General features: G+C 47.9%; 1 protein-coding gene and 1 pseudogene across 1 annotated transcript; both read right to left on the bottom strand.

Annotated features, from left to right (window-relative positions):
- Positions 1-35,084: 35,084 nt before the first annotated feature.
- Positions 35,085-113,783, bottom strand: LOC144113654 (kinesin-like protein KIF20A). The gene is made up of 11 exons (XM_077646867.1): positions 113,466-113,783; positions 112,911-113,216; positions 81,379-81,525; positions 80,149-80,269; positions 75,725-75,876; positions 64,395-64,601; positions 56,979-57,185; positions 51,056-51,583; positions 46,537-46,899; positions 44,181-44,241; positions 35,085-35,199 (listed from the first exon to the last, which is right to left on the bottom strand). Exons 1-10 carry the CDS (start codon positions 113,781-113,783, stop codon positions 44,203-44,205), a joined length of 2,388 nt encoding a protein of 795 aa, XP_077502993.1. The 3' UTR covers positions 35,085-35,199; positions 44,181-44,202.
- A 5,207-nt stretch (positions 113,784-118,990) lies between these two features.
- On the bottom strand, positions 118,991-122,374 carry LOC144116376 (uncharacterized; annotated as a pseudogene).
- Between the last annotated feature and the right edge of the window lie 6,590 nt (positions 122,375-128,964).

Genomic DNA, 128,964 nt, shown 5'->3' with positions numbered 1-128,964 from the left:
AAGACACATCTGAATGCTGATGCACTCAGCCGCACAGCTGCCGTGGCAGCTATAGAAGAGTTTGTCCCCGTAGTCGACCCCGCCGAATTACGCACAGAGCAGTGCAAAGATCCTGACCTGAAGCGAATAATCGAAAGCTTAGAGGGCGCACCGTCTCATCCCGAACAGCTAGGTTATTTCATTGACAAAGACGGCACCCTGTGTCGGCGCACGAGGCCAACCAGGAAAGGGAGACCAGAGAAAACCGCTTGGGAGAGAGTCGTCATACCTCGGTCGTGGACAGAAAGGGTTCTTCGCGCGTTTCACGATGCGCCATGCGCCGGTCATTTTGGCGTAGCGAAGACACGCAGGCGTGTGGAGCGTTTGTACTTTTGGAGTGGCATGCGACAGGATGTTAGAGACTACTGTGCGAAGTGTCATTCCTGTCTCGAAAGAAAAACACCCAAGGGACGAAGACCAGCTCCAATTCAGCCGTTCCCTGAGGTTTCGGCTCCCTTCGAGCGGACAGGTATGGACATAATGGGCCCATTGCCCACGACCACTTCCGGAAACAAGTACATTTTAGTATTTGTCGACCACCTTTCAAAATACGCGGAAGCGGTAGCACTCCCAGATCAGAAGGCAGACACGGTTGCAAGAGCATTTGTCGAACAGATCGTGCTCCGACATGGACCCCCGAGGCAACTCTTGACAGATCGGGGAACGAACTTCGTGTCGCAGCTAATGAGGAGAGTTTGCGAGCTGCTTAAGATCGCTAAGAAGCAGACAACACCGTACCATCCGGCTTGCAACGGCGCGGTGGAGCGACTGAACCAAACCGTCGCCGGGTTCCTGTCGCATTTTGTTTCGCGCGACCAGCGGGACTGGGACTTGTGGCTCCCGTATGCAATGTTTGCCTACAATTCCGCAGCACACGAGAGCACGGGCGAATCGCCATTCTTTCTTCTCTACGGCCGAGACCCGGACCAGCCTAGTGAAGTGCCAGAGGGCCCCCGTCGTGTCCCATACGCTTCACTGGACGACTATAAGGTTGAGCTAGAATCGCGCTTGCAAGTGGCGAGGGACATCGCAAAGGAGTCCTTAAAGAAAGCGGCGAAGCGCAGGAAGGAGGTGCACGATCGCAGTGCTAGAGACGCGCCGTTTGATGTGGGGGACAGCGTGTACATTGAAAACTGCCAAAGGCAGATTGGGCTAGCTCGTAAGTTCCAGACGAAGTGGAGAGGACCGTGCGAGGTTGTCGAGAAGCTTTCTCCGGTAAACTTCAGAGTCCGAGACGTGAACCGGCGTTTGATAAGGATACACGCAAATCGCCTCAAGTCGGCACCGGTTCAGTATTCACGAAATGAGGAAAGGGAAAGCGCGGATTTTGATGGGGACAGAAGTGAAGCGGAGCGCGCAGATAGTTCGCAAGAAACGCCCTCTCCTGCATTTGTTCGGCAGGCGCCCGAGGTGACGGCCGGAATGCCACCGGATTTACTTCATGCATTGCTAGAAGAAGAAGCGCGCGAGGTTGCCGCGCAGATAACGCCAGGAGAGGCTCCTGCCACGAGCCCTCGCGAGTCCCAAAGCAGACAAAGGGGCACAGACTTACTTAGTATGACTCATGAAGGCCGATATCCGCTGCGAAATCGGAAAGCTAAGTCGGACTAATGGCGTAAACAGAGCGGAGTTGTGAACTGGTTAGAATTGTGTAATGCCGCAGCTCATAACATTGCTATGTGCTTATGTGTTAAGTTATCGGAGTTGGTAGTTAAACCTTTCTGTCATTAAGTAACACCTGCACAGGAGAGCATGCGGAGCGCATGCAGAACCTGCCCTACTTCCTTTCGTTATCTATATTTTTGTCTGTGCCGTGATCGTGCTAGAAGTGGGAGCTCCTTTGTAACTGTGGTAAATTTATTTCGTCCAGTTTGGACTAGAAAGGAGAGGCTTGGGTGCTGAGTTTCATGTTTATCTGTAAAAGAAGATCAGTGCTGCCCCTGGAGACGCCAGTATTGACAGCGGAGGCATATGGTGTTGTGCAGTGGTGTTGAGTGCAGCGAAAAGTGTTTTGTCGGACGCACTGTGCGAGGCGATTCAGAAAGACAAGGGGAACTGCGTGGACTCAAATGTTCGGAGAACATTCTTCTGGAGGGTGAGCGAGTGTGACATTCCGTGTGTGCTGCGAGGGTCCACGTTCGACGGCGCGGCGTAGACGGAGACCCGTGACAGCGGCATCATCAATTGCCCAGCCATGCTCTTTGGGTGACGACCAGAAAAACCGGTCCCGCCGCCGCCCCGGGGAAACGGGCTTTGTCCTCCCCAATTTCCGGTTACATTCCAGGACAAGGGAGCTGTCAGCGGGCCAGAGCGCGCCGTACCACAGCCGACGCTATGCGAAACCGCGAAGACGACATTCTTTCCCTCCCCCCCCCCCCCCTTTGTCGTGGGCTATCGCCGGGAAGGCACCCACAGCTTCCCAGAAGGGCCGCGACGGACAGCTGTCATGGCGGACAGGCAGTACTCGCCAAGAATGTGGAAAGACAGGCGCTAGTGAATTAGCTCCGAAGAGAGAGCCTGTGTATACTCTCACTTGAGAGAGAGTGGTGGCGTTTTTGTTGTTTATTTAGTTTGTATTGTTAACAGACTCTGGGGTCGAGGCTAAGCCCAGCCCAAGGGGTGGTCCCCATCTCGCATGTTATTTTGGATTGGAGAATTGATGCTTTGGGCGGGCCACTGGAAATGACCGCCCTTAGTCCTTTGTTAATCAAGTGCCTAAAAGCGCATGTAAACGGATGCAGTTCAGTCTGAGCTGGGGGCTCCATGCTTAGCATGTAATGTGATGCTACTTAGGCACTAACCTGCCCGGTCGATGAGTAAAGTAGTGCAAAGTTTGTTCTGTTGTAAAATTATGCTCTGCTGTCATCATCTACAAGCTCGCCTCCTGTTCATCTTCCAAGCCGAACGACACTAGAGGAAGGGTTTGTGAACCATCCTCGAAGAAACGGACGACTATTGAAATTCTACTGCAAGCACGCTCAGGACGACATCGTTCGCCAAGAGGGCCTTCAGCGCCGAAGCCCGTCGGCGTGCAGCTTCTGCCAGCAACCGCTCGAGCCCAACTCCGGAGCCACTCCATCGCCCCCATGAAGTCATCGGCACGTAAGCTCGGACGCCCCAGCCTCTGATGTATAACCTTAATCATGTGTAATTATTGAATATACCTGTTTGTTTAAACTGAGCCATACGGTGTCTCTTTGCCTCTCCGTCCCGTGTGGACCTGCGCATTATGGGGGTCATCACACTGTTGTGATGCTAGCAGCTCAAGCTATGACGTATGCCACCGCTCTACATGAATGGTACCCCGCCAATTTCGACAAGTATACAAGGTGAGGCGTCCAGACGGATTCCATTGCGAAGCGAGGGATGTGAATGACATTGAAGTAGAAGAGACGCTGGCTTGAAGCATTTGAACACCTTTACAATTTTTCTGTTTTTGTTATGAGCAGCATCCCATGCTTCTGAGTTCCAATCAAGCAGGAAAAGAATCAGAGAGTGAGAAAATGTCTGTTTATTGGTCGAGGGGACCGTCACGTTGACAGCATTTTTCTTCGGCGGGACGGGGTGAGGGGCAAGGAAGAAGAAGGGGGGGGGTGATCAGCGAGAGCACTGCCAGAACTGCCAGGGTGGTGGGACTGGTCCCTTTCGGCCGCCATTGTCTACGTGCCTGCAAAGGGTACGACCCTGCGAAGATGTCGTCAGGTCTATACATGGTTTGCGTGTGACGTCACGTCCGGCGGCGCTCGCTGCAGCGGACATGTTGGTGCAGTCTGTGCAGAGTCGGCGGAGTGCGGGTCGCATGCGTTTCCTCGTGTACGTATACGCTAGTGGTAACACGTGCAATTTTGTTGCCTTTTGTGTGACATGCCGCCGCTTCTCAGTAAGCAGCCTTTAGACGCTACCTACCACTGAGATCTTACGGGGTCTGAGCGCGTTCGGTACGCGGAAAAGTGCGTCTCTGTGATAACATCGACCTGTTCATGCTGCGGCCGGGAACGGACACAACAAGCGAAGTCGACATATTTCCGGAGATTTGTTACGGCGACATCGTCAATTACCTTGTTTTCTCTGCAAACTTTCTGGCTTTTGAGGAAATGAAGGCGTTTAAGTCCACCGAGGCGCATATAATTATTTCACTAGGGGCTGGGTGAAGGGTCTGTCGGCAAAACAGCTGCAAGAGGACAAGGTGCTTCTACTTGGAGAGGTAAGCCGAGGGACTTTGATCTTTGTAAGGATTAGAGAATATAAATAACGTTTATTCAATCCACAGTGAAGTTTTAAAAAGAACTGTTTGCAAACTGTCAGGCTATGGATTCATTTCTTCGTATGTGCTGTACCTGGACGATTTCAGATTAAATCACGAGTCATTCTTTATTAATGGGCATATGAAAGGAACCGTTGCTGGCTTCTCTTAGCTTGGTAACCTAACAAGTTATTGCGCAAAAAAGAAACGGTCACGCGTGGAGAGATTGTTATCGCTCGCTACATATTTGCCGACCAACAATTTAGGTATCGCCTGGCGCGGCTCGCAATTTTTATGGCCTGCCTTAACTGATCAAACTCATCACTGTTGCCGTTTTCGGCGGTCCGGTAGCGCGATAAGATCGACAGTGACGTGCGCCTGTGAAGAGATGTGCCCAATGTTAATTTGGACTGACATTGTTTCCTTGCAGGTGAACCATTCACAAAGGTTGCGAGACCAGCCTCTACGTGTATGGATTCTCTGTAAAAAAAAGTGGGGCTGGGCTCACAGCCCACTGCACGCGTATGGCAGGAGCAGGAGAGGCCTGTTCTCATGTTGGTACCTGCCTTTATGCAGTTGAGGCCGGTGTGAGAATGAAAAACGCCACCATCTGCACCTCAAAGAGCAACATCTGGCTTCCTGCCTAAGTCGAGAAGGTACAATTCAAGAGGCTCAAAGATATCAACTTCACTTCGTCAAGGCTGAAAAAGCGAAAGCTGGATGATGTAATCAGCAGCAGCACTTCAAACGAGACCAAAGCAAAGAAACGAATGGATATCCCACCACCAACAGAAGAAGAAATTGGAGATATTTACAACGCTTTCCAAAATACAAACGTCGTGTCTGCACTATTTTCTGTGCTGCCAGAATATTACGAGCGTTTTCAGGAGCCCGTACGGACACAACCTGCTCACTTAAGAAAGTTGTACTCTCAGGAGAACTTGGCTGATGATCTTGACGTGCTTGTGGAGAAGGCCAACAACTTTCTGTCCGCAATTTCAGTCGGAGAGGACACAGTAAAATCAGTTGAGGCTGCAACAAGGCACCAGAGTAACTCACCGAACTGGTTCCTTTACAGAGCTGGCAGAGTGACAGCTTCAGTAATGAAAAGGGTGTGTCACACAAGTCTTGAGAGACCCAGCGTGTTATTGTTGAAGTCGTTATGTTATCCCGAACAAAATTCTGTCAATGTGCCTGCTGTTATGTGGGGTCTGAAACATGAGCAAGATGCTTTTGAGGCTTATAAACCTAAAGGTGCCACAAAGCACCACGGCTTCCAATGCCGAAGGTCAGGGCTGCACCTGAGCACTGCTTACCCATTTGTTGGCACATCACCAGATGCCATAGTCGCATGCAGCTGCTGTGGGAGAGGTGTTGTGGAGCTGAAGTGTCCATTTTTGTTGAAATATGGAGAGGAGATCACCACCAAGAATTTGTGTTTGAGTGATATTAATCAAACACTTAAGCTTGGCACAAGTCATGCTTACTACTATCGAATTCAGACTCATATGAAAGTGTGCCAGGTTGAATTCTGTGACTTGGTGGTGTGGGGACCGAATGTGCTACACATTGAGAGAGTAAGGTGTGATGAGCAGTTTTGCACTGACATATTTGCTCGTGTGAGGCAGTTTTTTTCATAGGATAATTTTGCCTGAACTGTTCAGCCGCCATTTTACAAGGCAACAAAACAGTCTAGAGGACAAGCCGTCCGATGGTGTAGAATACTGTTTCTGCCATGGACCGGATACTGGCAGAATGGTTGCTTGTGACAGTGCGTCATGCCAGTACAAGTGGTTCCACTTGTCCTGTGTTTTACTGAAGCGCAAGCCGAGAGCAAAAAAGTGGTTTAGTCCTGAGTGCAAAGAAAAGACTGATTAGTCTTTTTTTATCACTCTTTTTTCTCAAGTGCAGTTCAGGCTTCCAGTTTCTCTGTTGTCAATACAAAGAAAATGCAAAGGAACCCTGCCTTTTTCAATCGCTCTGTGTCATGGCACTATGCGTCTTTACACATTAGCATCAATGATAGCAATGAACAAAACATACAGCTGATAATTGCAGGAATACAAAAATTTGTTGAAGTTGCATTGTAAAACCACTTTATTGGCATCCATCTACAACCCTAATCAAATCAGAAAAATGTATACATCTCAAGATGTTACAATATGTGTAGTGGTAAAGGCAGTAACACAGATTCGTATGTGTAAGAGGTGTATATATTCAATGCAGGCCACGGATTATGGTATACCTAAGACAAATTAGGAAGAAGGGGACAATGTCAATTGTTCCCCTTTCCTTTATTGTTGCTGGGTAACAGAAATATTTCATCTTTGCCATGCTGAGACTGCAAATGTACGCATTCCAAAGAAGACAAATGGAGCAGAAACAACGCAACGTTGACAAAAAGCAGCCACACTGACGGTACAAGACACAGTGCCGTGGATAGCTTTGCACCTAAATAATCTGCGATTCGCTGATGACATTGCCTTGCTGAGTCACTGAGGAGGTGAACTGCAAATCACAATAAATGAGTTAGACAGGCAGAGCAGCACGGCGGGTCTAATAATTAGCATGCAGGAAACCGAAGTAATGTTCAACAGTCTAGCAAGAGAACAGCTGTTCTCATTTGGCAGCGAGGTGCTGGATGTGGTACAGGAATATGTCTACTTAGGGCAGGCAGTGACAGCTGATCTGGATCATGAGAGGGAAGTAACTAGAAGGGTAAGAATGGAGCACATATGGCAGGCTCTATTAGATCATGAATGGCAGTTTATCAATATCCCTCAAGAGAAAAGCATACAACAGCTTTATCTTACCGGTACTGCGGAGGCTAACGAAAAGGGCTCAGCTTAAGTTAAGTACAACGCAGCGAGCCATGGAAAGAAAAATGATAGGTGTAACGTTAAGAGACCGGAAGCGGGCACAGTGGGTTAGGGAACAATCACGAGTTAATGACATTCTAGTCGAAAGGAAGAGGAAGAAATGGGCTTGGGCAGGGCATGCGATGCGAAGGCAAGAGCAGCAGGCGGTGGCAGAAGGTTCGGACAAAATTAAGACGTTTGCAGGCATAGGGTTGGCGCAGCTGGCAAAGGACAGGGTTAATTGGAGAGACATGGGAGATGCCTTTGCCCTGCAGTGGGTGTAGTCAGGCTGATGATGATGAAAGGTTAATGCAGCACTCTTGCTTGAAACCACCGCCTAAGGTGAAATTACTTGTAAAAAAAATTTCTTGGTGGGATTGAAACCTAAAAGTTCTATTATCATTCCTCAGTAAAGAGAAGCACCTGGTCTTCATTGTGATGTTTTAGTGATGCTACTATTGAATGACATAGGTTGGAAAGGGCACAGCAGACAATCGCAATCTTGTCGAGAGGTGTTAAATCATCTCCAGATCTGCGAACAACATAGTCAATGGGCAGTGTGGCTTTCAGAATAACACACTTATTTCTGATAAGCCCGATAACTCTCTCAACGTGCATCCTTACATTTGCTAGTTTCCTCGTGGTCAGAACATCTACAAAACGGAGCAGCTGGCCAGAGAGCTCATATATCTTTGAGAAAACTAAGGGTTCCAACTTGCACCAGTATTCGAACCTAGTAGTTGCTGTATACAGTGGTGCTTTACCAATAAATATTTGTTTCTGTTGGCGAAAACACACCCGTTATTCAGTGACGCTGCGAAAGACAATATGAACATAATGGTAACTCACTGAACGAGTTAGAGATTAATAATTAGGTTATTACAGAGTTTAGCAGGAATGTTAAATTGCATGCAGGGCTATAATATGGCTGGCCTAATACTATAGCAAAATGGCGCAGTAGCGTCCCATGGCTGCGTTCTAGGACTATCACTTCCTTTTCTTTTTGTTGTAATTTCGTCGCAGAAGGTTGTGATGTTTGCTGCCAGCTGAGAGCTAAGCGCCGGTCTTTTTATCAATCGTCATTCGTGTATAGTTTTCTTAATTACCAAGAAAAAAAAAGACATTAAGAAAGATACTTCTTGTGTCCTGTTCAAATCGCCCATCTGTTGTCTCCCAATCTGCGCTTATGTTTTCAATTGAGCTATAGTTCACCGACCCCTCTCTCCAGCTCCGTACAAAGTAAAGTTTGCGTAACTACAGCAGACGACCGCAGCGGTGGCCGGGTCGTTTGAGCATACGCCTCGCATGCGGGAGGTGCGGGGTTCGATCCCCAGTGCCGCCGGGTACCAACCGGTGATACAATGGGTACAAGTTTTCTCCTGGCCTGGTGCTCAGCTTATCTAGAGTGAATGCTTGAGAAATGGGTATTCGACCCCACCTTGCGCAAACAAAAATGCCTTATGTCCTTTGCACTCCTTGGCCAAAGCTGTCATTGCCCCATTAAAATTCATCTTCATCATCAAATACAGCAGATGAAAACAGTCTGTTCTTACTGTCACAAGACGACAATAACGTGGCAAATGCCTATACGGTGCAGCACAAATTCGAATAGCAGCCATTGCCTTACGCCGCATGTCGGGCACCGTAGGTCGACACAAGATGAGAGCAGCCTCTGCAATCGCAGACAATCCGCCGGTCTAGGAGTGCCGGCGATTTACAGATAGGCGAGCAAAAAGAGTGGTGTCTGCCATCTGCATGACCGCGGCAGATCTTAGCTCGCCAGATCGGCGAAGCATCGGGCGATTGTTGCGTGCTGTGCATGCAACCAACGTCGGGTATTATGCGGAAGGGCGGACAGGAACGGCCGTTTGGTGGCGTGTCGCAGACAAGACAGCAAAGACGCGGCCCATTCTCCTTATCAGGCTCCCGTATCGCGTGTTAGCTGGGCAACCGCGATATCTGCCCTTTAAGAACCTAATGACAGCAGGAAGGGGGTAACGCTTGCAGAGCTCCAACTGAGCTTCGACTCTGGGGCAAAACTGAGTTGTTACACGCAACAGCGGCTTAATAAGACTGTCCCGTGGAGATCTCAAGTAGATGGGCTTCCGCCAGTTGTACCACTGGCGCGCACCTTTCTTACGTTCCACTGTTTGCTCGCCTCTACAGCTTCGATCTCACAGACTCTTTTCTATTCGTACAGCACCTCAAACAGGAGCGGTGTCCGGAAAAGCGAACAGTCCTCCACGCTTAACCATCGCCGATTCCATCTCAAATATTTGCCCCCGAAACAACATGAGCTTCGTGGACAGCAGAACACAATCCTATAGCGGACGAAGAATGGTTTCCTGATAACCACGGAAGTGGAGACCGAAGGCTTCACCAGACGGCGCTGCGCGCAGTTGACGCATTAATAAAGAAGCTAGGACCAAAATCCAAGCAAACATTAATACAGGTAGTGAATAAAATGATAGTGGATGGGAAAGTCCCCGATGAATGGCGATTAAGTAGAATGAACAAGATATATAAGGGAAACGGGGACAAAGCTGACGTAAGTAACTGCCGTCCCATAACAGTGACATCTATGTGGTTTACATGGTGGTGATAAAGATTATAATGGACAGATTGCAGGCTTGGGTGGAGAACGAGGGGGTGCTAGGGGAGCTACAAAATGGGCTCTGGAAAGAAAGGAAGTTGGATTGAAGAATCAAAAAGGCCGCAAGGAATCAAGGAGTGTCCCAGCTGCAAAAGAGCACGCGCATCTCACTTTTGCCCTCAAGGCGCCGCCTGGGGACACCTAGACATTATTCTTCCTCCCCATCCAAAAAAAGGAAGCAAACACGTGGGCGCACTTGGAGCGAACGAGGTGCCCGTTACTGCGTAAAGTACGGCTTCATACGCAGTACGTGCACAACCTCAGGCTGCGGTCGACGGCGCGAACTGGGCACATCGGGGAGGACTTCGCGTCGCAGCACTGTGTAGGGTCCAAAGTAGCGGCCCAGGAGCTTCTCCGACAGGCCGGGGCTACGTACTGAAGTCCATACCCACACTTTGTCGTCGGGGTGGTACTCGACGTGACGATGTCGTTGGTTGTAGCGTTCTGCATCCGTTGCCTGCTGCCGGTGGATGTGCATACGGGCCAGTTGGCGCGCTTCCTCTGCGTGCCGGGTAAATTTCTCGGCGTCTGGCGTGAGCGCCTGGTCGTCAGGGGGGCACGGAAGCATGGCGTCGAGCATCGTTTGGACATCACGCCCGTAGACGAGGCGAAACGGCGTAAAGCGAGTAGTTTCCTAAATCGCCGTTTTATAGGAAAACGTCACAAATGGGAGTGTCTCGTCCCAAGTCTTGTGCTGTACGTCGACGTACATTGCGAGCATGTCCGCTAAGGTTTTGTTGAGGCGCTCCGTGAGCCCGTTTGACTGCGGGTGGTATGCAGTAGTTTTGCGGTGGTTCGTGTGACTCAGCTGGAACACCTCGTGCATGAGCTGAGCTGTAAACGTGGTGGCCCTATCGGTGATGACGGAGGACGGGGCGCCATGTCGTAAAACAATGTGGTGTATGAAGAAGCGCGCGATTTCAGAGGATGTACGGCGCGGCACCGCCTGGGTTTCCACATAACGCGTCAAATAATCAGTCGCAACTATAATCCACTTATTGTCAGAAGACGACACAGGGAATGGACCCAGAAGATCAATGCCGACTTGGTGAAAAGGTGTGCGAGGTGGCGCAATTGATTGAAGCAAACCTACGGGCTTGAGCGGTGGTGACTTACGACGCTGGCACTCACGGCAACCTCTGACGTAGCGATGGATGGTGTTTGCAAGTTTAGGTCAATAATAGCCCTGACGCACTCGAGCGAGCGTGCGTGCAAATCCCAAGTGGCCAGAGGTGGGCTCATTATGAAAAGATGTCTTCGCGGAGGAGGTAGGGCAGTCACCGTTGCTGGAGTTTTTCTTGAACAGTACGCCATTGCGAATGCAACAAGAGGACAAGTGGCGGGAAAAGTGTCGAAGTACGTTGGAAGTACGTTGGAAAAGTACGTTGGAAGCATGGCCCTCCAGTTGATCCATGATAGAACGCAGGCCAGCGTCAGCACGCTGCTTTGTCACTAAGTCCGAACTGCTGATCACACCTAGGAAACCATTGTCATCTGCGCTGTCATCAGCTTGCTAGACGGGTGCGCGTGAGATCGTGTCGGCGTCTTCGTGTTTACGTCCGGACTTATAGGCAATTGTGTAATAAAATTCTTGAAGGCGAAGGCTCCAGCGTGCTAGGCGGCCTGATGGGTCCCGGAGATTGGTAAGCCAGCGCAAGGAATGGTGGTCGGTGACCACTTTAAAATGACGACCATAGATATAAGGCCGAAATTTCATCGTAGCCCAGACGACAGCGAGGCACTCCTTTTCCGAGGTGCACTAGTTGATTTCGGTGCGCGAGAGTGTGCGACTCGCATACGCGATCACACGTTCCACGCCTTCTTGATGTTGAACGAGGACGGCACCAAGCCCGATGTTGCTAGCGTCGGTGTGTATCTCGGTAGCAGCCCCCTCATCGAAGTGAGCCAGCACAGGGGTAGCGTGCAGCCGTTGGCGCAGCTCTGTGAAAGCAGCGTGTTGCTCGGCAGTCCAGACGAACGGTGTATCGTTACGTGTTAAACGGGTGAGGGGTTCAGCGATCTTGGAGAAGTCGGCGATAAAACGGCGGTAGTGCGCGCACAAACCCTAGAAGCGCTTGAGCGTTTTCTTTGTAGTAGGACGGGGAAACCTGGCTACGGCGGCAGATTTCTCGGGATCGGGTCGTATGCCATCGGCGCTGACAACATGGCCGAGATACTTGAGCTCTTTGTAGCCAAAGTGGCATTTCTCAGGTTTAAGTGTCAAGTAGGCCAACTGCAGGGCATCCAACACGGTCCGCAGGCGTTCAAGGTGTTGGTCGAAGGTTTCTGAGAACACCACCACGTCATCTAGGTAAACTAAACAGGTTTGCCATTTGAAGCCAGCCAGGACAGTATCCATCATGCGCTGAAACATCGCCGGCGCAGAGCAAAGGCCGAATGGTAACACCTTAAATTCATATAGGCCGTCGGGTGTGATGAAGGCCGTTTTTTCGCGGTCACGTTCATCAACCTCAATCTGCCAATATCCGGTCTTAGGTCGATCGTCAAAAACTACTTGGCGCGACGAAGTCTGTCGAGCGAGTCGTCGACGCGGGGCAGCGGGTAGACGTCCTTTTTCGTTATGGCGTTCAGCTTACGGTAATCCACGCAAAAGCGCAGTGTCCCATCCTTCTTAACAAGTACGACGGGCGACGACCACGGGCTCTTAGAGGGCTGAATAATGTCGTCTGTAAGCATCTCCTTCACCTGCGTTTGGATAGCGTCGCGTTCCTTCGGGGAAACGCGGTACGGCTGCTGTCGTATGGGGCGAGCGTCATCGGAAGTGATGATCCGATGCTTCGTGATCGTCTTTTGCCGCACTTTCGAGGAGGATGCGAAGCAGGTTTTGTACTGGAGCAGTAGGGCGCGGAGGTCGCGCTGTTGAGTCGCTGAGAGCCCGGAGCTAATATCGATGTGATCCAGGGATGTGTCCGGACGGTCCATGGCCTCGGACGCAAAACCCTCAGTAATATCGGCCAATTGGTCGGCCCACGCGACGGCAGTAGCTCGGAAAAGGTGACGAGGTTCGTTCGTAAAATTAATAATCAGGAGTTCCGACCGATCGTTACGGAGGTGGACAACACTTCGGGCCGCTCAAATGCCATGTGTCAGCAGCAAGGAAAGGTTGCCCTCGGCGACTGCAGGTCCATCACGTAGCCCATCATCGCTTTCGACGCTTGCAAAAACACTGGAGCGCGGCGGGATCAAGAAACTTTCAGTGGAAATACGAAGGGCATAGCTGCGTTGCCGAACGTCGGAGGTGTCGCTGGCTTTGGCTGTCGAAAACGTAACGGTTCTGTGCCGCAGGTCAATAACAGCACCATTCTCACGGAGAAAATCTACGCCCAAAATCAGGTCACGAGAACAGTCGCGGAGCACCAGGCAGCTAACTATGAACATCGAGTCGCTGATCTGGACCCTAGCCGTGCACTGTCCAAGCAGAGTGATGATGTGGCCCCCCGCCGTCCGGATCTGCACGCCAGAGCAAGGGGTTGTAACTTTCTTTAGAAGCGCTGCCAATTTGCCTGCCACTGATAATTGAAAACTCCGCTCCTGTGTCCACCAACGCGCTAATGCTGTGACCATCGAGAAGCACGCGTATGTCGAGGGAGAAGCGGTCCTTTAGTTCAGCTGCTGCCGTCGACATCGCCAAAGCTCTATAATAGGATGTCTGTGTCGCCTGCACCGTCAGGGGGTCTGTAATATCCAACGACCACGCCCCCTGAGGTCGCTGTCCTCAGTTTTCCCGGCGAGGGCTGGGCGAGCGGTCCGCCGTAGCTCGCGAGGAGTTCTGCGCATTCGGTGAAAAGGATGGACGGCGAGGTGACGGTGATCGGGACTGACGGCGCGCCATGGACCACTGAGGTTGCTGGGTCAGGTACTCTTCAATCTCACGGGGCCGTTGGCCAAACCGGGGCTTTGGCGCATCGGAGGAAAAACCCTGCAGACCAAGCTCTCGATATGGGCACCAGCGGTACAGGTGACCGGGCTCCCCACAGTGGAAGCACAAACGCCGGCGGTCAGGGCCACGCCAGACGTCCGCTCTGTGCAGGGACTCTCGATCACTCGGGATGTTGTGCTGCCCTGGCTGCACGGTAGGTAGCAGGACGTCATGATGGTTGGGAAAAACTGCCGCTGGATTTGGGGCAGGGCGTCGCAGCGCGTCAGCGTAGGTCGGACGGCAGTAGTCTGTCTGGTTGGGCGGTAGGAATGCCGGTAGATTTGGGGCAGGGCGTCGCAGAGCTTCAGCATATGTCGGGTGGCAGTAGTCTGTCTGGGTAGGCTGTGGTTCGGCGTTTAGTAACGGAGGCCTGATAGCTTGCTGCACCTCTTCGCGGATAACGCTCATAAGAGAGCTGGCCGCTGGCTGCGACGTACCACAAATCTTCTCTAGCTCCTCACGGACAACAGCGCGGATCATGTCGCGGAGAAAGTCGGTATTGCTGTTGAAAACCGGGAGAGACCGTAACAGAAGCAGCAAGGACTGGCCGGTCGTATGCGGTGGAACGCTGCCGGAGGACCTGCTCCATCGTGACTGCCTCCGCTAGAAATTAGGAAACAGTGCTGGGGGTGTGGGGGGGGGGGGCTGCGCACGAGGCCGGCAAAAAGCTGTTCTTCAACACCGCGCCTTGGGTGGCGCAGCTTTTTGGCTTCCGACATGGCTGGGTCAGCCCGTCGGAAGAGCCGCGTCATGTCTTCGACGTACATGGTAACGGTTTCGTTAGGAATTTGCATACGGGACTGCAAGGCTCGTTCAGCTCGCTGCCGACGATCAGCGCTGACATACGCGGCGAGCAGTTGACGTCGGAACTCAGGCCATGATGAAAGAGTGTCCTAACAGTTTTCGTACTGCGTACGAGCACAGTCCTCCAAGCTGAAGAAAATGTTCCTCAGCTTGACTGCATGATTCCATTGGTTAAATGCGGCGACAAGTTCAAACTGGAGGCGCCAATCTTCCACGTCCTCCAGGTGAGTCCCGTGAAAGGACTTTGGTAGCCGTGGGTTCTGGAGGGTGTAGTACGCGGCGCCTTGCATGACCGGTTGAGGGGTAGGCGCCGAGGGAGAGTCGAATGGCCTGAGCACAGGAGGCAGTCGGCCAGGCGGCGAGGTTGTATTTAATAGCCCATGCTCAGGGGGCAGTCCAAGATTTCGGCTGCTGACCCCGAGCACTGGCGTGTCGACAGGGAGAGGTCTGGGGTCCTCGGTGTTCGGAGGGGTGTGCGACATATTCCAGAGTGATTTACCCAGCGCACTCCACCACAAAATGTCACAAATGAATTGCAGAATCAAAAAGGCCTCAATGAATCAAGCAGTGCCCCAGCTGCAAAAGAGCACGCGCGTCTCACTTCTTTGTCCTCAATGCGCCGCCCAGGGACACCTGGCGGCAATATTGATGAGTCTGAAGCGTATAGGAATAAAGGTGGCAGAGACTACATGCGAGACCAAAGAGAGAAAGTTATAAAGAAAGCGAAAAGGAACTCGGCTGTCATGAAGAATCGCGTTCTGGGGATATAACAAATATAAAGTTATTCGGGGAATCTGGAAAGGCGCAATGGTACCGGTCTTGACGTTTGCAAACGCTTATTTGCGTTCTCCAGCGACATCGTGCACTGCGCAAACACCATTGGAAATTCGCACGGGCTTTATAAATTTCTTCTCGCTAGGCCTCTTTGATTCGCAAGGGCTTTATAAATTTCTTCTTGCTAGGCCTCTTTGCCGACAGAAGCATCAGGACTAACTGAAAGCGCCATCGTAGTGCGCGGCCCATTTGGGTAGATATCTCGGTTTTAGCGCAGCCGCTCTTTGCGGCTTAACTGACGGCGAAAGCAGAAACAAAACAGCGTTAAAAATAAAAATTGGGTCCTCACTGTCCTCAGTTATACAGTTATTCCCAAGGACACCTCACAACTCACACAGAGAACACTTGACGCGAGCGAATAATTTGGGTACGTGATGCAGGTACAGCTTTCTGGCACAACACAAAGGTCGGTTGCGGGGCAAATAGAACACTAATATTCTTGGAAAAATAATAAAGCGCACTCAAAAAACGGACAAGGAAGACCAAACAACACAAGCGCTTACTCGCAACTGGGCATTTATTCAAGAAACACCAATATTTATTTGCGGGCAGTTTTTCGACGTTTGATTTGACGGATTTCGATGTCATTATCAGTCATCTTACCGATGATGCACGAAAGTGCACTCCTTGTAGCACGTCGTAAGCGAAAACTGGCCCATTCACCCGCATTACAGAACCAACGTTGGCAATCGGCGCCTGTGAACTATTCTTGAGAGACTTGTGTTCCAGTATTGGCCCTGTCAGAAGCTGGCCTGCCAAGCGGGAGATGTTTGACTGGATATGTCGCCATAAAAACTGTAGCATAAAGTCATTTCCTGCAGGAAGTGCCGCGCTTTAAATAAGAAGAGAAATTCCACATGTGTCTCTAAGCGTTGCCGATCTTTGCACGGATGACATTGAGGTAGCGGCTGTGAGAATACAGCTCGGCTTTCGAACCATTTCTATTGCATCCGTGTACGTGTCCCAGAGGAAGAAGGTAGCATTGGATTTGTTTCTACAGCAGCTCTGCGACCGCTGCCCAGCGCTTCGAATAATCTGCGGTGATTTCAACGCCCATAATGCCGTCTGGGGTGAGAGGAACACGGATTCCCGTGGACGAAAACTCGTTGAGGTTATTGACAGATGTGACATGTGTGTTGCCAATGACGGAAGCCCCACTTTCTTCCGAGCTCCAGCCTCTGCGAAAGCTATAGACCTGACACTGCATTGAACTGACGTCCATGTGAGGTGGTCAATAGCGCTTTACCGCATGGGAAGTGATCACTATCCGAAATTTGTGTTTGGTGCCGGCCTTCGTATGCATGGTTCTAAAATTAGCAATGTGGTCAACTGGGACAAGTACAGAGAGCACCTAGAACGTGTTTCTGGTGATGTTATTGACAAAATTATTTCTAGTAAGCTGGCAGCAACTACGACGGTCAAGTTACCTGATCATTTTCTGGCCCCGGATTTAAACATCGGGAACCATTGCGCAGCGAGAAGAGCGGAGCGCCAACTCACGCGGAAGAAGGACGACAGGGAACTCAAGACGACCTTCAATAGGCTGAATTCTACCATTAGACGGCACATGAACAAGCTGTACAGGTCGCAATGGGCCTCATTCTGCGCTAGTTTGATTGTGTTCTCACCGATGACGAGAATATGGCGAGTTATATATATATATATATATATATATATATATATATATATATATATATATATATATATATATATATATATATATATATATATATATATATATATATATATATATATATATATATATATATATATATATATATAAGTTAAATGAAATGAGGGGCCCGTTTGACAAATTTATGAAGGAAGCTAACAGTCACCGAAACCAAGGTGCATAGGGGAACGTTAATTAATTTTTTTTTTATGTGTTATGCTTATCAGTGGGATAATAATACTTGGATTAATAAATAGCTTAAAGAAAATTACTTATAAAGCAGCAGAAAAAACAACCATGCCGCCGGTGGGATCCGAACCCACGACCTCCGAATATCGCGTCCGGTGCTCTTACCAACTGAGCTACGGCGACGGCTGTCCAATCTGCTGCTCTCGTGGGTATTTAAGTTTACTGGGTGTAAGCGAGCCTTGAGAGTGTTCACCAGCGCCACCCTCCAAGTATTATTAATTCAAGTATTATTATCCCACTGATAAGCATAACACATAAAAAAAAATTAATTAACGTTCCCCTATGCACCTTGGTTTCGGTGACTGTTAGCTTCCTTCATAATATATATATATATATATATATATATATATATATATATATATATATATATATATATATATATATATATATATATATATATATATATATATACACACACCACCTGCTTCCTCTAGGTCTATCATGAACGTCCCGTTTTCGCTTCGTGAGCTTCAGACTGCGTTCAGTGGCCTGCGGCGCCGGTGTGCACCAGGTCCCGACGGCATCAACAATCAAATGCTGAATAATCTGCCCTTGGAACTCAGGAAGGAGCTCCTCAACTTAATCAATCGAGTTTGGGAGACTGGCGATGTTCCTCCGTCATGGAAGGTGCCACATGTAGTTCCAGTACTGAAGCGTGGCAAAGACATGACATGGCAGACCTTGCCTCGTATCGCCCTGTGTCATTTACCTCCTGTGTAGCTAAGTTGATGGGGAAGCTGGTAAATGAACGCTTATCGTGGTGGCTTGAGGACAGCAAGTCACTGTCAACATCTATGACTGGATTCCGCCGAGGCCTTAGTACCCAAGATAGCGTCTTAGACTTGGTGAGTCACATTGAACACCAGAGAGCTTTCGGCTTTTCCACCTTAGCCATTTTTCCTGACGTTGCGAAAGCTTACGACAGCTTGCTTCAGAGCTCAATTCTAAACAGTTTGCAAGGCAAAGGCACACAGGGCCATATGTTAGGATTCATTTGCAAGTTTATAAGTGATCACGCGGTTCGTGTACGGTTAGGCAGTACCTTAAGCACCGAAAGAGTTATATCACGACATGTGCCTCAAGGAAGTGTTTTTCCCCCACGCCCTTTAACGTCGTAATGGCTGGCCTTCCTGATTCGTTGGATGAGAATTGCAGGCAAGTGCATATTTCAATATATGCTGACGACATCTGTATTTGGATTACTGGCTACCAACACAAGCGATTACCCCTGATAGCTCGACAGGCTCTACTTTCGGCACAAGCTTACCTTCAAGGTGTGGGATTGCCTCTGTCAGTGGAAAAACCCTGCATTGTTCTGTTTCCAGGTGTAGGAAGACGTCAAGCGCGGTTGAAGATAGACCTTGGTCACTCTTGCATCCGTCAATTCGACCATACGCGTTTCCTGGGCGTCATTATTGACTCCCGTCTACAGTGGCGAAAAGATGTAGACGCGATTGTTTCATCTATATCTTCGCGTCTCATTGTGGTCCGTAGAATTGCACCTGAGTAATGGGAAAACAATCCTTCAATGGTCAAACTTCATGAAGCGCTGGTGGTCAGTCGCATAATGTATCAATTACCTTTAATTTCCCCCTCGGCATCACAAATTGAACGTCTCGAAGTTGTCCACAGAGAGGGCCTAAGAAGAGCCATTGGAGTTCCTCTGGCGGCTTCGAATAAGGCAGTAGTTTATGAGTCTCTATCGAAACCTCTTAGCCTTGTCGCTTCATAGAGACTACTAATGCATCTTGGCCGCCTAGGAGAGACTGTAGCTGGGCGATCCCTTCTCCAGCGGCTCTGCAAGATATATCTGAGTCGAAGGCTTACTAGGCACTCAATACTCTTAGTTCTTTAGGCCTTACTGTCCGAAGGCAAAGGAAACCATTGAAATACCCCTGGTCTTTTCCGATCGTCGACTGTAAGGTCACAATTCTCAATGTGAGCGCAAAGCGCAGCTCTACTTTGGGAGCAACGCGTTCGCTTGTACTTGAATATTTTGAAACAAATATGCCCGCCATCTTCAAATTTTCACGGATGGTTCTGTGGACAAGGTCAAACAAGCTAGCGGAGCGCCTTTTTACATTCCGTCTTTCGACTGTAAGTGGTCCGTACGCTTTACTGCTGTCGTATCCTCCACAACGGCTGAAAGTGTTGCAATTGAGGCGGCTTTACGGAAGTTAGGGTCTTGTCCGGCTCAACCTGTTGTCACCCTAACTGATTCAAAATCTGCACTTGAGGTTAGAGCGCGGATTCCCTACTGATGCCTTGTCTATAAGCTATCTGCGCTTGGTGCAGAATATGGACAGCAGAGGCATTAGTTTATATTTCCAATGGGTGCCCTCTCACTTAGGAGTCAACGGTAATGAGGTGGCAGACAATCTCGCCCATAAAGGTCTCTCAAGAATTCCATCAAAAAATGTATCTCAGGATGGAAAAATTCTCTACAGGAAAACGGTGCTCGATCATTTCAGTACCCTGTGGAGTGCGCCCCACAAGCCATGTGTGACCAAGGGACTGAGAAGATCCCAGGCGACTCTACTACATCGAATTCGCATGGCCCCTGCTCGCACTCCTGCCTGGATGCATAAGACGGGCATAGCATCGTCTCCGCTCTGTTCTTTGTGGGGTATGTGCGGGGATAATTAACATTATATTATGTACTGCCCAGAGTACAACGCGGAAAGGTATGTGATGTTCGCTTCCTTCAAGAAGACAATAACCCGTCATAGCACAGTTCAGGACATTGCCTACCCGAGTGGAAACCAGACATGCAGAAGGGAGGCTGCACGCCTTCTTTTAACATTTCTGCAGGACACGGATCTTGTTTCTAAATTGTGACAGCAGGAACGGACTATGGCCTACTGTGATTGAATGTGTGCGTAGATGGTGTCTTCTGGAGTGGACTACGTTGTATTGTGAGTGAATGTGTGTATAGATTGTGGCACTACAATGGCCTATGCTGCACTGTGACTGAATATGTGCATTGATGGTGACTTCTGGAGTGCACTGTGATGTGGACTGTGTGGAGTGATTGTGTGCATAGATGGTGACTGCGGGAGAGAATGTGTGCTATTATAAGAGACTGTGCGCATAGCGGGGTAGATGCGACAGGCTTTAGGACATTATTAATATAGAAGGGACGCTACGGTGGAGCAATTTCCGGCAGAATAAGCAACCCTAACCCCCCACCCCCTGTAGGATTCAACACTTCAACTCAACTCAACTGTGCAAACAGACGAGAGCACCTGATTGTGGGCGCGTCCTGTCAAATGCCGACTAGTTGTGTTGGCTGCGGTAAAGATTTTGGCTGATCTTGTAAAGCCCAATTTTCGCATTCTCTTTATGCCTGTAAAGGGTGCTGTGCCTCAGTAGCGATCATAGTGCAGGTGAGCTAACTTCGTTCAAAGGGAGAAAAATGCGAAAATAAATGCAGCAGAAGCGAGAACGCTGTCAAAGCAAAGAGGAACGTTCCCATTCCATTCCCCACGCGAGAAAAGAAAACCAAGCGAGCAGAAAGGAAGGAAAGGTCATGTTTGCTCTTGAGTGTCTGAGCAAGACGGCAGTTCCTGAAGTGCTTGAGCGGCGCCTCGCATTAGTTCGCGCAGTTTCTGTTCGAGCTCCTCCCGCCGCCGCACTTCATCGTTCAGCCTTGCAGACATGGTGTTCTGATGAGCGAGCACCTCCCGCGCAGTCTCTTCGGCTTCTTTGCGAGCTTTCCTCTCGTCGGCGATCTTTTGCTCCGCTTCTTTGAGCAAGCGCCGAAGGTACTCAAGTTCACTCTCTCGCGCAAAGTCGGCGCCCGGTCGCTGGCTGTCGGCCCCCAAGTACTCCTGGGAACCTCCTGGCGGGGAGACTTTGTCACTTGTTTCCCTGTGAACAAATGAAGCGTACACATTAGAGCACACATCGTCAGGCGAAGGACATCGGAGAATATTTATTTATTTATTTATTTATTTATTAAATACTACGGACATTTGCGTGGCCAAGCAGGAGAGTAAAAAATACACGCAAAAGTACACTTAAGAGAGGGTATTAAAATATGCAGAATGTACTGTAGCTAAAATTCCTGCTCCTTGAGAACACTGCTACACCCATTGCAAGATGGACAATTTAGTGTCAGTCTGAATGTGAATTCACGCTATGGCAATTTTCAGAGAGTGAAAAAGAATACTAGCGTCTACTCACTTATGAGAGCGTTCTGCAAGCTTAGTTCAGACCAACGGCATCAGTCGTAAACAAAAATGCAATTTGAACACAGCCATTTTTAAGCATTAGTAAATACGCACTGCGAGGACGTCTCTGTAAAATTCAGAGTTGATTGAACTAAGGACTCTGATAGTTTTTCACATGACGAAATGGTAGAGTGCTACTGGTTTCTCGTGACATATATGAATTAGCTGAATTAATTCGACGTAAATTCGACGGCGAAGGACATTACAGCATTTTAGTTAATTAATTAAATTATCCGGACATTTTGCATGTCCAAGCCGCAGAGGAAAAATACATCAAAAATACAAGTGATTATCATCATGAAAAACATCATACAACACACAAGATGAAAAAAAACAGCAAGTGCAGTTGTATAATCTATACAGCCGTACGGAATAACATGGCAAACACACGCTACAACAATACAAAATACAATAATCAATAAATAGGAAAAAACGGGCATTCGCCAAGAATGTTGAAGAAAAACAAAAAAATAAAGATGCACTGACGTTTCGGCGCCGCTACGGCTGCCTTGTACAAAGTGAGACGAAAAAATATATCATGTATGCATGTGTCGGGCAGATTATCCCGCGTCCGATTTATCGCCTCGGCCGTTGGTTTTCTGCGGAGGGATTCTATGAGCAGGCGGGTTAGTAAAGGTTTTTCTTTTGCAAGAGTACGCGCGGAATACCTGTGTCTGTACTTTCTGCGTGCTCTGGTAGGCGTTGGAAGCCACTGACGTTTCGGCGCCGCTACGGATGCCTTGTACAAAGTGAGACGAAAAAATATATCATGTATGCATGTGTCGGGCAGATTATCCCGCGTCCGATTTATCGCCTCGGCCGTTGGTTTTCTGCGGAGGGATTCTATGAGCAGGCGGGTTAGTAAAGGTTTTTCTTTTGCAAGAGTACGCGCGGAATACCTGTGTCTGTACTTTCTGCGTGCTCTGGTAGGCGTTGGAAGCCACGTTACCATTCTTCAAGTCACGCTTGTGATCCTTGAAATGTTTTTGAAATGGAACTTGTCGCTAAAACAACAATAACGCCGGCTAGCAACAAAATACCCCAATGAATTTAGGTCGTCTGATTCAACAGGAGGGGTACAAGCGAATGTTCGCCCACGCTGGGCCACGGCAGAAGTTCTGATGCCGGACGAGACGAGCTCGCTGGAAATGTCCCAACGAGGCCTCGGCCCGCGGATAGAGAACGGAGCGCCACGCCGGAACGTCCGCGCGCCTATAGTTCCCGAGGCTGAAGAGGGGTAGAGCTGTCCCGCAACAGTCAGGCCGTCTCCTGCGTTAGTGTCACTCAGACGCACGCGTACTCCGTTGTTAAATTAACTAGGGAGGATTCCTCGCCGGTAAGCAAGCCCAGGGTGTCGGAGCAGGGCGAGTCCCCACATTCCCCTAACTTTAAACTAACCTGCGCGCCTGCGAGTACATACTATGGAGGAGTATCCAGGCTTTCATAAAATTGATCTTCCAGTAGAGGTCCTGCCGATGGCATCGACAACTTCCGCTGTGCGCCGAAGACAGCGTGAAGGTCTCCGTGTCCGCAAGCCGTACGAAGGGGGGCCCGGTCAAGAAGTGCACCAGAACTACGAACGGCCCCTTCTTCCCCTTCCCGCTGCAGAGGCGACGGCAGATCACTTCTTGATAACTTGCCCCGCACTTTGAGCAGCACGCAAACTGCACTTCACAGCCAGGAACACCACCCTATTCTAGCCGAAAACCAGACACATTTGAGAATACGAACACATGGGCCCCAACGCCGGCCCTTGTTGGCATTTATAGCCTTCAGTGGTCAGGATATGTACAGTCGTGGAGAAATATCGTGGGATGCAGATTCGCGGGAAAAAATATTTATGATTTGCGTCGCTAGCCAGCCAGCTGGTATTACTACAGTTATCGCAGTACGCATATCCCTTTATAAGTCAATGCTTTTTATTGACCTGTTTTGTCAGAGTGCACAGAAATAACCTTTTCTGACCGACCCCGCATCCCACAGACTTTTGTCCGTGACTGTACATGTAACTTTGTCATGCCAAAGGGCGTATTTGCGCAATTAAAAACCTCTGGAAAACTGTGCTCGTGCCGGCAACTCGGATGCAGGCCGCAATGAGAAGACCGGCTGAAAAATGCGGAACAAGATTGTGCAGTAGTAGTGCGCAAGTGGGTGCGCTTGCGCCTTATTGTCATGGTAACAGCAGCCGTAAGCGACGGCTGATCGCCCTCGTCAGAGCTGCATGCCCCTGTGGGTGGAGCGAACAGGAATACAGACAGCTCCGTCGCAGCAGCCGACAGCGAGACGATGTGCACAGGACAGTGGCTCAACTGCCTCTGGACGAGTGCCGAAACTCTCCCAGCGTGCCGTTAACGTGTAGGTCACGGGAGGAGCAACAGCGCAATGCTCAACTCACTAGCGAAACGTGTCGCGCGGCTGTGCAAATGCAAAGTTCGAGTGAATAAAACCCTTTCTTCAATCAAACGAGAGGTCTCAGTTCATGCAAGATTACAAAAGCGAGTGGGCAGCGGTTTGCGCCTCTTCTAACCTAGGTCCTGTTGGTCGTGTCTTCTGACATGGCTCAGACAGCTTGAAAAGCTTTAAGCTTGACTACCACTCTGGCGACGACCGCCAACGAAACTCAGAAAGACCCAGAAAGGACTACATGCAGTTCGAGGAGACGTCAGTTCTGTGGCATACTCAAACCCCGCTCACGTGAAGCAGCTTCTGACCGGTCGGTGCCCATCGTAAGAACGAGGTGGGAGTGCCCGGTGCCGAGCTGCAATACCAGCAAGGTCATAGCGGCACCCGTGGACACAGCACACCCTGATTCCTGAGCCGCGACTCCCAAGTCGAAACAGGCAGCGAAGAAAACTATTTGTGGTATACAGTAGAGCCAACTTATAACTGCCGCAGTTATAACGAACGCTCGCTTATTACGAACGAGGGTGGTACTACCGTCAAATTATGTATGAGGGCAATGACACTGCGTCTGAGTTACAGCGAACACCTGTGGCTGCGCAATTCGGTTACAGCGAACGAGAGGCACTGCAAACTCGGCCCCGCTGTCGAAAACAACGTTTAGGATGCATGCCGATTTGTGACAACGCGTCACCCATGCGCAGCTGACCCGACCTGATGCCGCCTGGGATGTCTTTGTCGATACGAATGATGACGCCGACATCGGAAATCGATACACTGACGAAAATGATAGTACGCCAGGTACGAGAAGTATCGAACTTCCAGGCATCTGTTGAGGAATGTGAGTGGGGGCCGACCTGCAACCTGTTACCACGAGTGATTCCGCCGTGATTAGTTAAATCGCGTACCTAAACCAGCTTGTTGATGGCAAGGCTATCGGCGAGGAGCATTAGACGGCGCGCTGAGAGCTTCTAAAGCACCGCAATAAGATCTAGTTGTGTAATCTAATTGTGTGCAGGAGTATCCTGGCAGAGTGCATGGCGTAGTGCAGCGATGCATCAGTATTTCACCTTTCTCACCAAGCACAGCCGTATTTAATCAACGCTGGGCAGCGGTTTCTTTAGAGTAATTTTTTTACTGCCATAACTGCTACAAAACTCTTACCAGCGTTACTAGAAACATCTCTTGCTAGGAGAAATAGGCTGTTTGGGAAAGATCGAAGGCTTTTTGGATGCCTTCAAATAAAAGTGCCCTACGTGGCAAGTGTGGAGAGAAGACCGTTTAAATGCCCACACGTACGGTAGCCCGAAACCCCAGTCACAAACGTGGCGTTGGAGAACAGAAGACGTACTAACGTAGAGATGCATACTCGAGTGCCGGGCAGCGGCTGCGCCCGCGCAGTCGCTCTACGATAGTACTTCTCCACTATGCTAAGCCGGTGCGCGGCCACGTGGGGCGCACTTACAATTGCAGGTTAAGTCTATGCTAGTTCGTATCCGCTCTCCTAGACCTATTTTCGTTGACAGCGTCCACAGTATAGCGTTGCGGTACCGGAACGCGCAGCTTCTTGCAGTGAACAGCAGCATCTGAACAATGTCGGGTTCAACCATCGCTCACGCTTTTACAACAAAAGCTGTGTGTAATATAGCTCTGTTATAAGCCATTTAGGGGGTATACAATGGAAGCCGTAATGCGTTGCGTGTAACCTTACGGGGGCTGCCTTTTTATTTTGCATGGCAGCGTTCAAGTGTCTACCTACAAAGTGAGCCAAGAATGCGCTTTTCCTTTCCTCAAAACCAAGAGATTGTTTAGAACGCGAATAAGGTCCCAGTCTAGCCTTATTCGCAGACGGTCCGCTGGATTTCAGGAAAGAAGAAACGTATAACTGGCTCACTTTTCCGGTGGACAACTCAAGCACGCCATGAAAGAGAACACGAAGGCTGACCAAAAGCGTGTTTCCAGCCAGCGCTCGCGTTTTTTTTTTGCTCACGGCGCGGTCGAGATGTCCACGGACAAAGCGAACCAGTTATGAGCCTTCCCCGGCCTCAAATCCAGCGGATGGTCGACACCATGCACTTCAAGCAACGTGGTTCAGGCACGTATCCAGGGGGGGGGGGGGGGGGGGGGGGGGCGTTCTCTTGGAAGTGTTCAGCCAGCTGCCAGCATACCCCTCCAACCACTAGAAGAAATCACCTTTGGGCCCTTTCGTAACAAATTCCTGGCTACATGCCTGACGTGGACAAAACTGGAATTAACACGGTACAAGGAACCAGACTGTCTAATTTGCTTCCTAACAAGCGGGCCCGATATGCCAGAATGGATTGAAAGAGAAATTCAGTGATATAGAACAACGCCCTAAATGGGGCGTGCGTCTGGTCGCCATAGCGCTTTCTAGTCCCGCCCTGCACTCTACCCGCAAGCAACCGCGTTTCAACCTTCGCGCTTTTTCTGTTTTTTTTGTCACTGCGCGGTTCAGGTGTGCACCAAGAAAATGAGCCAGTTATTCGACTTTCCATTACTAAAACCCTGGGGAGGGTTTTGACAGCGAATAAAATTAGACGGGGAACTAGGCGGTCTTATTTCCTTCGTGCAAGCGGACCCTCGGATCCGTGAAGTGTGCAGGGAACGCGGTCGAACCGAGACCGCAAGAGGAAGAAGGCCGAATATGCAGGCTACAGTCCTTGAAAAATTTTCCTGTGATACTAATGCACGTGAGCTAAAGACACCCAACCGGACAGTCACCTGCTAAACGTCAAAACGGGCCTGCATCTCAAGAACTCTGGGCCGCTAATGCGGCAGTCAGCTTTCGCTGATCAAAGCGCGAAGCCTATAAGCTTAGGTCCACTAACTTTTGATTTGTTCTTGGTTATAAGAGCGAAGCACTCCTCTGCACTGCAGATAACAGGAACGTCTTGGTTTGTTTGTGTCCTCGGGGAGGAGTGTAACTATGTAACCGCACTCCGCATTTCACTAATAAAAATTGCTTTCCAGCATGAACATTCCAACAGCATCAAAACACGTAAATCAGGAAACCTTCCAGCGATGCAGCCCTGCAAAGAAATTTCCCGAAGAAGGAAGAAGCAGCCTACGCAACAAAGACGACGCAGACTTTCTCAGGCTGGACAAATAGATACGGATTAACTTCCAAGGCGCCATCGTCCCTTTAGCACTTTTGTCTCTCTGCTGGACGCTCGAGGCATGAGGGAGCTTAATATATTTTATTTGTAAAGCTGTTGGTCCATTTTGTGAGCTTTTTTATTTTATGAATTCAACTGGGGCCGGGTACGACGTAGACTCTTAAGCTCCGCCTTAATGATATGAAACGATGGCGTCAACGTTGGGTCCCTTCAGCGGCCTGGTGTCCTCTCTCCAAATGACTTCGCATACACGGCCACTGTCATCTTCACCGTACACAATTTTTAAAATAGGGCTTTTGAGTTAGAAAACACTTTTTCGTCATAGCATTGTCAGCGGTGTAGTACATCACAGTAACGCTAAGACGTGCTAACTAGCAGGCTGGTTAACTAGTATTGAATTGTTATCTTTTTATTGTGTTGTGTTGGGTTTAATGGCACATCGGCAGCTAAGTCTATCATGCGCCAAGCACAAGTTATCGAAAAATTATCTGTAGAATTTTATAAAAATGGGAAAAGTGATCGGTTGTGTGGACGACCTAAAACGCTAGTTTTTATATTTATTGATGTCAAAGGAAAGACAGCTAAAAAATGAAAACGCGTTAAAGCTTTTAAGAAATTCGGGTAACCTCTGCAACGATCCTTGCGTGCGCAAGGATGTCGAGGCTCCCAACCAATCGAATAAAGACCTCAGCCTTCTTCTCAGGATTGAGAAATTGGCTGAGGTTTGGTTAAAAGGATGTGTTGTTATGAATTACTTTATATTATCAGATCTACAACTTGTTTAAAACACCTGCTTTCTTTAAAAATTTAAAAATGTGAAATAGGTCAACAAGTGCATCTTCACCTAAAACCAATGATGGATAGGATGGTATATGTTAACTGTAAAAAAACAGAAAATTCTTTTTCCTCAGTGTTTCGAACTTTCTGTATGAAAAAAAACAAGGTTTGAGGTTAGCTTACCTTCGCATAATTCACAGTGGGGCTTGTCTTATTTTGTTAGTAGAAAAGTTTTTGTGAAGTGTGTGTATCTTATACGCAGACGGTAGATAATCACTTCTATGAAACGCTCCTGGTGGGTGCAGCATTTCCATTCACCTAAAACTCGTTTTATGAAGTGTAGTTTGTTATCTGCTTCATTGTTCCAAGCGGGCTTCCATTGTTTTCTTAGTTTATCGTGTACTAAGTTCATCCAATCTTTAAAGGGAATATTTACATTTTTCTTTTCTTGCCACGAGCTTGAGCAGCGCGGAAGTCTGCTCTCTCGTTGCATTTAATTGCGATATCACTCAGGACCCAGCAGAGTTTTATGTTTTGTCCTCGAGCTGTGGCTTTTACTATGTTGTGTATGATATCAAGAAGTATAGGTGTGATTGCAATATTAGAGTGGAGAGCAGTAAATAAACTTAAGGATTCTGTAAATAATGCAATTTGCGAGGTTCTCGTTTACTTTTTGTTCAATGGCTGAAAATTGATGTGCACTGTGGAACCTATTTCCTTCCAATCCCCTTCTAATACTGCGCTTACAACGTAAACATTTGTCTTTGACCCATCTGTTTAAAAAGGTGTGAAAGTGCTGTATTTTTCCTGAGGTGCAAGAAATTCGTGTATTATATGTGGCTATGGAGTTTCTTTTTTACGAAAAAGTGTAAGAGTAAAATCACAGATTGCAAGAAAATGCAGGCTATGGCTATGGGTTTTTTTTACTGCTAGGAGGGGTTGGCGGTTTCCCGGGTTTAATAAATGACACAATATTAGCTTTTTTTTCCAGCCTTCCGGTGTTTTCCCTGATACCCATATTTTGTTAAATATTCTTAAAAGTGCCTCTACGGCAGGCTGGGAAAGGTTGACGACCGTTTCATAGTGTGTTTGATCGGGTCCTGGAGTGGTGTTTTTGCCAGCAGAGAGTACTATTATTTCCTGGAGGGTAGTTAATCAATTTTATTGTTAGCACCTCCACTTGTTGGGAGTCTTTGTTTTACGGCTATATTTTTGCATTTTAGAAATGGCCAGGTATAATGTGACGAACTAGAAACTGGAGCGAAGTGCTCCCATGATATGTCTACCTGTTCCCTTATACTTGTTTGTGTACACGCTGTCAAAACGGCTTTGTGAATGGTGAGAATTCTGCATTTATTTTTCTTGTCTGCTCCCGCATTTTTTTGTGATTTGACTATTTATTGAAGAGACACAACTCTGCCGTGATGCTTTCTGGGCACTACGACAGACTTTCGTCTTCTCCAAGTTTCCTGTGTTCGTCCGGTTAGCGCACGCTATTCAGTTGAAATGTACCAACTAGCCCGCCAGAAAGTTCTCCTACGACGGACGTGCCGAGCTTTAGCTCTTGCTTTTTTAAAATTTACGAGGTTCTCTTGTCTGGGGTGCCTATGAAAAATATCCCAACTTTATTTTGTCGCTTTTTTTCATCCTTACAGTCCTTTGTCCACCACACTTCGTGATTTCGCTCTACCATTCCCGAAGACTTGCGAATAGCCAAGTTTGCGGCAGCTAAGATACAATCTGTGAAGTTTTCGTTGATCTCACTGATGTCAAAATTTTATAAAAATATTGTTTTCTAAAGTGGCTTCTGCTTGATAAAGTTGCCAGTCTGCTAAAAGAAGCTTCCAACGTCGCCGTTTTCTTCGGATGACTTCCGGTAGAGATGTTAAACTTATTATTACGGGGAGGTGACCGCTGCCATATGGATTGCAAATTACATCTCATTCAAAATCGCTAAAAACAGAGGGGAACTACTTAGAAGATAAATCTAAACAGCTCATTTTCCCGGAGGTTGGAAAGCAGTACTTGGTTTTACCAGAGTTCAACCGACAAAATATTTTTGCTCAGCATAAAATCCTTTAAAATTTGACCTTGGTTGTCCGTTTTTTCCCTTCCTAAGAAGGAGCAATGTGCGTTAAAATCGCCAACCGCCAGATAACGCTCTGGTAGCTGCTCTCAAAGATCTTCTAATTCATGTATTTTTACTGTGAAGTGATTGTCAAGATATAAAACACACTGTTATTGTTTTGTGCATAAGCAGAGTAGCTGCAACAGTTTCAAATTTTACAAGTACAAGTCGTGAGCTTTAGTACAATCTCACGAGCTGGGACGTCATTTTTTGCTATGATGGCAACGCCACCTGAGAGTCGGCTTGCGTTTCTCGGTCGCGGCAAAATACTGTATGTTTGTTGAGTACATTTGTCTTTTGGGGATCTAAGTTTGTTTTTTAAAAACATAAGGCCACGGATGAGATTGTGGCTAAGATGTCTTTTATATGGCTTAAAATATTAAATAATCTCCCGCAATTCCAGTGTATTAGGAATGCCATTACGTATATTTGGGGATGTATGTCAATACCTTAGCTCCCTCTTTGTTTAGGGCCAGTCATTGGGACTTTTTCCTTTCTTCAGTCAAGAGCGCTCCGCCGCCGCTGCAGATGAGGTGAGCTCGGTGTTGTCCATCGCGTCACTAGAGGCTCTGGAGCACCGCGGAGAACCCACGCGTGTTACGGTTCATAGGCCTCTCCTGAGTGGGGGAAGCCTTGCGGGCGGCTGGCCCAGAGGCCGGCGGGCCCTTTTTCGAGGTTGGCAGAGCAGCCTTCGCTGCGTCTGCCCGGGTCGCGAATGCCCTGCCTCAGGCTAACTGTGGGTGGCCTGGGTAGATGCCGAAGCCTGGTGGACTGTCCCGCCCCGTCGCACCACATTGGTGAAATCAGTTTTTGCTGTGAAGAATGTTCCTTGGGTTTGTGCAAATCGTTTCCGTGGTTCCTGGAACGTTATGTTTTCTTTAGTTTTGATATTGATTTTTTCATTTTTCTTTCTTTCAAGATGGGCAAGACCAAGAATACGCGGGGTGGTGCTCTTCACAGTTAGCGCACTTTGGCGCTGCGTTGGCGACATCGAATTCGAGTTCATTAGATGCATATTTGGCAAAGTTTTGGCAGCCACGATTACTTTTGGATCCATGCCCGAACCTTAGGCGCTTGAAACCCCGGCGAGGATTGGAGATGTATGGTCGGGCTGCTATTTTCATATAACATGCTTCTATAGTATCAGGGAGTTGGCTGAAGGCGAAGCTCAGGATTAAGTGCTTTGTTGGTGTTTCCTTGCAAACTTTTATTATTTTTATGGGTTGTAATTCAGTGACATTCTGGTCCTTGAGACCGTCCAGCGTTTCTACTTCAGTTAGGGTGAAAAACTATTGTTATGAAATCACTCCTTTGACAGTGTTGAAGGGATCTAGGGGCTATAATGAAAACAGGTATTTCTCTAAAGATTACTATGTTTGAGAGCTTGGAATGCGGTGCTTTGTCTCTGATCTGGACGATTAGATCGCCATTAGCCAGCTTCGTCACCTTGTAGCCAAGGCACAATGATGATGTGAGAGATTTAGAAACTACAAAAGGAGAGATGATTCTTCCTAACGTTTCAGCTACCTCAATGTGTACGACATGGTATCTGAGGAAGATTTTTTTTTTTGCAGAAACTGCGCAGTGACATCGGTCCAGCTCTGTTTGTGAGGGCGATCTAAAGTGGAAATTTATAAAAAAATATTGTTATTTGGCTGCGGTGGCAGCCGCCCACCACAGAACCCAACACGGGGGACGGGGCAGGAAGTTGCAAGCAAGTGCTGCCCACGCAGGCTGTACACCGCAACTATAACCGAATATGGCGTAACTCGGGTTGGTTCGGCACACAAAGTTAATCCTAGCCGCCCATGAAAACGGGAAGCTGGGGCCAAAGTGGTGCGTTGCTTCCGCCGACGGGCCTTAAAGGTCGTAACGCTCGGCATCGGCGCAACCACCAGGACCCACTTTTCCCAGGACACGGCGATGCCACGCACGGCTAAGCGCGGGTGTTCGGGTCCGTGGTGACGCACTGCTCCCCATCATCCACCTGCGGGGATGTCCCTGCGGATGCTCAAGAACCCGTGGTTTCACCACTCACCAACATCTGCTTGAAGTAGATGCCCCTGCGGGGGAATTGTTAAATTTTAACTATTACTCTTCGGCTCTTTAATTATTGCGAGGTGTTTGGCCCACCCTAGGTAGTATCTATATCAGTTTTTAGAATTTTGAAAGCGAGGTTAGCCTCAGCGCTGTGGTCCAAAAAAATGTTTGCCATTTCAACGAGATACATGCACTGCAGAGGTTTCTTTGCCTGCAAGCTTCTCGAAAACGCATGTATCTTGGCGCGATGTAGCTAAAAAAATTTCAGGAGTCATACGCTAAAATTTACAGTGCATAGGCTTTGTGTCATGTCCAAGCCTTTCGCCAGTAATTTAAACTACACAAAAGGAGGCGACACTGGGATGCACCCAAAAATACCATCACAATCACAAGCTTCCTGCTGTTTAATAACGGGAAGTGAATACACATGTAACATATGCAGCGAAAGCAGAACATACTGAAAATTACAAAAAGATATATCACTCATGGACGCTCAGATAGTCACCTATACTTCCCTTCTAGGATAAAAAGTCACGCTGACCAAATGTTTAGGGGAATCCTCCAAGGTGGAGTAGATTTGTAATAAGGGAGCAATTACTCACTGACACCCATCCGAGCGCAGCCATGCGGCTAAAAAAGAAAGCTATACGGCTTTCTCAGAAACTTCGTAGTTAAAGAAAAATTCGCCGCCGCGGCGGCTGAGTGGTTATGGTACTCGGCTGCTGGCCTGAACGACGTGGGTTCGATCCTGGCCGCGGCGGTCGAATTTCTATGGAGGCGAAATTCTAGGGGCCCGTGTACTGTGCGATGTCAGAGCACGTTAAAGAACCCCAGGTGGTCGAAATTTCAGGAGTCATTCACTACGGCGTCTCTCATAGCCTAAGTCGGTTTGGGACGTTAAACCCCCATAAACCAAACCAATGAAAAATTCGTCCGGGTCCGGAGTTCGAACCCGGGACCACCACTTCACCAACCGGGACAGCAAGCTTATGGTAAGGGCGAGAGCGAATTGATCAATAACTCGAAGTGGGAGCAGTGCTGGCCAAATGTTTAAGTGAACCTGTGGGCAAAAAACAGTTAGCGGCATCAGAGACGAGAGCCATATCCTTACCAGGGGCTGCATCAAACCTTAGCCACTCTCGAAATCAGTTCACTGGGAAAGTAAATCCGCAAAGAAGAAATGAAAATGCGCAGATGATGGAATGGAAAAGAAGCAAACAAGGGCGGAGGTGAAGGTGAGCGAATAAGACGCGATGTAAGAATGAAAACAAATGAAAAAAATATATAGAACTAAAGGCAATAGAATGGAGGGAGGTATTTTATAAACTGCATTTTATTTTTTCACCTTTCCTTGGTTTTAATTCTATACATGTGCTTTTCTGTTATTTGACGCGACCCTCCCATTAGTCCGGCATTCGGATGTCTACTGTTTGACCCTGCATCTGATAACAACATTTCAGCCTTTTCTGATTGCTAACTGTTTTTTTTTTGTCGTCCACATTATGGTTTTTATCCCGAGAAGCCAGTGGGCTTGTGATTATCCGAGCACATACGAGTGATTAGGTGGCTGTAATGTGGAACATGTTTGGTTTTTCGTGCATATATTTTCTGGGATTTTGGTTCGCATTAACAGTTAGAAGCTGCACTTGTGGCTTTGTTTTCAAGTGTCTTCTTTTATCTCTGTATTTTATGCAGTTTACATTTTTAAACATGTGTAAGGAAGACAACGGGCATACGCACGAGCCGCATGGCCATCGCCTGGTGCACGCTCCTGGCTGGACTAGCTGACCTCGGTCGGCTGTTGGCCCTGCTCCTGTTAAGTAGGTTCCCCGAATAAACCCCACCTTACATTTGGTGGAGGTGCGGGGTATATATCCTCTCGTCCTGGAACTCCACAGCCGAACGCTACACGATACCACGATTCTTTCGAATGCCAGCCACCAAGCCGTGCAAGTGAGCCCGGCCGCCGTCGTCTTCCTTACTATATTGTTGAGCTCCTCACGTCGTCACCCGATCTCAGACGCCATGGCCGTGAGACTGTCCGTATCCAGCGCCTCCAGACATACTAGGACCCCACCATAGTTCACTATAACCCCGCTGTATTCTCCGCCCCTTAAGTCGCCAAGATGGCTCCTCTTCGGGGGCCATTGTAATGAAGACGACGGGCATACGCGCGAGCCGCATGGCCATCGCCTGGTGCACGCTCCTGGCTGGACTTGCTGACCTCGGACTGCTGTTGGCCCTGCACCCGTTAAGAAGCTTCTCCGAATAAGCTCAACCTTATACATGGAATAACTAGCCCATGGCCACGTCGTGCTGATCTTGGTGTTTGGGAAATTTATTTCATGTCTTCTTCTCTGTGCAGGTCGAATGGTGCATCTCTGCCACCAACTGTTTGGAGAAGAATGCCAGGCTCGTTTCTGTAATATGGCGTGGCTTGTGGTGAAAAAAATACGACGGTATGTTTCTTTCTCCGATTGTTTGATGAATCGGTTGTGTGCATTTTCCAGTAGAACCGGCGTTTGAACACAAGATGACGCACCCCATCTAACAGGAAAGTTTTGTTGCAACATCTTGACATTGCCTGCAATGCCGTCGTCGCTTTGCGTGCAACGCCGACGCGCAACGTTTGAAATGTGCGCGAAATGAGCAAAATTTGTTGAGCCACAAAGCTGACGGTAATCACGTATCAAAAATTCGAAAAACTTATTTGGCTGTTACTAATGGTCAGCTAAATTTCTCTCATTGCAGGCACGCGGCTACCCATAAATCTTAAGTTAACTATTAGAATTTACTTAACAGGGCTTATCGGTTAACATGATTCACCTCTTTTTTGACGTCCGCCAACAGATGTATTACAATCCAGATGAAATTTAGTGCCCCCCAATAAATTTTAAATTTAGTGGCAGGCATCCCTAAAACACCAGGTATGAAAACATCTCGGCCTCTCTCTCGGTTTGTTGCCCGGTCCTCGAAAATAAAAGCAGCAACTCAAGCAACTGCTTGTAAGAGCCACAAAAGAGGAAGAAAGAAGGAAGGGGAGAGGATATAATGCTCACCGATGGCAATCACCAACGGCCCCTTCGTCCATGTGTGCATCTGAACGCTGTTCGACAACAGGTGCATCATTTCCCGGGGAATGGCCACGCATGTCGGTCGCTGAAACCTCAGCGCAGTGGGGGCGACTGGAAAGCTGGAAAAGGAAGAAAAAAAAGAAAAATGATCCTTTCATTGTGAAACGCAGGAATGCCGAACTATAGCGATCACTGACTCTTACTGTCGAAGAAAGAAAAAGTACTAATTGCAGTAATTATCTGGTACTCTTGAAACGGGGAAAAAGTGAGTTTGTACATTCATACAGAAACGGTGGTTCTGATCTGCTCTGAAAAACCAGAGATGCAAACATGGAGGAATAGATGTAAGGGATCTTTCCAGTTCTGCCAGTGTCAGATGTTTCCTTCGGATAAACACGCTGAGTGGAATCATTACAAACATAATTATATGTTTGTATTGTAGCGGCGCAGGCGATACCAGCGCCGCTACAGTATAATATGTTTGTAAGGAGCATAACTATATATTTGTTGGATCTTTTTAATTGCATGTTAGTAACTACAATTTATTTCATCGTACTGAAGAAAGTTACCAATAACCAAGCAAAACAGGCGGAACCTTATACTAGTGTCTTGCGGAAATAGTGAACCGCTTGAACAAACCTCTTTATAACAAAACTGCTCGGCACTCGGCACGCGAGCCGAGAACACATGCGAGCGATGATTATGGCAGGTATAAATGGGTGAAAGAGGTTCAAGTTCACGCGCCGCGCTTAGAAAAGTCCTCTCCGCTACCCCCCCTTCCCCCAGCGAGAAAGCGGCCTTCCTGGCAGCGGTTTAGATACGAGAGGGGCGGCGCGAGTAGGGTGTCATGCGCGAGGCATGCCACGACCTCTTGTGAGCGTCGACGACAGCCGGCGATGCTGTGCGTGGGCACAACGATGTAGTTCACGGGAGATATTTGTTAGAGTTCCGTTTAAGGCCCATTGAAGTGGTGAAGGAACTTATCGCACAAGCCAGGGATGCAGACGGGTGTCCAGAGGAGAACTTCATCACTGGGATAAAAGAAGACAGTGCAGTGGCGCAGATCAAAGCGGTGTTTGCGGTATTACTTGGCGACGTCAGTGTACACGCGGGCAAGTTGGGACAATGGTCATGCGAGAAGCAGACTGGTCGCCCAGACAACTTGTCGGAGAGGCGGGAGCAGTGAGGACGATGGTACCGAAGACCGAGAAGGGTTTAGGCTAAAAATTAGTAAGAATGGGCTATAGCCGTTGGTGCGCAGAACTGTTGAATTCTAGGCAAATGTGACGAAAGGCAAAACATTGTCCCAGTTCTTATTTTCCGGACTGATGAACATGGACATCATGTCGTGCAACGTGCCGTAAAAACGTTCGATGAGGGGATTGGTGTGAGGATTATAGCTGGAGGATATCTTGTGGACGGTGTTAGTGGCGTGGAGGACCTCCTCAAGGACTTGGGAAAGCAACGCTTCCCCACGGTCGCTAACCAGAATAAGGGGAGCACCATGGCGCAAGACTATCGTACCCAGGAAAAAGTGCGACTTCAGAAGGGGCACCGCAGCAAAAAGGGCGGTTCCAGTGTACCGCGTCAGATGGCCAGGGGTCGTGACAACCCAACGACGGCCGGCTTGGGTGAAAACTAGGGTACGAAACAAGTCGATGAAGACTTTGTGAGAGTGCACAGATTATCAAAGAAGAGGTTACATGGGGCCAGCAGGAAAAGATGTTGACCGCTAAGGTTGCTGGCAAGACGATCAGGATGATATTTGGCGACGCTGGTACAAACTCCTGGACAGAAGTTGCGGCCTTCGATACGGTCGAACATTTTGTGGGGGCCTAAATGACCGACACTGGCCTCGTCGTGGTAAGCCTCCAATCTCGAATTCGAAGGGAGTGAGGTACAAGGGGAACCAACCGGTGACCCGTAGGGTGGTAAGTGTGGTGGTGAGCGTTCCGTGCTTAAATTAGAACATAGGAGGTGACATCGCAAGCGACAGTTGGGTGCGGCTGATCGACCACGGGGACGAGCGATGAAGGTGCAGCAGTAGAGATCAGCCAGTTGCAGGCGAGAGGAAATCGGTGCGAATGTCCAGCGGCGCCGCAGCGATGTGTGCAACATACAGATGATCCTCAGAAGGCTTTCATGAAGCGTACAGTGTAGGCGAGGCCGCAGGTGGAGTTACAGGGGCTGAAGACAACGGGAAGCGAGAGAAGGCGTTAGCGTCGAGGTGCTTTTGTAGCGTGAGCTACACTGGCCGAGGCTGAGCAGTTTCACGTGGCTCCTGGAGAGCCGTGCTGCGCATGAGCGAGGAGCCGTGACGTCCCATGCGGAGCCACGGCGCCGCCGCCGTCGCGCGCAACCCCCCTGGTCTGCGCATTCCACCGGAGTGACTTCATAGCCGCGGCAGACGCACTGGCGCCGGCGCGTGCCCAGCTGTGCGCCTGAGTTGCTCAGTAGTCAAGTCTGACGCTGCGCCGGGGCCGCTTGATAGCGCCTCTCATTTTGTGCACATGGGCAGAGGTATTAGTGGGGGCATACATATAGCACGGCGTTCGCCAGTGTGGTATAGCCATGGAGGAGGAGAGATAAATTGCTGCTCAGTGGCAATTTATGCTCAGCGGCTACGCGTAGCTAACGCTGCGTATATTCTGGCATGGCAGCGGACTAATCCACTGCTAATTTTTTGCCAGATTTGCAGGTGATAGCGATAGACGTAGCAACCTGCCATACCAGGCTACCAGATAAGTTGTTTAACGACGACAGCCAACAGAGCGCGTGATGATCTGTGACCCTGGCCGTACAAATAGGGCAATTTTTGGATTGACCGAATAACGGGAAAACATTCTTGCTCCGTAATTGTGCAATTGCGCTCAGCTGCAGTAAGCGAACGGATCGGGTACGCCACAACCTGTTCATGAGACGCAGTGTTGAGTTGCAAAAGAGCCACGCCGATGCCATGTCCACTGGCATCAATTTGAAGAATGGTGGGCTCAAAATTTCTCAAAATGGCGAAGCATAGGCGTTGAAGGCAGCGACTGGGTAGGGCTTGAAAGGCCTTCTCGCACTCAAGGGGTCACACGTAAAGCGCATCAGAAGCCAAGAGGTCGATTACCGAGACCGCAAGGAAGGCAAAATTCCGGATAAAACGAATGAAGTACGACGCCAAGCCAAGGAAGCTGCGGAGTTTCTTGTGGCGCTGGGGGCCAAGGAAAATAGATGAGATGCAATTCTGTCGTGCTCGGGCTAGATTTCCGCCTTGCTCATACCATAGCCGAGCACTATGATGGTTCTGCTGGAAAAGTGGCACTTCATGTTATTTAGCTGAAGGCCGGCTTGAGCAAGGCACGTGACAACTTCTGTGAGACGGTGTAAGTGCTGGGTGTTATGAACGTGATGAACTCCAGCCAAAGTACATTAGGGCACAGATTCCATCGACTGGGATGACCACAGTGGCGGCGACAGCAGTGGAAATTTCGACGACGTCAGGTGGCCGACGACCTCAAAAAAAAAAAAAAAGATGCCAGGCTGGGAAAGAGCCTGCGGTATTTTTCTCACGCTTTGCTCGGTGGGGATGACCTTCCCCTTGGACTGTTTCCCAGAGAAGGACGCTTGGGGCAGCAACCAACGACGGACAGACGACGGTGGAATAAAAGGACGGCGTCAAGTAATTAGCTGTGTTCGACAGCAGCCAGCCACACAATAGAGAGGTCGCCGCAGTGTAGGCCCACGGCGAAGTACGCATCACATGAGTTTTTCGGAAGCAGGCAGCCGCTTGAATCATGCTTGTACCTGTGTAGGACATAGCCGCGGACTTGCGATTTCTTATCGCCCGTTCTCACGGGTCGACTCTACAACGAGAAACTCGCTTGCCACTGTGCTGTGCAACTTTTCCCGTCTTGGATAAATTGCCTCGTGTCGGATTGGCCACCGCCTGATGAAGGGGCGGAACTTTAAGGGATTTAAGGAGGGCGTTGAGTGAGAATGAACGCTCTGGGTCCTGGCGACAAGGCTCATCCAGTCGCTCGACGCATCAGCTCTTAATTTTTGACTCTTTGCTTTTTCCTTCCTATGTAAATAAGTTTCGTCAAAGTGCCTTTAAACCCGCTTTTTTGCGTGTCCGAAACTTCAAGTTTCATCTTTACTCAGCCCGAAGGCTCGGGCAGGATACCAAATAGAGCCCGAGTTACAGTTAGCCTGCGCGCCACGACAACTGGTGCCAGAGGTGGGATCTCAAACCTAGGTCCCACGACATGGGCGAAGTCCGACGGAAAGATGGTGATTTCGTCGAGATAGCGAAGACACGTCTTCCATTTCATTCCCAAAGCACGGTGCCATCATGCACTCATATGTGACAGGAGCATTGCACAGGCCGAGAGGCATCACTCGAAACTCGAAGAGACCGCCGAGGGTAGCATTGGCGGCCTTGTCCTTGTCTGATTCGTGCATGGGAATTTGCCAATGGTCGAAGTGTTGGTCGAGACTTTAAAAATACTCATCTACATGTAGGTGAGAAGAGCGCAACCGACTTCATTTGCACTCCGTTTGTGGGGCACAGCGCTCAACCCCACCCGCATTCCAGGACCGCCGTGAGGAGTGCCGCGACACGCGAGGGCTGCGAAGCTGGTGCGAGGGAGAATCTTCCGCGCACGCAGAACCACGCTGGCGGGTGGGAGAGAGAGGAGGACGACGAGCCTCGACGAGGGGAAAACAGGAGCAAGAACGGGACACTGGAGAGGTCTTGCCCCGCTCACCCCGCTTCTAAGTGAAGGAAAGACTCGCCGTAGTGAAGACCCGAGAGCACTCGAACACCTTCCACCCCGAAGCCGAGTACGATCGAGACGCAGACGAAGCCTGGCCCACCTGCCCGTGCCGCCGACAAAGTGCCTCGCTATCCCATAACCGCCACTACTGCTGCAGACTCCCTCAGCCTTAACAGAGGGAAACGTCGCTTCGTGTGTACGCCGACTACGAAGGACTTGCCAGCAGAAGCTCCGCACTCTTGGGTGAGCCGCACAGGCACCAGTAGCCCGCCAATTATTTGATGATTCAACTTGTTTCCTTGTTTGCACATCCTGTGTCTGCTTTCCTGTCACTCTACCTGCATTCCCGCATATTAAAGCGTGATCGCAATTGCGGGCATCGCATAGGCATGCAGTCCAATGCGTTGTCGATGCGAGGCAGCGGGTAAACATCATTACGGGTTATTTTGTTAAGGGCCCAACAATCCACGCAGAAATAGACTGAGCCGCCTTTTTTTCAAAAGAAAACGACAGGGGGGGGGGGGGGGGGGGACCAGATCTCGCTGACAGCCGGTCGATGTTCCGCGCGAGCATATCAGACATTTTCTTTCCAACGATCTTGCGTTCTGATCATGAAACACGATACGGACGTCGACGAACGATAGTAGTGCCATCTGTCGCTACGCGATGGGACGTGATAGAAGGCTGGCCTAAACCTAAGGTGCGAACATTTAAAGATTCTTTGTGCTTGAGAAGGACTGTGAGAAAGGTCACCGACTGCTGATGTGTAAGGTCCGTGTTGATGGCGGCGGCGAGCGCAGAGGAAGAACATGGAGCGGACTTAGCAGCTGGTGGTGAAGCACAGCAAAGCGTGTTGAAGGCGACGGGTCCCCGTAAAACAAAAAGCCAGTAGTAGCACTTTTCTGCAGTAAAAACGGCTGCGCAGAGGTGTTCAGCGCCGCGACAGTCGTGCAACCGCGGTCAAAATACGTTAGGCAAGAGGCAAGAGATTTGCCGTCGGAGATCCAGCTCCACGCCCGGAACCCGAAACGCTGTACGACGAACGGTCGCATCACAATTTTGATATGAAAATTGGTTTTTGAGGAAAGTAAATGGCGCAGTAACTCTCTCACATCTCAATGAACACCTCAGCCGCGCCTTAAGAAAAGTGGTAGAGAGCCTGGGTAGGCCTGCAATTCAAAGTGCATATGACGTCGGTTCGAATACCTGTCGCAAACAAGCCTCCAACTTGACCAGCACATGCAAGCTATATGCAACGAAAAATAGTGGAACGCTATGCTTCAGACGGTCGCGTCACAATCTTTGAACGATCGGGAAAACTGGCGCCACATTGATGTGAGCTAGTGGGGAGTAGATACATACGAACTGCATGTATATGATTCTCCGAAATGGCCGTGATCGGCTTGCTTTGTGCGTGATACGGCCGCTTAATACGGTCACCCTATTTCGCCATCGCTGGGATATTGTGTGCAAATTTCACCACACACACACACACACACACACACACACACACACACACACACACACACACACACACACACACACACACACACACACACACACACACACACACACACACACACACACACACACACACACACACACACACACACACACACACACACACACACACACACACACACACACACACACACACACACACACACACACACACACACACACACACACACACACACACACACACACACACACACACACACACACACACACACACACACACACACACACACACACACACACACACACACACACACACACACACACACACACACACACACACACACACACACACACACACACACACACACACACACACACACACACACACACACACACACACACACACACACACACACACACACACACACACACACACACACACACACACACACACACACACACACACACACACACACACACACACACACACACACACACACACACACACACACACACACACACACACACACACACACACACACACACACACACACACACACACACACACACACACACACACACACACACACACACACACACACACACACACACACACACACACACACACACACACACACACACACACACACACACACACACACACACACACACACACACACACACACACACACACACACACACACACACACACACACACACACACACACACACACACACACACACACACACACACACACACACACACACACACACACACACACACACACACACACACACACACACACACACACACACACACACACACACACACACACACACACACACACACACACACACACACACACACACACACACACACACACACACACACACACACACACGCACGCACGCACGCACGCACGCACGCACGCACGCACGCACGCACGTACGCACGCACACGCACACACATCGCCGGCTTTTCTCGTAATGGGTCCAGTAGTGTTTTCGCACTAAAACCGATTGCGTGCGTTTTTGCGAATACTTCTGAGGGAACTGAGCAATGTTGGGCGGTACTGCTGTGACTATACTGATACCAATAGTCCAACCTTCCGATGCGTTGCACAATCGTGTTTTAAATGTTTGCCCTGTGCTCTGCGCCGAGTAGTTAAGACTGCAACTGAAAACTAATGGGGAGCGCGTTTTGAGAGTACATAGCGGATAACTAGAAGTTCCCCGAGCCGAGATGTGAATATATATTAACGGGATAACGTTAAAGAGACCGTGTCGGAGAATAGCCGGCGTCGTCGTTGGCGTCGTAGAAAATCTACGAAATTCCCCGGAGAAGCTTTTATACAGGTGGCACGGGGTCCACCTAGGCCACGTGGCCTTGTGGCGTCATAAGAACCTGCCTCCGTATTGTGATCATACCGCCCACCGTGGTAGGTGGCTGTTAAAATAGATTGGTCGCGAGGTGTTGCTCGGGAAGGGCTACCTTGGTCGCACAAGCCCCACCAGTGGCAAGACGTGCCATCGCGGGGCACTGGCGCATCGCTCAGTAACTGCTGCATCACAGGGGCAGGAGAGGTATGAGCACTCTTAGGAATATTTAATGTAAAGTTGAGAACGACCGACCGCGCATATACGGGCATCAGCCCATTAACGCTTTCGCGTCATACCCTTAAGGCGGAGTTTAAGTGTGTCCCCCCCCCCCCCCAGTTTTTATTGTGATGGTGCAACCTCATGAGATGCGATAAAATTGCGTTCAGAGACCACTTCCCCTAGAGGAAAAAAAATTGGCTGTGCTTTAGCTCTGGTTAACCCTAGTTGAATTTCGAAAGCTTCGTTTCCTCGGCACGTCATCTACGCAGCGTCTCATTCTGACGCTCTCAAGAACTCAAACTGGTCCCCTCCGCAATTGAAGAGTCACTCCGGGACGTGGCACGGCTTCTTCTTGCCGCATCTTCGTTCAGCGCTCTCCATAACGACTACAATACACTGAGGCGAAGCCGCATATATATATATATAATATATATATATATATATATATATATATATAATATATATATATATATATATATATATATATATATATATATATATATACCCCCGCTAGGCGACACCTCCTCTCCCTCTACCCCCAGCGGAGCACATCTGGTAGATCGAGCGGCAACGGCAGAGCCGTCGACGGCCGCGCCATCTGTTGGAGCACGGTTGCGGTGTTGCTAGGCAACAGCGGCTCAAGTTCGTTCGTCGGTCAGCGCATGCGGCATACGGCTGCCTACATACGGCATACGATGCGACGAGCCGAAATGGCTCGCTGGCTGGCGTAGTAAAGCTTTCGCTTTAAAAAGAATCACATGCCGCCGGTGGCATGCTAACCTACGGGTTTATCAAGTAACATACGGTGCCCTATAGGAACTCAGCTATTGCGGCGCCTGTCTCACCTTCCACTTTTGAGTGTGTTTAGGTTACGCATAACCTAAACGCGTGCGTTTACCACTGCCCTCTTCCGCCCCGCCCCCCCCCCCCCCCCCCACCATGTCGGGGTTCGCTATGCATCGCTTGCGAGGCCGCGCACATTGCACATGCAACGAGTGTCACCAAAACTACACTCCTGGCTGACTGCAAATTAAACTGTTGTGACCGGTACATGGGTGCGTAAATTCCCATTTTTCACAAACGATTGGCGCAAAATCTGCGGGCACACGCAGAAGGCACGCGCTAATTAAGAGCCGGGGTTTCACAGCTAGAGCTCAAGCTTACGTGAGGTCGAGGCCGAAATAATCCAGCATATCACTTCTACAGGTCGCCGACCTCACCTCTCACCACGAGATTGAGGCTCATTCGAGGGTGGAAGTTGGCCTCGCGCGGCTACCTACCTGCGCCTCTTCACTGTCACCGTCACGCGCTCCGTCCGCAGCACCCGGGAGCTCCACACCACTGCGAAGAAGAGAGAGCACACTTCGATCACAGGTGGACACGCAGACGCTGTCAGCGTGCCAAACACTGAGCAACATTGTAGGCAGTGCTAGAATAGCGTACGCACGGTTATCTACTCTAAGTGCAAGAGTTGTAAGTAGGGGCTGGACTTTTGGGTTTTTATTTTTTGAAAATTACGCGGACTTTCCTCGGTTTTTATTTCGGGACGTTACTTTTGGTCTTCTTCGGCGAATATTATTTTTGACGAATGCAATGCTGACTTTTTACTGCGACGTAATGTAGCAGTTCTGTGTGGTCGAGAGTCATTTAAAGTTTGTCTCCGTAGTTTGTCATCCTGAACAATTTATGTACCAAAAACAACGTGCAAAATTTAATGCTTGCTTGTAGAGAAAATTGGCACTCTCGTTAAAAGAGTAACTAAAGTTAAACGAGGTAGCCGGCAGACAAAAACGGAAGGGGAAGTTTACTTCCAAGAACTAGGTTGTCATGCTATCGTTGGGTTACGACGCTGAGTTGAGCGCGAGAGAGGGGCATCACGTGGTATGCGTCTTGATGGCAGCGATGGAACTGCCGCTCAACCGTCGCGGTAGCTAAAACCTACTTTTTCGCAACGCCCATTCGCGGTTTCGTGTCAATGTCTTATATGCATTTAATTAACAAAGTTAACCAACTAACTGGTCTAAACAGGTCATGATAGCGAAGAAATAGTGCTTAGCTAGAAGACGGCGAGGAGTTGATGTTTCCCGGGCTGCAGAGGCGTGTAAGGTATAGCGGAGCAATAGCACAAATCGCACAACTGCGCCGCTTATCCTGCAACACCGTCGTCGCATCATGCCCCTGGCTGCCCTAGTTAGTTAATTCTCAACCTGAAGTGAGTGTAACTAGCATTCAGCAGCCAGCTATAGCTATGCCTTGGAAGCCAAAAATACTGACTTTTTTCGGTTAATACCGAATTTTAAAAACTGATTTGGTGTGCTTTTGCCATTTTTTGTCGGTTTAAGCCGAAAAGTCCAACCTGTAGTTATAAGAGACATTCGCTGAGTAACGTGCTACGACAGACGCGACGAAAACGTCAGCATAGTGGCGCCATCTGGATTTAGTACGCAAACCTTTTTGCCAACGAATCAACGCTCCTCTTCGGCCTCGGAGCGGCAGAATCATCACACGACATAAAAAAAAGAAGGAAATTTTTCGCTCATGAGTTTTGCGGTGTGTGAGACGAGACACATTGAAAGCCGGATGGTTCAATGATGATCAGTGAACGCACTGCAAAACCAAGTAACAACAGCGAATTCACTCCTAAGCGAAGAGATCCTGTTTCGAAGCGCGCAGCCATGTTGGGAGAGACGCGTACTGAAGAGTCGCACACGCTACACTCAGGAAAAAGCGCACGTAACGCGAACGTACACCATGGCTCGGATTTGAAATAGCGTTTGGCGCATTTATAGCACGCTATACAATATGTCCATATGCCGATTTTATTCTGGCACTACACTCACTCCGCAGTGCAGAACGTCGCCTCTGCACTCATCGCAGCCTTTGTAGCGCTACAAGTAACTGCTGAGACGGAGTACACTGGAAGAGCTGCACTTGAGATAAAGAGCACACGCTTCCCAGTCATCACAGGCTACAGGAAATTAAAGTTAAGGCGCCAAGCAGGAACGTCAATGGCAATGGAAGTCCAATTTAAACGGTCGGTCAATTGCTGAGAGGGTGCTCCCAGTCATCACAGGCTACAGGAAATTAAAGTTAAGGCGCCAAGCAGGAACGTCAATGGCAATGGAAGTCCAATTTAAACGGTCGGTCAATTGCTGAGAGGGTGCCACATTGTTACGAATTTTTCAAGTCAGTAACTCAGTTTGAGTTCACGGAAGCGAGGTGAAAAAATAAAGCCAGGACAGGTTTCGCAGAAAAATTCTTTCTTCATTTCTTTTCCAGCACTGAAATGTTGCAATCAAATGAGCGAGCGAGTGACCAGGAAGAAGGCGCCTGAGCTTGGAAATCGGAACGATACAGTGGTGAGCGCGGTGTCTAGCTTGTTCGTATTGGTTCAGACGTTTTCCATGTGGTGTGGATGGCATAGCTTCATTTGCACATATTATACACAAGTCCGAGGAGTTAAGGTGCAGAACACAGGGCGATATTAGAAAATGATGCCATATAAAAAATCGGTAGCCTCTCAGAAGTTTGGTCTTGAGGGATGCGAAGGTATAAGGAGGGCTCCCCATTAGGAATGGAGTTCCATCAGTCCGCGCACTTGTGACTCAAGGGTGTGCGAATAAACGAAATCCTTACATGGGTCGCAGAAGGCGCTGAGTGTTGGCGAGCTCCCGCCTGCAGCGCTGCTATCGTCTCAAATAGCTCGTCTGTCTGCGCAGCGTTCAAAGGAGCCGCGCCTGCGTCAGGTTCCAGGGTGCTGCCCGGTTCGGAGGCGTCGCCTCCCCTAACGTGGGTGAGCCACACCTCCGTGAGGCGACGAGCAGCCCTGCGGCATCGTTCTTGGCGGGGCATGAGTGGCACAAGTGGCAGCGGCGCCTCGTTCACGGATGTCGCCGCAAACTTGAGGGCGTTCAGGGACTCCTCGAAGGTGGAAAGCGCAGGCGAGATGTTCGTTAAGAGAGCCACCTCAGCGCCCGTCGTAAAAAATGGCTGTATCACCTGCACACACCCGATGATTCATTGTACCATCCAGCTCGGCCAAATTAAGGTGAATAGAAAAGCTCAGCGCAAGAACTGTCTTATATAACGAGATATGTGGCGTTTCTAGATTCACAGCTGTCGCGGATAAAGGCACAAGATTTCGTCACATATCTAAGGTGCGAAAGATTGGCTAACGATAAATGCTGCTGCCTCCGTTTGCCTGATAAAGTGCTCGACTAACAGCTGCTTCTAGCGTATCGGAGAGTTGAAGCATATTACAGTTAGCAACGACAACACCGGGCTTTCTGACGCAGTAATTGTCTCACATATCTCAGTGGACACCCGAACCGCGCCCTAAGGGAAGGGAGGAAGGTGGGAGTGAAATAAGAAAGGGAGAAAGAGGTGCCGTAGTGGAGGGCTCCGGAATAATTTTGACCGCCTTGGGGTCTTTAACGTGCACTGACATCGCACAACACACGGCCGCCTTTGCGTGCCGCCTCTATCGAAATGCGGTCGCCGCGGCAGGAATCGAACCCGGCACAGGTAATTGACCCAGTATTGGATGGTTTCACACTGGCCCTTTGTAGGAGCAGCCTTTGCCAATACATTTCCAATATTGGGTCAATTACCTGTGCTGCTTGGGATAGTTGGTTCATTTCATTGAAGGGTAGGACTGCGCGAATAAGAGAAGGACAGCAGACATAGGAATGACTGCGCTCGTGGTGTGGTTTTCGTTTCTATGTCTACTGTCCTTATTGCCATATTCGGCTACATTTTATTGAGAGATGGCTTCTTTGGTTGCTCTTAATTTTCTCAGCTTACATCCGTCGTGGGCGTGAGACATCCTGGCCCAGCTGTCCTCCACACTGAGTCCACCGTTTCTTAAGGAAGAAAAAAATGTATTCATGGAACGGCAGACGTGTGCACTGTCGCGGAGACGTACGCAGGGATTACGAGAAATAAGTGTGCGAAAATAGAGCGATGTGGTTATACGTTGTTTATCTGATGATGATGCCTTCGCGGCGCCGTGGCCTCGCAATGTGTGCGCAAACGTTCTTTTGCTGCAGGGCTAAGGATGATGGAAGCGTTCCAGTTTTAAGGCTCTCGGTGAATCACGCGTTCTGCACTGGTTTCAAGTTAAACGAAACGGTATGGGCAAGCCTGGTGCCCTTCGCTGTATTCAAGCAAAGCAGCTTGTCCACGTGCGTGAGCAAACGGAAGGGAGGGACTGCGGAGGAGGCCGAGCGACACTGCGTGGACGTCAAGTGCCCACTGGCGAAGCGGGAGCATGGGACGGTCAGTGCCCGCCCCGTTCCCTCTCTATGTCCGTGTTCCTAACGTTTGCGCTCCCGTGTCTTTCCTAAATAACATGCCCAGCTACGAGCACTTCTCGTTCATTAAAACGTCGCGAAAATTATTTTGGCGATGTCTACCCCACCCGCCGCCGTGGATCAGTGGTTAGGGCGCTCGGCTACGGATCCGGAGTTCCCGGGTTCGATCCCGACCGCGGCGGCCGCATTTCGATGGAGGCGAAACGCTAAGGCGCACGTGTGCTGTGCGATGTCAGTGCGCTAAAGATCCCCAGGTGATCGAAATTATTCCGGAGCTCTCCACTACGGCACCTCTTCTTTCACTTCCTCCTGTATCCCTTCCCTTACGGCGTGGTTTAGGTGTCCAACGATATATGAGACAGATACTGCGCCATTTCCTTTCCCCCCAAAAAATCAATTGTTATTATTATTATGTCTACCTCGATCCGACGCAGTTTTAGATGAACGCGAAAGATCTGGATGGCTTTAAGTGTTCAAGCCCATCGCTGCGAGCATGGAGCGTCTCGCATGGCGATCACGTTTGCTCGGCAGCAGCGCCGCCAGTCCGGTTGCCTCTTTATCCTAAACGTCTCACCATTTTTTCATTCGAATGGGAGCTGTGCGTACATGTAACTGACTGCGAAGTAAACATAGAAAAAAATATTCTTTAAAAAAAATTAGCTTAATAATTTCGTACTTAAAACCGCGAAAATTTAATTATGTTATAAATTATAATACAAATTGCTTCTTACAAACGGAATGATATTACGTTACAATTACACGCGAAAAGTAATGCAGTTTCCTTGAAATTACTTTTTCATTTTTACGAAAGCGAGAATGCCCACTGACCACCGCTCTTCATTTATTGCATTATAGAAGCAGCCTGGATTCAAAGCCGGCGTCGAAATTTTTGCCCTGATTTGAAAAAATGGTGCGCTTCGCCAGGCTGTTCTGCAAATGATATAAAAGCTTTTCCAGCTTTTGCTAAATCTAAACATGCTCAAAATTGCGTGTCGATCGTGTGTACGTATTCGTATCAAGCGCCAGAAGCTAGGTAGCTTTCCCTTTTTCCAGAGAAAAAAATGGTAGTCTGGCAACACCACTTTCGCAGCGTCCGGTTGTCATCTTCGGCTGAGCTGGAGCGTTGTTTGCTAATCGTGCTTTCTTGAATTCGCCATGAATGTCGCGTGCACAATTTCAAGGACCGCGATTCAGCTCCGGCGCTGCTGGTAGTTCTCACCTTTTACAACCTGTAGGCCCGTTTTTGTCGTTTAGACAGCGCCAGCATGTTTCTGCCGCTTCATTAGCTTCGCTAAGCATTGGCTGAATCTCTCGAAGTTTGGCGCTCACTGAAGGGAAGAATCGGCTCTGGGAAGTGCGTCGGATAGTCGACCTTGGTGTCGTTATCGTTTTAGTGCTCTCATTTAGGCATCGGTTCGAGCGTTACGCGTTATCATGGCTGTTGTGTTTTCAAGTGGACAAAAATCGCCTCCCAGGATAGTGAGCGGTTATTTTGTGCTTTGGGCACACGCGCGTTGGAATTTAACAATTTCTCAGACACTGCAAACTTTCGCGGCGCCGGCGTGCACTCCGGCCTAATCACACAGCGCCCACGGCCCGCTGCGTAATGCCATCCTTTTAACTGTAATATGCTAAGCGCATCCGCGCCCTTCAGAGTTGCCGTTGCAGAGCTCGGCGCAGTTGCAAGTGTTGATTTTCGCTACCCTCTTGCGCCTATAATATAAAACGAGATAAAAGACGCGCGTGGAGCACATATTGCTCTGTGAGCATGTCAACAGGAGCAAAGCAGGGCATATCTAAAATGTTACAGGCAAAACTGCAATTTTATTTTATATTTTCTATCTTGCGGTATCGCAGAACCTTGCGGTATTGCAGAGACTTTCCCTGCTGCCACAAAAAGTGCGCTTGAGTAGAGGAAGAGCCCACAGTAGTTGCTTAATGTTCTTCATTGGCTGGCTCCAAAAGTTGTACAAAAACAGAATGGCTTTGCCGCTTTGTGCTTGTTATAACGATAATAAAATCTGACGTATTAAAAAGTTTTATAAAGACGGTCGTACTTAGTGAGGATGAGGATGGGGAAGTGTCGACGAATTGAGGGTGAGGGCAAGGGTGGAACAGAAAAATTTTGAAAAGCGAGGGTGAGGACGAGGGAGGTTGAAGCATTTAATTGGCGAGGATTAGGGGCAAAGGAAAAAAAGAGCATTTTCCTGCCTCTGAACACTAGTGCCACGACTGGAACGTAGATTCTCTTCCCAGCCGCAATGCCTGTGCGTCGCTCTTCAGTGGAAGCGTATACGCAAACCCCCCCTCTTGGCTGCGACAAACACTCGAACCGTCAGAGCTCTGCAAATAAGTACTTAGTCCTCGAAGGCGCTGCAGTAGAAGAATGTTCTCTCAAATGCGCAGTGACGCATCCTTAACTCATCCTCACTGCATCTCCGAGCATCTCCTCCTAGCATTTCCACCGTGCTCTGTCTCTTATTTTTCATTACGCTTGCGTTAACGACTTTACCGTCACTCCGAGTGAGGAATCTGATCAGCGATGACACTTTGTTTTCAGTGGTACGCGCGGCCCGTCCCAGAACAGGAGGAGCGCGATTTTGAGGACATTTTCAGTGTTGGTCAAGCCAGGAAAGTGGTTCGCATATACGCTTCCACTGAAGAGTGTTGCAAAGGGCAGCACTTTTCTGCAGAGTCCCCATTTAGCGCAGAGCAATATTTCGGTGGTGTACGCCGCAGTTATATTCCGCAGCTATTTCTCCGACTCGACACTCCAGCATCGTGTCGTTAAAGAAGCGCCAGAAGCTAAGCGCGCGATATTTCACTGGAGGCGGCCGAAATACCTGCGTCAGCCTGCTGTCTCGGAAGGGCACAGGCCCTTTCTTGGACGTCTCCTTGAGGCCCACGGCCTCCATGCAGCGGCCCAGCACCAGCAGAGAAGCATTTATATGCCCTGCCTCACGCAGCAGTGATCCATCACCGCCGGCTTTTGCCGGCTTCTCTGAAGACACGAGCTCGATGAAAGTGAGCACACTGACGCCCCACGAGCCCTGGTCATCGTCGCCGGGTGCTGCTGACGTCGCCATTCGCACGGTCAGCACCAGGTGGCTCCTCACGGCCCTTCCGCCCAGCTGCGTCTCGGCCGTGGTCTGGTTCGCTCTTGCTAGGCACAGCAGTCTGTGCGCCTCGTCGGCGGAATGCACGGGCACCTCGAGGAGACCCTTGACAAAGGCTCGCTTGGCGCCATCCTCCCCGATTTTCAGCGGCACGCGGCGCTTTCCCGGTTCCTTATTCCTTGCCTCGCTGCTTGGCAGCAGGAGGTCATAGATGCCGTCTCTGTAGACCTCGAAAGACGACACCCAGAGCCCGACCTGCGTGACGATTGCATCGGTCAAAACTCTGCGCTGCGCCACACCGTGCATTGCAGCGCAGCACCGCTCAGGTTCACACCGGCCGGTCGAGGACATCGCGCGACTCTTCTGCACTCGCGACGGGCGTTGGGTGACATGAGAGTGTTCACAGTGGTCGCCGTCCTCCCTTCCCGCAACCTCCCCCACCAAACATGTCTTGCGTGCGAGGAGCGGGGAACCATCGTAGCGCCTCTCCCCTAGGCGTCCGCTCTCCCGCGCTGCAGCTACGATCGCACCGCGCTCCCTTCATGACGATGCCAGCGAAGAGGTCTCGGCCGTGCACATGTCCAGTGCGCATTTTGAAGCGGCAGTGATGCAAACACGGAGGCCAGCAGTGGTGCTCTGTTTACTGCCGCGCACAGTAGACAGCTACATCGAGGTGTATTGTTGGGCAAGTTGGTGAGACATTCTGTACGAAAACAGCGCAAAGAACACAGGACTATGAAAGACAGACTCGAGACAGCTACGCAAGCCATTTCCTTGCCCAGCGGAGAGCGCACTGCGAACGGTGCTGCCGAAAGTCAGCTTGCTTCTTCTTGCTCACGTGTCACACGTCTCACTATGTAGCATGTTGCATTGTTGCTGCCGCGTGTATGAAGGGGCTAAGGGTACAGGCGCGCCCCGGAACCACGCGCAGTGAGCATGAGCGAATCGCGAAAAGGCTTATCGTTAATTGTCAACCACGGATAACTCCGCTGCAGTCTTCTCAATATTAAAAAAGCCAGCCTGTTTATGCACTCAAGGCATGTCGTATTTATCATATAATGAACAAAACTCCGATCTCTTTCTACGCTTCACGTTTTTTTTCCTTTTTTTTTGTCCAACGGTCCTAACATGGGCGGGGGGGGGGGGGGGGAGGTGCTGCTTAAACATCAGAATTTAATTTTCTTTGTGGCGCTGTTCAGAGCCTGTGCATAGAATTCCACGACAGAAGCGCAATGCTTCACGTAAAAAAAAAAAAACGACTAGGATTCACATGCGGTCATAGACGCCTGCATGCGTGAACACGGCCCCTGCGGTTTGAATTTCCCGGTGAGGCAAGAATCCGCCACATGTGTACTTCATGCTGCGTCTTTGATTGGCTGAGTAGTTCTGCGACATGATGTCGCGTCGCAAGAAATCGGTCAGCGAGCGACTTAACCAAACAGTCGTTGGCGTCTTGTTAGGGCCCTTTCTAGCTGCTTTCGCTCCCCTCCGTAATTAACCTCGCTATCCTCTCCCTGACCATTTTATTGCCGCAGGCCTCTGCTCTCGTGCCTAAGATATTGTTCTCCCGCTTCTTGCTTGTTTTGATAAACCACTGTTACTACTTGTCAGGGATTCCCCACCGTGACGAATCAGTTTAATTCCGCCGCGCGACCTCTGCGACTAGCCGGTATGAATGCTCTTTAAAGGGGCTGAAAAATTCCTTCTGAGGAAAGTACATAAACTTTGCTTAATCCCTACATTGCATTGCCATGAACACGAGCCAAATTATACACTTCTACAAATAGCAGAGAACTCACAATCGCGCGCGAAACCTGGCGAGCCCTTTCCCGCGACTCTCTCGTGTTCGCGCCCTCCTCCGTCTCACGCGTTAGCGTATGACTGTTGAAAAGGCTATTGGTTAGACTCTTTCAGACGTCCCACAACTACCATGGCCGCGTCGCTCCGGCGAGTCAGGAAGCTCCGCCACCCGGGGAATTCCCGCGCGCTTCGGCAGCAGGCGGTTGGACGGAATATGGGTGGGTCCGGCGGAGGGGCGCCGACCTTTTAGCGTGCAAAAAAGTGACGAGAGCAGAGGGAAACGTCGAAATTCAAATTTTTACTACAGATAACTCAGCCAAGGGGTAGGAAACTATACAACCAGTTTCAGTTTCAACTCTTTCAGCGCAACTGGTGACTGAAGGAGAGGTAATGTAAAAAAAAAGAATAAATCCTGGACAAGCGCGACAGGCTGCGGTGGTGGCCGAGTTCAGCAAAAACAAAAACAAAAAACGGCGGTTGCCTAGTTGTTTGAGGCACCTGGAAATCAAGCGGTTTTGTTATCGCCGGCGGTGGTTCGAATCCTGCTCGGAGATAAGTTCTTCTCTGCTGGATACCGATTTGGTAACGATAGGACACTCCAGTTGGCTTATACGACGGTCGCTATGTGATGAATGGGCACTGATATTTTTACTGACTGGGGCAGTGGTATATATCAATGTTTCCTACCCCTGACTCCGCTTCTACAAATCACATTAAAAATTTTTCTACTGGAAGATATTCGTGAAGCGGCGTCGTTTAACATCCAAGGCATACCGCAGCTTTATTGAGTGCCATTTTAAGAGCCCCCTTAAGGTGTCGCATGGTTTTAAGCGGTGGGATGCATATTTCAGCCTGTACGCCTGCATTCGGTAGAACGAGCTTTCGGGCTACATCCTTTATGCAGAAAACAGTTGAGCTGCGCCAGCAAGATTGGGATTGCCACCTTTTTTTTTTTTTTTTTGGGGGGGGGGGGGCTAGTTGGTGCGTACCTGAATTAATGAAAAAACAGCGCAAAAGCGCAAGAAAGAACGAAGACGAGACACAGGCGCCTGTGTCTCGTCTTCGTTCTTTCTTGCGCTTTTGCGCTGTTTTTTTCAGTAATTCCACACTGGAACAACATGATATAGAAGGACCAACGCGTACGGCGTACTTTCTTCGTGTCTATCTAGTCTGTGGTCAACGTTTTATTTCCACACTTTCACTCTTGCTTGCTGGTTGAATGAAGCATGCCATGAATGGTGAAGGCCCCAAAGTAGTCACTGCGTCCGACTTACTGTACGCCCGCGTATTGCGGCTTGAATTCGAGTGCACCGTTCGTCAATTGCAGGCAACCAATTTGGGAGTTTTCGAACAGGGGTGCTCTACCGATGAAGGGGTAGCTGGGAACAGCGGGTTGCCAGTGTGCATGCGCACAACAATAACATCCCTTTAGGGTTATCGTTATGCACATCCGCACTGGTGTCCTGCTATTCCCCTATGACATTAAGCGATACGGTCCCCCTAATTTGAAGCTCTCTATTTAATGATAAAGCGCGAACGTTTTCTCCTGAATGTGACAGTGGCGGCGACAGCCGCTCACTCTAACTTTTAACTACACACGCACACAGATCACCTGCTTGTTATATACTCTATTTGCACGATGCTAAGGCGCACCTTTTTTTAAATTCAATAGGTGTTCAAATTGGCATGTACGCTAGAATCGCGTCCAGAAATCAGGTACTGCTCCTATTTTTGAGCGCAAAATTTAGCTGCTGGGACACGTTAGAATCGTGCAGATACGACACATAGGGAGCAAAATACACTCCATGCTGGACATTTGCGTGATCTAGCTGCATGGAATTCCGTTGCGCGAAGCTGCAGAGAGCAGTCAGCCGCCTTCGGCATCGTCCGACCAATAGCGCGCAGCACCGGTGCGTCCTGCCCACATTGGGCGCATCAGCGAGATCAGGGTTAAAGGAGTACGGATGCCTAAATTTTAGGTGCGTGTTTTACTCCTTGCAATTATATGCAAGGCGTTAGTGTGCTACATGGATTGCACCGTGGTTTTCGCCTATGCGCGATAAATAATTTGTAATCGAATTTTTCGCTCGTGCTGCTTCGGTTCCAACAGCCGAATGATGGCTGTGACGTCAAAGTTGCGCACGGGTCACGCGAGGCATGCAAATCTGCGACATAATCGCTGCTGCGTCGCTTTCGTCAGCCTGCGTCAAGAGCCACAAGGAAGTGAATGAAGGAGCAGTGATTATACATTGCAATTCTTCCATGCCTCAAGCGACATATACGAAACATGGACCTCACAGAGCTGTTGAAGCCGAAACAGCACTAGAGAAAAAGTCCATTATAAATTACTTAGCGGTCGTAGGCGAATACCGGCCACGTGGTGACCCATGCATGCGTGGTGATCTTACCCTTCACTGCAAAGAAGGAAACATGCCACCAAAATTGCTGTCCATACTCGGTGATTGTTAGAACTCACTAAAATTCTGAATTTGCTGTCTAGTATAGCGACGATAACGCATGCTGTACGTGATCGCGCGCATCCATCACGGAAGCAATGAGTTCACAACTGGATGGTTTGCTATAGGTGTCATCGGCCCGAAAGCTTGCCGTCTTTTGTCGGAATTCTAGTTAGCGCCCTCCAGTATGATGGACTGGTCTGTCAGTGGAGGCTGCGGAATGTCGGTGTCGGCCGAATGCGGGGGCTCTTTCGGTGACAATATTGCACATGTTATCGTGCTCGTGTACACCGGCGATAAGGTCCCGCGACCGCTCTTGATCAGCGCCCCCCCCCCCCCCCCTCTCTCTAATCACGGAGTTGATAAACAATGCGCGGGGACACGCCGTCGGCCTCAGCTTCTTGCGTTTCATTCCTTCCCCGTATCGAAACGTCGCGAGCACAGAACAGCCGTGGAGCGCTGCAGCCAAGGGCTGCCTCTGTCACTGCCCTACCGCGAAATGTTGCGCATAGCCACACATTCCGATCGTTTACGTTGTACGAAAGTAGACGGTAACAAATTTCGGGCTTTACTGGAGCATTACATTTGCAATATGTAGGGCGCGCGACAGCCTTTGGGCACCCTAGAAGAAAAGCCAGCGGAAGAATATGGCAGAAACGTATAGCTTACGTGACTGCGGCGGAGATATACCGGACAACTTATACCAGGGACGTTATTTCGTTCTTGATGACAATTTACGACAGCACAAGTCCGCCTCTTCGCAAGCGTGGAGAGCAGCCGCTGCAGCACATTAGAACACCTCCACATACGCGATAAAATCCTTAAAGTAACTCTTTCCCGCTTACACGGGTCGTGCCAGAGCAAGCAGGGGCAGTGCCGAGCCGCTCCCTCGCGTCACAGTATACGTCAACCGACCATCGCGACTCGCCACAGCGGACAACACTCGAGAGGTCGTCGCATGCGACTGAACACCAGACCGGTATCCATTCATGATAACAAGAGTGCGTTAGAGGACAGGACTCAAGCACAGGGATGGGTGCCATGCTGTTAAATGGGAAAGAGGTAGCGCTGGTCCCCGTGCTCCTGTCCGTCCGCCGCCTTCTTTACTCCTTATACATTTCATCATGAGCGTTCGTCGACTTTCCCCAGATTTCGGTACTAATTACGATGTCCGTAAATTGTGCCGATTATCAATACTTCCGCTGCGCTATTTCTCTAGCGCACGGTATGATCTTCTATCATTTTTTTTCATTTACAAGTGAGGCGCTGTTGGCATGAATTCCTGCTGTAGGCCTAACATATATTAACCTGCATTTTTTTCCTTCCATGCGAGGGGTCGACGAGAACTAATTATACCGTACGCGCACTTGTGTGACGGCCACTAGCAGACGTACCTTCCTTTGACGCTCGCCAGTGCTGTTCGTCGACTCCAGCGCACATCGCTGGTCGTCCAGGGCGAAAGCAGCGAAGTCTGGAGGAGCCCGGGCTCCTTTTTCCTGGAGCAGCTTTCCCTTATAACCGAGGAGCTCCTCCGCCTCGGCTGCGCTGAGTGGCTTCACGTCGCTGAAGAGGTTCGGCCGGACTCCGGCCGCGCCGCTCACCTGCGCGACGAAATGAACATCATACAAGTGGAATCATCATTCGCCGCGCAGAGAGAAACGGAGGGGACGCAGGACTTTGACAAATCCGTAGGTTCAGCTTGCGACTATCACGAATCCCACGCGCTAAAGTGCTGCACGTAGTAACAAAGTTGTTTTTAATTGTGGTGCATATCGGATAAGAAAGCGCAGAAATGACGGCGATAGACATTCCCGACGTCTTGTTCTGTGCAGTAAATCTCAAACATCCATTTGCATGCCAGGGTATCTTATGCGACGGACACATTTTTGCTGGTTGTTTTATATTATCCATGTCGACACTGATTAAAAGATCGAGTCTGTCTCGAGGCACAACGTATTAATATTTCAAAAAGGCTTCTTATGACTTGTACCGATCGCTGTTGCACGAATGGTAGTCGCTACCTTTATGACGTAGATAAAAATGTGCAGTACAAATCTGGTACCTCCTCAAGGGCTAGTCGAGAAGAGGAAAACAGCAAGGTGGAAAAGCGGGCAACTGAATCAATAAGAAGGACACATTGCACTAATATTACCTGTGAATACTATATCAACAATGTGACATGAATAGATAAAATGTTTGCACAACCTTATTACTATTATTAAAGGAAAAGCTTTACTACTGCCCTCTGAAGCTTTGTGCGCCGTGTGTGCGAGTTTGACTTTGAACCGAGGGGAGACCACGTGACAGCTATGACATCACTCACCCGCCACCCCCGAAACCGAGCGCTCGCCTCTGTTTCTGCATTTCTTTCTGTAGGCTGTCGTCGATCATTGTGCTCATTGGCGTTAGCGTTGACAATGTTCAAGAATTTTGAGGAAAGGAAGGGCGCGTATCTCGCTCCCTGGGTCAGTGAACGCCTCAAGCGCGCTTCCAGACATTTGGAGGCAGTGAGAGAGAGATGTGGGCTGCGTGCGTTGGCGCTAACAATGTTGCGGCAGACACGAGGCACTGCAGCAATGGGCCACAGCGTTCACTGAGTGAGCACCATCTCGCGATCAACCATTACCTTAACAGCCTGGACGTCAGGGTGGGCGCACTGCCTATGCAGTGTCCAGAACGCCCTCACCGTTACAGATGCCAAACCGCGTCTAGTTGCCCGGTACATCACAGCTTAGCAAGACCGAGCTTAGCCAAGTATAACTACGCATTACCTTCTGCTTTCGCATTGTGTATTAAGGTTTAGCCATGGTAAACTTTTGCTTAATTTTTGATCGTGTGGTAATGTCTTTTATAAATATGTATACCTTCTTGTTTATAGTAATTCAATAAAGGGTTTAGCTTATGGTGTTTCGCCTAGGTTTATCCTAGGTTTTAAAGAAAATTGATGGTCAATTTGCGTAGTTAGGCCAAATGCGAATTAGCAGCGCTAGCATTTCGGTTTTCAGTTTGGTTTCGGTGTTCAGATTCAGTGTTTACGGTAGGCAGTTGTCCGGTTAATGGTAATGGCTTTATTCCATTATATGTGGAAATCGTCATTCTGTACTTTACATTCATAGATCCATTGGGAGTCTTCATACTACTCCTGGTGAAGCGGTTAAGCAATACGCCACAGACCTTGTTGCTTGGCCTGTGATGGTGATGATGGCTTGTGATGGTTGTTTTTTCTGCTGCTTTATATAAGTAATTTGCTTTAAGCGATTTATTAATCTAAGTAATATTATCCCACTGATAAGCATAACACATAAAAAAAAAGATAACGTTCCCCTATGCACCTTGGTTTCGGTGACTGTTGGCTCCCTTCATAAGTTTGTCTAACGGGCCCCTCATTTACTTTACCTTGTCTGCTAATAGCTTAACGAGGGTCTCGGTTCTGGCAGTCTTGATGCCACAGGTTGCTTAAGAGGGCTCTCGCACAGTTTCCGCCCTCGCCGTTAGATGACGTTCCACGTCATGCTCGCGGTAATACAGGACGTGCTACGTCCGCCGCTATGGTCGAGGGTGGCGCTGGTGAACACTCTCAAGGCTCGCTTACACCCAGTAAACATAATACCCAAGAAAGCAGCAGATTGGACAGCCGTCGCCGTAGCTCAGTTGGTAAGAGCACCGAACGCGATATTCGGAGGTCGTGGGTTCGGATCCCACCGGCGGCATGGTTGTTTTTTCTGCTGCTTTAAATAAGTAATTTTCTTTATGCGATTTATTAATCTAAGTAATATTATCCCACTGATAAGCATAACACATTAAAAAAAAGATAACGTTCCCCTATGCACCTTGGTTTCGGTGACTGTTGGCTCCCTTCATAAGTATATATATATATATATATGCAGTATAGAAAGATAAACGTATTTGGTTGCTAGAGGCAAAAATTCAAAGTTGAAAACGCTTCATTTAGCCACAGATTTATTTTGAGTCGACGTTTCGGACAGAGCCTGTCCTTTCTCAAGACTGAGGTTACAGGGGTCTTCTTCCTCTTCTTAAGGAGTTGGCACTGGCACACATGTACGACACATGAACAAAAGAAACAAACGGAGGCAAAGAATACTACAAAAGATACAGATATAAAGGGAAAAAAGGGGGACAAATAAAAGAAAAACGTGTTGTACCCCGCCGCCCACCCCGAAGCCGCGGGGAGCCGACCCCGGACGAGGGAAACAAAAAAAAGGAAAACACGGAGCGGGAGGGGATAATGGCTACCCATCAAGGCAACAGAGCGGCGGCGTGTAAGGTGGACAGAGCAGACGGTGGCGGGATCGCCCTACACACAAAAGTCGGACGCGTGCACTCGCGTGCCCCGACCATAAAGAGTAAACAAATAAACAATAAAATGCAGACAGGGCTGGAGCTTCCGTCATCTGGAACCACTTCGGCAGCCAGAGCCAAGGCCGAATCAGCGGCGCCGTGAGCTTAACCAAACACACGTGCACTGTGCATGAAAACACCCAGACACACAGCAGTAAAACATCCGAGCTCATGCCAGTGTCGTGTGGCGGCTAAATGACAATGGTGGGAGCATTTAAGCGAGTAAGGTGTACAGAAACAGACGGTGGCGGAATTGTCCAACATATATAAATTGGAGATGCTTGCACTCGCGTGACCTGGCCAGAAAAAGTAAACAAATAAACAAAATAAAATGCAGACAGGACAGGAGACTTCCGTCATCTGGAACCATTTCCGCAGCCCGAGTCAAGGTAGAATCAGCGGCGCCGTGAGCTTAACTACACACACGTGCACTGTGCCTGAAAACACCCACAAACGAAAAAAAAGTGGAAAAACATCCGAGTTCGGCCAAGTGTGGTGTGGGAGGTAAATGTGAATGGCGTGAGCACTTAGGCAAGGGTTCTTCAATTGCACCCCGTCGTCAAGGTAATCGAACTGGGAAGATAGGGGCAGGATGGTGTAGGGAATGAAGAAATTTGTGTGAGCTTGAAAAAGATGTCGCTGGCAAGAAACGACCGAGGTATGTCAAGCTGGCTTTCGTAATGTCAGCAACGGCCCTGCAAGGGGCGGATGGAGGACAATACACCTGGACTTTCATTAATGCCGTGAGGAATTGTTTCAAATTTGTAAATGAAGTACGACTCGCGTTGTTCTCTTTCCCGGGTGTTGTGGAACCCACCCTGTAGGACTGTTAACTTAATTGCATCAAATGGGTGGTTTCGCTCATTAATGTGTTTTGACAAGGGAAGGTTGGGTAGGGATAAGATATGCGCGCGGTGGTTATTAAAGCGAATTCGTAGAGGGTTGGCGGTCTGTCCAATGTACTGCGTACTGCACACACTGCATTCTAGGAGGTATATTACGTTGCAGGAATCACAATCAAAGTTGCCATTAATTTCCCATTTGAAGCCTGAAGCTGTGCTTACTGCACAGCTTGATGTTTGTATGTGTTTGCAGACCTGGCATCTACTTTTTCCACAGGGCCGGCACCCCAAAACCGGCTGGTTATTTGTTTTTGAGTGTACAAGAATATTTTTAATGTTTTTTGGTCGTCTGTAGATCACGTGAGGGGGAGCAGTGAACATTTTGGTGAGGCGCTCGCTTTGTTCGAGGATGTTGAAATGTTTTCTGAGGATTTTGTTTACGTTAGGCGGGTTACTGGTGAAGGTAAGTACGAGATTTGCCCGGTGGTCTGTTTCGTCGTTGTAGCGACATCCGTCCAGTATTTGCTCTCGGTTGAGTTTAGATGCCTTTTCAATGGCATCGTCGACAATGGCGGGGAGGGGGGGGTATCGTTGCTTAATGAGGACTTCTCGCATGAGTTTGGAATTTTTTTACAAAGTCCTCGTCTTGGGAACATATTCTTTTAAATCGATGTGCCTGAGAGTATGGGATGCTTGTTTTTGAGTGACGAGGATGGCAGCTTTGGAAGTGTAGGTATTGTTGGCGGTCCGTCGGTTTTCTATATACACCGGTGGTGAGTGAGCCTTTGTTTACCGAAATCTCAACATCTAGAAAGTTAATTTTGGTGTTGGAGTACGTGTAAGTGAAAGATATGTTGGGGTGGACGAGGTTGAAGTTTTCAATAAAACGTTTGAGTTCTTGATCTGTGTCAGTCCATATTAAAAAGATGTCATCCAAGTAGCGTTTGTATAGGGTGGGCTTAATGGGGCAATCTTTCAGAAATTTGGATTCAATACTATGCATGAAGATATTGGCGTAGGTTGGTGCCATCCTTGTACCCATGGCTGTGTCATTAATTTGCAAATAGTGTTCATTGTTAAATTCAAAGTTGTTATATTCGAGTACGATTTTTGCCAGTATTTCTAAAACACGTGGGGTAGGGGTTTCCTCCTTTCTGTTTTGTTCATACGCTTCGATCAGAGATTTAATGCCATCGGAATGAGGAATGTTTGTGTAGAGAGAGACTACATCTAGTGTTGCCAGGAAGGCTCCTTCCGGGAGTTTGAGACCTGCTATTGCGCGAAGGAAATGGTTTGTGTCGCGTATGTATGATGCGTGTGTTGTTGGAATATGTCTAATTAGTGTGTCAATGTAACTGGAAATTGGTTCTGTAATCGTGCCGATGCCAGATACTATAAGGCGGCCAGGATTATCATATATATATATATATATATATATATATATATATATATATATATATATATTCAAAGTTGAAAACGCTTCATTTAGCCATAGATTTATTTTGAGTCGACGTTTCGCAGAGTCTGTCCTTTCTCAAGACTCTTGAGAAAGGACAAGCTCTGTCCGAAACGTCGACTCAAAATAAATCTATGGCTAAATGAAGCGTTTCCTACTTTGCATTTTGCCTCTAGCAACCAAATACGTATATCTTTCTATATATATATATATCAGGTGTTTCAGGGAATGTGATCATTTATTTTTAGAAAGATGGTTTTTAGGTAAGGAGAAGCAATTTGTGGCATAGCAATGTGACTGCTGCCGGACGTCAAAAAACAGGCGAGTCATGTTAACTTGCTAAGTGGTTAACTAAATTCTAACAGTCATCTTTTAACTATTACCTACAGGCACCTGATTGTATTTAGGAATTTGTAGCCGGCTGTTAGTAACAGCCATAACAGCTTCTAGAATTTCGAAAACGCCATTACTCTCGCCGCTGTGGCACGACAAAGTTTGGCTATTTCGACTAGTTACGACCACTGGCGGGGTTGCTTTGCCTGCATGGTCTTCCATAGTGCATGTATTTTAGCACGATGTAGCCAAATTTTGTCATGCCACAGCAGCGAGAGTAATGGCGTTTTCGAAACTCTAAATACTTATATGGCTATTATTAACGGCCAGCTACACGTATCTAATTACAATCAGGTGCCTATTCGTAATAGTTAAAAGTTAACTATTATAATTTAGTTAACCACTTAGCTAGTTAAGATGATTCGCCTGTATTTTGACGTCCGCCAACGTTGGCAATACTATGCCGGAAAAAACTTCTGTTTATCTCATCGTAATTTTAAACTCGAGTGATCCCTGTCTTTGAAACACCAGGCGTATATATATAGCGCCATCCTCAGGAATAAGAACGCGAGCGCCGGCTTCTCCTATGAGTGACGGGCAAACCACTGAAAGCCAACTGAAGGTCAGCTTCTATTCAGCGATCACACAGCCAAAACAAACGTGGGCGGGAAGCAGTGAAGTTGGGTAGTTCAAGACAGTCTTCGTTGTGTTTTTTTTTTATTTTGCAACCATTGTTCATTCACGATCAGCGCGCATGCTTGTTTCGTTCAAACGTCGGTTCTGCCGTAATACGGTAGCGCAAGAGCGCAGTCACGTACGTTTCTTTTTTCCTTATTTCTAAGGCTTTCTTTAATTGGCGCAAAAAGAGACCACGAAGGAGATACGGTATATGGTTTATGGGGGTTTAATGTCCCAAACCGACTCAGGCTATGAGGGACGCCGTAGTGAAGGTCCCCGGAAATTTCGACCTCCTGTGGTTCTTTAGCGTGCACTGTAGGAGATACGTTGCTACAAAAAAAACTTGATTGGCCATTCCTGTGCCCCCTCTACACATAAAGAATCGCCCTAGGGCATAAATTAATATTTAAAAAATAATTCATAATTAATGTGAGCTAATGAACATAACTGAACCCGCCACGGTGGCTCTGGGGTTAGCGCGCTTGGCTACTGATCCGAAGTTCGCAAGTTCGAACCCGACCGCGGCGCCTGCGTTTTTATGGAGGCAAAACGCTAAGGCACTCGGGTGCTGTGCGATGTCAGTGCACGTTAAAGATCCCCAGGTGGTCGAAATTATTCCGGAGCCCTCCACTACGGCACCTCTTTCTTCCTTTCCTCTTTCACTCACTCCTTTACACCTTCCCTTATGACGCGGTTTAGGTGTCCAACGATATATGAGACAGATACTGCGCCATTTCCTTTCCCCAAAAAACCAATTGTATTATAGCATAACAAGCAGAATTAAGACTGCGCTCAACTGCGTCATGGATGGCTGTGTTGAATGACGCAATGTATTACGGTAGCCGTTCAGAGTTAGCTGAAGAGATCAAGTGGCGGAATTTATTACGAAGCATGCTATAGCGGTTGGCTTTGGCGGTAATGTTTTGAGCTGCAATTATTGATGCTGGCTTCCGCGCTTTCTGCAGGGAGTCAAGGATAAGTTTTTTTAAGTCCACATCTATGATTCTATGCAGTATCGTAAATGGAAATGAATGAAGTGGTGTTTACAAGTAGCAGTAGCAAGATTCATTGGTTTTTGAAGTGGTGGAGCTGCAGGTCTAACTAGCTTCCACGAAGACGGGTGTCATGTGCGAGCACCTTACCTCTGGTCCACGAGGGCGAAAAAGGATGCTCAAAGCTCGCGGTAATATTCCTGGGTCTCTATAATTCCCTTCCAACGTGTGCGTCTTCCCAGCGCCGGTGGGTCCACAACAGAGAACCAGCACGTGCCCGCCTTTAAGGTAAGACTGCAACGCTCCAGTCATGACAGCAGCGTGCACCTCCTCCTGGGTGCTCCTTTGAGGCATCACCTGGGCACGTGAATATAGTTTGGGTTATTAGGGTTCACGCTACGTAATCGCCTGCGTGATCACGTTAAAAAAAAGATGCACAGCTTTTGCTTCACAATACAGCCCATGCGCATTGCTTCTAAGCCCTTGTAGCACCACAGGCAGTACTAAGCTTCGGAGGGGTATACGACGAGAGTGCCTCGCGCTTGCGAGAGATTTGGAGCGTTGGCGATTCAAAATGAGGCACACTGCGCGGAGAAGCGATCCCGGTGGGCTGTATGTTTGGGCGAAAACTGTACGGCTCGTCCGTTGCATAACAGCTGGTAAGAAATCTGTGGAAAAGTTGGCTTTTAATGCTGAGGAATTGTATGTCTCATTAGCACGAAAGCCGACGTCCGACGTGCGCCGTCTATGGGACGAAATTGGGACGATATCAGAGTATCTTTTGACGCGGCGCCGAATTTCACTTTGTAGTCTCGTCATTGTGGTCAACGCATCTGCGCATGACCGCCGTGCTTTGCTTGGACATGTGGATCAAGATTTTCGACCACCAGCGTCCGACCCTTGGCAGTGTCTGCCTCGTCATTCTACGTCAACATGTACAGAGTACGGAACTTAGGGTGGAGCTTAAGTGTCCCCGAGTTTTCATCAAAGGATAAGATCTAAGCATAGCCACGTCCACTCGAGGACCCTAGAGGTATAGTGCACCGGGACTCCAGGTGGGGGCCTCGCACTGACTTCGCTGTCACTGGACACGGCAGGATCGGAAGCATCGGGAACACTGACCTGTTTCGGATGCATGGTGTCCTATAGTGATAGTGGTGAAAATTCAATAAGCAAGGTTTTGTAACAAGATAATGCGATTGTGCTTACAATCTATGGCAGGCACAATATAAAGGATTTATTACAAAGTATTGCTTTAGTCGGATACAACTTAACTCTGCAGTGAAGCGCCGCCCACATTCAGCACTGCCACATAGAAAACCTCCAAGACAAATATGTTGTCCGTTGTTAAGCTTTTCTTCCTACCTAAATAAGAAGCTAATTGCAAGACAAAATTTTAAGCTCAAAAACTTTGAGGTCTCTGGCTTTTTTGACAGAGTGAAACATAAAAGCTAATGTTATTAACTAATTGTGATTGGTCCGCGGAGTAATACAGGACGACGCTGGCTTTGGCTCACTGTTACCAACTGCTTTTATTTTAAGTTGTATCTAACTCTAGTTAAAAGTGAACTTTATTGTAAGAACAGTGGGAAGAAATCTTAGACGAAGTACTTCAAATATATATCTAGTGTTGTTTTATAGTTATGTAACAATAATGTTTTGAACGCAATACAAAAACAATGCCTGTTTTGCGCGTTAATATTTGCGCTGTACCATAATATATTTTTTTTACCTCATAACATTAAATAACATCTGACATAAGGCAGTGGCACACTGTTTACTTCACATGTGAAACTAATGTGTGCGATACAATCTAAAACGTAATTTGTTAATTTATAGCATTAAGTCTGTAACACGTAAGATTTGCGCAACTTAAATAACTTATAGTATTTAATGTTCGGAATATTACCTGGGTGCTGGTACTAGTCGCCTGCATTCACTGACCAAGCACGGTGCGAGGTGTGCTGGAAACACTTTCTGGATTGCCTTACATTTCCGCAGCCACGTTGGGGTAATCTGTAGCGTCACTAGACATCTCTGTTGCCGCAAAGCCTCGCTCTCCTATCACGAATTTCTTTCAAGCAGTAGGCGGGGTGCCAAAGTGGCGCTGATTGGATGCACAAAATATGGTGAAGAACAATGAAAATGTTAATTTGCTACGAAATGGCGCCGTGAAATGCCGTCTCAGTCACCAAAGAAGGGAAGATGAGACTAGGGAACTTTACATCAGAGTTCAGGCTCCAGGATCGAGGTCACCATTGAGGTGGCCCACGACACGTCGGAGCCCTGAGGGTACAAGAACAATCAGCGAAGGGTCCGAATTTATTCATTGAGTGGATTTTCGCACTGCCTGCATATTGTGTTCTTTATAGGTGTCTCCAAGTGAACAGGTCCAAGTTTATAAAGGAACATCCGGTCCATTTGGGGACGCTCTTATGAAAAACGGCGGAAAGGAAAGTCCGCTAACGAACTAAGATACAATGACAGGTGCGAAACGAAGCTAAACACGCGAGTGTCCGTGTGTTGACTACATTCAACAGCAGCAGCAAGCAAAGGGCACAATAGCGCGCTTTGATCGAAGTACCCCCCGGATATGCCCAATTCAGCTATCACAACTTCTGACCGAGCAGTTTTCAATCAATGCCAGCCAAGCAGCGGATGCGCAGCTGACAGCTGACCCATGCTAAAAGATCTAGTCTAGATTCCCTCAAAGGAGGCAGGAGAGGTCTCTGTTGTTCTCCACTTATTCGAGGTGCATGCTGATTTGGCGTGGGACGTGAAGCAGCTTCAGACCACGGACAATGATATACAAAACGATACACACAACAGAAACACAAGTTTTACTCAACCACTGACAAAACACCTAATGACCAGCTACCAGTGCTGACGCAGCAAATAACACCCGAGCCCCACGCTCGCTCTTCACAGCTTGCCGAAATCCGGGGTCTGTCTACTTCCTTCGACAAAGCCTTACCAAGAACTGACTACGCTGGGCACTACACTAGAAAAAAGTATCTTCGACACTGATGTCATATGACCTCGAAAATTGCGTTTCCGGTAAACCGATACAAGATACTGACCAAAATTTATTTCTGTTACAGACACCATACGCACTCAATAATTGTGGAAAAAAGCTATTTTGATCGGCAAAGAGTTTTTGAACAACCTGAACAACCTTTTTATTTCTTTGTTCCTTTCAAAGTCGTGGGGTGACAGTGCAGTACAAGTCAGGTGGTTATTTAGAAAAGTACAGTCGTCTTAACTGGCAGTGAACTATCCAATTATATCGGCTGTGTTAAATTTTGAAACCGTCTCTGTCCTTCGGCACATCATGGATTTTTAAACGCTCGTTCGACTTGGTTAGAGGGAGGCTTTGTAAGAAATAAAAGTAAAAGTTAAATAATCAAAGTAAAGAAAAAAACAGTGGCCCGTGTATGCGAAGTCATTTGGAGAGAGGACCCCAGCCAGCGGAAGGGACAAACGCTTACGCCATCGCGTCACAGCATTAAGGCGCAGCTTAAACGTCCGCAGAACTTTTATCCACGTATAAGAGCGAAGAATAGCCACGTCGACTCGAGGATCTTCGAGGTATAGATAAAGGGAAGCTGAAACGGTTTTCAAATCGCATGAAACGCTGTGGTTGGGAAGAAAGGACCTTGAGAAGCATGTGTGTAAATTTTTTCCCGATTCTATCCGCGAACAGAGCTGCAATCGCTTCTTAAAAACCCGCCGCCGGCACGCCCTCGTCGCTTCCGGAAGCGCCGGGTGGGGGGACGGCCGAGAGGGAGAACTAGCAGAAGTGACGCCATTCACGGAGAGTCGGTCGGCTGCGCTTGCTTCGCTGCGGCCCGCGCTTTGGCGAACCACAGATCAACGTAATCTTCTGCCAGTGCCGTTTACTTTCTCTCGTTCGGGCGTTCCGTGTAATGCTTGAAGCCTGTATATAAACCAGTTTTGGCATGGCACTTCTTTCGAACAGCGCTCAGCACACAGCTTAGTAGAATCCGTCGGTTGTTCTCCGTCAGCCTCTTCCACGTTAACCAGACAATCTGGTGGTACGCAGCATGCCGAAACTGTCTGCACAAAATATGTGCATTAAAATTTCTTTCGTTATATTACTTTCTTACCTCTTTGTAAATTCTTTGTAAATTCTTTGCCTTTTCCAGCTGGTTCACATCCATGCTGAGCTAAGACCACTTCGAGCACTGTATTTGAGGCACACATTCTTGACCTCTTTTGAGCTCGTTACGCACTGTGTGCCTTTTGGCTTTTTCCTTATTGCTTGCAGCTCATTGCAGCACAAGCAATTCTCTTAATCTTTCATCAGCGCGCAGCACATGCCGCTCCACCCAACTGAACAAACAAAAAGCCTATTATATCAACCTAGTATACTTGAGCAATGCAAACATTTGCGTTCATGATCGAGCACTTCGTCATGGCTGACGATCGACAATGGCGCCAGAATTCATGCAAATCTGTCCTTGAGTCAGAACGGCAAAGTTGTCAAGCCGCGGTACGCATATATCTGCCATAAGTAATTCTGCTGGTTACCTCGATACGCAACAACAGCAACTATATATATCTCGCAGCACACTAGTTTTGATGAGCAGCACAGAGAGCTCCGAAACACAGCCATAATTATTGTTCAAAAGCGTGTTCAGCATGCAAAAAAAACAACAACGCACCGGGGTAAGTGCAGAAGTTTCATGGTTGAACAGTAGCCCGGCCATGCGACAGAAGGAAAGCGCAGACGGGACCTTCCTCCCGGTCACCTCGACTCTTCGCGCTACAGTACAGCAGTGCACCCACTCCAACTCATCCAGTTTGGCATTCATTTTAGTTCGAAAAGACCTTTGGGAGTAATTAGGCAAGTAACTATAAATAAATGAACAAACAAATGCTTTAGCTCGTGCGACTCATATAAGCTTGCGAGTGATCTGAATTAGATCATGTTTACAGGCGTTACAAGAAGTTCGTGGCAAGGGTTTTATGCAGCAGCGGTACACGACAACGTTTCAGCGCAATTTACTTTTTTTATTGCCACTTGCACCTACACAAAAGATATGCACCCACATGCACCTATGCAAAACATACGTATCACTCGAGATTTGGTTTACCCTGGTAGGACGTGAAAGTACCATACTGGGTTAACGAAATTTCCGGCTTGCAGGCGCCGTCATGTCGCTTCTCTATTAGATTCTTATCAGGCGGTGGCACCAGTTTTCTCTTCTGTAGTCTGTAGTTTACAACGATTTCGGAATAGGTTATAGCGCGCGCTCGTCCAGGTTCCGAGAGTGCGGCGGTTCCACGGTTACTCGGAAGCAGAGAATATGGGAATGCGCCGACTACCCCGGAGTTGATGAAGATGTTGATAGCAGAGAAAGCTGGGAAGCCCTGCTGTGCAGCAAAGAACCCGCTCGGCAGAAACAAGCCAATCCGCCTGGCGGCTGATTCCGCGAAGAGATAAAATCTCTTTGTTAGCTTTTATTCACGGAGGCTCCGGCCCCCGCCCTCCAGGCCTGCGTGCCGGGGGCGGTGAGTAGTAAGGGGTCTTTATTTCCGGCGGAAATAAAAGCTGTCATCCACCAATCCATCAAGTCGAGATTTCCAACACGTGAACATGACGCGACTTGACATTCGCTGCCGGCGCACTCCGCGCCGTCGTTGGTTCCGCCGTTTTCTGAAGCTGCTGATGGCTCGAACATGCATGGTGAAAGTCCAAACTGTTCAGCACTTCTTGAATTATCCATAATATCCAAAACGTAGTCCGTAAAAGCCAGCTGAAGCAACGTGCTACGCAGCAACGCCATCGGTGCCGGCCGGAGATCCCCGTGGATGACGTCACGACGGTCCCGACGAATCGCGGACAAAAGCGGCGTTCGCTCGGCGCCCTAAGGCGATGGGGGGCGTTTTCTTCTAAAAAATAGCTTTTTGCGTTTATTTCCGCTCTTTTTGAAGGAGATGTTCTTTTTCAGCGGACTAAAAGCTATAAAATGACGTAGAGAAGTCATTTTTTTCGAAAAGTGCTTCAGCTTCCCTTTAAGAAACACAAGTTTCGCTGCGCATTTAGATAACTACGGTTTGTTGTAGCGTTGCTCCTTCAAATAAAGGAATGCGTCAGCTGACGAATTTGACGCTGCTGGTGTTGATGACCCCATTGACGCGCGTATGGAAACGTGTGCGACCTTTATTGTGCTTATAAAGTAAAGAGGAAATGTTCTGTAAGATCCTGAACTGGAAGGGGAAAGTCTTCCATTTCTGTTTTCAACCACCGCAACATGAAACTGCCGTGGAAGGGTGCTGTTTCTACCACAACGGTGAGCCTATCTCCTTGTCCCTTCTGTCAAAGTGCGCCGGAGCGCAGCATATATGTCACCCGTCCGCCAAACAGCGAATGCAGGAAAAAGACGGCTGACCGGGCCAATGGCACTGACATCGTGTCTTCTTAGTACTTTTCTTTTTTTGCGCGAAAGCACTACCTCACGAGGCCTAACTGGCTCGCCGAGTTTGTGTGAAGCTTGACCTTGAGGGTGACCTTGGCCGAACCTAGCATAGCAACTGCCCACGCAGGTATAAAATAAGTATTGCCGCGACTGGGTTTCGAACATGCGGCGGGTTTTCGTCCCAGCTTTTCGATCTGGTCGTCTCGTCAGGGAGCGCCCCATTGGTTTCCGCGTGTCCTGTAGCTTCGCATACCATGGCTGTCGCGAGGTGTGACGCCCCTTTTGCCAAGCTAGACTGTTCAGCCGCGTCGTGCTCGCAGTCTGGTCCGTTCAACGCGTCGGGAAGCTCCTCGGAGATCTCAGCGCATTTCGCGACAGAGCCTAAGCTTGACTGCCTGAACTCATCGGGGCGAAAATCCGCCGCGCTCTGCCTACCATTCGCCGACCCCAGCGGGGTATTTTGCAGCGCGATGCGCTCACCAGCCTCAATATGTCTTCTTCGGGTCGCTTGATCTGCTTGAAACCTTTCTCTGCTTCTATAGCTTTCGTGCCTCTGCCTTCGCCACCGCCTTTCAGGCTTCTGCTTCTGCCTTACAAGCGTCTCGCTCTGCTTTAAGCCTCTGAATCTGCATTTCTCGAATCTTCAGCTCGTACTCTAGCCGCCAGATTTCTTCAGACTGGCCAGTTTCCCCCGTCTCCTTGCTATCCATTCAGCTGTCGTGCTACTCGTCATCTCGCTCCCAATGCATGAGCTAACGGGTTCAGTTAATACCGCTCTCTAAAGCAACCGTCGTTCTTTTCTCGCGGCCGCCTAACGTTGGACGCTGGTGCCCCAGGCCGTCACCCCTCGCCATTATAAAGCAAGTTGCGATTATGTTTAAATTTTTAAGGGTAGGTCATTCCAACGTTTATTTGTAACGTTTCGGAACGTTATAAACACACACACACACACGCACACACACGCACACACGCACACGCGCACACGCACACACACACACACACACACACACACACACACACACACACACACACACACACACACACACACACACACACACACACACACACACACACGCACGCACGCACGCACGCACGCACGCACGTACACACACACACACACACACACACACACACACACACACACACACACACACACACACACACACACACACACACACACACACACACACACACACACACACACACACACACACACACACACACACACACACACACACGCACGCACGCACGCACGCACGCACGCGCACACACACACACACACACACACGCACACGCACGCACGCACGCACACAATATGTACAATGTGTTAACTTTTGACCAAAACAAAAAGCAAAATTGTTTTAATGTTTCAGTGCTAGCTCCGGTTCGGCAGCGGATACGCATTTGGCCAGCGATCTACGCAGACTCTTGACCGGACACGGCTCCATAAGCAACGTTTGGAAGTGACTGAGATTCGCATACAAAATGATTCTAAACGTTATTGCACTCTGCTTGTGAAACGGTTGGTTACAGCGATGCAGTCTGCATTTAATTGTTTTGGTCTTTTCTGGCAGAGTGAAAGTAGGCGCTGTCATTAGAATGCAGTAATCTATAACCCTCCGATGCGGACCGACTTCGATCAGTCCTCAGAGTGGCCCCTCAGCATCACTCTTATAGCTTGTGCTGTTCGCGGCGCACACAGCACAGACCTTATGAGCAAAACAGTCTTTCGTATTCGAGATTTCTGCTTAGAAGCCTCGGCGTTTCACACCGAACTGACATTCAACGAATGACTTCAAAACGTGCCATTTATTGGGCCCTTGCGCGGTTTTACATTTACTTGTGACAAACTGACAGCCTCGTAACTTTAACAAAAAAGTGTAAAGTAATTTAAATTGTGAAACTATTGCCTGCAGGAACGAGCTCCGTCTTCCTGGCAACGGCGGCTGTTTTTAACTTTTGTTTTTTTTTTTCTGAGCCTAAAAGGGTACATGCACCTAGAGGTTTTCTTTTATAGATTTCTGCGTGCATCGTCATGGCGAGTCGTAATGCATAATCCGCCAACGCGGACTAATTCACTTAGAACTAATTTTTTTACTTTGTGGTTCGAACTCCAGAAACAGTCGAGCCCTGTGCAACAGCACGATCTGAAAAGGAGGCTGATGAACAAATCCTATATAAGACGCGCAGTATCAGGTCAGGCTGGGATGATCACAGGGCGTGAAAAGACGCTCATTGGGACTGAAATGCGGTGTAAAATGCGTAGTCAGAATCCAGAAACGCGTATGGAACACCAGATGTACCACCAATGAATTGGGCCGCCATATGAACGAATGTCTGAGAGACCGAAAGCACCCAGCCATTATAGTGTAATTTTTAGTCCTATGGTGTGTTTTTATTAGTAATACCGTTTACCGGTTGCGTCCCTAGAAGCGGGACAGCAAACTAATATTTCGGTTAAAAGTGGGAAAAAAGCGGCAAAGATATGCCGAATTAGACTCTTTAATTTTTTTAAATTCGGATTTAACCGAGAAAGTTCAGCCTTATTCAGATGCATGCCATAACTTTCTCGCTATAGAGAACGAGTTACGGTCGTTCACAAGAGAGAAGTGAAGTACGAAGGCCACCAGCTCAGTGAGACAACAGGATCGTTGAATTTAGTGCAGTTTTGCGTTTTGATGCCTTGATTCGCTAATTTAGACAAACGCTGGGTACAAACCGAGAGACTCCACTACATGAACACATTTCATTGACCAGTGCAGTGCCTTCTGCTCACGGACTATCACCACCTTACCAGAGCCGCTACATGGTTACGGAGTTTACGCTCCGCATGTAAGTGGACTGACAATGTTTTTAACCGTAAAACGCCACACTCAACTCGACACATGCTCAAGCGTAGCGGAAAAGTGTCATGCTTCGGCTTCTTCGTCGGTTCAGCGCGTTTTTAGAGACTGAGTATAGGGTCACTGGGGGAACGAAGGAAGAAACAAAACTCAGAAGAGAGCGTCCGGCGACAACCTTGAAGCATAGTCATAAAAAGTAGAAAAAGTGAGAGGCAGTGCCCCGTGATCACACCACGTGATAGCGTGCGGTGAAATCTATCCCCGCTTCGCGCGCGCATGTACGAACTGGCGCGGCAGACTGACTGCAGATCAACCTCCTTACCGTAGACGCCTGCACTATGGGCCGAGCAGAAGGGCCCACTAAACCATACCGACACCAAGACAACAGGGATTGACGACTCGTAGAGCGAAAAACGGGAGAGGCAGCGGCTTCTTAGCACTTGGCTTGCGAAAGCTGGCCGCGTGGCGTCGCGCTCCCTCCTGAGCTTTTAGGTGCCAGCGGCCATGCGCAGGACAATAAGCGGAGGGGCGTTATTAGACACATTTAGAATAGGATGACTCTATCGGTTAGGGGAATAGGCGAATAGATGGGGACCAGTGCGCAGGCGTAGGACAATAACACCCCTCCCTACGGAGCGGTTGCTTTGCCTGCAAGCTTTCAGGAAGCCGTGATGAGGACAAAATTTGGGCAACTTCGTTTATGAAATTATAAAACCTTGTCTGGATATTACTTTAGATGTGCTACACGCCTCTCGGTAAATAAGGAGACTAACAGTAATAGTTAAAAAGTTAACTCCTCCATATTAGTTAATCAGCCAACTAGTTAGCACCTCTTAGCTGCACTCTCATGCGCTATAACGCTGACGATAATATGGCGAAAAAAGCGCTCTTTTAACGAAAAAAAAGAAAACCTATGTTTAAAAATTGCAAATATGAATTGAAACACCGGGTATGTGTTTTGCACAGAGTTGCTTTCACTTGTTTCTTTTTTACTTTTATTTCGAGCAACAGTTTTTAGAAATAAACCTCTAGTTACGTTTATTCTTCCAGCGTGATCACTTAACTTCCACATTGTTACTTCTTTTTTTACGGCAGTAGCATCTGACATTGACAACTCCTCGAAACACGGCCACATGTGCGGTAACTGCCTGTACACAAACTGCTGCAGCTAACAAATAAGCAATGGCAAACTGTATGCGATTTTCAGCGCATAGGAGAGTCACATATGTCACAGAAAAAAGGAGGTAATTCTTCCACAGGGCAAAATATTCGCTGAAACCTAAAATAACGCTGTGATGTGACCACCGAAAACATCACACTGATTAAAAAACAAAACCCCTTGCCCTAATATAAATGTCATCAGTCTGCGTACGTTTCACATTCTGCAAATAAAGCGCAAGAATGAATTAGGGAGAGAGTTAAAGTGGTTTCCATTTTAAAAGCTAATGCAGAAACAATATGTTAAATTTTTGTACTTTAAATCCCCCCTCCCTTTTTTACGGTTATTCGCGAACACAGTCTGAGCCTATGCCGATAGATTGACTTCGGAAATAACTGTGCGGCATCATCAGATCCTCACTGAGCTCGATGGCCATTGACTCGGTGGGCACTGAAATTGGCCTTGTGACGGGTATCAGCGCAATGCTGAGCAGATCATACATATTTTAATCAAGAAAGTAGTTACTCATTAGCGTCTAACCGAGCAGGGCGACAGGACCGGATTGATCCCTTGACTGAAAATTACTCCACCATTTCTCTCTGCGGACAGGACCAGGACGAATTTTCCTTCGCTGGCGAAAAGTTGGAGAAAGTAGCGTAGCTCTCCTTTAAAACCTTGGGTGCGAGCTAACACGGGGGACGCGGAGGAGGGTGGTGAGCTGGATTAATCCTTCCATTAGAACTTGGAGTGATAGCTGTGTAAGGGGCTTTCGTTCGGGCAAACTGCTTTATCACCGCGGTTGATGCAGTATACCCTTGCCCGAAAACTTGAGCGCTCGCCTGCTGGCCAAAACAGACTGCTGCTAAGGAGCCTTGAGGGACATGCGGGCGGGGAATCGGTCCTTTGTATTTGCGTCTGCGATCTTCAGTTTATACTCTCGACGCGCTAGGAGCCCATTGTTTGCAAGTTTCCAGGCTCTACTTCACACGGCTGTAGTAAGTACGCTTCCCGGGCAGCCCACGGTGCAGAACCCACCTTGTGGAAACGGAACCGCTTCTGTGTGTTGCACTCCGTGGTTGTGGTGGTGGTCACCACGGTCGTGTCACAAACTGCTTCGAAGGCGGGTTCCTTGAAGAGCGCTCCGCTGAATCGGGGACGTATTCTGACAAAACTCTTCACATCAGCGGCTGCAAACAAATTAAGTGTTTCTCATTCAGAGCATGGCATAAAATCAAGGCACAAAAAGGCAGCAACGCACGTATTCGAGATGCGAAAAATACTTTCAAGAGACAGACGACAACATTAAGAGTCGCCTACCTCATCTTGCAGATACTTTCTCTGAACCAAGTAGCATACGGGAGTTGCAGCCCCAAAAAACAGTGATATTTAAGGAGACTTTGGCACTAAAAAATTAAATGGGCGCTGTAAGTTTCGACAAATTAAAGGCTAATTTAGACTTGCCGAAAAAAAGTAAAGGTGGTGGCATGTAGGACGACGAAGTGGAAGGCTTCCGATTAGTTTATTCTGGGGTGCTTTAGCCTGCATTGATATCGCACAACGCTCATTCGTTTTTGCATTTCAAGTCCGTCGAAATGCGGCCGCCATGGCCGGAACTCCATCCGGTCGCCTTGCGCCGAGCAGCTCAAAGTCAACTCAATCGCGGAGGGTGCCAATGGAAAAGTAACCGTACCTGTGCATAATGCAAGCTGTTCTTATAAAGCTGTACAAAAGCGTGCATAGGAGACCAAATATAAAACCGACGCGAGACGCGCGGAGCAGTTTGCTTAATTAGGTTTGTAACATGGCGGACCCTCAAATCTGGAGCGGAAAAAAAATTATATCGTATTCGTATAAGGGTGGGCAGCAACAACTAAACCTACCACCAAATCTACAGCCCAGATGCATATGAGAAGCCTTGCAATTTTTTTCCCTTCTACATTGCGCTTTCAGGGCAGTAGGCGCGCTGTGTTCCCCCTTTGTGTATGTGTTTGTAGAGCTTGTGTTATTCACAATGCATGGTTACCAACTTGCTCAGTCACCTACCTTGATGCAGTAGGAAAATTCTACCTTGGTTTCCAACATCACCGTACTCCAAAGCTCACGCTTTACTAGCAGAGAGCAAGTAGCCTGTGCCACAAGCCAAGCCATGGCTAGGGACGCCCAACCAAGAAACAGCCCTAGAAAAGTGAAGCTGACAAATATTTAAAGCGAAGAAGGTGTTCTTACTAATGTGACCTGAAGCCACGACTGGTGAGGTTCCGCATTCGTGCTGCTGCATCGGTCGTAGACGTGCATGACAGTCCCAGCTGTGGCGAGGTCCCCATAGCACGTCACACTCGACCCCGTTTCTCAAGAAACAAACTGATCATCCTCGCTCCCCCTCACGCCCAACCAACAAAGCTAGAATAAATTATTTTCAATGTAGCCCACGCGCAGTTTCATGCGTTAAACCGAAAAAAAACATCCAAACTATGTGGAAGGTTTTGGCAATGCTATCATCACGTTTATCGGGTAACATAACAAAAATCAGTCGAAAACGCGGGTGCAGAGCTCCACCGTTTTGCCATTAGCTCACAAAATAACCTGGTGACTCAAAGGTTGTGTCGTCCCGCTGTTGATTCCGGAGGTTGCAGAATCGAATCCCGACCGCAGCGGCCGCATTTTGGGGGAGGCGAAATGCAAAAAGCGCCCGTGTGCTGTGCGATGTCAGCCCATGCTTAAGAACTCCATGTGCTCGAAATTGACCCAGAACCTTCCGTTGTGGTGTCTCTCATAGCCCATGTCCATTAACAGCACGCTAAACTCGACATATCACTGTTTCCCGGTAATGCCCAGCGGAGCATTCCGCAGCTTGAGATAAAGGATTATGAGCATCAGGTGCAGAATATAAATCGGCAGCCTACTGGAACCAAAATGGTTCTTAACTTGCGTTCTGTCACAGTAGGCCATCAGTCTTGGAGTTCAGTGCTTCCCAGGATACCTATATCACTGTTTACTACCAAGAATATGTTGCCAGAACAATATACGTTTTTAATATTCCGATTTGTTGTTGTTTTTTTTCTTGGGAGGGGGATGGGGGTGGGAGGGTGAAAGTAGTGCGATTGTTTGAAACACAGCTGAATCAGCAGGAATGTGGCGTCCAAGTGATGAGCAGCAGGAGACGAGTTGGAATCTTTCCGTCCGACACCCATCAGTTACAAGCCTGGGTGCGTTGTTCCTTCAGGCTGGCGCCCGCCTTTCGCTTGCATTAACAGAGACGTAGTGGTCTCCTTGCGTGCTGTGGGATACACGCGTACCAAGTTTCCTCTACCAGCCAGCGGCGAGCGTGTGAAGGTCACAAGGCGACGCGCGCGAGCCACCCGGCAGCGGAGAAGGCCACACCTGTTTGACCTCCAGTTTCTGGATGCCACCGCGACGCTGCGGAAGTAAGCGATTGACACCCGTGGCAGTAATCGGCGAGAGGATAAAGTGTGCTTATTGCGTGGGAAGAGGACCGTCGAAAGAGCTCCTGTCCCCCTAAGCACCACCCGTGAGTCGTGGGCTTCCTGGCTCTCTTCTTGCTCAGAGCTCGCCTTCCGTGTGGGCTGCGGACAATGTGACCCCCACAGCGTTCATGTAAGCATATCGTGCGCGGGACGCGCTATAGGTTCAAAACCCGGTGTCCCGCGAGGAGCAACTCGGCTGGTAGAAACGGTACTCGCAGGTAAAACGGTAAAAACGAAAAGTGTTCTGGTCAATTACTCGCACTTAAGGCAAGCCCACAGGCGCTGGTGTGGTATGCACATGCGCAGTTTCTGCAAGTTGTGGCTGTCTACGAATAATAAAACACTCTGTTCAATTTCACTGCAGCCATGGGAGCTGGCTCTGCGATTTGCACATTATAGCGAGGCGCCATTTTTGTTTAGAATCGTGATCAACAGGTTTCACGTCACATCCTTTTCGCGCAAGCGTTGAGTTCGGAAGTAGTACGTTGCTTGAAATTCGTGGTGAGTGCTTATTTATAATTCTGGGAAAAAATAACGCGAGAGCTGAAATGTTGGGTGTTCCTCTTAAGGGTCAGCGCGATCAAATGTTTTAAACCCAAACAGTCTTATCAGAGCTGAAATATTTTTTTTTTACATGCGAACGGAACACTCGGCTGCACGCTGTGGCGGAGTGCTCGACTGGACAACTCAATACTGGGGCGTTTATTGGGCACCAAAATGTTACCTCCATGACAAAGAATCGAACCGGTGATGTCATGATCAGTACCCCAAAACCGTAGCCACGAAGCCCGTTTGGCATGTTTTCAGGAAGTTAGCAGCAAAACAGTCAGGAACATCTTATTTGATGGGCGACCGGGACAAAAACATGCCAGCACGATAGAGACTTCAACATACCGAGATTCATAGATAACGTGTGTGAACCGGCAAGCACTGCGTGATGTTGTTAAAAGAAGCTAGAGGATGGGGAGTTTCGGAGGTTTTCACGCTTACGTGGTCGCCAGATTTGTAAGCCCGGGCACTCGGTGGCGCGAAGGCGTGTTCAGTGGAAAAGCTGTCGAACCGAAAATGGTCGCAGTAAATGACAATATTATTTCCGAGCAAGTTCCGCACAACACCAAACGTCCTGAGGACGTCCTAAAATGGTCAGAACGTCCTCGTCCGTAACAGGACATTCTGAGTACCTATTGAATGCATCGATGACTAAATGTCTGCGTGAGGATATTCTCAGTTTGTACTTCGCTGGACGACTCGAGGATGCGACTTCCTAAAATGCCCTACAATCGTCCTATCGCAGGACAATATTGTGGGGATTGAACTGAGATCAAACCAGCTTTATCCCTCGCACTCGTGTCTCAATAATTTAAAATTGCTGGTTCATTAAAAATGTATGTAGAATAGTGGTATAATGAAGTAAACCAATGTGACCCCAAAATTGTGCCCTAGGAAGATATTTTTGTTGTGTACATCTGGCTTTATGTACGGCGTGCCTCTGATGAGGTTGTACTGTTTAGGTTTTTGTGCCACTCATCGTTTTAATTTACGGTGCAATATTCAACTCCAGAAAGAGCTATAGCTCTCTGCCCTGGGCATGGTAAATCTCTACATTTTACTTATTGTGGTAAGCTTGTGTTACATTAGTTTTGAATGCGGAACTCCTATTAAAAAAGATCTTTTGATACAAATCCTGAAGTAGTACTAAAAACGTCCCCAAACATGATCCTCAAGGCATGCTGAGTATGCGCATCGGACGGACAAATGAATCCCAATTGGCTTGCTTGAGGACCAGTTAGACACAACCCAAGGGCGTCTGAACATACTGACGCGGCCGTCTTAAGGTTTCTACATTGTCTGGGATGTGCCATGCCATGACTGCTTTGTCAGGACTTATGAAAAAAAAATGTGGCGCAATAAAATGTGTATCCTTCTACTTCAACAGCTGCCCTTTTAGCGGCTGAAGAAAATACGAATACTCACTTGGCACTGTACGTGTGGTTTCCAACAGGGAGCTTGTGCCATCTCCTTGTTCCCTATGCACTCTGCTGGCTGACATCAATGAGGACTCCGTGCCCCAGCGCCTTAGCTGGTTTCCCGGACCCTGAGGCAGGACGACAGTTCAGTTTCCGCAGCAACAAAGAACACCTGGCTACAGCAAAAGCAACGCATTATTGTCATCATTGTGTTTGTGTGCCTCCCTATGCAATACCCTCTACCAGAGGGCCTTCAGGATATTTGAATAAATAAATATGTGCACATGCACGGTCACTGCAGCAACTACGAGGACACCAGAAGGCTCGAATAGAATAGCACCAGTGAAGGCGGGAAGAATTGTGCTGAAGAAAGAGCTTCTAAACTTCTCACCATTCACGGGGGCGCTGAGTAACACCGAAAGCTACCGAAAGCGCCCTGCTACCCGCCCCTATCACAGTACCTATCTTCACCATTTGGGCAGCATTCTCATCAGGCAGGCGGCGAATGCTGCAGTTTTCGCTAACGGCGCCGCTTCGTCCGGATAATGTCTATCATGCAGTCATCGCTGTAAATTTCGTTTCACGCTGGCTGTTTCATTTTTACAGGGTTAGTACAGTTACCTCTGCTGCAGGTGATTTCTATGCCTTCTCCCCCTTCAAAATAACATGAGAGGGTGCGAGCCCTTTGGGAGACTTCAGCTCGCCAGCTTACACTCCGACAGGACCACTTCACTTTTGCGATGAAAGCTTGGATAGACAACTTTGTCCTCCTCGCAGAGGGTTGTGACCATTGCACTGCGTGACCCTGAAATGGCACGTTAATAGTTAACGTGCACATAACTCAAAGGCAGGCCCTGTTAGCGCCTATTAGCCTTCGCATCGAGGGAGAATCGGCATACCATCTTCCTTGCAATACCGATTCTGTGCGAAGATTTTCTGATGCGAACGGAATAAGACAGTGAAAGCATGGAGAGCCATGGATTCCTTTGTTAGCGTGACTAACAGCAAGCAAACGAAAGCAAAATCATCTTGAAAGGTGGGGCTGCCACTTCGACAAGCACATTGGACTTCGAGTACCTTCCATGTCAATAGATACCTTTCTAAGTGGAGAGCGGCCTATTAAAGCACGAAGAACGCGGCTCTGCTGTGACCTTGGCTGCGTATGATTAAGGAGTGCACAGAGCGCGGAACACTCCGCAGCCATGAGGGCCGGGTGAACTGTAGGCACCAGGCTCACCTGATGGGCACGAGGTCGCGGAAAAACGCCAGCTGTTGGCTTCTTGGATTCCATATCCGAAAACTGGTAGTTGTTTCGGTCTTGGGAGGGCCACACTGGGGGATCGGCCCAGATCTGGTAGCTATCCTCCTGCCCGATGCATTTCACCTGCACTCAAAAAAGGCAAAAGAACGCGGGAAAGCAACACTGGTGGATACTACATCAAGAAGGGCATGCATTGGTTGGTTGGTCGGCGTCAAATAAAGATGGCACATACGCACTACGGGGGAGTAGTTAAAAAAGGCGGTTAATTGCTGCTCAACGGCTCGAGATATAAAGCAAATAACAGACGCGGCAAATGGAAGGCGCGTGCCGGAGCTCGATCGTCTTTGCTTCTAGCTGTGACGTGCCCGCGGCAGAAATACGACGATGATAGTGTCTCTCATGAGCCGAACCTGAAATTCTGTACTAAGACGACTCAATAAAACGCATGCTTTGCTTATTTGTGTGCTGAGGACGTCAGGAGAAATTACGGAAAATGTTTGCTACATTCGAATCAGTGCGAAAGCATGGAATTGTGCTGCGTAGAAAACTACGATGGGCGGGCAGTGCCGCCGGATAGAGCAGATGGAAGTTTATGAAGACGACGCTCTTCAGTGCACAGCGCCTTAACACGAAGCGTGTTCGGCTGCGGTGATAGTTTATTTGCTTTGCATCTCGCAACTTCAGGTCCCAAGCTATGCAAGGATCCCCACTTGATCAGTCGGAAATTAGGATTTTAGCCTATGCTGATGACGTGTGCTTTTTCTGTTCCGCTAAAAAAAAGCTTAAAGCTTTGCATTTAGCAGCGTAGTTCTTTGACGTCTCTGGCGCGGTCCAAATTTGAAAAAATCTAAACCATTCTGGTTGCGTTACCGGTGTACGAGACCTAATCGTATTGATGGTGTAAAACGGGACTCTGGTTTCATAGAATATCTTAGAGTTTCTTTTCATAAAGGGTCTTACTGGGAGTCACAAATTCTCTCTGTGAGGCGCCAAACGCACGCGTGGATGGGTCGGGAGCTCCTGACTTTTTCTCGGGAACACGTTTGCAACATCTTCTTGGTTGCAAATCTTCTTTATGCGTTGCAATTGATGCACTGTGCGAGGAAGAAGCTACATGCCCTGCACAGACTATTCGCGACCTTTGTTTGGCGCTCTCAATGACAGAATATGTGTAATGCGCAGAGGCTATTTGTTTCTTTCTCTCGAGTCTGGAGAAGTTGGCCTTGTTCATTTATTTGTTCACCAGTTGATTTCACTGTTTTTCTTCTTCAAAGCTGCGAACCATCCCTTTTAGCTAGGCGGGTGCTTACAAGGGCACTGAGTTTTCGTCTGCCTTATCTGTTTGCTTCGGCCGGTTATGGCCGTGAGGAAGCTTTGTGGGGTAACCTGGAGGAGGTTGCTAGCACCTTTGATTTCCTGTCTGTTCCCTTCTCGTTGCAATATTTATTTGATCTGTCAAGAAGGCAGATGACAAAAGTACTTATAGAATCTCTATTCCCTGTGTCCCTTTATCCGCAGCTTTACCTTTGGTTTTATGGATTACAATGTATTGAAGTGAGTTCAGCGAATGCACATTCAACATGCTGCAAACTCCTTCTTTTTTAAACTCCACACTTGGACTCTACCCGTCAAGGCCTGGCTTCGCTCCACGGGGACTTTTGTGCCATGGCCGATGAGCTGTCGCCTGTGCAGCCAATCAGAGACGATCGATGATTGCCTTGTGTGGTGTCGTGGTGCAGTTTTTTTCTGGTATATACTTCAGAGGACAATGAAACAGGGCATTGAGATATCGCTGTTTACTATAAGGTTCCTGCCTGTCCTGAAATACCCTGGCGTTCTGTGCAATCTGTAATGCTGATTGGAATTTTAGCCAGCGGAAGAGCCGCATGATGGATCGACACGCAGAACCACCTCGTTCATCTTAGTGAAAAGTTAAGTGAACAGCGCGCCTTGGTGGGGGAGAATTATGCGGCGCAGGACTGGCCCCCGGAATGGTTGCCGGTTCTTGATGCACGCATATGTCGCCAGAAATTTTGATGTGCAGGTTGAATGTAGTGTACAAAGACATGACAATGTGTGTCAGCCGCGCGGAATGTATGTTTGTACGTAAAGAATTTGGTAGATCAGCGGGATTGATTTTCATGAAATAAAGAAAAAAAACTGCGGCGATAGGGTAGTGGCTTCACGCAGCGGCCTTTGAAGCTAATCTGTTCGCTTTGCCGCGGGTTCGACTTCCAATCATGGATAGTGATGTGATTTATTTTTCTCTTTTTTCTGTGCTCCTAAGATGGCAGTTCAGGGGAGTGGGCCGCGCGTCTGGTCGTAAGATGCATCTCACGGACTGGGACGTCCTCAGATCCATATTAGCTCCGTTAGAGGGCCAGCAACTCTACCTGGCTAAATAGGCGGGGCAGCTGCAGGCTACACAAAGGAGATGCTCGCTTCCACTTTCAGGGTGAGGACACCGTTTGTATCGCGAGAACGCGGGGTGGTCCCCTTCACAGCACACTTTGGCGCCGCGTTGCTGTCATGAGATTGGTGTTCACGATGCCAACATCGTTAACCATTATCGCCGCTCCTACCTTCCTGGCAAGAGCGGAGACAATGTCTCTCAATGACTCGCTAAATGTACAAGGAATGCCTTTTAACTCGAGATTATTTCTGAGACTGTACTGCTTAAGTTTGGTCAATTCTGCCCTACTACACTGCAGCTGTTTAGAAAGTTTACTGCTTTCCTTCTTTAGACACTTCTGCTCTTCCTTAAGCTCGCGTAGCTCTCCACTGGTTTCGGCCAGTTCTTTCTTAAATTCTTCAAAACTTTCATTCATAAATTCGACCGATTCCCACAGGGTGGCAAGCTCATGGTTGAGGTTATTTCCTAACGCTTCAAACTTGCCATTAAGCTTCCAACCTCTTTCAGAGTTGTTGCAGCCCTATCGAATAGCCTTCTACCCTTTACTTTAGTTTAAGACGCCGTACCAGACTCATCACCATCCCCATTGCTGTAGGATGATCCTGGCACAGACTCTGTATTTAAAGAAATACAAGCAAACAGTATTACAAAGCTGTAATACAAGAAGTACGATGAGCATTAGGCCGATGTGTCTGTGCATGAATTGTCCTCAGCAATGGTTCGGCCAGGGCCAGGAGGTCAGCTTTTATACGCCCCACCGCATTAGTGTGCTACAGCCGGAGAGCCGGAACATATGCACGTGCGTTGACGCAGCAGCCACTGGGCCCGGTATGATGAGGTAGGCAGAAGCCAGCAAGTTGCTTCGGCAATCGTTGGCACGTGAACCTGGAAGCCGCGAGAGTGATTCAGACAGTCAGAGCCAGCTGTAATACGAGGAGTATGATGAGCGTTGTGCCGATGTGTCCATGCCTGAATCATCTTCAGCAATTCGCCTTTTCAAATTTTAGATGATTTCAATGCCTAATTAAGAATTACTTATCCATTCTAGATGTATAAATTTTGAACGGCGAGATTAAAAGAAGGGATTAATACTGAGAAATTTCAGCCTCAGGTTCTCACTCCTTGTCCTAAACATTGCCCTTATTGGAATGCCTTACTTTTTCAGCAATGTATGCAATTTTGCTACCGCAAATCTGTAAGGGCCAGAAAATATGTTTGCATTGCTTCCAACCGGAAAGTTTGTTTACAATTATTAAAAAACAATATGGTTGCAAAAAAAATTATTTTTATTTCCGCAGAGATCCGAACTAGTGATTTTTCAAAATCGACATTTTCCACCTACAGTGTGACATACAATTTTTTACCCTAAGCTTACAGCATTTCTTGCAAAACTACGTATGATTTCCTTGTGTCAACGCATTTTCCCATCGCATATAAAAATTTCGGTATAGACAAAATATGGTCATGGGACGCCGATTACCGTTCTTATCTGAACACCATATATATCATGAATAGTGGCGATAAGGGGTGCCGCTGTTGTAACTCTCTATGTATGTTCACCTTCTCCATACCATTTAACCCCTCGCAGTTTATTTGCATTCTAATATCCCTGCGTCAGCATCGAGCCCTACTTCCGTTAGAAGGTCCCACAGCAATTCCCGGCTTTCACTGTCATATGCATCTTTCATGTAAAAAAAAATGAGCCAATCATAGCAGCCTGTTTTGTGTCATAGCTATTTCAATACATTGCGTTACTACCAACAGATTGTTCTCGAAATGTCTGCTCTGCCTAAAACCAACCATTTTGCAGTTTACCCAGTATTCAATTTTTCTCTATCGATATATGTAGCTGTTTTAATAGCGTGCATTACAAGCCCATATGTTACAGAAGTTATCATGATCAGTTTGTATGAGCAAATTTTTTTCTCCTCTACAAATAGAGAAAGTCCAATTCTGCATACATGAGCATTAATCCATTAGCTATCGACACATATATTTAATGGAGGAGTAGGGCCGCGGTACAGCAGCGACTACCTTCAAGAAGTTAGCGCAGATCAGAAGGGGTGCAGCGGCTACGTCGAGCCATGCGGAGGTAGAATTGCCAGCTTAGTGGCATCAGGTTGCATATGCCCCAGCGCTCGGAGACTGCATTCACAAAGTTAGCGGCCGGGCTTGTGCCCTCTCGCATGAGTAAGCAGTCTTAAGTGTCCCTGCAGGCTTTTATTGATTACACTGCTGCCCATGCTCCCCCAGCGCATGGCCGCATAAATTAACATGTGCGAAGAAACTGTAGAACAAAACATGAAAGTTTAATAATTAGCGTTCAACTTGTGGCTCGCGCAGCATATGCACGATCATTTGTAACATTACTTTCATGATAAAGATAACAGCAGCAAGTCGAATGATTCCGCGTCAACTCTACTGTCCAGCTCTTGGGGGGTGAAGCCCTGCACAATCGTCTTTTCCTCTTTTTTTCTGACCAACTAGGCGTAGTGCAGTAGGACAGGCCGCTCTTTTGGCAAAGCATGCCTTGGAACGTCCACTACCTTTCCAGGCAGGTGCGTAGTCGTGCAGGACGCCTCTACGCCTCCACATCAGAGCACCGGGTTTTCAATGACTCCGACTTTCCCACGAAGACTGCTGCATTAAGAATGCATCCTAACGTATGATCACGCGCACGCAATAACTTTGTCCATGCTTCCTATTTTTAACAACTTAAAACGTGAGAAGGCGTCGGCCTTTTTCCAGCCCTAGAACAACGCACGCTCAGCAGAACATTCCAAGTCAGACGCGGCGCGCTGACAACAGTTAGCGAACCTGCGTACTCCTGTGGTCATATATGCATACGAAAAACAATACGCTTCACCACGGCACTTCGCAAACGCATTCGAAAAAGCGATTTGAAACAACGCTAAGGCGCCCGTGTGCTGTGCTATGTCAGTGCACGTTAAAGATCCCCAGGTGGTCGAAATTATACCGGAGACCTCAACTACGGCACGTCTTCTTCCTTTCTTCTTTCACTCCCTCCTTTGTCCCTTCCCTTACGGCGCGGTTCAGGTGTCCAACGATATATGAGACAGATACTGCACCATTTCCTTTCCCCCGAAAAACAATTATTATTATTATCAATTATTATCAGCCGCTGATACACGCAGAGACATAGCAGGAACTGCAGCATGGACAGACACCGAAGGCAAAAGCGCGGATCGAAATGACGAACGTTGAACTGTCGAAAGTGTCGTATCAAAAGTACCGCCTGGCGGCATAAATTCAGTTTCTGTTTCAGTATATGAAAAAAATATTTCGCTATCGCAAACCACATGCATACGTGAACAGAACGCAGTGAACAGGTGCTTAATTTGGCACAGCAGAGCTTAAATGTATAATCATTTTTTTTCATTTAGATATTACCACGTAATACCCTACCTATCGTTTATTGATTTTTTTTGTTCTGCACTCTGTGTCGTCATTTTGCCGACGTCACTTATTAGGCCATACTGTGGCCTTCATGGTGCACATGCCGTCCGCAAACAAAACACGAATGATTAAGCGCGTGGCCTGGAGAAGCATGAATAGCGCTCAGCGCTGTACACTGGGTCTGAGATCATGATAAGATCCTAAGATGGCAACAGCTACGGCCCCTGTTTTCACCACTCTCCACAAACACACCGTGCAGCATGGCGCCGTACCCAGCGGCCAATGCTCCGCGGCGCTAATGCCTGTTTGCGAGTGAACGTAGCGTGTGTGCCAGAAACATCAGACTGCACGAGAAGCTTGCGCGACTTGGGAAACACCCAGTGGATGCTTTTTGCTGGTATGTGGGCGCCGGCTTTCCAACGCACATTTATCGCGGCATTTCAAAAAGATAGCTTCGAAATGACGAAGCGTTCTTCGGCATACTCTTCTTCAAAGCACTCACCAACAGTTAGCGAACGGCCGCCTCCATATCTGTGCTCTGCCAAACGAGAAATATAATTTGGCAAGTTTTTCTTAGATGTGTTTCAATGAGCCGCGCTCCCGTTCTGTACCCCCAGCCGGAAATCAGCCCCACGCGTCCTTAAAGCGGAGTTTTAAAAATACATCGTCTTCGTAACGCCGCTTAATACTCTCAGAACCTGTTCCATAATGAGTTTGGCTGTTCTTCATGGCGGGACAACATCATACGTCCAGTGCAAAATACAAAAACTGCTTTGAAATATCTTGCTTCCCTGTAGTCCTACGGGCGCTAAGCCTACATTTCAGCCCCAATCTGACCCGTCTGCCGCGAAATCCCCCACTTTGTAAACACGGTGTCGGTCTGTAGAGGAGACAGTTACAGGGCTGCGATCTCCCGGTTTCAGAAACCCCCTACTTCCATTTATAGTAATCGATAGACCCCTCCATTCCCCCCCCCCCCCCCTGACAAATCTCGCTGTAAACGAAACACGAAATCCAGTGAAATAAATAGAATGGCTTCAGTGACAATGAAGTAAAAAATCTATACCAACAAAACAAAATATTTTATTGTTTCCGTGGTGCAGGGGAGACTTCCGGTGTAGATGGCGCGGCGGTGGAAACAGCCGGCGTGGAGCGGAGCGGCGGCGACAGCTGCGATATGGTGTGTAATAATTGGTTTTAACGCGACAGCTTTACTGGCCGCGAACTTGCGTTTTCGCTGTGGCGGTGCTCCGAGGAGGCACATGATGTCACAACGCGCGCCTCGCCGCGCATATCTCCCTCTCTCTCGCTGTCTAGTCACTACTGCACATGCGCCACTAGTAGCACCGAGCCACAGGTATTCCGCCGCTGCGCAGCGCCACGCCTATCTTCAAAATTCTTCTTTCAACTTTCGGTTTTCTCCTTCTTCTTTCCCTCCCTCCTTTAGCCCTTCCTTTACAGCGCGGTTCGGGTGTACACCGAGATATGTGAGACTTTTAACTGTGCCATTTCCTTTCCTAAAAAAAAAGAAGTGAGCCGACGGCGTTCATAGAATTCATTGGTGTTGACAACATTGCAAAGGTCGTTCATTTTCACGAAAGCAAAGGCGCGCAATCGGTCAGTGGAGACCTCAATTTTTCTTTCTTGTACGTGGCATTGGTGTACAACTGCAAAAGCCTGCTTTGATTGTGTTCCGCACAATGGATAGCCAGTGCGCCCTCCCTGCCACCCTGAGAAGTGGCATGCAGTTAGTGGTTGATCGCGAGAGATTGATCACCAAATGAACTCTGCGGCCTAGCTACTGCTGCAGTGCCGCATGTTAGGCGCAACGCTGTCATCGCAAATGCATTCAGGTCACATCTCTCTCTCTCACCACCACCACATGTATCAAAGCACCAATGAGGCGTCCGCAATGAGGAAGCCAGTTATGCGCCCTTCGTTTGCTCAAAGCCACAGCTATCTAGAACGTTCTCAACGCCAACGGCAATGAGCACAGTGAACGCCGACATCTTTCGCTTTGTAGAAAAAATAATGTGGGTGAGCTCAGCTAATCTACATTATTTTTTTAGGAAAGGAAATGGCGCAGTATTTGTCTCATATATCGTTGGACAACGGAACCGCGCCGTAAGGGAAGCAATAAAGGAGGGAGTTAAAGAAGAAAGGAAGAAAGAAGTGCCGTAGTGGAGGGCTTCGGAATAATCTCGACCATCTGGGGATCTTTAACCTGCACTGACATTGCACTGCATATGGGCGCCTTTGCGTTTTTCCTCCATTAAAACGCAGCCACCGCGGTCGTGTTTGAACCCGGGAACTCCGGATCAGTAGTCGAGCGCCGTAACCACTGAGCCACTGCGGCGGCTCATCCGCCGCTCGTTCAATTAATTACGTTATTGAAATTTATTGAACGATCGGCGAATAAATTCTACAACCGAGCACTCGCATTCCCAGGATGAGACACGCTCTGCCAAGGTCATATCAGTTGTCGTACGGAAAGAAAATCTGGAGAGGATGACACACAAACAAATCCTCGACAGTGCCTCGCCATCACTGAAGCTGTGAGTCGCCAACTCCAAGAGGACTGCCCTGCAGACGCGATGGATTGCCCTCTCCTGCACCTATGAGAGGCCAAGGCGGGTCTAGAACGGAGGTGGCGGTGTCAGCGCTGGAATAGAGCACTCAGGCGCCGGCTGGCCAGGCTCAACAAGGAGATTGAGACGCATGCTGCAACTCTATCTCGGCAAAATTGGGAATCTCTTTGCAACAAGCTGGACGGCAACATGAGCCTGCCCCAGACCATGAACCTATTTCGCCATCTCATCGATTAGATTCAGTCCAAGACACTCCAGAAACACAACCTCATAAAGCTCATTTACACATCCGAGTCCTGCCCGCAGGAACTTCTCGTGGAGCTTCGTGATCTCTACTTCCCGGCATATCCCTCCGCAGACCACCGCAACTACACAGGCTGCCCCAATGACCTTCTCGACCAACCGATCACCGAGGCGGAAGTGAGAGCAGAACTTCAGCGCCTCAATGCGTCCTCAGCTTCTGGCCCCGACGGAGTGCACAAGGCACTCCGCAACCTCGATTCCCCCACAGTCAAAGCCCTAACCGACTACTTCAACGAACGCTGGCTGCGCGGTGCCCTCCCACCTCAGTGGAAAGACGCCAAAGTAGTCCTTATTCCCAAATCCGGCAAACAACTTCTCACCGCTAACCTCCGTCCCATCTATCTTACGTCGTGTGTGGGCAAGCTCATGGAGCTCGTTCTCCAGATCCGGCTGAACAACAACCTTATGCCTTCGTGCATGTTTGTTTTCCTCCAGGACTTCTCCACCCAGGACGTCTTTCTACAGCTCAAGCACCATATCCTTGCCTCCCCCGCGGGCGAAACCAAGGCTATCCTCGGCGTCGACCTATCAAAAGCTTTCTATAACGTTACCCACGCAGCCATCCCAGAAATCCTCCACGCCCTAGGCTTAGGCCCGCGGATGTACAATTACGTCAGCGATTTTCTCTCCGAACGAACAGCCACGCTCACCATGGGCGACCACCGGCTGTCCGGTGTCTCACTAGGAGCACGGGGAACCCCTCAGAGTGCTGTACTGTCTACTATCCTTTTTAATATAGCCCTTCTTCAACTCCCCCACCAACTCGCCCAAATACCCGACATACATTTCAGCCTCTATGCTGACGACATCACTATCTGGTCTAATCGAGGCAATGATGCCGACATAGAACACAACCTGTAGTTGGCCCTAAACATCATCGACTCATACGCTCGCACGCGGCCTAGCCTGCTCCCCTTCTAAATCAGAACTCTTCTTCTACCGCCCCAAACCGCACGACCCCGTCAACCCTCCCATCTCACTCACTCTAGGAAACCACCCCATTCCTCTGGTCTCCAAGATTCGCTTCTTGGGCCTCGTCCTTCACTCCCACGGCGCGCATGGCAACGCCATCCAAACTCTCCAGACCCAAGCCCAGCAAGCCACCCGTCTCAATCGGCGCGTGGCGAACCGGCGCGCGGGTCTGCGAGAGCGGAACACTCTCCGCCTCACCCAAGCTTACATCACGAGCCGCACGGCGTACTCATTCAACTATCTCCCCCAAAACAGAAGGAGCGGGACCGCATCAACGCGCTCCTCAGGAGCTGCACAAAGGTTGCCCACCATCTACCCCCCCCCCCCGCACCTCTACTACCCGGCTCCTCAGCCTCGGTACCCACAACACGTTTAAGGAGCTGGCAGAAGCCACCCTAACAGCACAGCTGACTCGCCTGTCGAGTACCGCGGCAGGCCGCACTCTACTCTGTCGGCTAGGCATCACCCCGATCACCCATCCTACCGAGGGGGTTCCCCTACCTCCAGACCTACGCTCCCATCTCATCATCCTTCCAATCCCTAAGAACATGCACCCCGAGCACGACGGAGAACGCAGGACAGTCCGCGCCAAAGCCCTGCACAAGCTCTACGGCAACAGTTCCGAGGTAGCCTAAGTGGACGCAGCAGCATAGTCGTCGGGCTCCCGCATGGTTCTCGCCGTCGCTAATTCTCAGGCCCGAATAATCGCATCAGGATCCGTCACCAGACTCATCGGAAATTGCAGAGGAAGCGGTCATAGCACTCGCTCTTACTTCTACCTCTGCCACCAAAGTTATCTCCGACTCAAAAGCCGCCCTATCCAATTTCACCAAGGGCCTGATATCCCCCACCGCGGCTCGGCTTCAACGCTTCTGGCACCCCACCCACCCCGTAACACTTATCTAAACCCACGCACATGCAGGCCTCCCGGGTAACGAGGAGGTCCACTCCCTCGCACGAGGTCTCACTTTCCGAGCCGGAGTTGGACCTCCTCCGCCATCCCAGGAGCGTCTGCTTACGTTCAAAGATATTCTTGCCTACTACCGAAATACCCGGCGCGTTTACTCACCGCCGGCTCTCTCCCTAACCTTTACTCAGGCCTCCCACTGGCGCCGACTCCAGACCCGAACTGCTCCTTACCCTATTCTCCTTCATCCCCGTTACCCTGATAATTCCTTTCTTCTTGTAAGTTCTGCGGTAAACCGGGAGGCTATCTTTTTCGCAACACATGTGCTGCCTTCCCACACCCTCCATCCCCAATCACAGCGGAGTCATACTGGGAGACTCTCCTGGCCAGATAAACTGCTGCTGACCAGCGCCGGACAAGTACCGATGCCCTGAAGCGGATAGCCCTCCAAGGGCTGTCCTTTGCCGTGTAAGGACTGCCCCTTACGGGTTGCCTCGTGCAATGTTAGGGGGTTTTCCCCCTATGTATTTGGGAATAAATGTTGCTACCACCACCACCACAAACTAATCAGTCGAAAATCATAAAATCGATGCCGATCAAAGTGGCAACAGAGGCAACGGCGGCCAAAGGATCCCGTAGTTACTCCAACGATGGCCGCTTAACACTGCCATTTTTCGCGGCAATAAGCAATCAGTTGCGCGTTTTGCACCCCTGATGCAAGTTGCAGTAAGAACGAAGGCCGCACGGGATCACTCGGCCGATTGTGACGGCATGCACTGAGGAGTGCGTTTCCACGGATGAATTCTACACAAGAGGTGAGCCCTTATATCAACTGAAGATCAGCCGGAGTTATACTGTTACGAATGTTCACACTGACATTGCTGCTCATCGGCTACTGATCCGGAGTTCCCGGGTTCGAAACCGACCGCGACGGCTGCGCTTTTATGGAGGCAAAACACTAAGGCGCCCGTGTGTTGTGCGATGTCAGTGCACAATAAAGATCCCAATGTGGTCGAAATTATTCCGGAGCCCTCCACTATGGCAACTGTTTCTTCCTTTCTTCTTTCACTCTCTCCTTTATCCCTTCCCTTACGGCGCGGCTAAGGTGTCCGCCGATATATGAGACAGATACTGCGCCATTTCCTTTCCTCCAAAACCAATTATTAGTATTATTATTATTGCTGCTGCTGCGAGCTAGCTCTTTTTTTCGTGTAAACCTCCACGTAAAAAAAGAAAGGAACGCGAAGTTCAGAAGTACACGATAACGATTTGCTGTTGTAAGAACACAATGCATAAAAACAATTGAAGAGTAAGTCAATAGAATCCGCACCTACCTGTACTTGCTAATATTCTCAAGGTTCTATGTTATCCGCCAAAACACTTCGGCTTTGATTGTATCACTTCACTGCACCCGCACCAACACGCCAACGCACATACCCCCAACGAAAACCACCTTACTAATATCGGCTCAGGAAATTGCACAGGCACTGCAACACAATATGCAGTATACGCTTGGTGATGAGGCGGCATTGTACGTCATTGGTTGCGGCGTACGAATGATGGGTTGTCAAAACTCCACAACAAAATGAACTGGAGAAAAAGCGCAAAGGACGACCACCACTGACAAAACAAAAAGAGTCTGACACTGTGACACGCAACGGTCTCGAGCCGCTGCGAGCTGCGAGTTCGAACTGCGGGAAGTCTTGAGTGATTGGCTGAAACATGTCACGAGGCATTAATACAGTGAAGGCAAGAAGAGGAGGAATAGCTTTTCTTTTTCGTTGTGCGGCTCTCACAAGTTGTTGGTCAAGCGCGCTATCTATCTATCTATCTATCTATCTATCTATCTATCTATCTATCTATCTATCTATCTATCTATCTATCTATCTATCTATCTATCTATCTATCTATCTATCTATCTATCTATCTATCTATCTATCTATCTATCTATCTATCTATCTATCTATCTATCTATCTATCTATCTATCTATCTATCTATCTATCTATCTATCTATCTATCTATCTATCTATCTATCTATCTATCTATCTATCTATCTATCTATCTATCTATCTATCTATCTATCTATCTATCTATCTATCTATCTATCTATCTATCTATCTATCTATCTATCTATCTATCTATCTATCTATCTATCTATCTATCTATCTATCTATCTATCTATCTATCTATCTATCTATCTATCTATCTATCTATCTATCTATCTATCTATCTATCTATCTATCTATCTATCTATCTATCTATCTATCTATCTATCTATCTATCTATCTATCTATCTATCTATCTATCTATCTATCTATCTATCTATCTATCTATCTATCTATCTATCTATCTATCTATCTATCTATCTATCTATCTATCTATCTATCTATCTATCTATCTATCTATCTATCTATCTATCTATCTATCTATCTATCTATCTATCTATCTATCTATCTATCTATCTATCTATCTATCTATCTATCTATCTATCTATCTATCTATCTATCTATCTATCTATCTATCTATCTATCTATCTATCTATCTATCTATCTATCTATCTATCTATCTATCTATCTATCTATCTATCTATCTATCTATCTATCTATCTATCTATCTATCTATCTATCTATCTATCTATCTATCTATCTATCTATCTATCTATCTATCTATCTATCTATCTATCTATCTATCTATCTATCTATCTATCTATCTATCTATCTATCTATCTATCTATCTATCTATCTATCTATCTATCTATCTATCTATCTATCTATCTATCTATCTATCTATCTATCTATCTATCTATCTATCTATCTATCTATCTATCTATCTATCTATCTATCTATCTATCTATCTATCTATCTATCTATCTATCTATCTATCTATCTATCTATCTATCTATCTATCTATCTATCTATCTATCTATCTATCTATCTATCTATCTATCTATCTATCTATCTATCTATCTATCTATCTATCTATCTATCTATCTATCTATCTATCTATCTATCTATCTATCTATCTATCTATCTATCTATCTATCTATCTATCTATCTATCTATCTATCTATCTATCTATCTATCTATCTATCTATCTATCTATCTATCTATCTATCTATCTATCTATCTATCTATCTATCTATCTATCTATCTATCTATCTATCTATCTATCTATCTATCTATCTATCTATCTATCTATCTATCTATCTATCTATCTATCTATCTATCTATCTATCTATCTATCTATCTATCTATCTATCTATCTATCTATCTATCTATCTATCTATCTATCTATCTATCTATCTATCTATCTATCTATCTATCTATCTATCTATCTATCTATCTATCTATCTATCTATCTATCTATCTATCTATCTATCTATCTATCTATCTATCTATCTATCTATCTATCTATCTATCTGTCTGTCTGTCTGTCTGTCTGTCTGTCTGTCTGTCTGTCTGTCTGTCTGTCTGTCTGTCTGTCTGTCTGTCTGTCTGTCTATCTATCTGTCTGTCTGTCTGTCTGTCTGTCTGTCTGTCTGTCTGTCTATCTATCTATCTATCTATCTATCTATCTATCTATCTATCTATCTATCTATCTATCTATCTATCTAATCTGTCTGTCTGTCTGTCTGTCTGTCGCCGCGGTGGCTGAGTGGTTACGGCGCTCGGCTGCCGGCCCGAAAGACGCGGGTTCGATCCCGGCCGCGGCGGTCGAATTTCGATGGAGGCGAAATTCTAGAGGCCCGTGTACTGTGCGATGTCAGTGCACGTTAAAGAACCCCAGGTGGTCGAAATTTCCGGAGCCCTTCACTACGGCGTCTCTCATAGCCTGAGTCGCTTTGGGACGTTAAACCCCTATAAACCAAACCTACCTGCCTGCCTACCTACCTACCTACCTACCTACCTACCTACCTACCTACCTACCTACCTACCTACCTACCTACCTACCTACCTACCTACCTACCTACCTACCTACCTACCTACCTACCTACCTACCTACCTACCTGTCTGTCTGTCTGTCTGTCTGTCTGTCTGTCTGTCTGTCTGTCTGTCTGTCTGTCTGTCTGTCTGTCTGTCTGTCTGTCTGTCTGTCTGTCTGTCTGTCTGTCTGTCTGTCTGTCTATCTATCTATCTATCTATCTATCTATCTATCTATCTATCTATCTATCTATCTATCTATCTATCTATCTATCTATCTATCTATCTATCTATCTATCTATCTATCTATCTATCTATCTATCTATCTATCTATCTATCTATCTATCTATCTATCTATCTATCTATCTATCTATCTATCTATCTATCTATCTATCTATCTATCTATCTGTCTATCTATCTATCTGTCTATCTATCTATCTGTCTGTCTGTCTGTCTGTCTGTCTGTCTGTCTGTCTGTCTGTCTGTCTGTCTAGCTATCTGTCTGTCTGTCTGTCTGTCTGTCTGTCTATTTATCTATCTATCTATCTATCTCTCTCCCTCCCCCCTCTCTCTCTCTCTAAGCGTCCTCCAATTTATATATATATATATATATATATATATATATATATATATATATATATATATATATATATATATATATATATATATATATATATATAAAATTGGAGGACGCTTAAACTCCGTCTTTAAGAGTGAGACGCGACAGCGTGTCCCAGCGTTGCCGAGGACTACACGGACCGCCGTCGCCCGTTCGGCGCGACGCGTGGCCCGTTGGACAATTCAAGGAGAGGACGCCTGTCTCGCATATCTCGGCGGACGCCCGAACCAGGCCGTAAGGGAAGGAAAATGAAGTGAACAATTTGCTTTTAAGGAAAGGAAGTGACGCCTGGAAGCAAATGAAGGGCACGAGGAAGACGAGAGATTGGCTAAGTATTGGGCGGCTGGTTATGTTTTCCTTTTACCCCTGTGCCTTTGCACCTTTTTCTTGTGTGGATAACGCACGCGGTGAGTTTCTAAATCACAGCTAATGTCTACGCAGGGGAGGTCCCCTTGGTCGGCTTCCCTACCACCTCATGAGATGGCTCTGGAAGCTTTTCAACGCTCCGGCGCCCGCAGCATTCCTGTGGCGCTGGTGCCAAAGGATGGTGGTTCTATCAAAATTAAAAATCCAGTGCCTGTTCGAGCTGCTCTTCAGGCGGCCACTTCTCTTTATGGGGCAATAACTGAGGTAAGGCAGTTTGGACGTGGCGGGATTCTGCGCCGTTCACCAGACTTGTGCGTAAAGGATCTTCTACAATGCTCTTTTTTTGAGTCTCTTTCGGTAAACAGCTTCATTCCGTATCATCTGGCCTGTACAAAAGGTTTGGTTTGCGGTGTGGACTCCTGCCTGTCTCCAGTTGAGACCCTCGATCTTCTCTCTGCAGAGGGTGTTGTTGCTGTGTATCGCTGTAGCCGGGAGGCGAACAATGAGCGGGTGCCAACGCAAACGGTTATTGCCACTTTTGCGGGAACTGCCTGCCCCTCAGAAGTAAAGGCATGGCCGCTAATCTTTCGTTAGATCTCTTTCCGTCTAAGCCACTGCAGCGCAGCAATTGCTGGCGATATGGCCATAGTGCTCGTGGCTGCAAGTCCACCTTGCGCTGTTGCAAATGCGGCAATGATCATCCAGCAAAATTCTGCTCTGATCAAAACAAGAAGTGTTGCCTTTGTGGTGGATATCAAGCTGCAAATTCCATGAATTGTATTTCTCGGAATTATGAATTGCAAATTCTAGACATAACCGACCGCAAACGCTGTTCGCAGCGCGAGGCAATATCAGAAATTAGAGAGCGCTCACGGCTATGCAGGAGTGTCAGCCCGTTCAGGAGTGACACTAAATTCGTCTATCTCTCAGACAATAGTGACTGCTGTGGAAGCCTCTATGGCTATGATGGTTGACAGGATAGTGCCCACAGTCACAGAGTGCATATCGAATGCTCTGGCAACGCAGATTACCCAGGCCATGCATATTGTAATGACGTCTGCCCTGTCAGCCATGCTTGCGTTCATGACCCAACACTCCTTGCCTGAGCAGTGTCAGCCCCAAGAACAAGTTGCTGCTGTTTTTGCAGTTCCTCGGTCCACTTATTCAGATAATGTTCAAATTATTCATGATGCAGAGATTGTGGATTCGGATACGCGAATCCTCAAGCGCAGCGGATCCCCATGTCTAACCCTTCTTCTTCACAACCTCAGCCTAAATCAAAGAAGCAACAGATTGGCTCTAAGCCAAAACAAACTACTTTAGGGCAGGCGGTTGCTGCTGCCCGGATTTCTCAACCATAGGGGTGTTAAGTGTTCTCCAGTAGAGGAACTGCCGGCCACTTTTTTCAGCTTCGACAGACTTGCTGTACCTTATATCTCAACATAGTCCAGACATAATTATTTTACAAGAAACTTGGCTTACATCTGAAAAACACTTCAGTTTGCAAAATTGTTCTTGATTTTGACAAGATTGTCAGTCAAGAGGAGGAGGCTTACTCATACTAGTTTCTTATAAATTTTGTCACAGGGCTAAGATTACTTTTCAGTCTTGTGAGTTACTGGCTTTAGACTTTGAAATTCTAGGGTGTTATACGTTTTATTAGTAAATGTTTATTTTCCTTGCTGTGTGCAGGATACCAGTCTGCTAGATCTCCTGCTCCTTAATTGTCAGAAGTCAATAGTCTTGGCCGGTGACATTTATTTTCATCATGTGTCGTGGGGCTTTAGGACAGATTTCTGTGGTAAGTGCCTTTGGGATTGGGTTACTGATAACAACCTTTCGTGTATGAATTCAGGTCCGACCACATTTGTCCGCGCTCAAATTCGATCTGTGATAGATTTAACTTTCACAAGCCCTAGTGTTCCTGTACTCATTTGATCGACTGTGGATTGTGGAACATCCAGCGATCACATAGCTATCGCTTATGACGTTATGACGTTAATTGTCGCGCACTTTTCCGTTTCTTAAGATCGCGGAAAAAGATTCCGGTTTCAGAAAATTCACCCTCATATGTTTTGACCCCCCAGAAGCAATAGAAACAGTTGAGACAATTGCTAAAAAAGTAGACCAGCGTTTCGCCACGGTACTTCCTTTGCGCTCCACGTTTGTGGCGTCATAGGACCAGTTTCAGCATGTCCCTCCTATTACCCTTACCGAGCTTTCTCCAATAGTGTTGAGGTTACCAACAGCTGCTCCTGGCCCTGATAGGGTAACATAAAAATGTTAAGGATGCTCTCTGAGGAGTCCCCTACATCCTCATTGCAGCTGGTTAATTTATCACTCAAACATGCATGAATTCCTCCTGTGCGGAAAATCGCAAAAGTGATAACTTTACCTAAAAACAATGGTGGTGGCTATTCTTTGGATAATATTAGACCTATTTCATTGACATCAAACGTGGTTAAGTTAATTGAAAATGTCATACTCCTACGTGTTTCGGAGTTTGTGGATCGTAACAATATCCCTAGTCCCTGCCATATTGGTTTCCGTCAAAAATGTTCCTTATGAAATGCTCACACCGATCTTGAGAGTCACATTCGTCTTGCGCGCACCAAAAAATGCATGCTGCGTTGGTGACATTAGATGTAGCCAAAGCTTATGACAGCGTAGAACACTACATATTTTTGCAAAGATTATATACTGTGCAGTTTATGAATTACTTACTTGCGTGGATATCTGCGTTCCTTGAAAACACAGTTTTTTGAATACTAAATGATGTGAATTCTGGAAGATATAAACAATCCAGAGGTGTTCCACAAGAAGAAGTCTTGTCGCCTGTGCTTTAATATTCTAATGAGCTCTATTCCTAGCCATCAAAACATCCGCACGTTCGTCTATGCGGACGACATTACATTTTTCACTGCTGCAGCTGACATTCAATCTCTCTATGTGCGCCTGCAATCGTACCTGAATTTGCTTGAACGTTGGTTGTGTATCCTTTGTGAGCCTTTTGAAGATCTTGCAATACGCAAGGAAGAACCTATTGCGCGCTTGGCAGAGGAATTTGCAGACGAACTCGTACGTGCTAATTCCGGAATATATATATATATATATATATATATATATATATATATATATATATATATATATATATATATATATATATATATATATATATATATATATATAACACGTGCTTCCTCCAGGTCTATCATGGACGTCCCGTTCTCGCTTCGTGACTGCGCTCAGTGGCCTGCGGCGCCGGTGTGCACCAGGTCCCGACGGCATCACCAATCAAATGCTGAATAATCTGCCCTTGGAACTCAGGAAGGAGCTCCTCAGCTTCATCAATCGAGTTTGGGAGACTGGCGATGTTCCTCTGTCATGGAAGGTGGCACATGTAGTTACCAGTACCGAAGCCTGGCTAAGACATGACAGACCTTGCCTCGTATCGCACGGTGTCATTGACCTCCTGTGTAGCTAAGTTGATGGAGAAGCTGGGAAATGAACGCTTATCGTGGTGGCTTGAGGACAGCAAGGCACCACTGAGAACATGTATGACAGGATTCCGCCGAGGTCTTAGTGTCCAAGTTAGCGTCTTAGACTTGGTGAGTCACATTGAACACCAGAGAGCTTTCGGCATTTCCACCTTAGCCATTTTTCTTGACGTTGTGAAAGCTTACGACAACGTGCTTCAGAGCTCAGTTCTAAACAGTACGCAAGGCATGGGTACACAGGGCCATATGCTAAGATTCATTTACAAGTTTATAAGTGATTGCGCGGTTCTTGTACGGTTAGGTAGTACCTTAAGCACCAAAAGAGTTTTATCACGAGGTGTGTCTCAAATAAGTGTTCTTTCCCTTACGGTCTTTAACGCCGTAATGGCTGGCCTTCCAAATACGTTGAAAAAAATTGCAGACAAGTGCGTGTGTCAATAAATGCTGACGACATCTGCATTTGGATTACTGGCCACCAAGACAAGCGATTAGCCCTGATACCTCGCAGGCTCTACTTTCGGCATAAGCTTAGCTTCAAGGTTTGGGATTGTCTATCATTGAAAAAATACGGAATTGTTCTGTTTGCAGATGTAGGAAGACGTCAAGCGCAGTTGAAGATAGACCTCGGTCACTTTTGTATCCGTCAATTCGACAACACGCGTTTCCTGGGCGTTATTATTGACTTCCGTCTACAGTGACGAAAAGTTGCAGACGCGATTGTTTCATATATACCTGCGCATCTCATTGTGATCCGTAGAATTGCACCTGAGAAATGGCGAAACAATCCTTCTTCAATGGTCAAACTTCATAAAGCGCTGGTGGTCAGTCGCATAATGTATCAATTACCTTTAATTTCCCTCTCGGCATCACAACTTGAACGTCTCGAAGTTGTCCGCAGAAAGGGCCTAAGAAGAGCCATTGGAGTTCCTCTGGCGGCTTCGAATAAGGCAGTAGTTTATGAGCATCGAAATCTCTTAGCTTTGTCGCTCCATAGAGACTACTAATGCATCTTGGCCGCCTAATAGAGACGGTAGCTGGGCCATCCCTTTTCCAGCGGCTCTGCACGAGATATGAGTTTAAGACTTACTTGGCACTCAATACTCATAAATCCTTAGGCCTTGCTGTCCGAAGGCAATAAAAACTATTGAAATCCTCCTGGTCTTTTCCGACACTCCACTGTAAGGTCACAATTTTTCATGTGAGCACAAAGTGCAGCTCTCCTTTGGCAGCAACGCGTTCGCTTGTACATGAACATTTGGAAACAGAGTATGCCCGCCATCTTCAAATTTTCATGGATGCTTCTGTGGACAAGGTCAAACAAGCTAGCGCAGCGGATTTTTACATTCCTTCTATGGAGTTCTATGGAAGTTGGTCCGTACGCTTTACTCCTGTCGTAACCTCCACAATGGCTGAAAGTGTTGCTATTGAGGCGGCTTTACGGAAGTTAGGGTCTTGTCCGGCTGAACCTATTGTCATTCTAACTGGTTCAAAATCTGCACTTCAGAGGTTAGAGTGCGGATTCCCTACTGATGCCTTGTCTATAAGCTATCTGCGCTTGGTGCAGAATCTGCACAGCAGAGGCATTACTCTATATTTCCAGTGGGTGATCTCTCACATAGGAGTCAACGGTAATGAGGTGGCAGACAATCTCGCCCATAAAGCTCTCTCAAGGATTCCATCAATAAAATACCTCAACTTGAAAAAAGTCTACAGAAAAACGGTGCTCGATCATTTCAGCACCCTGCGGAGTGTGCCCCAGACGCGATGTGTGACCAAGGGACAAAGAAGATCCCAGGCGACTCTACTACATAGAATTCGCACGGCCTCTGCTCGCACTCCTGCCTGCATGCATAAGACGGGAATAGCATCGTCTCCGCGCGCTCTGTTCTTTATGTGCTGTGTGCGGGGATAAGGAACATTATGTTATGTACTGCCCAGAGTACAACGCAGAAATGTATGTGATGTTCGCTTTCTTCAAGAAAACAGGAAGCCGTCACTGTACAGTTCAGGACACTGTCTACTCGAGTGGAAACCAGACATGCAGAAGGGAGACTGCACGCCTTCTTTTAACATTTCTGCAGGACACGGATCTTGTTTCTAAATGGTGACAGCAGGAACGGACTATGGCCTACTGCGATTGAATGTGTGCGTAGATGGTGTCTTCTGGAGTGGACTACTTTATACTGTGAGTGAATGTGTATAGATTGTGGCACTACAATGTCCTATGTTCTACTGTGACTGAATATGTGCATAGATGGTAACCTCTTGAGTGGACTGTGTTGGACTGTGTGGAGTGATTATGTGCATAGATGGAGACTGCGGGAGAGAATGTGTGCTATTATAAGAGACCGTGCGCATAGCGGGGCAGATTCGAAAGCCTTTAGGACATTATTAGTATAGAAGGGACGCTATGGTGGAGCACTTGCCGGCAGAATAAGCAAGGGTAACCCCCCTCCCCCCCGCCTGTAGCATTCAACACTTCAACTCAACTCAACTCTGCAAGGAGACGAGAGCACCTGAATGTGGGCGCGTCGAGTCAAATGCCGACTAGTTGTGTTGGCTGCGATAAAGATTTTGGCTGATCTTGTAATGCCCAATTTTCGCATTTTCTTTATGCCTGTAAAGAGTGCCGTGCCGCAATAAAGATCATAGTGCAGGTGAGCCAACTTCAACTTCCTTCTTACAGAATCGCATCCCAGCATTCGGCCTGAGCGTTCGCGCGCGCACGCCGTTTCCTGGATTACAAGCGCGCTGTGCGAACGACGCCTCTTCCTGTGTCCGCGCTCGCTCGCGGTCGCGCCCCCGTGAACACTCCACCATGGAGGTGCACGTGCAGGGAGAGATTCTTCACCCCCGCGACTATGACCCAAGGGACTTGACTCACGTCCTTAGTGTGCCTGCCCACTCCAAGGACCTCTGTACGTCAACAAGCCAGGAAACCGCCGCGACTGCGAGCGGTGCCGCCATCTCACCTATACTGTAGGCCCTGACAAGTCGCACCTGCAAGCAACGCGCGCAGCTGCGCAGCGTTCGCGGCAACAGCCGCCGCTCCCGGCTGCTGAATACAAGATCATATTCAGGTCTCGAGGCGGGCTGCAGCTGGACCTGCTTCCTACCCGTCTACTACGGGAAACCATCTTCCAAGCGGCGTCCCAGCTTCAAGAACCAACGCGTACCCAAATCAGGGTTCACCCAGTCAACAACACGTGCACAGTAAGCACGCCCCTACAAGCTGACGCACTCGCGCTGGTTCGCGTAACACAGATGCAGCACCAAGCCAAGGACTTCGCAGTCGCAGCTTATATAGCACCACTGGATGGAGCGGTACGCGGAGTCATCTCCAATGCGTACTGCATGGAATGAAACCCCGACAGCTCTTCTCCAGGACCTCATCACCGGCAACCCGGAAGCCCCCATCGTGGACGCCCGCCGAATGGGGGCCACGCGTTCCATTCTAGTCACCTTTCGTGCTGGACCTGTGCCACGCGCCATTCTTATGGAGGAGCCCTCCACGGGTGTACACCGTACCGAGGGCATATAGACGCCTGCACGAACTGCCGTGTCCCAGGCCACCGGGCGGATGTGTGCGTGTCCACCCAAGATCTCATAAATGTCCCCGCTGCGGGAAATCCTATCCTAAAGAAGATGTGCCATCATGTACCCCCAGCTGCATTCTCTGTGGGGGCACACATATGACCGGAACTGGGAACTGCAAAGCACGGGGCCGCAAACTAGCGTCCCCGATGAACGCTCTCTCTCCTCCGTCTAAATCGCGGCTGTCTCGCCGTGATCAACAAAGTACAGCCAACGAACGCAGCTCGACGGCTTCCCGGTCAAATTCCAGAAACCGACAGAACAGCAGTAAAAACTCCTCATGTCTCACTTGGGCAGACCGCGTTTCCGGCAACGCCACCTGTCATGCCAAGAAGATTCGAGAGACCAGGAACTCCGGGCCTTGCGCGACGAGTTAAGCCGTCTCTCCTCCCTTTTAAGAACCCCCACCACTTCTCTGCCTACTCAACCCGCACCCCCTCTTGTTAACCCGACCTCCGCATCCACAGACACTTCGAGCACCCCTCCTGTAAAGAAGCAGCGCACCTCAGACGCCACAACGCCTCCCGCACTCCTATAAATAGACGCTAAATTCGCTACACTGGATGTCAAATTTGACCACAAACTCAAAGAGCTAGACGCCCGCCTTGAGGCCAGATTCAATCACCTTGCCGCCACCCTCACCGAAAAACTTGAGCAGCGCATGGACGCTATGGTTACCAAGATGATGGAGCTCATGGAACATAACCTTACCCATCGCTTTACCCAAATTCAGACCACCTCCACTCCTCCCCCCCCCCTACATCCACAAGCACAAACCCCCTTTGCTGAACAACACATACCAATTGACACCCGTCTCACTACCCTCCTCAACTCCCCTACTCTCCAATATGGCGGGGCGGAACACTAATTATCTCCCTATTTTAACTTGGAACTGCAGCGGTTTCCGTGCCAAGCGCGCACCTCTGCAACTTCTCCTTCCCACCCTCATGCCTACTCCCCATATACTTCTTCTCCAGAAGACTGCACATCGGGCAACCCTCCCCAGCTACACATATATACACTCAGACACCACTAGCAAACCTAGGGCGTCCACACTCATCCACCGCAGCCTCACCTATAAAACTCATCACATCACGTCTGAGACACCCTGCGTGATCACTGAACTTGTACATAACACACATACACTTCCTTCAGTCTTTATAACAAATATATGCCACCCCCGTCCCAGCCGATGGCCTCGTTAGAATCACTTCTGCGAGAGCTACACCACCTAGCAAGGAAACGTCCTCTACTAATCGGTGGGGACTTCAACAGTCAGTATACTGACCGGGGATACACAACCACGACACATCGAGGTCGCAGGCTGTGGCTGCTCCTGCAGAACCTCCAACTCACTGTTCACAACACGTTTCAGATGCCCACGCGGATCGGCAACAGTGCCAGCATGGACACCAGTCCGGACCTGACGCTGAGCCGCTACATCCGTGGTGTTACCTGGAACAGAACTCAACATACATTGGGCAGTGACCATCACATTATACAAATCATTGTTCCGTACAAACCACCCGTCACTCCTATACAACACATACACTAGTTAATTGGGATGCACTTCGCGCTGAACGCACCGCTCACCCAGACACTCCCATCACAGACATCGACACCTGGGTGCAATCACTCAAGCATGACGTTCACCACAACACGCTACACATTGAAACGACCACCGAAACCCCTACCCTGGACACACGCCTAGCCTACCTCTGGGAGGCTTTTCACAGCCTCTTGGAACGCTGGAAAGACAATAAATATTACAATAGACTTAAAAAGCGGCTGGCTACACTGCAGACACAAATCCAACAACACTCGGAGGAGCTCTGCCGATCCAACTGGGGACAGATATGTGACGGCATCGCCGGAAACCTGTCCAGCAAACGCGCATGGCAACTCCTCCGACACCTCATCGACCCCACAAACACCAAATCATCAACACAACACCACGTGACACGCCTCACACACCAACATATTGACGATCCCGAGGCCCTCATAAATACACTTCAGAACACATACACCTCTCCGAGTGCCCCAACACCTCTACCCACCTACACAGGACCAGCCAATCCAACACTCGACACAGGCATCACTGAGACGGAAGTCAGACCGCCCCTCCTGACTCTCCGAACCAACTCCGCACCTGGGCAGACCAAATCACAAACTCCATGCTCCGTAATCTGGACGACCAATCGATCACCCAAATTAAGCAATACTTCAACCAGTGCTGGAGGGAGGGTATCCTCGCGCAGTCCTTGCGCCACACGAAGGTAATATTCACACCCAAACCCAACAAAAGACTTACACTTCAAAACCATCGCCCGATTTCGCTAACCTCATGTCTCGGAAAGCTCCTCGAGCATGTTGTGTTAGCAACACTCACAACGCACATGGCGGACAACAATCTATACCCGCATAGCATGGTGGGATTCCGCCCCATCTGTTCGCACAGGACGCCATGCTGCAACTCATACATGACATTTTCGACCCGCTTCTGCCTGCTCACACAAAGGCAGTCTTAGCTTTGGATCTCTCCAAACTTTTGATCGCATCGAACATCAGGCGAACATGACTGCCCTATCTCCATTGAATATGGGTTCGCGCACGTACGCCTACATTCAAGCATTCCTCACTGACCGCACGGCTGAGACACATTTTGGACCTCTCTCTTCCCCCTCCTACACGCTTCAGAGTATCGGAACCCCTCAAGGGTCCGTCCTCTCCCCTTCCTCTTAAACATCACCATCATCCCCCTCACCCGAAAACTGGCAACTATTCCCCACCTTAAGCACACTCTTAATGCCGACGACATCACACCGTCGAGCACACACGGCAGCGACGGCGACATAGAGAACACCTTACAGGAAGCAGCTACCCTCATCCAAACTTATGCACACAACATCGGACTGTCTTGTACCCCAGAGAAGTCCGAACTGCTCCTCATCTGGCCTAAGAACCAACGCTCCCCCATTGCCATCGAACTGAATGGGGACTCGGTACCGGAGGTTGACACCCTCCGCGTATTGGGCCTGCATATCCAGAACCATGGCAAAAACACCACCACCCTCAAGAAACTCAAGCAGGTTGCAAGCGCGATATCGCATCTCATCCGCAGAGTTTCGGCCATCATAAGTCATGAAGGAGCGCGACCTCTGTCGCCTCATTCATGCCTTTGTCCTCAGCCGTGTGCTCTACACTACCCCATACCTAGAACTATCCAAACACGACTTAAATGCTCTGGATGCCTTGATCAGCAAGGCATTCAAAGTCGCACTTCATCTTCCCCTCAACACCCCCACAGACAGATTACTAGTCCTGGGCCTCCACGACACGATCAGGGAACTCGTGGAGACCCATCGACAGGCCCAATACATAAGGCTTACACAAACCTCCACAGGCCGGTATATCCTGGACTCCCTCGGATGAGAATACCGGCCAACGACCCAACCCTCCTCCCCATTCCTCGATCCCTTCACCGAGAGCTGGTCATCAACCCATTGCCAAAAAATATGCACCCTTCCCACCTTGAGCAGCGCCGGAGAGCCCGTGCGAAGGCACTCCACCGAGTGTACGTCTCCGAGCCGGACGCCGTATGGATGGACGCCGCCTGCACGGGTGACGAAGCAACCGTAGCCGTGGTGGACTCCTCTTCATCCGCCCTCCTCACACTACCTCTCCCCCAGACACCGCCCCAGAGGCTGCAGAGGAAGCCGCCATCGCAATTGCCATCACCCGCACAGAAGTCCAGTACATTTCAAGATTCTAAAACTGGTATTCTAAATTTTGCGCGAGGCCGAGTCCACGCCCCTGCTTTTGGCATACTGGGCTCGCCCGATGGACCCCCACCCCGCCATGTAGAGCTTATATGGGTGCCTGCGTACTCCGGGAATCCCGGAAACGAGGCCGCCTACCCTTTAGCCCGAGGTTCTTTAAACCTGGCTCAGGTGGCCTCGGATCGGGGATTCGCGAGGGAGCGAATGCACTCGTTCAGCGAGATGACGCAGGCCTACAGAGCCTCGCACCAGCTCTACCCTCCGCCCCAGCCCTCCCTAGATAACAAACACGCAACACTGGCGCAAACTACAGACACACACACTCCCCTCACCCTTGACCCTAGCCCTTTTACCCTTTTATTGGTCCTCTCAGAAAAAAAAAACATAAATGAAAAAGAGAGGGAGCCCGGACCAGCAACGCTTTACCGGGCTTAAAGCCAATAAAAAAAAGAAAAGGAGCTAAAAGCTAAAAAAACTTAATTTAAAGAGAAAAGCAGGAAAATAGAAACAACAAACAAACAAAAACATAAAACCCCAAAGGCACAGAACAGACAGAAGCACAGACAATGTCACAGAGAATGTCAGCACAGATAAATTCACAGGCACAGTTGGTACAGAGACCACACACAGTCAGAAGCACAGATTAAGTCACAGAAAATGTCAGCACAGATAATGTCACAGGCACAGTTGGTCCAAACACAGTGTCAGACCACAGAGAGATGCATCCTTGTCCAGCAAAATAACACAGAGCACTTCTCTGTACAGAGCTTATGCAGGAAAAATGATAGTGACGAAGGTACTCATCGGGAATGTGTAGGAATTGTGCTATTGATGAGATGAACCATTTGAATCAGAACAGCACAAGCAGCAGGGTTATTCAAAAGAGAGGGGTAAGTAGAGAGTGTAATGTCAGATGAGCAGAGAGACTTTAAACAGGAAACTAAATGAGCAGTAAAGGAGCAATTCCGGAAGCAATGACTGACATCTTCGCACAAAACACCGCATGAGCAAATTGAAGAAGGAGATAATCAGCCAATTTTTTAAAGTAGAAAGGGAATCGACCATGCCCAGTGAGTAAAGTAATAAGAGGACTCCTAGCTAGACGGATGGAAGGAATAGTGAGCGTATCGGGGATCCAGTTAAATAATTATGTGCCGCCATTGTTTTCCTGACATTAAGTTCGCCATAAAAGAAGTGAAGAATGGTGTAAGCAGGAACGCACGCAACGGCGTGAAAGGGTAGAAGTGTGTAAATGAGCGTATTGCCCAGCACTACCAACAGCCTCGTCGGCTAACTCATTTCCAAAAATTCCCGAGTGATCCCGGATATGAAATAAAAAAAATGAGGCTAGAGAAGACAAACGATAGAGATCTTTCTTAATGTAAATAATTGTCGGGTTAAATGAAGTAACTCAAGACATGGCAGAAAGCAGAGATAGAGAATCAGTGTAGAAATGAACGTGCATAGAAGGAGGGTTATTAATAACCAACGCAACAGCAGAATGGAATGCTACAAGCTGAGCGGCATAGGCACTTGAAGGTGGTTCTAAGGATATGCGATGAACGTATAAAATACTTTGTGTGGAGCGGAGCCGCCACGGTGGATGAGTGGTTATGGCGCTCGGCTGCTGGCCCGAAAGACGCGGGTTCGATCCCGGCCGCGGCGGTCGAATTTCGATGGAGGCGAAATTCTAGAGGCTCGTGTGCTGTACGATGTCAGTGCACGTTAAAGAACCTCAGGTGATCGAAATTTCCGGAGCCCTTCACTACGGCGTCTCTCATAGCCTGAGTCGCTTTGGGACGTTAAACCCCCATAAAACAAACCCATAAACCAACTTTGTGTGGAGCTAAGAACAACAAAAGCAGCACCAGCACTGTGATGAGTGAATGACCCGTCTTTGTAAATATGCAATGCGCGTTGACAAAAAAGCCAAGGCTTCCTGATAACTAAGTTGAGCAAAAGAAACTTTATAGTTCAATGAGGGATGGTCAGACTAGATATTAAGTACAGGCTGAATTTCAAACGGGTTATAAAATGTCTTGCCGTAGACAACGGATTGCCGTCATGTAAAAAGCATAAACTCTGCACATAATTGGTCCAGATAAATAGACAATGAAAGAACATTGGCAAGGATATGAAGAGCAACAGTTCTCGTAGTACTGTAGGCACCAGTAAGAGCAAGAAGCGGAATGCGTTGCAACAATAAGACACGATCTCTAAGTCTGGAAGGCGGACAATGGAACCACCAAGCTGGCGCGACAAAGGTGAATGTAGGAAGAATAACCTGATGATACATTAGGCGCAAATGCGATGGAGAAACACGAAAATGGAAACGGAACCAATTAAGGAGCTTGGTCGTAGATGCAATAATTTTCTCTTGCAAATGATTAACATGAGGAATAAAGCTTAGCTGGGAGTCAAAAACAACTCCTAATAATTTAATATTGGGTTCACACTTGAGACTGTAATTGTGTAGGCGTATAGTTGGCTTACGTTTGCGCAACGCCGGGACTCCATTAAAAATAAAACATAAGAACACTTTTGAGGGTTAAAGTGAACACGATACTTGCCACACCAGTTTTGTATTAATGTTAAAACAGTTGAACCCAATGTTTACAACTCGACAACTCGCGGCTAGTCTTTCCAGGGACAAGGATAATAGTGTCGTCAGCATATGCCTGAATGCGAATAGATGAGGGGACAGGGAGATTTAAGAGTTCATAAATTAAAATGTTCCAAAGTAAAGGTGAAAGAGGCAAACCTTGCGGACTACCGACAGAATAAGACATAGAAATAGTACAAGAAGGGGATTGATAGGTCAAATATCGGTTATCTAGGAAAGAAACCAAAGAGGGAATATAAATTTCCTAGACAACGATGTTGTCTTAAAAAAAATTAAAACCTGAACAAAACTACGGCCATGCGTGAAACCGTACTGATTTTTGTGCAGTAGATTATTCTGCAACAGGAAATAGTACAGCCTACCATAGAACAAAAGTTCGAGCACTTTTCCGAAAGACGAATTAATGCAGTTAGGCCGGTAAGAATTGGGAAGGTGCGCTGGTCGATTCGGTTTGGGAATAAAAATAATCCTTCCAACTCTCCAAGTCTGAGGAAAGTAACCCAAATGCAAAGCAGAATTAAAAATAGAGAGGAAAAACAAGGGATGAGCATTAAACAAGGCGCGAACAACACGAGGAGAGATTAGATCAGGGCCAGGAGAAGACGTGACAGCGATCGAATTCATTACAGCTTCAATCTCCGCAACAGTGAAGGGTAAATCTTGAATTGAACTATTGTAAGGCTGTGCTATAATGTCACGAACGTGAGTATGGTAGGGAAGATCGTGGGAAAAAGTATCTGTAGCGATGTGAGTACGAAGTAGCAACTTTACAGTGTCAGGAAGCGTTTCAGTATATGTGCCATCAGAGTACTGAAGAGGAGGAATTACAGAAGGGCACCTCAGCATGCAAAAAGCATGTTTGTATGGCTTGCCAAACAGAATTTGCGCGTTGCAGTGCAGCAGATCTCTTTTAAATAATTATCATGGGTGTTTCGAATATTAGATCGATACGTTGCAAGAAGCCTATAATAAACTTAGCGGTGGAAAATTCTTAACTGAGGGTCTGAAATGCGCTGGAAACGGCGGCGAAGAGCGCGCACACGGGACCGCTCTATGCTCAAATCAGCCGTCCACCAAATGGAACCTTCGGGAAATTTCGGTTTTACCAAGCGGAAGTTTTTCTTATACAGTGTCATAAAAATGTCGTTAAATTTTGCTAGAACCTGATCAAGGGTGGACGCTGAATGGAACTGATGATTATAAAAATATTGAAACCAAAGCAAAGAAGTTAACTGGTAAATTAAACGACCCGAGCTGGCTCTGGTGAGCCACTTGAACGGAGACACAAGTTGGGAGGAGAACGAATATGTAATAAATCTGTGCTCGGAAAGTGATTTATCAGCACTGACTTGCCAAGAATAGCCCTGTGTTAGCAAATTTGGTGACGCGAAGCTAAGGTCAATCCAACTTGAAGCATACGGAGTTTCGTAGGTTGGTAAAGAGTCCGGATTATTAAGAACGACCAGGGCATTGGAGGCCGCAAAAGCTTCAACATGAGTTCCTCTAGTGTCAGTGATCTTTCCGCCCCATAAAACGTTTTTTGCATTAAAATCTCCGCAGATGATTATTTTATCGATGCGGGAAGTTTGTATACAAGTAGTAAGCAAAGCAAGAGCTGCTTCAATATCTGCACGAGGCGGAATGTATACTGCAATAAAAAGAAAACGCTCTGTTGGTGTGAAACATAAGATAGCAACAACTTCAGGGGGAATAAAAGTTGGAAAGATATCAAAAGTAGGATTATGGAGCAATATGACACACCTAGGGTCTTGAGGAGGGCAGATTTTGTGAAAAGTAGCGGGAAGTCCTACAAATTAATTATTGGTGGAGATGTATGGGTCGCTCAGAGCCGTTATTGTAATATTGTTGTCCTGAATAAATTTAACTATCAGGGAAGTAGCGCAATGGGTGTGATCTAAATTAACTTGGAGAAACAAAAAGTGATCGGGCAAGAGACGCGGGGTAACACGAGGACTAAGGCCCATAATGAGTGCGGGCGCGGATCCTATCCGCACGTTCACGCAGAAGTGAACAAGACACATGCCCCGCAGGATGACCGGACGGGCGACCAGCAGCCGCGCAAGGTGCACACTTGCTTCTGAGGTCCTGGACACTGACCGGGCAAGCCGCCAAAGCGTGCGAACCCGCACAGCAGGCGCAGCAAGCCTTCGAAGGATCATTTTGCAGCTTACATGCCTTCAAAGCGTGGCCATATTGAGCACAGTAAGTGCAGAGTGGGACATGCAAATCTTCGCGGACCTCGACAGAAGTCCATCCAATATTTACGCGACGTGCCGCACATAGACGAGCGAAGGCAGGGGGTCAACCTCGAGTATATGCACAAATTGTCCAGATTTTTGGGCAAAAGATAACCTAACCATGCAGGAGGATGGGTCCAGATGGAGATTGGGGTTCCGGCGTTTAAGTGTCATGACGAGGTCCTGCGGTCGCACGTCGGGGTCGACCCCGACAAGGCGAATGTGCGGGTTTCTCTTCTGGGGACACGGACATTGATCGAAGCACGAGTGGCCTCGATCCTGGTTATAGCGGCCTTGAGACGGTCCAGCTCCGCAGGGTCCCTGGAGGCAACCATGAGGGCACGACGAGAAGGTTGGAGGGTAACAGTTCCGATTCCCTCGACCTCGCGGTCGATGTTTGCCTTAATCAAAGCCGCCACCTCACTGCCGACGTCCGCCGAGGCCACGACAGACGTTAGTAAAAACTTATGCGGCAGATGATCCGGTCGGGAGCCTCCCCCAGGAGAACGCCCTGGAGGACCAGAGGACACATCCAAGGCTGCATTTGCGGCATCACCCTGTAGAAGAACAGCTGGAGCACCACGCAGAGCGTCAGCAAAAGTCCAAGGGACCAATGCCTCCTGCCTCACATGGCGAAGTTCCGCCTCAGACACAGTGACTTTGGCAGACACCTCTGTGAGCTGTGTTCTGAGGATTTGCAGTTCGCGCTCTCACGCGTCCAAAGAGGTCCGGAGCGTCCGTGAATAATTTGTCTCGGCAACCGCACAAGCAAAGAAATGTGCTGTTTGGCGGTATAAGTCACAGACGAGAGGCAGAAGAACACCCCGGGCTGCAGGACCTGTCTTGTTCTCCTTGTCCAAAATCGCAGTGACAATCTCCTCATGAACTTTCATGGCGTCGGCGTCCGTGCTCAACTCTAAGCGAGTGGCTTTCGGCGACTCCAGAACCACCGGCGGCTTCAGCGAGAGGGCACCCCCAGAGTGATAGGCAGGGTGTGGGTCTAAAGGCGTACCAGAAGGTAGAAGGTTGTCCGAGGACTGTTCCGAGACGACGGCTGGATTCACCCCGCACAAGGAGGAGCCCCCCGGCTGTGACTGGTCATCTGAAGGAGCCCGGTCGGCCATAATAAAACTGGCAGCTGGTAGGCTTAACCAGGCAGGCAGAGACCAAATCCCGGTAAAACTTCGAAAAATGGGGCACAGACTTCAAGGACGGGGGACACTCGGAGGGTCCCTGAGGTCTTACCAGGCCCCTCCGAGTAGCAGGATGTGCTAGAAGGCCCTAACACTGCAAAAAAGATGAAATTAGCAGGAGCAGCGAGATGAACCACCGCTTCTTCCTCAGCCTCGCAGTATCCCTCCTTCCCCACTCCTGCCTGCACCTTGTGCCCAGAATCCTTCGCCTCTTCCCTCTACATCCTCTCCCTCTGCCCGCGGACCCTCCCTCGCGCGGCCTATAGGACCTGAAGACCTGGGAGACCCTGCCCGATTTCCTCTCCAACAATAAAGTTTTTATTTCTTTTCGTTCTTACAACGAAGAGACCTTCCACAACACGGGAGACGGCACGGTTTTGAGTCGTCGCTGCGATAAGAGGCGAGGTTCCAAGAAGTTGGAAAATTTCGCTGCGACGCACCCCTCAATCGCTCAGTCGCTTGCATGTGAACCAGCCTTTATCGCCCGGCCACCGCGTGTGACTTGTCCGCCGAGGGCCGTGAGCGAGGAGCCACGCCACGTGAGCTCAACTAAAGCCCTTCTTCCCCCATTTTGTGAGCGTTCTCCCCTTTTGTGCTTTTCACCCCCGCCCACGTACGTGGGGAACATTCCTTGGTTGCGGCGGCTGCTTTGTGTCTGCTGCTTGGATTGCTCAGGAACAATAAACGCTCATCCGAGTAGAATGTTCGTGTTTCTCCCCTCTGGCCCGAACCCGCCGTGATGGCGACTTATCGCACCCCGGGTTGGGGGTCACAGCTCTGACTGCTAGGGCTGGCGCGCTGGCACGTGCTAAGGAGCGACTATCGCTTCTAGCCATTTGAGCGTTATTACAAGAATAACCCCTATACAGATTGTCAAACAAATTTAGTGACGGCTATGCAAACCAGGCCTCCTCACTGCTTTCGGGAAAGAAAATTTGTTATTTAAACAGTCTTACTTTTTGTCGCAGTTTTGCGTTTTTTCTCTTGTTTTTCAGTACATTTATTTACTCGAAGCGTTACAATAAATCGCTGTTGTTGCTTGTTAGCGCTTACGAATTTAGTGACGCTTGTTACGAATTTAGTGACGGCTATGCAAACCAGGCCTCCTCACTGCTTTCGGGAAAGAAAATTTGTTATTTAAAGTCTTACATTTTGTCGCAGTTTTGCGTTTTTTCTCTTGTTTTTCAGTACATTTATTTACTCGAAGCGTTACAATAAATCGCTGTTGTTGCTTGTTAGCGCTCCACCTATTGTCTTCTCTTTGTCTACGATTTAATCTTTTACGCTGCAGTGTCCGAGACTGAAGCCGACCAATAAGCACAACTTCTAGTCCAGCTGCTTTAGTGTATATCTATCGGTTCTTGTTTACTTGCTCGCCATCGCTTTCTCTCCGTCACTCTTCGTTATTCTGAAAGCTGTTCGGTAAATCCGTCTAAGAACTATACCTGCGGAAAAATCATCGACCCTGGAAGGGGCCAAGGATGCATTGTCCCTGATATTCCACCGGGAGCCCCCAGCTGACACCAAAGCATGCATTAGCCAGCTCGTTGTTCACCAGCCCGAAAGGGCATGGAAAACGCATGTCCGGGAGGGGAGTGCTTTATGAGGAAGCGTTAGGAAACGAGCTTCCGTGAAAGCAGCCAGCCCATTATAAAGACTCATCTCCATGTATGCATTCTATATGATTATGATTTTGACCAAAAAATGATGGGAGGAGACTGCAGCGCTGTTCAACACTCTATCATGTTGTAGCCGGTGGTAGTATTAGTAGTACGTGGCTTATGAAAATAATAAAACGGAAGGCACCTGCCGTCGATACTGAAGCACCTGAGCTGGGGCAGCGGAAATAAACGATAGCAAGCAGAATGGAGAAATGAAATGGAAGAGGTGGGGGTAGAGGAAGAGAGCATATATAGGGGTGAGAGGTAATACACACAAAAACTATTTGCACAATAATAAGTATGTACAGGTTGCACGCGTGATTAGTTCATGATGAAATAGGAGCCAGTGGGAAGAAATATAAATCGGAGGAGGAGGATCCGACCTGGCAGAAAGAATTTCAAGCCGTGAAGCAAAGGTTTTAGAAGAGGGGTGCTGAAAGGACGACTTAAAACTGGAAGAAAAGTCCGGGGAACCTGAAAGAGCTCCAGGCCATGAAGAAAAAGGTCACCGAGTGACCGCCTCCCCGCCGCACTGTGGGGAGGCGGTCAGTTGCGACTTTTTTTCGTTGACTGCCTCCCAGACAGGCAAATCTGTCAAAATGTTTAGTTTGTAAGCCCAGGAAGATGTACTGTTAAATTAAACCTGTAACCTGGTTTGTCCAGCGGAATGGCTTTGCTGCTGCATTACCACAGAGGCCCATTCACATTTGTTGAAGTTTCATTCAATGAGATGAATGAAATGAACATGGCAAGGAACTCATGCCTGAGAAGGTGAACATAGAATAGCAAAAGTAGTAAAAGGAGAGTACTTAACTTGATGTCCATATAGCAATGACTGTATAACGAATCTACTCGCACCACTACGAAGTAGTGTATTACAGTGCTGAGCACATAGCTTGAAACTGTGAAGCACTCTACGTGATGCAGCTTTGGTGCGTAAAAATTGAATCCTACTTCTAATTAATATTGCTCAGGAATCCTTTCAAATACCTATACCATAAATATTCTTAAACTTTGAGCTGCTTAGCCTGCAGTGCCCAGGCAGCACTGCAATCTGCCTGTTTCACATGGCCGCTCTGCACATTCGCATCTCACCTCCTTGAGCTTCACAGGTTGAAAACAAACCTCCAGTTTCTGCTGTGCTAGTGCAGTTCACGTTATCGACAGGCACAAGCAACGCACGGTGGTTCTTTTCACTTCACAGGTGCAGTTGGCACCTTGTAGAATTTGGTCACGCCCATGTCACCAATGTGCGTTTGTTTTCAAACAATTTTTCTGGGTGGCAGACGAGTTTTCACGCCTTCCCTGTAAGATAATGCCTCCTGTGAAAAAAATATATATATTGTTTAAATGTGCGTCTAAAAACTGCTGCTGTCAGCTGCTTTGGCAGTGACAAATGCAACACCACATTAGGAATGATTATGAAAGTGTACGTTTGGCTGATAACATCCCTTGCCTAGGTGCTCCCAACGTACCCCACTTAGCTGACACACATGTGGCTTCGACAGGGCACACATGCTTATGCCTATAAAAGCAGGCAGGTGGCATAGAAAAGCACCATGGTTGCAACTATAAAATGCATGCTCTCTTGCTAGGCTGCGTTGCAGCACCGCAATCGACGCAGCAGACTTCATCACAGGTTGCCTATAAGGAATTGAAATATAATGTAACTTCTTAGCTCTTAAGTGAACTCTGAACACACCCCTTAGCAGACCCTACACTACCTGCAACTCACATCTGGAGATGTCAGTCCTCCTGTTATGGCATTTGTCACCAGCTGTTCATGATGTTATGAGCCAAACGTTTTTTATTTTGAGCTCGCATTGCTCAAATATTGCACTGTTTTGTGCGTTTACTATAACTTGTGCTTGTACTGAAAGATGGGATAGCTACAGCTTTTTAGATGACAGCTTGTATGAGTACCCCCTATGCCCTTTAACAAGAAAAGCTTTTGCTATCAGTACATTTTATAGTTTCGTTACGAAATGTCAATAACTTTCTCGAGGAATGAGCACTTCAAGAGAATCCAGTGCGTGTTAACTTGCTTGAAGTAAGGCTGGTACACTAACGATATGTGAGTGTCATCGCCGGAACGCCGCGACAGCTTTCATAAACCTCAAACCGCAGTTCATGACCAACTTGGGTGCACTCGTCCGGTGACAACGCTGCGGCAATAACCCAACCAGCGAAAAGGTAAGCTATCAGAAAACCGAAAACAGCGTGTGGAAATCTAAAGTATTAAATTTCCTACAAACTGGGGAAGCGTCTCTTACAACGTTAAAAACTTAAATATACGGTGTCTCTTCAACAATGGGTGCCAACTAAGTGTGACAGTCATAACTTGCACGTCAGAAATAAGATGTTGAAGCACTAGTTGTGGCAATCGTTTGGTCGCGGATGGGATGGAAACGAAAGAATGCAAGCACTCGCCTTAAATGAATTAATTAAGAGCTTGAGATGTTCGGCTCCCATACAGGAGCTTTGTTCACAATGATACAGCGACACGGCACAAGCGTGCGGAATGGCGCCGTTGCTTGCTACTGTGAATGTGCTAAAAAAAATTATAAGTCAGTTTTCTTTTCGTAGCTTTGGCTTCAAAAGGGAGCAGGTGATCGCCCTCCACGGTGCATACGAACACGGCTCTTAAAGGCCTGCTGCCTCTCAGTGCTTTCCTGTCGACAATTTTGTTCATTACATCCTTCATAGCAACTCCAATTCACAGGGAATCAATTTTAGGCAACCGCAACTACACAAAGGCAGTGTACTGCTTTAAAAGTATGCACCTGTGGAAGAAACAGTGGTAATTTCTTGTGACCGACATTGCCAGAAAAAAAAAGAAGCTTATTCCTTCAGTTTCATGCGTTTCACGGCAACCTTATCGTGTCGCAGTTGTTTGGTACGGATGTTTTACACTTGCAGTCCATTCTCATCTCAAACAAAAACCCGTCTCTTTGTTCCCATCGCAATTACAAAAATGTGAAGTGAATGGCAATAATTTTACATTTACATTTTCATTCCTTACAAGGAATGAGCAAAATGCCTGCATAACCTACTAATGTGGTTTTGAGAACTGGCATGGGGTCACTCGATCATAAGGTGCCATACATATCTGGTACTAGACAAAAAAGCAATATTATGATTGTTAATATTCTGCCCCATGAAACTTGAAATTTTCTTCAGCAGCCGTTCGGAACAATAAGATATATTGCCTCCTCTATTACCACTTGCTTGACCAACATACGCTGCTGATAGACTAGCAGTTGCTGTGCCTGGTATAACGCTAGCATGCTCTAAATAAAATGCAGTGCTCCTTGTGAACACGCCGCAAAAAAAAAAAGCGATTTGATACATATCTCTACGGCAATTTAGCTCAAGCCTATAATGTTGACCAACTGACCTTTAAGTAGTTTATTACCTCTGATAGTGATTTACTGCTGCTTATCTATCCGCTAAATTTCTCACGAAGGTATTCCCTGTTCACATGTACTCTTTAGCAGCAGCACTATCCCTGCCTCGTCCGCCATTCCATACTGCCGCTGCACCTCCTGTAGAAGGTGCAACGACCGAATACTGAACTTTGACATCACAATCATTGATCACTTGTTGAAGCTGAAAATGAAATAGTGTGAAAGCAGAAATAGGATTGTAAATTATTCAGCAGTTGTACGCAATACCACATGGCGATTCATGTATATTATTGTCTTATGTATTATTACAAAGAAGAAAACATGCAACCAGGATTTGGTGTCTATAGTCATTGAACTTGTGCACAGGCGTAATTGATGGCTCATTGCCCTAAAGCATAGATGTAAGCCAGCGACTTGCTGTACATGAGGCGCAGTTACGTGCTACTTGATGGGAGGGCTACTCTCCAATTGCGCAAGGCATGTTTGCTTTTCTTGTGACTTGTCGTGTTAGCTTTCATGTCTTGTGCATATTACATATGCAGTTTTCTCAAGGGGGAGGGGGGGGGGGGATGAGCCAACAACTTATCTTTTTGGGAGACCAGCTGGGTGGTGCTTAAAGGGACCCTGAAATGATTTCAATGGTCATATTCTAGTGCAGCAGATCTGCAGAGGTGGTCTTTGTGGGTATTCGACTCAAATTTGAAAACTCTGCGTGGACCCTACAATTTAGAAATTATTTTAAAAAATCACTACTCGCTGTAGCTTGCAAACCGATTAGGGTCCACAGTCACTTTGCAGCTGGGACGTTGTCCTCCACACTGCAGCACAGCGAGTAACTGCGCTTGGCCTTCTTTGATGGCCTGCCTGGGGGGTCACGTTTTGAACCTTTGTTTAGGCCAGGTCGTCTCCTTGAGATGCTTGTTGGCTGCACACTTATCTTGCCTCGGCACCTTGAAACCCTGCAGACTGCAGCTGACATGTTTATCATTGCCGTGACAAAACTTTGCTTGCTTGGAAGGCTTTTCAGTTTTTTTGCCGGTCTGGCTGTATGCTTCATGCATGTCGGGTCATTTCCAACTTCAGCCTTCAGGTGTTGAAAGGCTTCTATGAGGGCTTCGAAAGGGTCCTCCGCCAGTTCCTAAAGCAAACACACACACAAAAAAAATTATTTGCTTAAATGCTGCTGTTGGCCTACCGATGGGCTGCTTGTCTCAATCTGTTCTATGCGAAGAGAAAACTGAGCTCTATGAACCTGATGCTTGTCAAAGGTACAGCACGGCAGGCTTCCTTAAACTTCCTCCCATTGAAAATCAGCCAAGTTCTTTGATGCATATGTGGCTAAAATGTAAGAAGGAAAAGTGAGGAGAAGCACCATGTATCCCAGACGTATTGTGAAAAAAGTGGCAGAACTAACATATTATTCATAAGCCTACTTTACGCTTCAGAATCATGGTTGCTAAGAGGCAGCATGCCAGTCGGCATGTGCAGGCTGTCGCTGCTGTGGGCAACAGAGAGCCATGATTCAGCAAAACGAGCTCTTGGGCGTGTTGGTTACTTGTCTTAGGCACAGTAGCAGCGCAAAAAAACACACAAAAGAACTAGACAAGCAGCGTCTGTGCGTGTCTCTCCGTGTCTAGTTCTTCTTTTGTGTGTGTTTTTTCGCGCTGCTACTGTGACTAAGAGAGGAATGAGAGGAGGATGAGGCGTCATGCATATGGGGGGAGCGCATTGTCTGATCGTGGGGCGGCTCCTCTGCTCTCCTCTATATTTAAATTTACTTCCTCCATGGTCTAAAATATACATGAACCGTTGTTGGGTCTTCTTGCTTTTGGGGGAAAATTGCATAATTAAGCATTTCTGCAGAATTCTTGTTAGGAATGACAATTTCGTTTTTTGTTATTACAGACACCAATCAGAGTGTGAGAGTAATAAAAATGAGACTGGTTTGTTTTGAATTCTCATAAAAGTCAGCATATTTATACACAGTTTTGTTGATGCCTTGATATGCCTAACCTCTCCATCTATATAAACAAGTGAACGCCTCGAGCTTGGCGGCTCCAGTAACAGTGCATTCACATTCTTTCAGAGCAAAAGCCACGATACTGTCATATTTTGAAAGGAGCATTAATGGTAGTGACGAAGTTTCTAGTTTTGAATAACGCTCAGCATCCAATCATGGGTTTTTATCTTTTCTGGTACCAGGCTGTCCAGGAATGAATGAGTGACAGTCCGATGCCAGACTAATATATGGCTTTGCCCGGCTTGCATGCATGGCCACGGCAGCAGGTGCAGGATTGTGCACCATGGCACTGGGAGGCATTGTCTTACCAGCACCTTCCTTCAAGTGAAGGGAATACCAAGTATTATCTGATGCTGAACTGCAACCAGCACATGCTGCTTTACTGAAGGTACATTTGGAGTATGTCTCAGAAATAAGCATGTATTTATTTTATGTGCGTTATGGTTTCTGCAAAATGTTGCATATTTTTCTTTATGAATTCGCAGCATTTTAAATTCTCCACCACAGAAAATAATGGGCCTTAGTCATCATAGGGTGCCTATTGTCACTGACTATGGTTTATAATGACTATGGTTTATAATGACTGCAGCCAACATAGAGTTGCTGTAATTCATCTTGCTAATAATGTATAGCACCGTAACTTACCTGGTTCATTAGTTGAGCAGTGGAAGTTTCCCTACTTTGTGGAGGACTGTACTGGGTCGTTGGAGCTGTTGAAGTGGAGGGAGTGTCCCAACAGTCTAGAGCATCGGTGGGAGCCTTGCTGCACGCAGCATTCTGCAGCACTTGCGTCTCGTGGAGGCCTTCAAAGAAATCAATGCCAGGACAGTTGTCTCCGAGCGCAAGCTTTCCAAGGTTGTAGCGAGCTTCTGTAGTCAGCAGAGGTGCATTTGGGAAGATCCCACCAAACACTTTATGCACGAGTGCCTGGTGTTTACAAAATGCGCCCTGCTGACCAGAGCGGCAGGTGCACAGGCCGATGTCAGAGTACACAGTGTAAAGCTTGCTGTCTGGACTGCTGCCACTTGGGACGACATAATGCCCATCTCCGTTGCACTTAATGTTTTCGGTGTCTTTTGGCAGCTTCTTTAAAAGCCTCTCATAGAGGAGCATGTGCCCAGTCACACGTGAGTGTGCATGGTCTAGTATTCTGTGGAAAAAATATTTCTCCCACACAACAGAGAGGAATTCAGCTAGGGCCACAACATTAAACGCTTTTGTCCTGTGCAAGATTATGTCTTTTAGGACCCTAATCGAGGCCTCTGAATAATTATTTGTGTTGTGGCCTCGTGTATTCGCTGACAGTCGGAAGAGAAGCACCCATTCTTCTTCTCTCTCCAGTAGAGTGTCGACGTGGGTGATGAAGCCCTTGTTCTGTTGGGAGTAAAGGTCTTGCTTGGCGGCCTCCAGTGTGTCTTTGCTATCAGCTTACATGATCTGCAAGGTTTCCAGCAAAAAAAAAGAATAGCTCCAAGCAGAAGCATTTAAACACTAGTGCATTATATAAAAAAACTAAATATTTCAATTCGGAACCACGTTATATGAAGTACATTCCAAACATTTACATGTAGTCTGAGAGCTTAAACTTGAATTAGTCAGTGTCCAAAATTTTTAGCACTGGTGCTGCCATCTCAAGAGCATCTGCTGTATTGAAGTGCAGCAGCAGGTGGAAATACTAGTATAGCTTCAACGGCATTGTAAAAATCCCCACTTAAGTATGAGCTAGAACAAAGTTGCTACAACGATTTATACATATGCTGAGTTTGTCAATTCGGTCTACAGATCTCTGGAAGAATGAGCAGGTGCGTTAATTTTGGGTGCACATTGGGAAAACTTTCATGAGGGCCTTGGCAATGATTAAGCAAGCATTCACGCAGGTTTGCAAGGCCTGTATGAAATGCTGCTACCAAAATTAAACTTCTTGAACTGGTTACAGACACGGCAGCAGATTTAACTCTTGTTGTGCATCATTTTATTGCCGTATTTGTGGTTGAGATCCTGACCACTCTTCGGAACGAGGAGTGCATTGACACCTGCATGGAGCTACATAGGATTGTCGTAAATGTGCAAACATTTTGTTCCAGGTCACTGTTGCGGCTACCTGGTGTTACAATTATGACTCTGAAAGAAAGCAACCATCCTCCCAGGGAAGAGCCTGCACTAGTGATGAATGGTGAGACAAGTGTAAAGTCGGGTGCATGTTCAGGACTATCCTTGGCATCCATGGCATCGTGCATGAAAAGCGGACATCAGAACGACAAAGGAGTCAATTCCATCTGCTACTGTACCATCTTGCAGCACCTGGAGACGTCCCCTTAATCGGCCCACAGAATGATTTCAAGGCTCACTTTTCCAAATTTGCTGCTTTTGTTAAAAAAGAGGTGGAGCTACCATCAGAAAAATGTATCAGGGCTATGACATTGCATCTCACATAAAGCGAACAACCTTGGATATATCACTCTGTTACAACTAATGAGGAAGCGCTGTAAGCTCACTCCCACAGTCTCCTAGCTACTGTGATCCCCGTAAAGAAAATGTAGCCACCCCCTCCCCTGAAATAAATAAAGTGGATTTGAAGCTTTAACTGCTGGCCAGGTTTGCTCTAACAGGCTACAAGGTCAAGTGGCGCTTGCGTGTGCGCCAGCCAGGTAAGGCGTCTAAAGTGGAAGCAGAAGCACGGTAAGCACTAGACAGGTGCAGCGTTGGAAGTGAACTGCTACACACGGCTGGTGCTCAGCCAATGGCAGGAATTAGAAAAGCTTGAAAGCCAGTCACGAGGTATGCCTTGCAGGCCCACCTGGTCACGTGATGCGTCACCTGTCCAATCGGATCTCTGCCCTCTGTGCGACTGCCATGTCCAAGAAACTCGTAAACAGTAGATTTCCTGTGTCACCCATGTTTAGAGCGCTCGAACAGTATGCACCAATCACTGAAATCTGAAATCATGTAGTAGCCATTGTTTTTTCGCAAAGGGCTATTTCCCACCTGGTTTATAGGCCTATTCGACTATTCCTGTGGAAAGGTTGTTCAAGAGCCTAATAGTCACGGCAAGGTATAGCTTTATTTGAAACTCTATGCATTACTTGAGAGCTTTACAGAAGGGTCATGCATACTGTACGTTATGAGTGCACTTGTGTTGCAGTAGCTTTGCACCCTGACAACTTTGTTGGCGATTGAAGGCCAGGATAGCGACTTTCACCGGTTGCCATGAGCACCTCATTCACGACGGTATTATTATGTCCCTGAAACGCTAAGGTCTTGGCCAGGAGCACATGACCATTCTAGAGAGCTTGGAAAGCAGTTTGATAGGGTCCGCTTTGAAGAAACAGGCACGCACAGCCGACCTTTTGAACAAATAACTGCCACTTTTACCTGACTATTTTTCGGCTGTATTAGGGCAAGTCCAATGACTACAAACTTTAGATACAACGAACCTAATCCATGTGACCGTCAAGTTTATTATAAGTCGGCTCAACTGTTTAACCTTGGCCATGATCACGAGGTTGTGTACACCTCTTTATATGAACAGCATTGTCTCATTCCACAGTCGCAAATGGTTCCTTGTTATGCCTGCTTGCCGCTGACACCTGTGCTGCCCCTGCTGTGTTGCATAAGTAGTCCCACAATCTTTGTGATGATGAATTGAGAGGTGAAAACTCTCCTATGCTAGGCTGTACTTTTTACAATTATGTGTGTATGGTGCCTACAAACTGAAACACGAGTGGTCAGTGCTTTAGCTGCATCATCATGTACCAGACATGCTATAGTAGCACCCATTCTTCAACCAAATACCATAGGCCTGCACAGCACGCATACAATCTATGACTTGTGAGACATTGTCTTGTGACATAGTATCAACAGCACAATACCTGGCCTTTCCACCGCAGTGGCTCAGTGCTTATGGCGCTTGGCTGCTGACCCGAAAGACGCGGGTTCAATCCCAACCACAGCGGTCTCATTTTGATGGAAGCGAGATGCTAGAGGCCTGTGTGCTGTGCGATGTCAGTGCATGTAGAGCCCCATGGGGCCGACATTATCCAGAGACCTTCACTACGGCGTCTCTCATAGCCTGAGTCGCTTTGGGTGATTAAACACCCATAAAACATCAAAACTATTTCTTCTGAATCGGTCGCTCATTGCTGTTTCAGCATGCATTTAGATTTTTATATCGCTGATAATGAATAAATTCCATACCTTTTGAAAAATGGCCATCAGTGACTTCCTTTCACTTGGGCTGACACCATGCTTGGCAAGCGTCAGCCACCGCCACTCAGCCTACGCTACATAAAAGTGGCATAGCAGCTGCCTGGCTTCTGGCCAATGTTCAAGAATTGCTGCTTTCTCAGCAGCACTGTTATGAGTCATAAAAGTCTCTGGTGCCTGCAACAAGAAAGGGCCACATATTGACAGCTAGGAACAGCTGAGTTATTTCCATGACAGACATTTACGGCTGCAGGGTATCATGATTAGAACGAACCTTGGGAGGCAGTAGTTTAGCTGCATTGTATGTCAGTTCAGCTGACCTTGCTACATTACCCTGTGTTGCTATGAGGGTATTTTTCACTTCGGCTTTGATAGCATTACTTAAAGGATCCTAACACCATGCAACTATAATTTCTATCCTTGCCAAACATTGCTTGATATTTCAATGTAGAGGTGACATTTACACAGCATAGTTCAGCGTGTCAGGCAGGCTACACCAAAGAAAGCTTAACCTAACCACTTCAATTCTATAGCTTGTTCATTTGTGGTTGAAGTCTTATATATGACAGGCTGGGCAAGCAGGAATTTAGGAAGCATTGGGATAGGCTTGCGTTAACTCAGCTTTTTTTTTATCAAAGTGCAAAGTCATATATTTTAAAATTCGCAGATTGCCACACCGCCTCTTGCAGCAAACTGTTCAAGCTTAGAAGTTGCAGGCATGGCCTGTGGCCAATGCTGGTATTGTTAAGCAGTGGCTCTGTCTCTTTCAAAAAGTACAGGCCGGCGCAGATCCATATTCTGAATTCATGTTGCCTAACTCATGTATTCTAGCATTACCTGGCATTTCTTCAAACAACATGCAATATAATTTACAATTTACATGTGCCCACCTCACAGCCTCCAAAGGAAAAGGGGTAGTTGTGCTTCAGCAGCTCGAAGCCTGCTGAGTAGCCCTCAGTAGTCTGACTGCTGTGCACAATGACTGCTATGGGTATGGCACCAGCTGATGTTGCTGTCAGCATAATTGTCACGCTGCTCCTTTTGGGGCTAGCGTTCGTTCGACGTATTCTGCCCTAGCCTTGCGTCGGTTTGCGTGGAGATTAGGGTCCATGTTCTTTGGCATAGCCCCAAAAGACAACACTGTCTACACAGACGCTGCCGTCTATCCATGCGGAGCAGAACATGCAGCCGCAATGGTGGTAGTAGACAGCGAAGGAAACCTAGTGACCAGCGCCACGGCGAAAGTCGCTGGCGCAGCGGAGGCCGAGGAAATTGCCGTCGCGCTGGCGGCAGCAGAAGGCTATAGGACCGGCCGCCCCCTAAATGTTCTGACAGATTCGAAAGAAACGTGCAAAAACTACACGAAGGGCAGAATTAGCACAGCGGCCCTCAGGATACTCAGCGGGGTAGCCCCAACCGAGTTAAACAAACCCAGACACAATCTGATTTGGATCCCAGGCCACGCGGGGGTAGAGGGAAACGAAAGGGCAGACAGCCTAGCTCGAGGCGAAGCAATCCGAGCAGGACAGTCTAACGCCCCGGAGTTGCATCTGCAAGCCTGCGAGGGGGGATACGCAGAACTTTTAAACTTACACAGGGGGATCAGAATCAAATATCCACCACCACACAAAGCTCTGACAAAGGAGGCCACCATCTGGCGTAGACTACAGACAAACACCTTCTCCAACCTACACATACTCAACAAAATGTTCCCATCACAATACAGGGCCACCTGCCCGTGGTGCGGAGCCACACCCACACTTTATCACATTACTTTGGAGTGCGAACGCAACAAAGCATTCCACAAACACGAACACCCGAGTGCGGAGCAATGGGAGAGCCGTCTCACCAGCAGCGAGCTCAAGGCCCAACGGGCCTCAGTGAGGCACGCGGGCGATGCAGCACGGCTCAGTGGAGCCCTCGAATAGGGGCCCACCCATGCTGAAGAGAAGACTCCGATCGCCAGCGCCAAGAACGAAGACGACGGAGCTTTCGAATCCGCGAATCTCTTGAATGGATCAATAAAAGTTTTCACTCACTCACTCACTCACCCTGCTCCTTGTTGAGTCACATGACGATTCCAGCTGCTGGGCACGCCTCATGATTGGAGTTACCAGGAGCACTGCCAAGCTGCCTGCCTCTCCCTCTGAGTGCACCTTCACATCAACTCCTGCATAAAAAGGTTTTCATGTTTCAGTATGGCATAACATGAAAGCATAGTTTGTGTGGCAACACAGATTATCTTATGAGGCACTGAGAACAAATTGATTCCTACATCGATTCCTACTCTTATATGGACGAAGAGCACATTTTCACTGAAAGGAATTTTTATATGGTAGGAAGGACATTAAAATGGAAGAAGGGTATCGCCATCACTGCCCATTTTCACAGCTACATTTTAGTGATTTCAGGCGAGATTTCTTGTTCCATGCAACAAAGAACAAAGTATGATGTGCCTGCATAATGTAACTTTATGTATTGCTACTGGCAGTCCACTTCCATCTCACCAGGGAAATGAAACAGCTAAATGTGGAAAATATAACTAAACAAACTCGCAACACAATGTCATCAACGCCATTGCAAGTTTTCATTAAAATAGGGCAAACATATTGCAGTGTTAACTCGTAATTTTTTCAGCAAAAACATACTTATACTGTATGTTTTTCTCTGAGTTTGGTGGCTATGCAATATTCCATTCCGGCGCAAATAAGTTTTGAAGTTTGTCATTTCCGTGGCGTCTGTTGAGGTGATTGCTTTAAGCAAGACTGCATTTTCGGCATCACAAACATTCCCCGTGCGTTTATACTTTCTAGCTGCTTCACTAACAAAATTTTCATGCTGTTTTAGGTCATCGTAACATTTTATGAAAGGACTCATTGTTTTCAGTCGCTGCTTCAGCCATGCAAGACGAATATGCATACTTTTCAATGATGCTGTGATTGTATTTCAGCATCACGCGAAGCACACCCCTGGCCACAGGCTGAATTTCAGGTTCGGCTTGCTGTTCTTGCTTTTTTTAAAATGGGTTCACTAAATAACTTCAAAAATGTTTTTTTTTTTGTTGTGTAGAGTGGACTGTAAAGATGTGATGCTACTGTCAACTTTAAACGTTTGATAAACCTCAGGAGTAGCACTCACTTTAACAGTCCTTGAAGTATTACTACTAGTCAGACCTCAGAACTTCACCAAGCTCTTTTTTTTTCTTATTCTATTGAGTAGTCCTTTATAAGTACTGGCCTTATGATCCACTTATTGCAAGTCCTTTATCTTCGTTGTATGCTGTTCTGTGTTTTGACGATTTCTCTAAAAATGGGATTTGGTGGGATTTTTCTTTCACTCGGAGCATAAAGTGCTTCATAGACCTGTGTTACACAAAGGGGTGCAATTCTTTCAATACATGTCACATGTTAGTACCTCCGTGTGCAGATGTTTACGCTCACTGCCTGCTTTGTGGGTGCGCTACATTGTAGTTTTGTCTAGGCACAATATTTTGGCTGAAAAGGGTTAGGGTATATTGCTTTCTTAGTAAGCAGAACAAATATTTGTCACTAACTTGTGTTAAGGAAAGCTATCTGCTGGCATTAGGCCTGAATAAATTTTTGGCATTACAAAGAAAGCTAAAGGTACAGTGGGGTAGGCAACATTTTTGGTATCTTTGTGTAAACAAAGTTAAAGCTGACAAACTTTTTCCTTATTGGGTAATAGGTTCTTGGCATTGCTAAGCGAGTATCTCTGTCTCAATACTAGATAGCGATCATGCTTAGTGCACTGTTTCTGTTAATTGTCCACCCTCAACAGTACATTGAACAGGCTAATCAGAC

The sequence above is a fragment of the Amblyomma americanum genome, chromosome 1 (assembly GCF_052857255.1).
Source record: "Amblyomma americanum isolate KBUSLIRL-KWMA chromosome 1, ASM5285725v1, whole genome shotgun sequence".
NCBI lineage: Eukaryota > Metazoa > Arthropoda > Arachnida > Ixodida > Ixodidae > Amblyomma > Amblyomma americanum.
The sequence above is the reverse complement of the archived record's forward strand: the minus strand, read 5'-3'. Positions and strand labels throughout refer to the sequence as shown.

Bases quoted from the DNA above. Each gene is read 5' to 3' on its own strand.
- LOC144113654 (XM_077646867.1), bottom strand. From the start codon at position 113,783: ATGGCCGACCGGGCTCCTTCAGATGACCAGTCACAGCCGGGGGGCTCC. The intron at 64,602-75,724 runs GTGGGTTCTGCA...TCACGTGCCCAG, and splicing joins AGCGGTTCCGTTTCCACAAG to GTGATGCCTCAAAGGAGCAC. The intron at 51,584-56,978 runs GTACGTCTGCTA...ATCGTCACGCAG, and splicing joins CTGGCGAGCGTCAAAGGAAG to GTCGGGCTCTGGGTGTCGTC.